The sequence below is a fragment of the Ptychodera flava genome, chromosome 1, assembly GCF_041260155.1.
Source record: "Ptychodera flava strain L36383 chromosome 1, AS_Pfla_20210202, whole genome shotgun sequence".
Taxonomy (NCBI): Eukaryota; Metazoa; Hemichordata; class Enteropneusta; family Ptychoderidae; genus Ptychodera; species Ptychodera flava.
Window position 1 is genome coordinate 4171812 of NC_091928.1, and position 127573 is coordinate 4299384.

Below are 127573 nucleotides of genomic sequence, written 5' to 3' on the forward strand. Positions count from 1 at the left end.
TATGTAATAGAGAACCACCGACACCGAGGTGGTTCTTGGTTTCGAATCGCCGAGGGCCGCAGGCCCGAGGCGAGGGAAACCAAGAACCGCCGAGGGGAGGTGTTTCTCTGACTTAAACCACGATCTCCCATGAAAATATTAAATAAATAATAAATTAATAAATAAATAAATATGAATGGAGGTCAATTGAATAATGAATATTTTAATTATTTTAAAATTGCCGAATACAAATTGAAGGTACTCATTTTTGAGACTTAACTTGTTTCCACATACAAAATATAAAATAATTCAATAAGTCAAGTAAACAAAAACAAACAAATAGATTAATTAATTGATGAATTACTGAAAAAACAAAAGATCAGACGGTTTTACAAAACTCTAAAATGTACAAATTATGCATAGATCACGTTTTTTCGTTGAAGAGTCTATTAGTCATTTGATTGGTATAGCTTCCTTTGCTACAAAACACTAAAAAGGAAAACTCCAAAAAAATCAAACTTCATATTTCCCGATTTTGGTCTACTTTTAAAAATGTTAGTACTTTTAGTTCGGGAAATGTTCAACCTCTTTTCCACTTCTTTCAACCTCCGGTATACCTGTCCCCGGCAGCTCATTAAATGCAGTTCCAATCGTCGCACTTTACACGGAAAATTAGTCGTCCTTTAATTTGCACACCTGTTGTCCAATCGCCACCATCCACCATTCATATACCGGTACTTGTGGTACTGAAGACAGTCAGTCTTTTACCGGACACTTCCGTTACCCTGGTCCCGCCGCCTGTCATCCTTATTCATGCTCTTTATGTCCGGGAAATTGTCAGCTCTTTATCGGATACAAATGTCGTCAATTTCCGCCGCCTAACTTTCTTGTCCTCGGCAATTTTGGTGGTCGGTATTGCCAAACCTTTACTGAGCACATTCATCACCTAATTCCCGATATTCGACAACATAGGCCTACATCCGTTCTATCTAGACTTGGTTTGACCACTCAGGAAGATAGAGGGAGTACGCGCGTTAGGGAGTCCTGTCATCTGGTTGCAAAATATGTCATGTGGTTGCTGGCTATGACACACCCTATTTGGTTATGTTTCGATGTCAAAGGTCAGAGTTGAAAGTCCTAGCATGGGTAATTCCTTGTATTCCTGATACCTCGTGTTAGCACTGGTTGTCAAAGCACGTTTTCATTTGTGCCATTTCGAAGCAAGTGAGTACAAGTATAGTAGTCTGTTTGATTCTTGATCTTAGGCTTGTAAAACACAAGGATACGATTTCTCATATATCTCTGGTGTTAGCATGCAGGCGGTTTTAAAATTCAGAGGTCTTTAGGGACGATTCAGAATTTACTTCCAGGGGGGGGGGGTGTGGAGGATTTTCAGGGGGGCCACCCATTTTTCCCAAGAAAATTTAGGGGGGGGCCAGACAAAAATACCACAATTTTTTAGGGGGGGCCAAGGAAAAAAAAACATCAATTCAATATTTGCCCAGAATTTCTGATCTCTACAAAAGAGAGCCATAGACGCTACCTGGGTGACAGATAAACTCAACATGTTTAGTTAAACTCCTTTAGCTGCCAAATTCGGTATATTCACAGTGGTTGTTTTTATGCATCTATAGCAGTACCTTAATTGTTCTCCTCCCTGAAGCGTTATGAAATGTCCAGTATTTAGCATGTCAAGACAACCATAACAGTGAACCAGTCAGGGTTGTTTTTGTTGAAAAGAGATCTCAGATTGTTATGTAGGTCATTTCCCCCACACTCATCATGACCTGAGTTCAATTAGTCTAGAACATTCTCAAGGTCACTGCCCTTGATGACCTCACAACCTTGAATTCAATTAGTCATGTTTGGAATGTTCTGGAAAGTTGATTAGTTGTGTAAGGGAGATAATTTTAGAACAGTAATTAGCATGTCAATAAAAGTTCTAGATTGTTCTTATATGCCTTTATAAAAGGGACGTGCACAGCTTCCAGTCAGACTTTTGGGATCGTGTCTCTTGTGTGTTACTAAACTCCAGCAGTAGTCATTCTCAAGACTTTTCAAGACCTTCACTGCCAACGCTGGATTTATACTGTGGACTTTGTGCAGCTTCAAGCCTGCAAGGACTGTTCATTCATCCAACTGACTGTTACAACTCTGAGACTGGAGCTTTGCCGTCCCAGCTGAGATAAGTAGTCTGTACACTTTTAAAGCTTGTACTCTATCCCTGACTTAGCAATTAGTTTTATTTTCGTAATAAATTTTGTTTAAACGTTAACTGCTGAGTTCACCCTTTTGTTCGTTTTCTCTGCACGTAACAAATTGGGGGCTCGTCCGGGATACGAATATTTTGAGCCGTTTGACAACATTTTGACAGCCTTTTCAAACTACTGTATACTGTGAACTCAGCGAAATTCAATCATGGCAGAATTCAAGCCAGACGAATTTATGGATGACCTTGATCAGGACACATTTAATTCCCTCAGAAAAGACAACCTCATAGCACTGGCAAATTTCCTTAAAGTAGATGTCAAAAGATCTATGCGCAAGCGAGAAATTCAGTTCAAGATTGCAAAACATTTAGTTAATTCTGGCCATTTTGAGGAGTCTGCCTTAAAAGATTATGAACCTGAGTCTTCCTTTGAACTCAGAAAATTAGAGTTAGAAATACAGGCAGATTTGGCACGTGAAAAGTTAGCAATGAAGAAAGACAGAAAGAAAAAGAATTACAAATGAAAGAAAAAGAATTACAAATGGAAAAAAGAGAGACAGGCATTAGAAAAAGAAAAAATACAAATGCAGTTAGAAATGGAAGAAAGACAGAGAGAAAAAGAATTGCGATTAGAAGAACAGCGATTACAGGTAGAAATAAAACGTTTAGAGCTTGGACAGTCAGAAAAATTCTTCCCTTCAGACAAGTTTGACATCACTAAGCATTTCAGGTTAGTTCCCCCTTTCAAGAAAAGGATGTTGATAAATATTTCCTTCATTTTGAGAAAATTGCTCAGAGTCTGAATTGGCCTAAGGAGTCCTGGTCTATGCTTTTGCAGAGTGCTTTGGTGGGTAAAGCCAGAGAAATTTACATTCAGTTGTCAGTAGAGCAGGCTTCAGATTATGATTCTGTGAAGGAATTAATTCTCAAGGGCTATGAGTTGGTGCCTGAAGCTTACCGTCAGAAATTTAGGGATTGTGAGAAGGTGAAGGATCAAACTTATGTTGAATTTGCTCGAACAAAAGAACAACTGTTTGATCGTTGGTGTTCTTCTGAAAAGGTCAGTCAGAATTATGACAAATTACGACAGCTTGTTTTGATTGAGGAATTTAAAAGGTGCATCCGGAGTGACATCAAGACGTTTATCAATGAACAAAAGGCAGATACATTGGAGGTTGCTGCACGTTTGGCCGATGATTATTCATTGACCCACAAATCTTCATTTCTCAGCAAACCATCCCAGTCTTTTCATACAGAAACAATGCAGGTAAATTTAACTCCTCCTTTTCATCCAAGAATTTCTCAAAGGAGAGTAGGAAATCAAATGACAACAGTTCACAGAGTTCAAGTAACACTCCCACATCATCAGATCCCAAGTCTCAATCTCCTTCTGACAAACAGTTCGGTACACTTTCTTGTAATTATTGTAAGAAAGACGGCCATTTAATGTCAGAGTGTTTCAAATTGAAAAGAAAACGTGAAGGTCAAAGTGGTCAAAGTGGATCTAAGCCCACCGGCTTTATTTCTTCATCAACTCAATTAGAGTCTAATAATGTGTGCAACACATTTTCTGAGGTTAAACCCCTCTCATCCCCAATAATGAGGTCAAGGTCAATTCTTCTCAAGATAGCATTATGGGTATTTTCGAGCCATTTATTCATAATGGTTTTATATCACTTTCTAGTGATTTCTCTTCCGCTACCCCTGTCAAAATTTTAAGAGATACCGGGGCGTCCCAGTCTCTTTGTTGGCAGATACCCTGCCGTTTCTGAAAAGTCATTTTCAGGTTCTAAAGTTCTTATTAAGGGGGGTAGATTGTAATGACTACATTCCTGTTCTCTCCATAATGTCTATTTGTCTTCGGACTTTGTTTCTGGACCTGTGACTTTAGGTATTAGGCCTTTTTTGCCTTTTGAAGGGATCACCTTCTTCTCGGAAACGACCTTGCTGGGGACAAGGTCATTACTAATCCACTTGTGACTGATAATCCTAGTTTAGATCAGGATCCAGAGCCAATTGAACAAGAGATACCGATTTATTTCCTTCATGTGCCATTACTCGAGCCATGTCAAAGAAAACTTCTGAGAATCAAAATACTCTCAAAAATAATGTCACAGACGTTGACTTAAATGACACTTTCTCAGTCAGGTGTTTGACACGGATCATTCCGTTATCCCTCGAGGATTTGAAACTTCCAGTAAAACTTCTGCTGACCAAAGTCAGACATTTTCTAGATCAAATCTCATTGCAGAACAACACAAAGACCCAGATATTTTGTTTGTTTGACAGGGTAGATGATGAAGGTAAAACTTCAGATAGCTCTGTTTCCTATTATACAAAATCTGGTATTCTCATGCGTAAATGGAGACCTCCAGACGTTTTGGTTGATGACGATTGGGCTATAAAACATCAAATTGTGGTTCCAAAGCCCTATCGTGCTGAAATATGCGCCTGGCCCATGAAACGCCCTGGGCTGGTCATTTGGAGTAAGGAAAACTTATCATAAAATTCTCAGTCACTTTTATTGGCTAATCTCAGGCAGGATGTAGCACATTTCTGTAAAACTTGTCACACATGTCAAATGGTAGGAAAGCCAAATCAGACCATTCCAAAGGCCCCTTACAGCCAATTCCTGCATTTCAAGAACCATTTAGTAGGATACTAATAGACTGTGTTGGGCCCCTACCAAAAACAAGATCAGGAAATGAGTATATGTTGACAATAATGTGTACATCAACTCGGTTCCCAGAAGCCATACCACTGAGAAACATAAAGACAAAGACTATAGTGAGAGCTTAGTCAAATTTTTCACTTTATTTGGCCTCCCTAAATGTGTCCAGTCCGATCAAGGCTCCAACTTTATGTCTGGTATTTTTCAACAAGTAATGGATCAGCTAGGCATTAAACAGTATAGGTCATCCGCCTATCACCAGAAAGTCAGGGTGCTCTTGAGCGATTTCATCAAACTTTGAAAAACATGATTAGGACCTACTGTTTTGACACAGAGAAGCAGTGGGATGAAGGAATTCATTTTCTGCTCTTTGCTGTTAGAGAGTCAATTCAAGAGTCTCTTGGTTTTAGCCCATTTGAGCTTGTATTTGGACATACAGTCCGTGGCCACTTAAGCTCGTTAAAGAGAAATTCCTATCAGACGATGATGATTGTCTGAATATTTTGCAATATGTGTCAGATTTTCGTACAAAACTCTCTAAAGCATGTGAATTAGCCAGAGAAAATCTTGAGTCATCTCAGCAGTCAATGAAAACCAAATATGATAAAAAGCACCTCAAAACGGAAGTTTGAACCAGGTCAAAAAGTTCTTGTTCTACTTCCAATTCCTGGCAAACCACTCCATGCTCGTTACTTTGGGCCATATCTAATCGATAAGAAATTAAGTGATTTAAATTACATCATAATAACACCTGACAGGCGAAAACAAAAACAGCTATGTCACATAAATATGCTTAAGCCATATTTGGATAGGGATAATCCTACTATAACTCAGCCTGTCAGTGCAGTCAGTTCAAACCATTATGAAGATAGTGATACTGAAACTGACTTGAGTGAAAATACTCTAAACTCAAAGCTGGGCTCGGTCAAGCTTCAGAACTCAGAAATCCTGGAGAAGCTGGAGTCTACAAAGTTGGCACACCTCCAGCCAGAACAACAACAACAGGTGAAAGAACTGCTTCATGAATATAAACACCTGTTTCAAGATGTTCCAACGAGGACAAACGTCATCTATCACGACGTTGATGTTGGGGACAGTAAGCCTGTAAAACAACATCCGTACAGGCTGAATCCAACAAAAGCAATATATCTCCAGGAAGAAGTTAAATACCTGCTGGATGATGACTTTATCGAACTCAGTAAAAATAACTGGACTCTGCCGTGCATACTTTATGCCAAATTCAGTGCCATTTCAAGTTTTCCAATACCAAATTGCAAGAGGATAGTCATGGGACAGATCATCCTGTTTGCTATTTTTCACGCAAATTTAACAAATCCCAGAGAAACTACTCTACAATTGAAAAAGAGTGTTTATCTTTGATATTAGCTTTACAGCATTTTGAAGTTACTTTTGAAGTTACTTCTTCAAATCAGCCAATAGTGGTTTATATGATCGCAACCCTCTTGTTTTTCTGCAGAAATTTAAAGGCAAAAATCAGAGATTGCTAAGATGGAGTTTAATGTTACAGGAGTTTAATCTTGATATTAGACATATCAAAGGCAGAGACAATTTAATTGCAGACTGTCTCTCTCGTATTTAGAACTTATTGTTGTTCACACTTTTAAGATTACATTTGTAAAAGAAAGATTTTTCATTGAAAAATTTTCTTTTTTGAAGAGGGGGTGTGTTATGTAGGTCATTTCCCCCACACTCATCATGACCTGAGTTCAATTAGTCTAGAACATTCTCAAGGTCACTGCCCTTGATGACCTCACAACCTTGAATTCAATTAGTCATGTTTGGAATGTTCTGGAAAGTTGATTAGTTGTGTAAGGGAGATAATTTTAGAACAGTAATTAGCATGTCAATAAAGTTCTAGATTGTTCTTATATGCCCTTTCAGGGATAAGAAATACTTTTTATTTCTTGTGGCAAAGTTTGCCACTGGATTTTAAATCAGGTGGCAATTATGAAAAATCTGGTGGCAGTTTGTGATCGGTATAATACAACATCTTGTCATTGCCACATACTCATTCTAATTATAAATTCTTGAAAATATGGTGAGTACACGTCACAAAAAATCAACCATACTGCAGGCCTCGAAAAAAATTTTCAAACTTACCAACCGTGGGACACGTGAATTTCATTTTTACTTGCCCGACAGGAAAAATTACTTGCCCTAAATTTCTAATAACTGTACTAGTAATTTGAACAGAAAGCAAGAGTTTGGCCATATGAAGTGAATTCAAAGAGGGAAAAAACAGATTCAAACATGAACTACATTCTTGTTAAAATGAAGGACTATTACCAAATCTGAAATGTCGCAGAAGAAATGTGAGAATACTTTAGTTTTTTTCTGTAGATTTGGCCATCTAGAAAACATCTTTGAATTTGGAATTTTTCCACAACCTAATCCAAATTAAAATCTTTGCATAAGAGTAATAAGATTGTGTGATTTACAATGTGCATAGCTGGCTGCTGCTCTTTATTATCAAGCTGAGATCACAAACAACTGCTCTGCTAGTGTTTATCTGCCAATGCATACGCACATGTACATCTGCAACCCTTTTTGTTTACATGTTTACTCACTGAGCACAGCCGTCTTTCAAAGTTTTATTTTGATAAATGTATTCGTCAAGAGAGCAGATTAAAGTTTCGTTTTCGTTACTCTTCAGTGCAGATTTGTTTTCTGTAAGTGAGAGCCGATCCCTAACAACCAAGGTCACGTAATTTGAAACTGTCTGCATCTCACGCACTACGTAGCTGCATGGAGGTAATCTCTACTACCTCCATGGTAGCTGCAATATGTGGCCTCCTTGGTTGACTGAGCCCGTTTCGACTACGATGTAAACTTGTACTTTTTCATCTGGGTGTTGATTTACGTTGAACAGTAAGCATTGCCGAGATCCATGGCTTCGAATAAGTTTACATCCATTTACCAAGCACAGGGTGCAATTACACTATCGCGTGAAGCCGATCGACTGTCATACGACTCATGCTGCACTTGCACAAAGAGAATGGCAACCACTGTCAAGAGCATACCACTTTACGGCACACATACAAAACAGTGAGTTCACTCCGTGTCGTCGGAGAGAACATGTCGCAAAACTGTATTTTTACGACTTTTTGTGTTTTACAACAGCAAGAACGATTATTTTGCGATGTCTGGCGGATTTTCAAGGGTTTTCAGAAAAAACTTTTGAGAGTTGAAGGACTTACAATGATTGTACTAGGCGTGTAAAGACCTAATGAAATACGTTTTCAAGCTTGAATTGTCCAGAGCTTAGTAATTAGTTAATTCAACCGCTAGTGCACTTGCCCATCGGACGGGAAGCATATTGATTTTACTTGCCCGAACGCAAAATTCACTAGCCACGGGCGTTGGGCGATAGGAATTTTTGAGCCCTGTACTGGCTAATGAATTGCAAGTATTTATTGTTATTTTAATTCTGCAGGCTGCAGTTTGGCTTTGTTTTCAAAATGTCACAACATGCTTTTATCTTGTATCGTATGACTGCATATGCGGCTATTATCATACGGCTATCACAGAGGGCAACAACATGTCCAGTGTACAAAAGCTGCTGTCATCGATATGGAGATTAGCCAATCACAAGTTTGGATTCACGCTGTGTTTTCATTCATGCCAAAATGTCGCAATTAGTTTGGGGGTTTTTTTTGGCTAATGAGTTTTTCCGCCGTCAGACAATGCTTGTTCCTTCAGACTAGTGTTCCTTCATTCAAGCTGTAGGATCGATGACAAGATGACCCAAAATTTAGTGGCAGAAAAATACCACCAGAAAAAAATTTTGGTGGCAGATTGACAGTTTTTGGTGGCAAATGCCACCATTGCCACCGATTATTTCGATCACTGCCTTTATAAAAGGGACGTGCACAGCTTCCAGTCAGACTTTTGGGATCGTGTCTCTTGTGTGTTACTAAACTCCAGCAGTAGTCATTCTCCAGACTTTTCAAGACCTTCACTGCCAACGCTGGATTTATACTGTGGACTTTGTGCAGCTTCAAGCCTGCAAGGACTGTTCATTCATCCAACTGACTGTTACAACTCTGAGACTGGAGCTTTGCCGTCCCAGCTGAGATAAGTAGTCTGTACACTTTTAAAGCTTGTACTCTATCCCTGACTTAGCAATTAGTTTTATTTTCGTAATAAATTTTGTTTAAACGTTACTGTGAGTTCACCCTTTTGTTCGTTTTCTCTGCACGTAACAAGATCAAGTCCAGACTAGAATTCTTTATCAACAATAACAATGGTCATTTATGTTCACACTGGTATGTTGCTAAATACAGCATTGGGTGTTCTATGTAGTGATAGAATAACAAACAAATGCTGATACACAGAGATGACCATTGAACAAATGCTAAAAATTACAGCAAATGTCTTTTTAAGGTTGGGTTTACCTTGTAGCTTGTAAAGCAGTTGAAAGTTGCATGATAAAGAAGTGTTGCTTTATGCAAATGTATGCAAATCACCTGATTTTTTGGCTTCTTTTGCCTCCCAATTTCAAAATTTCCAAAGAATTTAACTCCACTCCGGCTGGGTCAAATTTTCTGAAATTTCACATTTTTTTTAAATGCTATAACAAATCGACTATCAATTGGTTTTGTTTGGCAATAAAGCTCTTACATTTTTAATAAGAGGCATTTTGAATAAGAGGCATTTAATTTTGCTGATCATGATTTTAATCAATTATTAGAGTGTCAGTCTTTAAACCCCTACAATTTTAAAATGAGGATGGATAATGCCAAATAAAATAGTTGTTTTTTCTACATGAATACTCTCCTTTCAAGTGAAATATTACATTTCAGAAAATACTGTCTAGATTTTGACTTAAATAAATTTTTATCATTAATACAAAAATTGAGGTTTTTTACCCCAAATATACACCAACTTCATCCTTTGAGTAAACTACTGCTACTGCTACTCTTCTTTTCTGCTCCTTTTTTCTATGTTTCATTCTCATCAATTTACCCTTTCTAAATTTTTTAAATGTTCTACATAACTTTTTACAGTGCTTACATCTACTATAAACTTTTTGAAAATAAATTTATGGCCGTCTCATCTTCAAGGTGCTTTTCAGCGAATAGTTTTTTAATGTTGAAAATAAAAATATTATGTATTACTGTCAAAATATATGGTGAAAAATTTACAAAAGGGTTGATTTTCCAATAATCCTGTATGCGCATCCAGAAGATCATGTGGCACTGCGCCAATGCTATGGTGTCGGATTGTTGAAATATTGTGTACACAAGAAATTTGCTGTAGTCAAAGAAGTGATCTCAGTGTGTATGAGGCTAGGAGAAATGTGGATAGGCTTACACATTGTGTATTGATACTAACACTTTGTGTCCCATTCATTCTGATATGTATAATCAAAGATTTCACAGTGGCGGCTGGCAGAAAAGGCAAAAAAAACAAATTAACATTTATTGTTTCGTGTCATCTGAAAACATGCGCATCATGACTATTTTAAAATTAAAGTTTGTTAAAAAAATTTGAATATGCATGCTCTGTCAATTTTGAAAAATACTGCTGACAAAATGTGAATTTTGACTTGCACAGGGTTGTCTGCATTTTAATATGAACATTGGATTGTGAATGGATGAGCAGAATAAAATGTGAATTCATGTTTTGGATAAGGTGTTTTGTCCAAGAAATGTTCTAAAATATTCCTCAGCATTTATGCTTTCAGTGGCAGCTACTTAGTTTTATGATAACCAAATTAGAAAAAAAGAGAAAATTAAAAACAAGTTGGCTTTCACCAGTTTTAATTCCTAATGTTTAAAACTTTCACCGTGAGTCTGCAAATATTCAGCATCATCAAATGAAAATGTATGCTGAACGTGTGCATGTACATGTACATCTCACTTTCCAGAAATATCTGGATATCTGCAAATGATGTACCATTAAACTTCAAGATATATATCACTTTGCCAATTATCTGCTCCTCTGATTTTCTGTTCACCATTTCTAACTGACATCTTTGCTTGTCTTTGTGTGCATCATATGTATCAGTGAGACATAACGAAAAAAGTATTCATATTTAGTAATTAACTTTCTTTAGAAATTTACAACCAGATATGTTTATTGCTACCCTTTCCAAAAGGTGCCACTTGCAGTCCCTGCAAATCATTCTTTTCATAGTCACATAACCCTGAAATGATTTGTTATATCATCAATTAATGTCCACTAGGCCCTACAGTTCCTGCAACTTGTTAGACTAGATATGTCTATAATGTACCGTATAAGCATGCATGTATTTATTAGGGGGGCCATGGAAAAAAAACAGGAAAGATGAGGGGGGGCCATAGATTTTTCTATAATTTACTAGGGGGGGCCATGGAAAAAAATCACCGAGAAAATAGAAAATCCTCCACCCTCCCCTGGAAGTAAATTCTGAATTGTCCCTTAAAATTCAGAGGGTCAGACGAAACCAGGTCTACATGACAGTCCGCCTCTGACTGTGTCTACATACGTCAGTCATCATGATCGACCTCGACAAAAGAGTCAAAGAGATGTCTTGAAACACATCAAAGTCTGCTTATTTACAAACATTAAGGTGCATGGTTGGCCTTGTTTTATATTATCACTTTTCTCTTGATAGGATGCATGCTTGAGTAAACGGTCGAAAATGCTCAAAGGATTATAAACTGTGGGAAAGGCCGTGGGAAAGAAGAGATGTCATGCAAGCTGTGCCCAGTGAGGATGTTTAGTCCCACGAAATATAAGTCGAGACTGAAACGACACATTAAGGCCCACATAAAATCCTCAGTACCTTGTGGAGGTAGGCAGCTAAATATGTTTGTCTTTATTGCCAATGTGTTCTGCTGTATAAGCTTTTATAAATTAATTCATATGTATCCTGTATAATTCCTGTGTATCTATTGGTTTTCAACTTTCTATGCTATCACAAACTGATTTAATTTGTCTAATCAAATTTTTTGCAGAATCTACATTTGGAGCATGCCGAGTCACAATGTGTCACCTGGTTGCATGGACACTCCGGCGCATATGTCTTAGTGGGCTCTGGCTGTGACTTCTAAGTTTTCCCAGTGGTTTTCATCTTTCTATGCTATCGCCAACTGATTTAAATTGTCTAATCTAAATTTTTTGCAGGAACTGCATTTTTAGTATGCTGAGTCACAATGTGTCACCTGGTTGCACGGACACTCTGGTGCATCTCTCTTACTGTGCTAAGGCTGTGACTTCTAAGTTTTCTCATTGGTTTTCATCTTTTTATGCTATCATTAATTGATTTAAGTTGTCTAATCTAAATTTTTTGCAGGAACTGCATTTTTAGTATGCTGAGTCACAATGTGTCACCTGGTTGCATGGACACTCAGGCGCATCTCTCTTAGTGTGCTATGGCTGTGACTTCTAAGTGTTTCCCAGTGGTTTTCACCTTTCTATGCTATTACAAACTGATTTAAATTGTCTAATCAAATATTTTGCAGAATCTGCATTTGGAGTATGCTGAGTCACAATGTGTCACCTGGTTGCACGGACACTCTGGTGCATCTCTCTTACTGTGCTAAGGCTTTGACTTCTAAGTTTTCTCATTTGTTTTGCTCTTTTTATACTATTACAAAGTGATTCAAAATCAAAATTTTATACAATCGTCTGCTTTAGGAGTATGCTGATCGAGTCACAATATGTCATCTGGTTGCACGGAGTCATGTGGTACATCTCTCTTTCCCTTATAAGGCTTTGTCATCTACGTTTCTCCTTGGTTTTGCTCTTTTTATGCTATTAAAAAGTGATTCAAGTTTTCAAATCAAAATTTTATGCAGGAATCTGCTGTTAGATCATGCCGAGTCAGAATGTGTCACCTGGTTGCACAGAGACTTTGCAGTGGTATAAAAGTTGCTAATTAAGGGGTGCTGCACCCAACACAGGGATTTTTTGCATCAAAATCACTTTTTGTAGACATTCATGTAATTTAATGAAATTGTTAACCCAAGATTAAAATATTATTATTTGGGTTTATCTTTCAAGGTTGTCAAGCAGTCGTAGGTTGCTTGATGAAGAAGTGTTAATTTTTGCAAATGTTTGCAAATCACCCAATTTCCTGGCTTCACTATTCTTCCAATTTCAAGATTTCCAAACAATTTAACTCCATACTGACTTGGTCAAACTTTCTTAAATTTTCACATTATTTTTTTTTAAATGTTGTTAAACAAAACCTTTTTTGATTGGCAATAAAGTTCTTACATTTTGAATAAGATGCATTTAAATTTCTATGAGGATCATGTACTGTAAAATATGTTCAGGTGTAACCTGCCAAAAGAAGGAAATGACAACCATGTTAAAAGTGATATTTTATTCAATCATATGTGTCACTGCCCATTTAGGGCAACTGTTGTCAGCTCCACTGATATATAACCATTGCAAGACTGATAACATTTTTATATGCAAAGTAAAACAAAAACTGTGTTTTTTGAAGGTTTATGGCATGTCTGTTGAAAACTCAGAGTATTAAAAAAAGACTAAATTTTAATATGAAACGTCTGTGAACAGTGTCTATTCATTCTGATGTAATAATGGATTTTTGTTTGTTTTGACAGTATCTTGAATGCTATGACACTGCCTTAACAACAGATGGTAAGAAGTTTGTTTTGGAAGAGGAATGTGAAAGAAACTTCAATGTAAGTAGGGTATTATGTTCATATGTTGCTTCTCACATTGGTGTACCATTTTGTAGTTACAACTTGAGCTGTATCCTGTGAATGGTTTGTGGATAATTGTGTAAGTTATTATATTACAACTCTCAAAAATTTAGAGGGCCTGTAATGCTTACTCTTGACATTTTTTTCATTATTTATATTTGCCCACTGTAAGTTGTTATTTTACTACAAAAAGATTGCTAAAATCAATATTTAGCTAGTCAGCATAGCACTTGTATGTGTGATTGCACTGGTATTGGAAAGCAGCCATAAGGACTTGTTTTAAACATCAGCATCCTGGTGCACAGTATACTGGGTAGTCAGACTCAACGAGGAGCCACATGCATAAGCAGTGGAGGTCATCAACACCAGTGCTAAATAAGAGTATTTTAACAAATATTTTTATTGCACACAGAACTCATATAATTATTGAACTATTACATTCTATTGAATCACATTTCCAATGTTACTGTGCACAAGTTTATGGGCTAGCCCTATCATGATACCATACATTTTATGACATTATCTACCACAGATTTTGATTGGTGAAAGAAATATACAAAAATGTATTAATAGTATATCTATATTTCCATTTTTCTCACTCAGATTTGTTGTAGATCACATCACAATTGTGTTGTTGGAGGAGGCTGAAGTTTACCTTATGTCAAGGAAAAGAATGGTATGCTTGAAGAAGCAAATAAACTCTAGTATTTCCACAGAAATCTAAATATACTGTTCTGCAGGGATAACCTTATTGACATTTGTCCATATTGTTATGAATATTTTAAAACTTATATTTTAAGGCAATTATTGTCATATTTAACTAAAAATATCATTCAAAAGTTCTGGTCAGACACATTAATATTGATTAAACATGTCCCTTAGGATGACAGCAATAAGATTTTGTAAAATCGTGCCAAGATATGCAACTTTGTATTTTTGAGATTATTTTTGTCATTGTAGATCTATTTTTTCCTTCAAAACTCCTTGTCAGACTTTTTGATATTCAATATACAGGTCCTTAGGATGACTTAAGTCAGATATTTTTAAACAGTGAGAAAATGCAAAATTTTGTATTTTTGGAGCAATTTTTGTCAATTTTGGTCAAAAAGTGCTTTTGTCTATTGGTGTTTATCTGATAGCTTTGCATTTTCTTATAAATATCCCTGGAGACTACCTAAGCCAAATCATTTTCAAACTGAGGGAACCCATGATTTTTTTATTTTGGAGCAATATATAGTCTGCAAGCTTGAATGACCATTCCAACCCTGAATACCTTGTAATTCAATTTGAAGACACTGAAAATAGTGTAGTTTTATTTGGTGCCAATTTGTAGTGAAATATGATCTAGAAAAAAGTTGTGAGGCATGTTTACGTAGTGGATCAACTATAGCAAATATTTCATGGAGGAAACCCCATACACTGATGAGGGATTTCAATCCACAAGAAGGCATATGGCGAGATGCACCATACCATTAAAACAGACTCCAGTTCATTTATCAGTTCCAATCATTTGTTACATAAGCAAAAAAACCTGTCATAGTATCACTTAATTAAGTAAATTTTCACAAAGATGAAGACAGCCGAGTGAAATCATGTGTAGTTTGAATAAGATGAGTGATGAATGATAATATCAGGTCACTTAAAACAAACAGAATAAACAACTATATTAATGTTGACGACCTATCCCTCTGACACCATATTGTTTTTTAGTCCCCACGGACACCGTCCAGGGGGACTTATAGGTTGGTCATGTCCATCCGTGCGTGCGTGTGTGCGTGCGTCCGTCTGTGCGTCCGTCCATCCGTCCGTTCACGCAGATATCTCAGATACGCCTGGAGCGATTTCATTCAAACTTAGTACATAGATTACTTCATATGTCATACATATGCACGTCGATTTGTTTTTGATACGATCCAATATGGCCGCCAGGCGGCCATTTTATTACGATTTTTTCATGTACAGAGCCATAACTCAGGCATATCTAAACTGATTTTATTCAAATTTGGTACAAGGACATTGACCTATGTCATACATATGCACGTTGATTTGTTTTGTGATACGATTCAATATGGCCGCCAGGCGGCCATTTTATTACGATTTTTCCATGTACAGAGCCATAACTCAGGCGTATCTCAACTGATTTTATTCAAAGTTGGTACAAGGACATTGACCTATGTAATACATATGCTTGTAGATCTGTTTTGTGATACGATCCAATATGGCCGCTAGGCGGCCATTTTGTTATGATTTTTTCATGTACAGAGCCATAACTCGACATCTTTCTACCGATTTTATTCAAAGTTGGTACAAGGACATTGACCAATGTCATAGACATGCACGTCAGTTTGGTTTGTGATACAATGCAATATGGCCGCCAGGCAGCCATTTTGTTACAATTTTTTCATGTACAGAGCCATAACTCAGGCATATCTCAACCATTTTATTCAAATTGGTACAAGGACATCGACCTATGTAATATGTATGCACATTGATTTGTTTTGTGAAACGATCCAATATGGTCGCTTTGTGGCCATTTTGTTACGTTTTTTCATGTACAGAACCATAACTCAGACATGTATCAAGCAAATTTATTCAAAGTTGGTACAAGGAGATTGACTTATGTCATACATATGCACGTCAATTTGTTTTGTGATACGATCCAATATGGCTGCCGTGTGGCCATTTTTTTATGATATTTTCATGTACAGAGTCATAACTCAGGCATATCTCAACCGATTTTATTCAAAGTTGGTACAAGGACATTAACCTATGTCATACATATGTAAGTCAATTTGTTTCATGATATGATCCAATAAGGCTCATGGCAGCCATTTTGTTACAATTTTATATGTCCTTAGCCAAACTAGGGCACGTCTCAACCGATTTTATTCACCGATTTTATTCAAACTTAGTAAAAGGACATCACAGACCAAATTCATGAAGAGGACTCTATCCTCTCTGAGGACTTGTAATCAAAGTACCCATTAACAAGTGGGGACTGTGTCATCTACGATGACTTGTTGATCAGTACACTGCATATATTTACTCCTTCCAAGGTTCGAATTTATCAGTTTATCATCGACCAATTACCCGTGGTTGCCTGCTTTTGATTACAACTTTGAACTTGCAGTAGACAATGTTAACTTACAATATATCTTGCTTGCAGTAATTGTCAAAATATAATTGCTCATTTTTATCTGAAACCAAGAAGTTTTCACATTTAATGTTACACATACTAATACAACTAGGAAATTATTGAAATCTTTCAATTTTTCTCTGACGTCCAACATTTGAAAGTTAATTGAGCTGTTGTAAGTTTCCTTCTCACCAGTTTATGACCAGGTTATTTGGTGTGTATATTGCACATTGTATTCTTGGCTCATCTGTGTATAACTTAACTCTGAGTAAATCTTAACATTTCAAGCAAGGACCATCAAATTTTTACTGTTGATCTACAAAATTGAAAAGTGGGTGTTAAAACGGAATTCTGCCTATGAAAATTGAAAGTTCAAACTCTTTGCAAACACAATAGCATTTTGAGTGAATATAAGTGGAAATAGGAATACCTCTTTTTGTTTGTCAGATCGGAGCAATACTGTGCCCATGCTGGTATATTTTAAATGACTTGCAGAAATTGATATTTATTATTATTGCTGTTATTGCTAATTGTTGTTTTGCCTGATTGAGGCACACACCTAGCTATCCTATGGATTCTCTTGAATATTATCACAGTACAGCTACATGAGCCACCATAGTCGCTGCTAGTTGAAATGCCTATTTGTAGGGGTTTTAACTGACTGCTAAGCTAGGCGAATTAGTATTGTAGATATTGTGAGTTCAAGCCCCATAAAAATGCATCAGCAAGACTACATCAAAGTTGACCACTTTTACTGTACATGTTGTTCACAAATTTAGTTCTAAGGCCATCAAGAATATTTTTATGGGTCTTTTAGAGTAATTTAACATAAAGGCCTGGGGGGTCAGAGGAATGTGAGGGTAGTCACTCAAAAAATTGAAAGCTACAAGGGGGTTGTTCAAAATTGGAGAGAAAGAAGGGGGTTGCTCAATTTTTGGTACAAAATGAATTGAAATACCTCTCAGATTGCACCATTTCATCAATTTCTCAAAATTCTTAATGCGACCCCCTGTCACTTCCTCTCCCCCTGGGGTGTTCTAACAGTTTTACTTAGTAAAAACAAATAGAAAACACCTAATATTGCACCAGACTGCATCATTGAACTCATTAATTTCTCAAAATTTCTGACGTGGCAGAGGGGACACGCCTCTCACACTTTTCCCCTGTGGGGTGTTCTAACAGTTTTACACAAATTGATAACATCTCTCATATTGCACCAGACTGCATTATTGTACACATCATCTCTTAAATTTTCAATACGAGAGGGTACAACTCCTCTGACACTGCCCCCCCCCCCCCCCCCCCCCCCGCCTCCTGACTGTTCTCCTGTACTTTCCAATTCTGCCCTGTCAGATATCTTAGTGAAAACCTTGTCATGATACCCATCCAAAGTAAACAATATTATATGGTTGGATAGTGGTTACAGCATGAGCTTTTGTATCTACATTTTATTGTGACTTTGAATTTCTTTTGCTGGTTTCATCTTTTTCAACTGTCATGAAATGATATTCTAGCAGGATATGAAAGGTCTGTACTATTGCTGTAGTTTTGTAAATGTTACAAATACATGTCTTGGTCTAAGGGGGGGGGGGGAGAGAGGGATCAGTCAAAATTTCTGTGTTAGAGACTGGGTTACTCAATGCATTGGGGTTGGCAGGGGTTTTACTCGAAATTTCAGAATAAGCTTACCATGAAATTCCCCGGACTTCCCCGAAAAGGTCGTAAATAATGACGACTCCCTAAGTAGATTTTTACCACAGGAAAACGTTAATTTTATTCACTCTTCATCCTTTGTTAACCTTAGAAAGTTTGATTATGTAAAATTGTGTTGTTACTTGTTGTAATCTTGAATTGTTGAAATGAATAAAATCTTGGAAAGTAAAACATGATCCTGTGTCACTGTTGTTCCTGTTTTGTTCCACCATCAGAGAAAAAAAAGATTCTAATAAATTCACACCCCATTGCTCTACCAAAACAGAAAAATTATTGACATTTTTCAGGCAAAACACGCGACGTCTCACCAGTAATACTTGTAAGTTCAAAGCATAGACCCTCGAGAAGCAACTCTGCATAACATGTTCGGACGAGAGAGGTGACCATAGAGGGCGTACGTCCTACTGGTACTTGTGTGACAGGCTTGCAACCACATGACATACTCCGGTGCGCGCGTACTGGTGTACAGCTCAGGAACAGTACGTGCACGTGACAGCCGTTAACTGCCTCGGCCAATAGAGAGGTTAAGATTTCATACGCGAACGGAACGGGAACGGATACGTCATCACTTTCTGCGCGCTCTCATCATGTTCTGATGATGTCACACGTTCTCTTGTCGTTTGGCAGTCGTTTTCTACGTGAAACGGCCACTTTTCTCGTACACCTCTTCCGTGAGCGATTTTCACGCTCGCTTCGCCATAGACTTGATAATCAAAACTAACATTCCTTTCGTTTTGTATTGTTGTTCTTGGTTTTATCAATCGCCGTCTTATTTTGAGATATTTTAGGTAACAAAAAGGAAAAATTACCTCCTGCAGTGCACTCGCAGACGACGGCACACGCGCGGCGGTAGACGTCGTATACACTGCACCGCCGATAATATTCAGTCTAGACTGAAATTTACCGTGGCCGAAAACGACACAGACCCTCTTCAGTTTGTAATTGCGTCGTTCTGTTTGAGCTGCGTCATTCTGTTTTGATCTGCGCTCTTCAGTTTGTAATTGCGTCGTTCTGTTTGAGCTGCGTCGTTCTTTTTTGACCTGCGCTCTTCAGTTTGTAAATTGCGTCGCTCTGTTTGAGCTGCGTCGTTCTGTTTCGACCTGCGCTCTTCAGTTTGTAATTGCGTCGTTCTGTTTGACCTGCGCTCTTCAGTTTGTAATTGCGTCGTTCTGTTTGAGCTGCGTCATTCTGTTTTGAACTGCGCTCTTCAGTTTGTAATTGCGTCGTTCTGTTAGACCTGCGTCGTTCTGTTTGAACTGCATCGTTCTGTTTGATCTGTGCTCTTCAGTTTGTTTTCAGCATAACACGGAAGTACTGGAATAAACATTTTGTAACAAACATTGAACGGTCACATGGAGAATACCATTGCAACTTGGCATGGGTGCCCGTGGAGTCATAGGTAGTAGAGGGAGAGCAACTCCACACATCGTTCACATATTGGTTGATTGCGTTTAATGTATGATGGTGTGTATTTTTTGTTTCACTGTCTTGTGTACAGAACAGAATAGGTACGTCGAGACAGCTGAATATAAATGTCAGTGCAGTCTGTACTCCAGAGTTGAGTCACTGCGTACGACACTAAGGCTATGTTTCGAAAGTTTGCCGGACTTTCTTTATCAATCGCCTCAAGTCAGGTTCAGTGGATAAATTTCGTGGTATAATGGCAGATCATTGTACGTATTCCTGTGTTGTCCCACTGAAGGTTTGTTCTTTCATTCTGGAAGCTAGGATGTCTAACTTTGTTCTACTGTGTTAAAGGTTGTGTTCGTCACTACGTATTGTGTTTACTAGACTGATATATATATATATATATATATATATATATATATATATATATATATATATATATATATATATATATATATATATATATATATATATATATATATATATATATATATATATATATATATATATATGTATATATATAATTTACAACTTGAACAAGAGAAAAAGGTACGAAAAAGACAACGGAAACAGAACACAGACAAAAGACGAAGAACAAGGATAGCACTTACAAAAAAAAGACATTCTCAATCTATGATTTAAAGTACATTACTAGAATATGCCAGCGGGTTCTATACTTTCCAGTTGTGCTATTTTTGTAGGAAATGTTTCTCTCAACTTTGTGCTTTTGTTTGACCTCCGTTATAAATAAATAGAACGGAAGAATTTTTTTTGTCTACACTTTTAGACAAGAACTGTTTCCCTAAGATAATGTGCACAGTAACAACATGTTTTTACTGTAATTTAAATAGCAGGGAGAGAGGTTATGCCTCCACTGTTACCCTTGCACGAGGCTACCTCGCGGTCGTCATCATCACTTGCCGCACGTGGTAGAGCAGACAGTTTACATCCTGAGCATTTTTGAGCAATTTTACAAGAAGGAAAGTGAGGGCAACTTCACACATCGTTTCTACCTTTGTTCAATGATGCGGTACATTGAGTCGATTAATGTGTGTATATACAATCTCTCTTTCTACCTAACCATAGTGCGTCACTCTTTTCCTTATTGATCTTCTGGCCGGGGATGTTGCCGAATGAGTCAACTATTCTGAGAAATTCTTCGGCAGATTTCACATCTGATAACGTTCGAGTGGTGTCATCTGCATATTGTGCAATTTTAACTCATTTTGTTCGATTTGAATGCCCTTAATTGTTTTGTTGTGAACGAATGGCGATGGACAAAATTTCTAAACTAAAACAAGTAAGGTGAAAGAGTATCACCTTGTCTTGAACCGCTGCTAACTTAAAATTAACCAGAGGTGACACCATTATTAATGACTAGAAATATCGCAGTATAAAACTTTGATTCATAGAATAAAAGATTCACCAAAATTACATTTCTTTAAAGCAAAGTAAAGGAAAGACACTCGATAGAGTCAAATGCCTTGGCAAAACCAATACAAAATAGAATACTAGGAATAACATCGTTTTCTTTTGTAAAGTGCATGGAGTCTAAAATCTTGCAAACAGCGTCACCGATGTAGCGACCTTTCACATATTAACCAGCTTGATTGGGGTGATTTTTTTCCGGTAAAACTTTTAAGTTCGAATTGAAAGGGGCTTGTCATCAATTTTTATAATCAACATTTACAAGGAAATAGGTCTCCAATTTTTGGCTGTAAACGATCTTTTCCTTTTTCATTAATCAAAGTATTGATTGCTTGCCTTTTGGAGGCTGACAACTCACCATATGGACGTGTACATATAGTTGAAACTCAGTACAATTAAATTACCAAACCAGGGGCTGAAACGCCATTCCCCGGCTTTAATTACTGGACATGTTTTTCGAAGCTTGGTAGCATTCTTCGAGACTCAAATAACCCTCACAAATATTTGTTCTGTAATTCTGACAGTAAAGGAAAATGGAAATCGCCAGTGAACTCTTCTTGTTTTTCTTCAGGAAAACAATGTGTAATAAATTTCGATAGAATTCTTTCTGCGTGTTTAAAATTTCATTTAAATCTGTAGATGCTTGAAGTTTACGAATGTGATTTTGTAATGATTTCTCTTTTCAAGCTTCAAAAAATAAGCATTGCTTTTTTCAACAAGCTCATGTCATCTTATTCTAGCATGTTGAATAGGCCTAATACCTTGTGTTTTGACTTCGTAAATATCATCTAAAGCTCTCTGAATTTCATCAATGTCTTTTCATGTTTTTCTATTTCACTTTCTTAATTTCGAGGTCCTTTTTTGTTGCTCCAGCTTTTTTTCCTTGTGTCTTTGACACTTAGCCCGTTTTTGCTGTATTTCATACAAAAGTCCATGATTTTATACTATTTAAGCTTTGGATCAAGAACGTCAGTGAAATCTTGTCCCAAATATTTTTTTCATGCTGCAAACCTTCGAGCAACCAATAATCGCATACAGAAGGAACAGAAGTATGCGATACACTTACATATGCCAGACTTCACAAAAGCTACAATAGATGGCACTCCGATTCACATGAGCATACACAAACACAACAAGACCAAACCGTAGACATAGCTTCCGTAATTGAACAACAAACTTCAGTGGAACAACATATTAACACATAAAATCAATCAATCATTCAACATGTCTCACCAATCAAAAATGAATTTTAAGTGACTGATGAAGAAAACTCTGTTTCGAAACGTAGCTTCAAAGGATCGCAGTGTAACGCTAGTCTCTCCCCTCCAATGTTGGTTAACAGCAAGACACGTAAATTACGGGTACGTCTCGCCATGGCTAATCAACCCTTTACATAAAACAGCTAAACATGATATACATACACATAGAATCATACACAAACGCAAAGAATTCACATATGAACGATGTGAGGAGTTGCTTTCCCTTTATTACACTCGCCATGGCTAACCAATACTCACATAAAACAATCAAACATGATACACACTCACAATATACACAATATCATACACAAAATGCAAACAACTCAGATATGAACGATGTGTGGAGTTGCTTTCCCTTTATTACAACAAAACAAACTGAGGAGCGACGATCAAACAGAACGACGCAGCTCAAACAGTACGACGCAATTACAAACTGAAGAGTGCGGGTCAAAACAGAACGACGCAGCTCTAACAGAACGACGCAATTACAAACTGAAGAGCGCAGGTCAAAACAGAACGATGCAGCTCTAACAGAACGACGCAATTACAAACTGAAGAGCGCAGGTCAAAACAGAACGACGCAGCTCTAACAGAACGACGCAATTACAAACTGAAGAGCGCAGGTCAAAACAGAACGATGCAGCTCAAACAGAACGACGCAATTACAAACTGAAGAGCGCAGGTCAAAACAGAACGACGCAGCTCTAACAGAACGACGCAATGACAAACTGAATAGGGTCTGTGTCGTTTTCGGCCACGGTATAAATTAACATTGTCGTTTGTTTTACTTCCGTGGCTTTGACACGGTTTTTCTAACACAAAGTAAAATTTCAGTATTTTCAATTTTTTCTATGTTTTTATTAACCTGATATCAGAGCAAAATCCGATAGACAATGCGACGAATCGACTGTGTGAGTCGGCACGCACACGTCTTAATCTAGACTTGCTTCAAATCTATGGGCATATAAAAAGCAAAACAGCGAATTGAATGTATAAACTTCAGTAGACTGTCGCATTAGTGATAGGCTGTTACGTAGATCGTTAGGTGAACACAGACATGTGAACCTTGCTCGGCTACCCACTTACTGCCGCCGTGGAAAGCAAAGTGACGGGGCCGGTCAAGTCTTAATCCGAATCTGTGCAGAACGTTACGCGTACGGAACGCGTAGCCACTCTACGTTACGTTCTCGCTACGGGTGAAATCTTAACCTCTCTAATATATTAAAATCCCCCAGAACCGTGCCAGTCCCACACACCGATAAGCTTTTCCCCATTTAATTTTGGTGACTCATTGAAAGATACATTTCGTTTAAAAAAGAAAATCAATCTAAATTGATTTTTGGCAGGTAAAGATATTACCATCTGCGGCAAATGTAGACCCAGTATAAAATTTGTACATTTTTATCATTCTAACGGGAGGATGGTAGTACTTCAGCGGCATATTTGTCGGCCTCCGTCCGTTTACGACAATCGAAATTCCCGCACTTTAGGCCGGGTACGGAAGGTAGCCAGCTGTTTATCGGGCACTTATCGCAAGCTGCCCGCTCAGAGTCATTCAATTTCACGCACCTCAGGCACGGCAGATTGTCAATCCTTTTTCGGGTAAAGCTTTCGCTACTCCCCGCTGGAGGCTATCCAATCCACATTCTTTGGTGCGGAAAATGTCGACCCTTTTCCGGGCACACCTGTGGTATTCTGCCGGTTGAAAGCGATTCCAATCTACGCGTTTTGTACGGGGAATTTTCAACCTCTTTCCCGGCATACCTGTCCCTGGCAGCCCGTTGAATGCAGTTCCAACCGTCGCACTTTAGGTAAGGAAAGCTGTCCGCCCCTTAGCACACCTGTCGTCCAATCACTGCCATCCGACATTCAAATACCCGTTCTTTTGACACCGAAGATTGTCAGTCTTTTTCCAGACAATCAGTTACCCTGGTCGCGCCGCCTGGCATCCTTATTCACGCTCTTTATGTCCGGGAAATTGTCAGCTCTTTATCGGAAACACCTGTCGCCAATTCCCGCCGCCCGACTTTCTTGACCTCGGCAATTTTGGTGGTCGGTATTGCCAAACCTTTACCTAGCACATTCGTCGCCTAATTCCTGATACTCGACAACAGAGCCCTACATCCATTCTGTCTAGACTTGGTTTGACCACTCAGGAACAGTACGTGACAGCCGTCAATTGCCACGGGAAGATGTTAAAATCCCCCAGAACCGTGTCACTCACACACACCGATATCATTAAAAGATATATTTCCTTTAAAAAGAAAATCAATCTAAATTGCTGTTTGACAGGTTAAGATACCATATGCAGCAATGTAGACCCAGTATAAAATTTGTACATTTTATCGTTCTAACGGGAGGTTGGTAGTACTCCAGCGTCATATTTGTCGGCCTCCGTCCGTTTACGACAATCGAAATTCCCGCACTTTAGGTACGGAAGATAGCCAGCTGTATATCGGGCACCTATCGCAAGCAGCCCGCGCTCAGGGTCATTCAATTTTACGCACCTCAGGCACGGCAGATTGTCAATCCTTTTTCGGGTAAAGCTTCGCTACTCCCCGCTGGAGGCTATTCCAATCCACATTCTTTGGTGCGGAAAATGTCGACCCTTTTCCGGGCACACCTGTGGTTTGCTGCCGGTTGACAGCGATTACAATCTACGCTTTTGTACGGGGAATTTTCAACCTCTTTCCCGGCATACCTGTCCCCGGCAGACCATTGAATGCAGTTCCAACCGTCGCACTTTAGGTAAGGAAAATTGTCCGCCCCTTAGCACACCTGTCGTCCAATTACTGCCATCCGACATTCAAATACCCAGTACTTTTGACACCGAAGATTGTCAGTCTTTTAGGCCGCGTTCAAAAAAAGTGATGGGGGGGGGGCTGGAGGAATTCAGGGGGGGGATTCGAAAATTTTTGGGTAGTCGAGGGGGGGACTTGAAAGTTTTGCTCTGCCTATAGGGGGGGACCTGAAAATATTTTGACTCCCAACATTTTGATGTCGTCCAATGGTTCTAATGTTAGTAATAATTAAACAAAATCTAGAACCGTTTTGTCATATTTATGTCTTTAATCTCGAAAAAGTCTAAAAATGTATGAATGCCATTAAATTTTCGTAGAACAAGTTGGCCTTGTAATGGGGCAGGAGCTACAACTGTTGATAATTTTTCAATATTTCTATGCAATGTATCAAACACAGTTTCTTGGTGTCTCTCTACACCATGCTGAAAAACACAATATATTGAGTTTGTCAACAAAGCCCGTTTGTCTAAATATTGGTGATAATTAAATGATATAAATGCACGGTACACGTAGGCTGTGTTGGCAAGCTGAATACTGGTCAGCTCAACATGCTATAGGGAGTAGAACAAGAATGCAATTGTATAAACTGAACAAAAATATTGTCAAAATAAAAAGTTAATACAACTACAGCTGTGCTACTACATACTGGCAGTGACAGTGATACATGTAGCTCTGACTCTGATGTAGTTTAAGAAGAGTTTCGGTCATAGGACACTCAATTGACAGTGAAACATACATCTACTTGTACACAAGATCCAGCCAGAGAGCAACACATAGAAGACTAGGGGACTAACAGTTACCATGGATTTTTGAATTCTGGCATATGAGAACAATCAAATATTAGAGAAAAAAGATGGGGTCACCATAATTGATCTTATACAAATATACAATGAAAAGTCAGTTTTTCTAAAATCACTTAAAATCAATATATAAAACCATTCATTTCAAGTTCATGCAGTGAATGAAATTTTCACATCTCATTGTACCAATAACACAAAAATAAAACTTTGAACAGTAAAGACTCTAATTTAAATGGAAAAATGTGTGACTAAATGGAATCTTTTATTTTTTATCAAATTTGCCATTATTACACCAAAAATTTCTGAGATTAAAACATTAATTTCATGGAATATTTTAACCTTCCAGTATTGTCAATTTTGTAAAACATTTTATAAGTGGCATCTAAGTTGTATATGTCTTGTACTTTTGAAAAAAAAAATTTGGTAGGTCACTGTGCTCATTTTTTCACAATTTGGTAAAACGTAGCTAGGAATACACAATTTTCATACTCTCTCATGATTGTCATTTTGTGTGCTTTTCAGCTGGTGCCATTGAACTGGCCAGAGTTGGATAAACTCAAGTCGGCTTTGACTGAGAAATCCAAAAAGTCCACTGATGCATTTAAAAATGAATCAATTTAAGAACTTGCCCTAGGTATATGGCTCTACAACCTGCTGATAAGAGAGAGTGTTGAACATTTGCGTGCAGAACGACACATTACTTTTTTTTTTACTTTGCGTGCATTCCTAATAAATATGCGGCTATATGGTAATTTTGGGGGACTTGAAAATTTTTGAGGGTATTGAGGGGGGACTTGAAAATTTTTGAGGGTATTGAGGGGGATCTGAAAAAAAATAAGATTTCAATCGCGATTCCTCCAGCCCCCCCCCCCCCACCATTTTTTTTGAACGCGGCCTTACCGGACAATCAGCTTCCCTGGTCCCACCGCCTGACATTCTCATTTGTGCCTTTTGTACGGAAAATTGGCAGTTCTTAAACGAATACACCAGTCGACGTCGCCAATTCCCGCCGCCCGACTTTCCAGTCCTCGGCAAGTTTACTGGTCGGTATTGCCAAACCTTTAACCTAGCACATTTGTCGCCTAATTCCCGATATAAGACAACATATACATCCGTATTGTCAAGACTTTGTTTGACCACTCAGGAGCAGTACGAGACTTTCTATCAGCACGGCCGTCAACTGCCCCAGGTGAATAAAGAACAGTGCCACTCAAACACACCAATAGTCATACCCGCCATTTAATTTTTGCTGACTCTTGAATAAATTTCGTTTAAAAAAGAAAATCAATTTAAATTGATGTTTAGCAGGTATAGATATTTCCATCTGTGGCAAATGTAGACGCAGAATAAAATTTGTGTATTTTTGGCTTTATTTACATTTTTTACGGGGTGGGGGTTGTTCTTTGGTGCGGAAACTGTCGACCTTTTTCCGGGCACACCTGTGGTCTGCTGCCTGTTGACAGCGATTGCTATCTACGCGCTTTTTTGCACAGGGAATTTTCAACCTCTTTCCCCGCATAACCTGTCCCCGGCAGCCCATTGAATGCAATTCAAATCGTCGCACTTTATGAAGTACGGGGAATTTCTAGCCATTTAATTAGCACACCTGTCGTCCAATGACTGCCATCCGACATTCAAATACCCGTACTTGTGGTACCGAAGAGTGTTAGTCTTTTACCAGACAATCAGTTACCCTGGTCCCCTCGCTAACATTCTTATTCACATACTTATGTACGGATAATTGTCAGTTCTTTCTGGTTTAATAATATGAGGTTATAATAACCTTATTATTATACATCTACCATCGAGAACAATAGACGATTTTCAAGTTCCAGCATGCATTGCGGCGGATGTTACATCGAATGCGGAAGTAGGGACACAGAAAGAAACTAAAGTAAAGTCCTCGTATTTGATTGCGTTTTCATTCTGTTTGAAATTGTCGGAAGAAAACACGCAAGATATTGAGTAACACTCTGACTGACTGATTGATTGACTGATTGATGCACATAAATTCTGCATATTTTATTTGCTTTCCAAGGCTCCGGCCTATTTGCGAAGGAGTACACCGAATGCTAGATTACTAAACTGTAAATACAGAAGTAGATGTTTTTAATTTGTTAATCTTTTCTGCAAATAAAGAAAAATATTCAAATACAGACTGTTGTAATTAAGATGTACAGATAAATTCCTTTCCACGTCTGCCTTCTTCTATAGCCAGTGGCTCATACCATATGTTAATGTTTTTGAACATATTGAAATTTCAACACCCAAAAGTCTACCCTAAGTTATTCAAATGATACTCTTTTGCTTTCAATTTATAAATTGTCGATGTAATCAAAGACCCTATAGAGAAAACTATACTGCCACGTAAAACTAACGTGCATATACACACGTCTATGGAGAGCGTACAGGTGCAAAGCGGAATTGGAGCAAACGAGCTTGGCTATGACCTAAACGTAGACGATGGCATGTAAGCGGAAGTGCCGAGGGTCGCAGGAGTGAAACAGGTATGTAGGCCAGGTTACTAGGAAGACATCTATGACCTAAATAACCTTCACGGACAATAGACGCGCTATTATTGGCAAAGGCTATTTGTAAACCCGTGGTGTCATGAACCAGGAACAAACGCACAGAGAAATCAGATGGCTGGATTTAAGTATTGCAAGATTGCTATCATATTAAGTGCCTTCTACGTCTGCGTGTTTGGTAAGGAGTCTTATTTTATATCTGGTATACTACATAGTCTTTAATCTTCGATGCAATGTGTATATTTTTGCAGATATTACTATCAGAGTGAAAATTCTCTGACTGTTGCCGAAAGCAGACATGCAGGCTGCAGTATACACTTTGTGATTTCAAAAACTTCTGTCATGGATTAATATTTAGGACTTGGTTGAAAACTTTTGACCGAAAACCCATACCGTTTAAAGTTTGCGTTGGTTTGGAGAAAAGGTGTGTTATTTTGACCGTGATAGAAGAACGTCCAATCTGAATACATTCTGTCGGTTACCTGTGTCGTTTCAGATGCTGAGTGTTCTGTAAGAGTTAAACAATCTGCACTAAAATGCAGACTTTAAATCATTGATAGAAGGATTACATAATATATAGGTTATATTATGAAATAGAAGTGAACAGATTTTTTATTATTACTGTGTATATTAGTGTCTAATAAATACGACGTATTATGCACCTGTTTTAGGCGACAAATATTTTAGTGTTACTAGCTTTTATTTAGTTTAGTTTTGACATATTAACAAAGTAAGTTGCTCACGTATCCGTCACTCCTTGTTCAGCTGCCGATACATCAATAAAATCCATGATATTCATCGACTTAATGTGTGCATAGAACCCCCCCCCCCCCAGCACTGTCTATGATTTGTGGTTCTCTTAATACTTTTACATGGAGACATACGGTTGCTCTTTTATGGTGTGTTCTTCCGATTTTTATGTCCTTCCTTGTTTGATTTGCTGATTAAATTGTATTCTACGTTTGTTCCGCTTTTAAAGCAAATTTTTACATGCACACATAATATATCTAAATAACTACCTATCACTTGCATTCACAGGTAAAGCTCCTACAGTGAATGGCCCTTCAGATATAAGTATTGTGAGCGGTAATACAGCAATACTAGAATGTACAGCCACTCCATTTTCAGATCCCGATGCTCTAGCATGGAAGATTGGTGACAACAATGACGCCGTATTTTCAATGAGAGGTTCAGGTGATGTTTATGCAAGCAATGGCTATGATTCAAGTAAACACTCATCGTGCAGACTGGTTCGTTGACACAAGCCAACAAACCACTATGATTTACATATACCAAACGCTAACATTGATGATGAAGGAAGATACTTTTGTGGACCAATAAATGTAAGACCTGGCATAGATCCCAATCATAATGGTTACCTGAATATCATTGGTAAGCATCACAGCTGAGTTCCATAACGCTAAGCTATTAAAATTCTGCAAAGTTGACAGGTAGTGACTACCCATCATGTCATGAATGGCACATTCATGTCATGATTGTGCCAAATCACGTGACCAGGTGCATATATTGAAATATTGATATATTCCAACAAAAATTATTTAAAGTAAAATTGCTAGTTAATATAAAATGGCAAATAAGCTTCTTGCCAAGAAATCTGAAGTGATGTTTTTTAAGGGTCGGGTATTTAGTAAGATGAGTCACTTTGATAGGTATATTCTTATTCAATTTACAGAACACACGACAAAGATTGTGACTATTGCGGCTGGAATATTGGATATTTATAAATATATGAATTTTGTAGGGACAATGTTTTTGCCACCTGACTCAAGATGTGAACATGTTTTCCTCCTGAATTTGTTAGTAAAATCAACAAGTTGTCAAAATTTCAATCAAAAATCTGACAATGTACGTTGAAATATTTCTTAAACTCGGACATGCCTGGTACAGGGAACTGTGTAATAAATGTACTTGAGAGTTCATGATGTAGACTTTATGTGAGTAAAATCAGTTCCTGTTATACTCTTTCCAAATAAAATGCAATCTCCATCACTGAAATATGGGAGGCTTATACAGTCTGTATATGGAACTCAAATTGTTTTTAATTTGTTGATGGCATCTTATCTTCATATTTCCTTTATTTTCAAAGACTCTGGTTCATAATTTAAACATTCGGTAACTCGTTAAAAAATATAATGATGTCACCGTTACAGTATAACTTTTACTTTTTCCTGAAGGAATTTTTACAGTATTTACATTAAAATTCGAATATCACTGTTTTTAAAACTTTCCTATGTAGGCAAATGACAAGGGCTATTTTGTTCTCATTTGTCGAATACGTTAATTCTTAAGGATTGCTTAAACTGGTATACACTTATTTTTCAGTCGCTCCAACTACAAGACCTCAGCTGAACTATAATCACGGATCGGAAGTGAAGGTTGTGGATTTACACCAGCATACATTTACATGTACTGTCCGGGGTACAAAACCACCAGCTACAATCGAATGGTTCTTAGAGGATGTGAAGTTACCTACAGTTAATCAAACAGTGAAACCAAATGCTGACCCAAGATTGTCAGATGCAATCAGCAACTTACATATCACGACTACCCTAGGCGATCACGACGGCAAACAACTTACATGCATAGCAAGTAATGTGGGTTCCATTGATCCCGTCGAATCATACGTGACACTGACTGTGCAAGGTAAATCTCTCTCTCTCTCTCTCTCTCTATCTCTTCTCTCTCTCTCTCTCTCTCTCTCTCTCTCTCTCTCTCTCTCTCTCTCTCTCTCTCTCACACACACACACACACAAACACACGCAAACGCATATACATACATACATACATACATACATACATACATACACATACATAGTACATACATACGGTACATACATACATTCATACATACGTACATACATACATTTGTTTTTAAATATTGGCTGAAGGTACGGAAGGGAATGGTAGACGAATGTACATAAACACGATTGGAACTAATTTTGGATAATTTGATGGTGAAGTGATGTCTGTTACATCTGCAAACGTAAGCTAATCTGCATTTCTTTATACGTTACACACTTGTTTTTGTGAGTAATTTGTATTATTGCAACATTCAGCTATAGGGCACCGAACAATTTTGAGAAATATGAAAAATGTGCTGATCCAATTATCCCAAATTAGTTCCAATCGTGTTTTAACCTCTTTTACAAAAAATATTAAATGCACATCCTTGAAAAGAGATATCCGTATATCTTGAGTTTTGACGTTTCTAGTCGGAAAATGCTAAGAAATACCGAACATTTTGCTTATGATATTACACGTCGCATTTCCATTTTTGAATAAATGTCTTTCAAACCGGCCGTATTGATAGTTCTATTAACCATTAGAACATGTGGAGACTTTAAACAAGGTTCAATGTTTTATGCAAAATACCACAACAATATGATTTAGATTTGATGTTCACCCATTACATCTTTTTTATAAGCGATCCCTTCATCGGTATCAGTATTGCCATCTGGATCATCTGACATAATCACTGTCACCCATAGTGTGGAGGAATATTCACATGCATTGCAATCGGAGCTAAACCTAAATCATCAATACAGTGGTACATTGGCGATGAAGAACAGACGGCGGAGAGTGAGACTTCAAGACATAACCAGCAAGATCCAAGACTCCAAGACACAATAAGTACATTCAAACTGATACCAGATTATGAACAGCATCAAAACAGGTCACAGAAATGTCAAGCAATAAATGAGGCTACGGTTAGAGATCAAGCAAATGTGGCAGAATGGAAAACAATGAATGTACAGGGTAAGTATATTGAATAGTTTCGACAAAAACTAGTCTCTTCCACGAGTCAAAACACTATAATAACTCAAACCTTGTCAATTTTACCTCCAATCTAAATAACAATCCTTATTCAGCATTGAAAACAGTTGTTAGGACTACACCACAAAGAGATGAGTAATGAGATTAAGGTAGTACGCGCCTCAAACTGTCCTCAAAAAAACTTTCAACAATTCTCTTACCAAATCAAAAATAAAAATCTGGGGTCACAGTGAAAAAGTTTGATACTATAGAAACCAATAAACTCCCATTTACCAATATTTGAAATTCAAAATTGCCGCCATCTCTGTGTTGACTGCACTTAGAAAATAATATTTTTGATTTTCGAAATACTAAGACTGAAAATATTTATTCCTCCAAGAGCTTTAAAATGAGCCACCCACATGTGGTTGAACAGAAAAGAATTGTAAAAATGAGGTTCCGAATATTTGTCCCCGAGGCGCATTCTAAAACGGAATCGCTTATGATGATCATAGAATTTGTCCTTAAAGTGAAAATAATACAGCAACTTATGTGAATTATAAGCGAAATTTACTTAGTTACTGTTATTTTCAATGTTAGAATCAAATGGGTCTTAATTGCTCTCTGGCAGCTCTCATTTGCTCATTTTTGTAATTTTACATTTTCACGCTAATCCATGTATTAAAGCGCAAAGTGAATTCGTCACTACAATTATGCATACCACCATCTTTCAACTGATGAAATTTTCGTTTATATGACCTTCTTGGATAAAACCGGTACAATCCATGATGTTTACAGGCTGATTCTTTGTCATGCCAGATAGTTATCAGCTTATCACCCCTCCCCTTCATTTTTTCTCTCAATATTTTGACTACAGCATTGAATATGCAAATTATAATCACGTGAAACAAATGGCACTGCATGTCCAATGATTTCGTTATACAATATATACAGATATAAACATATAATCCATGGAAGTTTTCATTGTTTGACATCGTCGACTAAGTTATGTTTTTATCCGCGGAACCGTATCACGTCTCGCCTTCTCCTCGAAGTTATAGTGCTTCGTCAAATGCGTCACTCGTATGCGATGACGTCAAACAACAACAAAAAACAAATCATGGAATTGTATGTATTAATTGACGTATATCAAACGTCTGATTGCTTCTTTCTAAAGGTTCTGTATTGTTCTACCCTCATTTTTTGTCTGCTTATACTTATTTCAATCCAAACAGTTTCTTTCAGCAATTTAAGCTTCGATGCATATAACAACGGTGACAACATCGTAGTCACATCTGATAAAGCTATGACGCTTACTTGTATAGCCGGCAGTTCTTATCCATCAACAAATATCAGGTGGTATTTAGGAGATGAGGACATCACCAGTAATGCAACTGACATTATTACATGGAATATGGATGGAACAATGAACACAACAAGTAGCCTTGTGTTGATACCAAGGAAACACATGTTTGGAAAACCGCTGTACTGTGAAGGCAATAATGTCGTGCAAATAATACCACGTAAAATAGGCCTATTTGCCATAGTGCAGTGTACGTATTTGTTATAATTCTATCACATAAAGGCACCCTTTGGGAAGTAGAAATACGAGCTGCTTTCAGACCGCGGAGCCAGAGATGAATTAAGTACGCATAATGTTAAATTGTGGAATCGTCGAATGCTTCTCAAAGCCAACGACTTTTCAAACGAAACGAACGAGTAGTATAAATCTGACTGCAATTTTCGGACGTTCACTGTCTTACATTTTTATTTTATCAATACATTTCGATGATTGTAGAAACATAACTTTTAAATGTATAGTTTTAGATTATTTTCCCACAGATATGGAGTTTGACAGCAGCATTGTTACATACAAGTGCTTGACACAATGTCGATAATTTATCCACTTTAGATCCTACAAAGATCCTTAATAAAGATCAGGACAAGAGTTCAGCACACCAAGGCCATAACGCGACATTTAATTACTTTGTATTGCAAGTGGTTTCTCTATGCCAAAAGTTAGTTGGTATACAGATGTAAACGGCGTTTTAACGGAACTAGTGAACGGTATCGATAGAATCACAGTGGTTGAGGAAAGAAATTACACCGGTAGATACATTAGAAGTTTGCTCTATATAACATACGTGCAACCATCGCAAGATTACACAACCTACAAGTGTATAGCGGAAAATATAGTTGGAAATTCAACTCATGACATCATTTTAACTGACACAAGTAAGTATATACAGCGTGGTATCGCCGAGATTTTATCGTCAGCATAATAGTTACTTTCATATACAGCACACTCTCAAAGCAAAGTGAAGAAAGTGTGTAATATAAAACTGATAAAACGATTTCTGGAAGAAGTGTCTTGATTTATTGCTGACAGGAATCGTTTAATTCCTATTTGATGATTAAAGTTCGAAGAACTCAATCTGGAGAACAATTTATTATTCTGCAAATGAGAAACACACACGCTTTGCTTTCTATAAAAAAAAATCAACGATACATGAAGGACAGATCTCAGTGTGGTCTGTCTGTCAACCATGGCCTACATTCGTATTCATATATCGTAATTAATTAAGGCAGTATGTGCCTCGAAAGTTAATGATTTAAACTTTTACTCAAACTTTCCGCAATGAACATTTCATCCATTCTCTTTCAAAATCGAGAAGAAAAATCGGGGGGGGGGGAGGGGGAGGTGTCACCGTGCAAATTTTGGTACTAGAGAAACAAATTACTCAAGATTTACCTATATTTGAAATTCAAATTGGCGGCCATCCCTATGTTCACTATATGAAGAAAAATTAATTTTCGATTTTTGAAAATCTATTAGACTGTGAAAAGTTTTGTTGCATCAGCAGCTTTCAAATGAACGGCCCAAAGTGGTAGATCAGAAAAGAATAGTAAAGTTTGAGAGTCCGAATATTTGTCCAGAAGGTGCATTCTATCTAAATCGATTCAGATGTATACACTGCAGAAGTTTTACATTTTATAGGAGAACCTGACCCACCAACGGATATATCAGTTATTGAGGTTACTTGGGAAAATATTACTGTTACATGGACAGCTGGATATGACGGAGGCTTTCCACAATACTTTGTCGTAGGGCGTCGAATGTCTGGTACAGGAGATTTCGATGAGTCACAAGCGATACATGAATCTCAGTACACATTGACAGAACTGCAACCTGAGACTGCGTACGATATTTACATCAAAGCAAAAAATAATATCGACTGGAGTCAGCCATCAGAAACAATCGTCGTGGTCACTTCTGGTAATTTTGTGTTTTTTCCTTACTTTTTCTGTACGTTTTTATCCCTAGTTTTGTTTCTGTCTTATTTAAACTATTCGATTTCCCTTCAGCGAGGCCATTGTCTCCACTAAAACCGCCAAGTAGACAAAACAGCAACACTGGTATCATAGCTGGTTTAACAACGCCACTGGTACTGTTGATGGTCGCCTTTGTCACCGTGCTGCTGATACTATTGAGAAAGGGTGTAATCAGACGAAAAGTAGTCAGAGAAGATGGCGTTGAACTGGATTATGTTAATGAATCAACCCAGCAAGGTAATGCATACACTGTTTCATGATACTTGTTTATGCTGTCAAACAATTAACCGCACGAAAAGTAATCTTGTAGATGGAGAGCCTCCTCATTCATATCGCCTGTTTTGTGAAACACGGACAGTAAAACTCATGGGCAGACAAATAAACAGACAGATATTTATGGACAAACAGACAGCGATGGATAAAAGCGACGGTATTTCTTTATCTTGGACAAAATATAGCCTGTTTCATCGACGATTTTTTTTTCGCAGAAGTGGATAAGCGATTACAAGCAACGTATGAAGAAATTCCTCAGAGCTCGTCGAAGGGAAAATCATCTGCTGGTGGTTTACAGAAAAAGATGGTAATACATTCAATGTCGGCAATTGTAAATTATGTTTTCTTATGACAATGCGAAAAGCACCTTATGATTATCAACGGGGTCATTTCGTTAATAGATAGGTTTGGCTACACGTTTTACGTGAACGTGAACGCGTAACGTCACGAATTTCTGCGATGATATCATCGACTTGCGTACGTTCTCCACATACACGGAGCCGGCGTCGAGTATACGTGGAGACAGCTGTTTTCACGTAATTTGTAAACGTGTAAATTTATTCTCATCTTAAGGTATCAAAACATGATATAAACCACAGTCACTCGTGAGCTATTCAGCTCTGGGACTATTCGCCCCATTGACGTGTGTACATAAGCGAGAAAAAAAACCCGCTTATGTACACACATGTGGAGAATAGTCCCAGAGCTGAATAGCTCACGAGTGACTGTGGTGGATTCTACGCGTTCACGTTCACGTATAACGTGTAGCCAAACCTGTCTAATAACGCGTATGAACTTAAACACCAACAGACGCGTTTACTGTGTCACTTTAAACCGAAACGGCTACATCAAGTACATTAACTCGATCAACTCCTTTCAAGTGTATAATATTGTAATATTCCAGCAACTCGACAATATGTGCAAATACCTTTAATAATTTTATCACGAAAAAAGAATGAGACGAAACTCTTTGACGTATTCAGCTCATCAGATGCTTAGATATCCCAGAAAGTCACCTGCACGATCGAGAGTTACTGGAGGTGGATAACTTGATTTTCTCTTCAGTCACTCTATATCGTAAGCACCGAGGCATGTTATATTTTTATCTTAGGACAAGGAAAATGATACGTATATGGATCTTGTTCCGGGTAATTTCTCTGAAAAAGTTTACATGAAACCTGACAGCAATGTCGCTTATGTGAGTATAAGTTTTAGTGCAACACCTTACTCATGAATACAGTGCGCTTACCATGTTATCACATAACACAGGCACTCGTGGGCTGGGTAGTCTGCTTGATCAATTGATCACGTAGTCGTTGCTTTTCCCTCCACCACAACTATACAATACATGGACGGCAAGGCAAGAGTACGCGATCGATCGATCGTCGATCAGGCAGGCTACCTGCAGCCCACGAGCACCTGTGTCATATCTTCATGTGCACATGTAAAGCTATGTATCTAAAATCAACTGAGAAAATGTGCATAAAGTTCAAATTCTTTCATTTCTTTGTGTAAATTTGTTGATGTCGTTCTACAATTCTGTTGGTCCCGTCAAACTAGATTTAAACTACATGTAATTTGGGATATTGGATCTGCATACATTTCAGATTTTTCAACAGTATTAGGTGCTATATATTGGAATGTTGCAATATTACAAATTACTCATAAAAACAAGTGTATGACTTAAAAAGAAAAGCAGATGAGCTTACATTTGCAGATTAAAACAAGCTTACTTCACCATCCCATTATCCCGAATTAGTTCCAGTCATGTTGCAATAATTTTATTTATTAAAGCATTATTAGTAATGATTATAATAACAACCACGCTGTTGCCAAACTGCTAAGAGACTCAATCAGTTTTGTCGAATTCAAGAAAATGATGAGAAAAATAGAAAGATGGGAACGTCAATTCTGATGAACCAAAGTAGGCATACAAAATAGGCTTTCATAGTTTCGCATTTTTCCTTTTTTTGACCCGAGTTTGTTCATAAAATGATATCGTTCATGCATATATTGATTTCCAACACTTAAGTGAAATAACGAACGAATAACGAAAACATTAAACAGATAACCATTGAATGAATAAATAACAATGCGTCTTTCATTCATAAAAGAGCAAGGAGAGTACGTACACTGACTTGTCTCCTAACAAGGGAACCGATGGAATTTACATGAAAATTGGACAAAATGCGTTCGAATTCCCACGTGATATGGTTACAATACGTAATGTACTGTGGAGTGGGAAAACACATCAGATAGCTGTAGCAAAGGCTTGGAATATTGGTGGTAGGAAAGGTATAACTGAAGTAGCCGTTAAAAAGGCGAAAGGTTAGTTTTTCATAATTGAATAACTTTTACTTTTTTCAAAGTTGGTCTCCGGTACAAATTGGCGTCTACAATAATGTAAGAGTCTCATAAATGTTGCTATGCAATGTTACTTTTAACCTGGCTTGCCTTTTATTTCAACCTTACTGTCTAAATAATAGAAATCTTTATACTTGCAAACACCGTCTTCATGAGTTGCAATGTGTTTATATTCCTAATCATATACACCCGACTTCATGCATTTCATGATAATGAAACGACATACATCAAAGCAAAGATGGAGGATGAAATGTTATGACATTAACCACAAATGTCAATTATTCAGTCTGCCTATTAAACTCTTCTAGATGGAAGCAACTCCGATCAGGAAGCTGATATTCTCAGAGAAAGCGTCTTAATGAAAAACATACCCAGTCATCCTAATGTTGTACAATTGCTTGGAGTGTGCACTGAGTCAGGTATGTTTTTATAATATTTGCATAAATATGGCAAATGAAAATCTTTAAAGTATATCTGCTAGAGTAGACATATTTTTCTTATAACAAGTAAACAAGGAGCCTTGCAATTAAAACTAATTCTTTTAAACTGGATTTTGCGCTCGTAGTTAGGGGGATACGAGTCGAGGTACCAGTCTGAATAGTAATGCTTTCAGTAACTGAAGCTGACGTACCAAGATGTTGATTGTCGCACCATTTTAAATCTTTATTACGAGATGGCAACGTGATGTTTTATGTCTGAAATTCAAATCGTCGTCAGTGTACATTCTATAAAAAATTTATAATTTTCTAAACTTACATGACTAGAAAATTATCATCATTATTCAGTGGTCATCACATGGAAATTTCCGTCAGTCGTTGATTGTTTCTTAAGATACAACAAAATCACACCATGGAATATCCCGTCTCGATTGTTCTCATTTAAGTTTTTACCAATAATTAAAGGTGTGACCCTGTCTCCTTCTCATACGATCTTGAACCAACCTTCACAGGCCTTGGTCACGTGAGGGATGCTCCGAGATAAAATATTTACAAGACAGGGCGTTAATTACATCAATCAGCAAACATGTACTCAATTAGCCGTATGAATCATAGGGCAGAGGTAAATATTTCATTTATCCGTATTATTTTCTTTTCTCGAATGGTAGCACCAACATTTATATTGCTGGAGTATTTGATACAAGGAAATCTTTGGTCAACTATAGAGGAAGTTCGTTCCAAATTTACAACAAACAAGAAAGACGAGGTTTTGACCGAGAAACAGTTATTATCATTTACCCTCGATATTGCAGAAGGAATGAAACATTTGGAGGAGCTAGGGGTAAGCTTATGGTTTGTGAAATTTGTTGTTTTTTCTCTGGAATAATCACTCTACGTACGTACGTATGCATGTAAGTATGAACATAGTATGAACGTGTGTATCAATCTAGTAGCCATGTTGGCCTACACCTTATTATACTACACATGTGTCTGTAATGGAGTTTCGGTGAACAGCAAGTTTCGGTACGATGTGGTGTCTGACAACATTGACACGGAATAAAATAACTTTTACTGTTTTTGGACGCTATTAGGCCTTTGACCTAAAATAGCTTTACGTTAATACAGGGAAAACAAGACAGAATTTCAGAATGTTGTTCCCAACATTTTACATCTAACGATTTCACTTCACATAGTGAATAAATGTAAGTTCAAAACCTGTGAAGCTATGTGAAATTATACAGCTGAACTACAATTCTATCACGTGCACTGCGCTGCCCGGGTTGACCTTTTGTTCTGTGCGCTTAGCTGATACTCTGAATGGGTTCCCAGTCTGTTCATGATCGTGCGATGAAGTGTACGACAGGGCATTCTCAAAACGCTTTAATTTTGACTTTTCTGGTAAAATTGGAGTAAAAAAGGTAAGTTATAATACGGTTATTGTTTGGTTGGGTTGGGTTTGAGGAATCGCGAATGAAATCTCATGTTTTAAGACACCCCCTAAATCATTGACCGTGATGATGAACCAAAATGCCCCTCCTACTGTGAACGTGGAAAACTCTGGCAGCTAGGTCAAGAAGCATTCAACACATCAAAGATCCATGCACTATGAACAGCGGACTGTCATTTTTTAAAATTACATGGGATCTTATAGCCCTTCTTTGATATTATCCGTTGTTTCGTTTTATCATTTTCAGATAGTTCACAGATACCTTTCTCCAAAGCACATCCTAGTGGACTGGTCTTTACACTGCAAAATATCCAACTTCGGATATGCATCTAATGTCATAGATAGTGCATCCTTTATGGCAAAGGCTGAGGTATGTAATGTTTGCATAGAAGGAGCTGATATCATGATATTTCATTTTTTTCTCACATTTAAAAGGTTCCTCAATATGTGCCATCGTCATCAAAGGAACAGCTATCATAAACCACAATTCAATGTCAGGACATGTTATATCGTATTCTCCATATTTCAGGGAAGCTGTCCTGAGAGGTGGATGGCGATTGAATCCCTGGTTGACCTGAAGTTTACATCAAAGTCAGATGTCTGGGCGTTTGGCGTCGTCCTCTGGCATACAATGACCTTAGGTAAACTTTACATGGCTGACGTTGGACAAATCTTTTCCGACTTATACATTGTAGTTTAAGTCTCTTCAAATTTAGTTGGAGTGTTTGATCGGTACCAATGCCGAGAAACTAGAAACGTGTTTCTGAATATTTGTTGACCAATCATTGCTGAAAGTTTGTACAAGCTGTCATATCTAGACTCCATTATCTGATCTTGTGTTCTGCAGATTTATTAAGGCGTGTTTGAAATGCACAATGTATTATGTTTATTGAAGTCTTGCCGATCGAGTTAGCTGCAAATAAATGAGTTGTTCACTTCACAGTAGTAATGTCTGAACAATTATCTGTTTAATCACATTATATTGTTTGATTTTGTACAAGTAAACGCAAAGCGTCTAAAGCATACATCTCAGATGTGTTTTCAGGGATAACGGGGAACACAAATTTTGAAGATTTTCGGAACAAAGTGATATCTTTTAATCATACAATGAAAGTTTTCCTTATTGACACTTTTTCATGTAAAGTACCATTTCTTGATGAAGTCCATAGACCAACTATACATGTACTTATGTAGAATAAACACAATGCAGTAACTGCGAACATCACATTTGCCTGTGACTCAATGCTGCTACCCTAACCATGAAAAATGAGGAAATTGTGTCCCTTTTCTTATTCCCTTGAGCCCAATTTCGCACTAAATCCCCTTTAATAACATGTTATAAAACAAAGACAGTTCATTGATGTAGCAATATACAAAGCACAAAAACGGTACAATAAATGAAATCTTTTTATTAACTATTCTCCACTACAAAGGTGAAACTCCGTATGCATCGATCAACTTGATTCATCTCGCAGAGAAGTTAATGCGGGCTATGAACTACCAAGACCGCCGATATGTGGGCAGAAGCTGTGAGTATCTTGTGACTTAACATTAAGCGAATTTAAATATTTTCAGATATATGCTATTAATAGTAGAGTATTCATGCTATGAATACCGTTTCAGAGAAATGGAAAATGGATTTTACTTTAAACCCCCCCCCCCCCCGTCCAAAGAAAATTACTTTTAATCACTTGACGTTTATTGACATCACATATATCAAGCTTTCTAGCAAGTTCTATGCCCTTGTGTTTTCCATTTACGGTATGAATTATGGTTTCAACTTTCCCCTGTAGGTGTGATATGATAAAGCAATGTTGCCAAATATCGCCCCTTCAGAGACCAAAATTTGAAGCACTAGCCTCAGCGCTGAATACATACACCAATAACGCAAAGGTAAGCTGTAAAAAAGTGTACATGAGACAATTAAAAGGAACATTAACACTTCTACAAGACGATATGGTTAGTGTTAACTAATCTACTTTGTGTTTTTGTTTTTTTCTAGGCATACTTGGACTTGATGAGTTACCCAAAGCATGTTGGAATTGATTAGAAAAGCTGACAAAAGATCGTTAATCATGTGTGAAGATATTGCAGCGACTGCATCATTATCTGTATTTGGAAGAAAGAGACTTGTCATCTAGGACTAATCGATTTTATGGACAACACAGAGATGCAGCTTGTTGATATATGAATTTAAAAATATATTTCTGGTTTTTTAATTGCCATATGATCGGAAAAGTCTTCGTTTTCGCATGTCACATTTAGTATTAAATATCTGATGTCGATTGTTTGTTTGTACGCCTTTACTAAGAAGTCTGTGATGGCCATGTATTTATCTGCGAAAAATACTATTTGTCTTTATAGTGTTTGACATAAGGTCATTCACATTACTTAACCAGAGTGTAATAAGTTTTATGAAAACCTTACCAAACTGATATCAACTTCCATGGCTCATTTTACGATAGAAGAGTTGTTTGTTCTCCATTCAGTTGTCACAAGATGGTCAACCACTCTGTGACGTAATTTTGGACTGGTCGAAAAGGTGCGGGAAGGGTCTGAGTATGGAGCATAGAGAAAGACAGACGCGACCTACATTATGTTTGAATTGGTCAAAAGACCTATAATATTAAGTAAATAAAAATACAAAAATATTGATGTACAAAGGTTGAACTACAACAAAAATAACTTGAACAATTTTTACTCTTAGCGATGACATTGGTGTACTCACAGCGTGAATAGAGTCATTGGCCCTTGAGCATCAGTGATGTCGGCGAGCACATATCAGAGGAGAATTGTTTGTAGTCTGCTTCACAGAGGTACAAGTAGAGCCCGATAGCTGTAGAAAGCTTGATGCATGCACATACAACTATCTGGCGTGTTGCAGCATCTGTAGTGTCAGTGCCCAGTTTATGTGTGAAAGCTGGCTGGTTTAAATACAGCGTTCTTTGTTACTTTGCAAGGCTGAGCGGGCAAGGTGATCCTTCAGATGGAGTAGATAGGAGTGAGCACCTACATTCATGAATTCTGACTTTTATACGTCAAACACCATGTGCATATTCAACAGATGATAATAGTCGAGAAACAAGGTGCACTTACCCTAACATGCAAACGATCGACGAGTACAATCACCTGTCATCGGTATAATATAATTCTCTCTGAGTACAATATAATCATCACTCCTGATGCGAGTGCAACAACCTGTTATCCATAAACTAAAACTTGACCTCTGGTTTCCTAGCAACCCTAGCAAAATAAGTGTTGTTAACGAAGCAGAGCTGCCTGACAAAAACATTTCTTGACAGCATTTAAAAGAGCTATGTTCAATTTATGGATGAGAAAAATATAGTCTTGTCATTCCGTAAATGTTACAGGAAGATAAATACGCAGATTATCCCCCAATAAAATTTCCTTCATAATATCACTCTTAAAGGTTTTGAATTCATGTGTATACTTTAACAAACGTTTATTGTACACAAGCAAAAACTGTACATACTGTTTGATAATAGTAAAATTTGTTAATTTTTCAGTCATGATTGCTAAAATTACACAGGAAATGTATTAAATTTCACTGATATATCATCAGCATCATGACATCAGAAATTTCACATTTAGAAACTACTTTTAAAAACTTTTGACAAAAGATTTCTGGCAGAACTATATTGATGAAGTTTTCAACCATCAAACTGTGATCACTGACACGATCACAAACCATAGAGGTGACTAACTTTCACTTCAGAAAAATAAAGACTTAAAGGGATGTTCCGTATAATTTGTGATCCGATTCGTCATCATTGACTGTCACAGTAAAGTTAACCAATGAATACATTTGTTGATGGAGGTAATACTGACACAATGCCCACAGCTCTACAGTTTGATTAAATCACGATACTCGTGTTTCCCTGCAGCTGTTATAAAACGTTTAGATTACAAACTGACAATGCAGAGGTGATAAAACATACTCAGATTCCCGTCTTTGTTGATATTCTGTCATTGAATTAACTGTCCGCCAACTGTCCACCAAGTGCCTGCAAGGGAAGAGCCATATTAAAACTGGTGTGTGTGTGTGTGTGTTCAGAGATGCCAGTCTTATTGCATTGATTTACACATTTTCTGCATTTATAGACGGATGCATGAATTGTAAAAGACGCGCGAATGACAACACTAAGGTTTTCTAAACACAAAGCCACTTGCTGGTATTATAATGTTAAATATATACCAATTGAAGAATATATTTAATGTCCTTATCCTGAGAGTTGGTGTCTTGAAGAGGTCTTTAAACGATCGCTTCGAATTTTGGGTTTCCTGTCGTCGGAAAAATTTAATAAAATGCATGCAAGGTAAGCCTGATACATAAAACAAAAAAGCTATGCCCCTGTTTTCAATGTCTATGTTACATTACCCTGGTGACTATATTTCATTCAGTTCATCGTACGTAAAACTATACAATAGTGCGCTGTCAATGGGGAACACTGTTAATGCGGAATATATGGGATGTCTTGCAACCCATAAACTTGATGTGTAATAATGATTCAGATATACACGCATGCAAAATACGGCTTAAACTGGGATATATTGGTTGTGACATGCGGACGTCGTGAAATATCACTTGCATGCGCAAAGTGGTAATTTTAAAAATAATTAGCAGGTTTACTAAATTTTCTCAATGCCAAACGAGTAGCAGACAACACATAAGAGTGGTACCATGCACAGTGACTTTGCACTAAAATAATTGGCGCTGTTAACGCAATTGACAAAAGTGAGTAGCACTTGTGTCTGAATAATGTCATCTGGATCTATTGGTCTCATCAAGGACGAAACGTCAGGCTCCTCCGTTTGCTTCTGACACCTGACAAGTGAGTTGTACAGAACTTGTATATTCTTACTATTTTAAAATGCATAAATTTCAAGTTTAAGAGAAAATGAGAACATTGTCGTTTACCTTGTCGACGTCCTTGGCTTTAGCTTCTTCCTTATACATCGAATAAATGTTCTGGCAGGGTAGCTTTATTCATCTTAGCTGTTTTTTGTAACAATTTTCGTGCTTTACCGTACTTCCTTTGCTGAACAAGCCAGCGAATGGATTCCGGAAGTAACCTGTGAACAAAGACAAGTTTTTGCTTAAACGTGTTTTGCCATACACGTCATCCAAAGACAAGACGACCCGGTAGCACAGTGGGGTTGGTACCTTTCACTGTCACACTGGTCTATCAACTCAATGAACTGGCCCGCTGATGACGTAAGGGCAGACTTCGATCTGAAAGCAAACGTAGATCATGGGACAGAACCAAAGGCCTATGGTTCAGAAGACAACGCATTGTAATAACTTCCTAACAGTGGCAGGATTGTCATCTCCGTCAATTTTAATGAACCATTAGTAAACAAAGAAATCATAACGCAGTTATAAATGAGGACACACACTGATGTACACCAATGCAACGTTACGTTTTTTGACTCGCTTATTTGAAATGATAAAGATCCATTAGCTGTAACTTTGGTAATTTTTTAAATTTTGTTTGTTCTGTGTATCATCTGCAGTTTCTGGTTTGAATCCCTGAACCATGGAGAAATTCCTAATATTTAGCTCATAAATATACCCTATATGAGTATAATCTGCATTGTTATTGTTTAAATTGTGTATTCAGGTCCGGATAGAATACATTTATCAAAATAAAATGGTCATTTCACATACACAGGCTGTGTTGGCAAGCAGGACACCGGGCATTAGTCATGATAATCGGATTATAGTAAAATTCTGTAGTTGATACATTGAAACAGAGTAGTGAAAATTAAATCAAAAGTTACAGCTAATGGCCCTTTAAATTTGCTTCTTTTACCATCGTTTTGAAAATATACTCAGCGCAAACATACCAGATGTATGGGGAAAATGGCACCAATATCAAAGCGCTGATCATGTGGACGTATCTCCACTTTGTTTGAAAATGCCCATGCAAGAACAGCGAGAAGCATATAGCCAATAGCGAAAATATTTCAATGACGATTCCAGTGAATACTCGCCATGAGGGACCGACTAGCTCTACGCCTGAAAATACAGGATAACACTTACATTGGTATTGTATATGAATGTTGCTAAGGAAAAGATATTAGAACAGTTCAGAATGACTTAGCGATGAGGATTTAACTTTGTGATAACGACTTCAAGAGAAAATTTGCTCTGTATATTTTATCTTTCAAGAATATGCAAGAGCAGGCTTTCGTTTTAGTAGGTACCAATAGTGGTAGTCATTGACATAGTACATACATCTTACCTATGACAAAGCCAACCAAGAATAGTCGCATTTCCCCAAAACCAAGCAGAAACTGACCAATAGTGAAATCTATGTAGTTTGGAGAAAACGCCGTACCAACGCGCGGAACTTGTGTAGGTACCAATGCACAAATGAAAGTTGGTTTTCTTGCAAATCCGTGAAAGAATAATCTTCAGCGTTATGGTGGAATCAACATGAAAATTGTCGTAGCAAGGTCTGATAGGAAAGTATAACCAAATATCAAACAGTTGATGAGCAATTTGACGATTAGATTCTTGCCATAGTTCGTTCATTTGCAAATTTGTAATACAGTTTGGAATTGAGTGCTAAATATTTTCACTAATTTTGATCAAATCAAAGATATTCAGCAAAATATCCGAAATCATAACATATATACGTCATAAATTGCTATTCATGACGCCTCATCATCTCAACTCCTTTCATACTCAGCATATGTACCTGAACGCCACATTTCAATTGAATGTGATAGATAGTATTCAAAGCCAGACGGACCAACAGACGTATGAACTCAATCAGGTCAACATGGGAGCTAATTAGGCAAATGGCATTTACTAAACTATTTAACCCTTTGAGCGCCAAAGTCAATTTTTGTCACCCATATAAATATACCTAAGTGATTTTTTTTTCCAGATTTTTGCCAAAGTTTTGATAAAAAAACTGTAGCCAATGAAATGTAATGTCCCTTTGGTCAGAAAATTACAGCAATCATAAAAATTGATAAAATGTTGCACTAAAATTTTGGTGGGAAAATTACAGCATTCAAGGGGTTAATCTGACCCCAATGTAGAACTAGTTAATCGCTTGCTTCGATTTTTCGATTACATTTTAAAGTGCATGGATTGATATGTATTGATACATCCGATTCAAAAAAGTAACGTGTCTTTTATCTATAAAGGAGATCTGGCACATTTCATTCCTCCATTCACTGGCTCAGACAAGTACAGAAAGCGTCTATTTTATCTTCTCAGGAAATTTTTCGTACTAGAGAAACAAACTCCCTGACATTAACAGATATTCCTTGAATTTCAAAATAGCTGCCATGCCTACATCAACTCTATTGGAAAAAGAGTTTCGCTTGCCAAAAACCAAAGGTGAAAAGTTACTTACTCCAAGAGCTTCAAATGAGCCCCCTTAAGGAGCCGATCAGAAAATAGAATTGTTGTATATTACATCGGAAATCATATTGAAGTGATTGTTATTCAAGTTGTGTTACGTTAAATACTGAGGACAGAATTCTGGTCCACGGTGTCCGGTACAAAGTTTTGTCAAAAAGAAAAATGCATATACTACATCACATTTCGTATTTGTATGTACAATACTTTTTATTTTAACATGGCCTAGAAATAAGGCAAAGGGAAATCAAATATACGTGTCTGCAATAATAACAATTGAAATTTTATCAACTCTATAGACACCCCTCCAGTATATAGTATATAGCAGCTGCCGTATATAATATTGTACAGTCAAGCAGACGTTTGATCACTGTCAGATTTTGCCAAAATGGCCAATCACAACATGCGTTGCTAATACAATGACCGCTGGCGAATGAGCGAGTAGCTCCTTTCTGATGTCTTGGCGAGTAAAAGTGCAGTAACTAGCCAGCTGAGCATATGAACTGGGATGATCCTAGTCTTGCATGCTAGACCTCGAACTTGCGCGTTCGCACTTGATTTCAGCCACAAGCGGCGCAGTCGCTAGCTGCGAGCCACCGCCGGTTTCAAGCAACCTGCTTCGCCTCTCAAGGACGCAAATACAGCGCAAAGGCTGGTTCAAGGCCTGGTATGCGATATTACCTAACCCGGGCTGATATTAAATTCTCAACTCTTTCTAAAGAGAAGTTTTCAATGGATTGTTTTAATTTTTTGCGGACTGAAATTTAATTACTTGACCGTCGAGAGTTTTTCTCCGAAATTGTAGCCGTGGGCCTATTGAATATTAAAAGTTCAACGATTGGTTATTTGATAATGTGTCAGTGTTTTGGCAAAACACGGTGACACAGGTAGCTACCTTCGGCACTATAGTTCAAATCGTTCGGTCGGCACGTCTTGGTTAGATCAGCGTAGTATAGTCTATCCACTAGTGAGATTCACTGCTCTGACATCGATTATAATTCGGCAAGTGAAGTTGAAGAAGCCCAAATTAGAGATGCTTTTTTACAGTCGGCGGCTAGCGCTCGCTCGCATTAGTCCTCTGCGCCGCTATAGTCTGCGACAAAACTTATCACATGGTCTATGGGCTACAATGAGTGCATATTGTAGTTTTTTAATGTATTAAAGTTTGTTATTGATTTCAGATAGGATGTAGCGTAGCTGTGGGTCTATAGCTGTGGTGTTTTCAGACGGGATTCCTCCTTTTACGGGCTGATTTTTACCTGTACGACTTAACGCCTACACTATGGGCCGACAGCTAAGCTTACGTATCACGCTTTATTCAAATTGCTTTGTAATCAACTTTCACCTTATGCCAAGCCTAGGGCAGGATAATATCCCAAGTTTTGCAGTTTGGTCTATACAGGAAAACATTCTACATGAGACGAAACCTTTGAATAATTGTAATGAATTTTCTCATGGTTCGGTGATAAAGATTATTTGAATGGGTATGGTAATCAAACTTTAACTTGGATACTAGTCCTATACACAATGAGGAAGGTAGCTGTAGTAATTGTAGCCCTGGTGGGGCTGGGCAGTACGGCTTGGGTTTCTGCCAAGCCCAAGCCGCAAAGCCCAGCCCCACCAGGCCAGGGCTACAATTACTGCAGCTATGAGGAAGGAAGTGTTGTAGTTTTGTTGAAATCGAAAAGCCGCCGAAAGACGTGATCGAACTCAGTAAAAATATGACATTCAACTGGTCCAATAATCATTTCCATTCAAGGTAATACATTACCAGGTCCATGGGACATTTGTGATGCAAAGCAAGCTACCTGAAACTTACACGCACGCCTCGAAATCATGATTTTAAAGTCTTTACTGAATGAATCTTGCCTTTAAAAATAAAGAATAATCGGATTGAGGCTCAAAGTTTGGTTCTAGTTTATCGAAAAGTTATGACGCAGCACTTGAAATTCAGTGCATTTTGATTTTCACAAAAGTTGCGTTATGAAAACTACTTCATTGAACCTTTACATCTTGAAATGACCCCACTAGTAATGTATGAACTTGTCAGTGAGAGTCCAATCTATCATCGAGGCGCATTCTACCGTTGAATAGATTTACATGAATGTATAAAGCTGACTAGCATAACCTAAACTATCGACATAACGATGTATGTTCGGGGAATGAATACCGATTTAAAAATGTGATATTATTTTTCCTTGTCTGGAAAGCCATCGTGAGTCTTAATTATCTGATTGGCCAGACACAAATTGTTAAATAGATACTAGACTCTGTTTGTGTCACTCAGCGTGCACACCACTCTGGTCATGAGGTAACATGTAGATAAAATGTGACCAAAAAATGTGTGTTCGCTTCAATGGGACTGAAATTTGAAACCAGTCGTGTGTCAATCATTAATGTATAGTTTTCGTTTCCAGGGTACCACCGCTTGGACGCGTCGACTCCATTTTGGGTGAGCCGTGATAAGGACACGTCGTAACGACATGAAAATGCTCTCAATCCTAAAAACTGGTACGATTTTATTTGAATGTAGACGGCATTTTCTGGCCTAATGATGTCTCTTTGCGATTGACGAAGGAAAAGCACTTCAATTTGGAATGCGTTTATTGTGTATATTGAGGACCCCTTTGTTTCTATGGTAGCACTTTGGGATGACCCCAGACACCTTAAATGATTGAATCGGAAACTTTTATGCCAAAGTTACTTTCGGAACACAAGTGATAACAGTACTCAGGGCTAGTTTCATCAAAGGACAACTGCGACGATTTCTTCCGACTCTGTAAGATACAATGACTTCGCCATCTAAAGTTGGCTTTCAGTCGGCGAAATATGGTTCACAACGTTTGTACGAGAGCTACGCTGTGCCATCGATGCCTTTAGTGCCGTCATGGAGTTGCGCGCCAAAATACGGAACGTGTCCGTCAAACGTCTGGCCTAGCTGCTGCACTAGTTCGCCGAAAAAGAAGATGGGGTACCGAGTCGAGGATCTTATCGCACCAAACGATTCACACACGCACTGCAGCAATCATTATCGCAGAGACCATCATCAGATACCGTTCACTGTTTCGTACGACGCAGTCGTCTCTTCGCCGCCGGTACCAACATCATCGCCAGCTGTCGTCCCCCGAATCGTAGCGACACAGATAATTATACCACCCCAAACTACAACAGCTTTCCATCCGCCAAGCCAAGCCTTCCACTCCACGCCAGGTAACGTAGACGACTCGTACCTGCAAATTATTTTATTTGAGAGAGAGAGAGAGAGAGAGTGAGAGAGAGAGAGGAGAGAGAGAGAGAGAGAGAGAGAGAGAGAGAGAGAGAGAGGGTTTTTTTCTTGTTCAACAGAAATCGGCATGTCGTCTTATTAAAAAGATACCTTGTCGATAAATAACATTGACTCAAACCTCTGCCATTACAGTGGTTGCGGATTGTACTCGCGTGTCTCATCCTTCACCATATGTCTGCAGAACGATCAACTATCAGCAACTTCCTCTGACATCCCAGGCAATCAGTGACCGTCATCCTGAGGCTAATACGCTGCAAGACTTCCGAAGCTCTGTGCCGCCGATGTCCGCTGTCATTGTCCGACCTTCAAACCAAGAAAGGCGTACCAATTCCCCGACTCACTACAGGAGGCGAATGCGGGTCAAATTCACCCAGAAACAACTCAAAACCATGAACGAAGAGTTCGACAAGAAGAGCTACATCAACAAGAAGGAACGACGTGAACTGTCAAAGATCCTGGGCGTTTCAGAAACTCAAATAAAGAATTTCTGGCAAAACAAGCGAATGAAGGCCAAACAACAGGTAAGCGGACCTATAACTAACTATTATTTTTGATGTACGTTACCATGGGAGAAACTTGGTTCCAGTTTTATGTCACAGCACAGTCACAGGTCATCCAATGTAAGTTTGGTAAAATGCAATTTTTATCAACCTTTCTTTGACCTTAGAAAATTAATACGACTTTGTTTCAGACATTACAAATCACCTTCCAATGCATGCAACCAACTTTTTTCTTTCTGCTGTTTGGTCTCTGAAGTTTACTACATAAAAGACATTGCAGAACGCTTTCCAGAATCCAGAATGTGGGGGAGGGGTCATACTGGATTGGAACGGCTTTATATATATATAAGCCCCGATTTAATTTTCTAATAACGTTGTCTCAAAAATCTCGCAAAAATTGAGAACACCTGACTTGCACGCTGTAAAAGTATAGTGTTGCATAATGTTCAAAAATAGACCAAATCGAAAGATTTAATTGAGTACTTTGTAGCAATTTTTCTTTTCATTTTGATTAGCGTCATGTCACACCCTTTTTTTTCGTGTACCATAACGGTGATTCCCGACCGCAAACTACCGCCAAATTGTGCGTGTGAGAGTTTTGACGGCAATCCTTCGTTGACCGCAGAACGCTTGTCTTCGAGTGTGATGAATTCATTTGATCAAATTTTCCTCCCTTCATAAGTTCATCGGGATCGGGCTGTAAAAACGCGACCCAGAAGGCAAGATACGGTAAACTTGAAACAAGTTTCGGAAGAGAATACCGATTAAATTGTAACGCTATAAGAATACACTGACCTCCGGGTTGGAAGACAGTTCAGATTGTTTGGGGCGGAAAAAACATCCTGGAGAGAGAGACATAATCCAAGCTTCCAAAACTGCTTTCTGACTGTCAGTGACGGGCACATTTGATTTGATGCTGAAAGTTTTGAAAATGTGAGGTAAACTCAATCATATAACACTTTATTTCAAGCTTATAAAGCATGCACTGTATGTCAAATTTAGAAGCTCAAAATTGAACCAGTTTGTTGTGTTTGAGCTCCAACTTACCAACAACACAGCACCAAAAAATTCAAAAATTGCATAGATATTAAAGATTAATATTACCAAAATTGTCACATTTTACAGAAAGTTCTCAATACTATTTATAATATGACATTAAACTGGTCCAATAATAATTTCCATTCAAGTTAATATATTACCAGGTCCATGGGACAATTATGATTTACAAATTTAAGTAGGACCATCCTGAACCACTGATAGTTAGTGGTGGTACCAGGTGTCTGCTAGCATGCTACACCCGTCAGGATTGGTCCCAAAATTGTTTTAATATTGTATGAAATGATACAAGATATGAATCACTGTAATAAGTCAAAGCCGGGAATGCTGTCACTAATCATTTGAGTGACCGAGGTGTCATATTTGGCCACAATGTCGTCATATCTACCATAGAACTTTTTGAAAGTCCTAACGAGTCTTTTTGTTGCGTATCCTTGTCTCAGTAATTTTGATGCCAATGAGCTGTGTCTCACTTGAAAATCTGCGTAGGAATCACAAGCCCTACAAAATCTGAGAAGTTGAGACACATACACACCATAAGCAGGCGCAGATGGAATATTACTTGACAAGTGATAAGAGTGGTTGCAATGTTGAAGAGATGTTGATTATTACAAAATGCCTTTTGCTGTCCTTTGCTTTCCTTGTGTCAACGGTCTGATTAGTTTCGTCTCATTATAGTTTCATCTGTTTGTTTTCACAGAAGTTGCAGTTGAAGAAGAAAGTTACAGAAGAAAAAACTCAAGTATCTTAATCTCCTTCAAGTTTCAAGCTTCATTCCTCAAGGGACCATGTTCGGAGTGTTGTTTTTGTTTACTGTTGAGTTATATTCAGAGTGTTGTTGTTTTGTTGACTGTAGTTGTTATAGTGTTCCGTATGTTCTCAGCTTGAGTTGATGAAAAAAATGTTATTTATTTCAAACTGTTGAAAGTCTTTTAATATGAGAGCTTTAATATTAGTTGATGACCTGTTTTCCTGTACAAAACATGGGAAAAAAATTGATATTTGATTACTAAATGAACATTTAAAAACACTGATATGTGCCTTCTACTATTGTTATAAATGAGTACATTTAATACTGTATTCCATTTTGGCTTAGAAAGTTTGAAACCATTAGGTTACAGATATTACTTTTCATTGATGAGAAATGGATGGTTCTAAAAGAACTTTGGGTTTTGGATGTTGAAAAATAAAAATTGAAAAAAGGAATTATTGCAGTTGAATGTTGATAAACTTACGGTGTTTTCTTTGCACTGGCTAAAACTCAAAGCAAGTAATGAAACAGATATTCTGATTGGCCAAAAATGTTTTGATTGACTGTAACCAAACTTTCAAGATAAAAGAACTTTTGTGGAAAAATCATGTATGTTAAAAAGAGATGCAAATGTATATTGTTATTTTTACTTCCCAATGGTATATTTTTGAGAAAATATAATATCTGTGTAGGTTTATTGACTAGTCATCTTCACAAGTAGCATCCTGCAGATTTCTAAACACCTTAAATCATATGTTAATTTATTGAAATGTCTCCTACTTCAATACTATACCAGTAAATTGATGGCACAAATACAGTGATCTGATTGGTCAAGATGTGAAAAGAACCATGGTACATTTGCAATATACCACGGCTGGCACAGGCGTGAGCTCTCGGCAAGAGCAAAAATCTTTTTGACGTTCACGCCAGAATTTCAATATACTGTTATGATATAATAGCAATAAATCACACCCAGCGACGGTATACTCGATTTTGACCAGTTCACTTCATATATGCACTCACTATCACTCATGCATACCAGTATATGTTGTGAACTGGTCAAAATATTGTGGTATATAACGCTGGGTGAGCTTTATGGCTCAAATATAGCACCTAATACAGTATTTTTAAAATCTAAAAGTCCATCAGGTACACATACTGATAAACTAGTGAGTCACAGGCTGAACTCAGTCCATACACGTTGAACAATGCATCATCTTGCCACCATAGATTGACATCATCCTACTGTTTTCCATTTCAAAGTCGGTCTGCCATACAGTGATAATGGAGTCACAGTCTGGGTTAAGATAAATTCTATAGTGATATTACAGTTCTTTGCATATATCAGTTCAAGGATTGCTGACAAAGTCTACGGTATCCTATCAGAGCTATTTTAATTTATCCAATGTCAGTTTTAGAGATTGCTTAACATGGTGGTTTGGCGAGGTTCACTTTCAAACAATTAAGATGAACTCAGAGACCACTTGATTAAGAGGTGAAATGTTCCAAGTTCAAGATTGTGATTGGCCCAGTCGCTGAAGTAAAAATAATACAATTCCTGGTTTGAAAGACAGAGCAATATATATATTAGGTTGGTTGAATAGTATTTAGTGTACTGTCATGTTGGTGTGCAATTTTCACAGTGTAAATGTGTGTGCTTGAAGTAGTACACAACATTAAATGGAGGGGGTCGTTGGAACTCTGGTCAAAGGTTGCAAGGGACCCCTACGACCGACGTAGACACTGTATCTAGGCTATGTTGGCCGTTGATGAAAGTTAAAACATGTTTGTTAACAATGAATATAACATTTAAACGTTGCAACTATATTGACTTGGTGCATCTAGATATGAATAAAATAAATTGTTTGTAAACAAGAAAGTCGCACACATGCAGTTCCGACAACCCCATCCTTTCTAAACCATAAAAGCTAAATGCCATTTTGACTTCTTAAAGCAAATGTACATCTCATTTGGACCACAATGCATTGGTATTTTCTACACCCTTGATATGCCAACCTCTTCTGCAATGCATGATGGGAGTAAATAATATAAATCATATATATTAGCTATATCCATCTCATTCTGAACTTTTCATTGCTGTAAGGGTTAAGTGTGATGTAAAAAAACATTTGATGGTCAGACTGTGAGGTTCATACCGGTAATGCTCGATGGATTGTCAAAAGGTCAATGTGAAAATAATATTAGTATGTCAGAAACAACTGAGGTGAGAAATTACCAATGAACATAAAGACAAAATATGCAAGATCTATTTGCTTCTCTTTATAAAAATACATTTATTACAAATCATTGAATTAAATGACAAAAGATTGCCATAAATTATAGTGATTATTTCTGAGATTCTTTCTACATGAAATGAGACTGGTCCAAAAAGATGAGACAAATAAATAGCAACTGCAGCAAACATTAGTGTGGTTGGTCTTGCAGTGAAAACAAAGGTAGCTGAAGAAATTGATTGAAAATTGTATTGGTAGTATTTGGTAGTCTCTCATTGTTTGCAATGATATGGTGGAGTGGAAGGCAACATTTGGTATTGACTTTTCTACACTGTTCCATGACCTTTGAAATAACTGTGGTGAACACTGACTAGCAAATATATCTCATTTGTAGACATGAAGAATAAGATTTGATATGATTTCACCATAACAGATGATCTATTCAGTTGTTTGTAGTTTATTCTTGAATTGAACAGCACAACTTGCTGACAGAAACAGTGCAGTGAGTGAGCTGGTCTATATTATAAATTGTAATCATTGTATCAATCATCTAAAACTGAAAATGATCTCTGAGACTGTATGTCCCTAGTCATTAGTTTGTGTGTAATTTTTCAGCTAATAATTGATCAATATGCTTCAGCTGATCTTCATAGTGAGTTCTTTTCCTGTAGAGTAATTTTAAAAGGTCGTCATCCTCCCTGTCTTCATCACTCTCAGACGATGACATCACTACTGTGTCGTCTGAAATGAAAATATCAAAGTTGACACTGTAGTGAGCCAATATTTGACCTGTGTCTCAACATTATAGGCTGTACTTCAAGTGTTGGCACCAACAGATGTGGGTTGAAACTCCTACAGCATATATTCATATCTTGAAAGATTCTTGAAGAGATCTTTGTAGATTCACCGGGGCAAACCAAAGCCAAAGACACTAAAATGCTATTAAAATGATCAAATTAGATCTAGTGAAATGTTGGGGAGTAACTGTGAAAATGCTTACTGTACCAGCATCTTGTTTGGAAATTTCTTCACTATCAACTTAGCACAGGGAATCTTAATCACATCACTCCTGATAAGGTCATAGTTCATGATTACTAAGTTCAATTTCACTTGAATGTTTGATTAGTTTCCAGAAAGCTTGTCATTTCATTTGATTGAATAAGTCATCTATTCAATGCCAGGCCATCAATTATATGAATATGAATGTTTGTGTTTGCAATAAGAATTCTTCTGATTGTTCTGGGTATCTCAAATTTTCAGAGACATAATGGGCTCACTACAGACATAATGGGCTCACTAGAGACATTTTGATAATTTTGTCTGGGCAAAAGTTGATAACTATGCCTTCATTTTGTATAGATTGGTGATATAACTCATTAACTAACACCAATGCTACAATGTTTACTGTGATGGTTCTACTCTTCCATAAAAAGACGGCACAGTGTTCTCTGACTCAGTAAATCAAGAGATCACGTGAGACTGATGATACCACTACAAACAAACCCATGTGTACAAATGCATATGGAAATACATGTATTTCTCTGCACGTTTGCACATGTTTGTACCCTGATCCATTCAATATCTGGGTTGAACCCATTGATGTCACAACTACCATGACTTATCTGCATGAAAACATCCAGACACTGAATGACACTGGATTGCAAGCCATTTCCTTCATGTGAATCAATCTTGTATTAATTTGTTGCTTCTCAGAAAGTTTGTTGACTCAAGTGTAATGCATCTTACCTTCTACTTGTCTTTGTGTTGATTGCATTGTGGGTAAGCTGTCCATGCTGGAACGAGGTGAAGAATGCTCAGACTTGTGAGGGCTTGTAAACAGCCTACTTCCTACAACCTTCAAAACATAACAAATACATGGTTTCAATTTACTGTACTATCACATCAGTAGATTTCTTTTGTTGTGCTAAGAAACTTCATCTTTTGGTACCCCAAACCACTGGAAATCCAACTTACATTTATTTATGTGATCAGTGTCATCACTACTCTCTATTACATACAACATCATAAGATGTGACAGTTACAACTCTTCTCACATGAAAATCTCAGATCTACAAACAAATCCTGCTGGTTAATGACAACACTACAACTTTCACCCCTGCTTAGCAAATGTGTAGGTCCAATGTTCCAATTACAAACAATGAGACTGAACCAATGAAGGACCATCAAAGGGTTACAAGATTAATTGTCAAAATTTATTAATTATGAAGAACTTTTGCTGGCTGACATTGATTGAAAATGATCCTAATTTTACCTGACCAATAGCTGTACTAATTGGAGAACCTGGTACAGTTTTTGGAGTGCTTGTTGTTGCTTGCACATCTTTTCCAGTTGGTAGTTTAGTTTTCTTCATTTTCTCTTTACCCTGTGTCTGTGTGTCTCCACTGGTGTACTTCCCTTCATCCTCACCACTATCTTCAAAATCTAATTGTTTGGATGCCTTACTTGGACTGGCATGTTCAGTGAATTTCAATCCCTCTCTTGAAGTGCTTGTTGCAGGTTTCGCTACAGCGGCTTTGTGTGATCTCGCTGGGGATAGTGTGATTTGAGTTGACCCTTCACCTGTGACCTGATGGGGACATGGCAAGAGGTCACACATAAGATGAAGGTGTGGAGTCACTTCATTTTCATCTCCAGATTCATCATAGTGATGAATATGGGGACTGGCAATGGGAGGCTGAGAATGTTCAGATACTTTCTGTTTCACAGGTGTCCTGTAAAGTCTTGTTGGTGGTGAATCATGTCTTTGTTCAGAAGCAGTACTTTCCACTCTATGTTCATTTTGCTGATTAGAGATACATGTAGTAGTTTGGTCTTCTCCAGGAGATGTCTGGGTGGCAATACTTTGTGGAATGGGATCAATTCCTTTGTTCTCCGTCTCACAGTCTTTTCCATGTGTCTTGACTGGCTGCCTGTTAGCCAAGTGTATCCCAGCCAAGTCTCTCTGTTGAGCCATCCTTTGTCTGAATTCTGACAGCTTGGTGTCCACATCATCATCGGCAGTCCAGTCCTGTATCAAAAGATAAACCAGTAAAAATGTAAAGCTTTTAGACATCCAGATTAATGTCACGCATTTGCTTGTTGATTCTGTCTTGCTTGATGATTGTGAAAAACTGATTTTTATCACTCTTGGCAATATTTGGTTACCTGGCCAGCAATAAATGAAACCCTACAGTCAAGCTTTACAGCAGGACAAACAAAATCCTGACCATAAGTGGGTATGGGAAGATATGTTTCTACTGAAATCTGCCTTTAAAGAGTGTTTTTCATTTGATCTATCATCCTATTGTTAAATATTGCACTATGTCAATAGAACACAAAAATGACTAGACTGAGTGTACATTTCATTCCAGTATAAGCTTTTTTCTGAACGATAGGAAGGTATGGAAAGACAATGACAGTCTCACTTGATCACCCTTTGATTGTGTAATACATCAGAAAAGTTCATTTAAAACAAGGCAAGGCTGTATGAGTAGTGTCACATCTATACTGGCACACAGTGTTATGTTAAAGTGTACCTGCAAGTATTGACAGAGGAAAACTTAATTGCTGTGATGTGTTAGGTATGGTACAGATGTAAATATGCACTGCACTATCAGTGTCTAAAACACAATGTTGAAAACTATTATCTGTGTGATTCTGCCTTGATTAGAGTATGCTTTGAGAAATCCACATTACAAACATTGGTCCCTTCCATTGCCCAGAGTGCTGTATTCTACAGCATTGTGTTTATTGTTTCCTGTACCTACTTGAATAACTGCATCAGCAGTAGGATGAATTAATACACATCATATTATCCTGTGATATACTGGTAGAACAAAAAGTGATAAAATATGTCTTGGTGATATTGCCCGGTCCCATGCACTGATATAGCCTGCTTCCGCATTCTGGAATACCGCTTCTCGTTTCAGTGCGTACCATGTCATCATGTGCATTGTTTGGCTTTTGTCTGAAAAGTCATAGCTTCAAAAAGGTTGTTTCAATTTGATAACATTTTAGCACAATTGTACAGTAAGTACACCAGAAAAGCTACAAAGAACAGTGTTTTCCTTTTTAGACATTAAGTTGACAATCAACTCAATATATATGTTGACTGAGCAAGAAATGGAGCATTTCACTGTGGCGAGTTACAACATTTTACTGATACAATGTATTTATTTATATCAGCTAGTTTATTTGTACACGAATATTGTCCATTAACAGATTTTATGTATAATCAATTAACTTCTTTCTACCCAGATTTGTATTCTTTATAATATTTACACAGTCACGTCTTTGTATTAATTTAAACAGATATTATAGCTACACTGGTCACGGTTGAGACTAGTTCTGATTGAACTATTTCCGTGACCCCATCAGATTGAAGTTTATGTAAACATTCCTCTTTTCTTGTTATGTATAGTATTTTCATCTGATGAAATAAACTCAACAACAACAACTCAACAACATTTGACTACATTCTACGCAGTTTCAAACACAATGATTTTTTAGTGTAATAAACTTAACAACACATAATAGCAAGGGCAAGACCAAAATTTGTAGCCTGCCATAAGGCTTGTGCCCATGACTGTAATACTGATACCTTCGCCTTTGGCTCGGGTATCATCAATATTACTGTCATGAGCACCATCCCTTGACCAGGGTATCATCAATATTACTGTCATGAGCACCATCCCATGGGCTGCAAATATGTTACAATAACAGAAGGAAGTTCTGTGACCTTTGACTTTTGTGGACTGAGCTTCACAGGTGGTGACCTTCGACCTGACCCAAGGATTGGTCTTGTAGGGTCAACACTCTGTTGCCTGGCAACTTCTAACTTTCTTCTGAGTCTCCACTGGTAGAGGATGTCATCTTCAGGAGCTAGTTTAGCTCTGGGTCTGTAAGATTGACCCTGGGCTATGCTGTATCTTGGAACATTTTCTTTGTCTGTGAATATTATGTTGAGAATAAATGAATGTAAGATTTCACTATCATATACTGTAAAAATCAATTGGATCTGTTGAAATCTTCAATGAGAGTCAATCACTGGCATCTGATTCAATGCAGTGAAACCTGATTTCACTTTGTAGGTGACCTGGGTGTCATGGAGTAGAAATAATCCTCAAACTTACCAGAATGGGCAATATAGTATTAAATGATTCTGACTCAATGTGCAATGTTGGAAGTTTACCTTCATTTTAAAGTAAAATTTAAAGTTGCCTCTAATGAAGCAATCATATAAAGTCTGAAAATATCAGTATGAGCAATGAGAATTTTGTTGTTACTGTATATTCTGTTCTATTTACACTGACTGTCCCTTTCAGATTTTTCTTGCAATTGCTGACAACAATATGGTGAAAATAAAACCACACCTTCTCCAAACTAACTTGTAGAAGTCAACCATCAAATTTTGATACTAACACTAACATTAAGGATTATACGGTCAATATATCAATAGTAACCTTGAATGTTGTCAATAAACAGAGATATACACCTGAAAGGATCACTATCTTGAATGGGGTCAATAAACAGAGATATACACCTGAAAGGATCACTATCTTGAATGGGGTCAATAAACAGAGATATTCACCTGAAAGGATCACCACTCATTGATATCATAGTGGTTAATGTTGATTCATGTTAAGGTAGTATGAACTATAAAAATGAACATTTTCAACTTTTGTTCATAGTACTTTCGTTCAACTCAAGGAAACTTTTAAATTAAACCATTTTCATTTGTGATCAAAATTAAACTTAAGGGTCCATCTTACAAAGTTTGGGATAAGAAAGACAAAAATAATGCCTAGACTTTACTGATATTTGAAATATCCCATGGCTGCTGTACTTAAAATGAGTCCAAACAACAAGTAGAAAAGTATTGTAAACATTTGAGTTTCCAAAACAATGACTTGGAGATGCATTCTACTTGAAAAGTTAATGATTGCTAGTTACTATGACAATGCACTGACACAGCACTGAGGATATAAAGTTAATATATGATTGCTAGTTACCATGACAATGCACTGACACAGCACTGAGGATATAAAGTTAATATATGATTGCTAGTTACTATGACAATGCACTGACACAGCACTGAGGACATATTGATGACATCATTCTTGGCATTTCTATGCCAGAAAAAAGCATCATCTAAATGAGTAGTGTTTGTCAACAAATGAGAACTAGGACTCAGAGTTGTGATAGATGATGACAAAAGATTGTGTTATTCAGTACAATACTTTGATAGTATGAAGTGTATGTCTTCAATAAAACAAATATAACTGAAATGGTGTTACTAGATGACATCTCTCTGTCTTGCTGAAATAAAGTATAAATATTACTTACCCTGGATAGAGTGATATACTTGACTGGACCCAGGATCTTGATATGTGCTTGTGGTTGCTGAGGTACTTCCAAGTCCCTCTGAGCTAACTCTTGGTTCACTGAGACTGTCACTGTTAATGAAGCAATGAGTCAGTCAATGATCAGACAGATTGTCACTGTTAATGAAGCAGTGGGTCAGTCAATGATCAGACAGACTGTCACTGTTAATGAAGCAGTGGGTCAGTCAATGATCAGACAGACTGTCACTGTTAATGAAGCAATGAGTCTTTCAATGATCAGATTGTCACTGTTAATGAAGCAATGAGTCTATCAATGATCAGACTGTCACTGTTAATGAAGCAATGAGTCTATCAATGATCAGACTGTCACTGTTAATGAAGCAATGAGCTATCAATGATCAGACTGTCACTGTTAATGAAGCAATGGGTCAGTCAATGATCAGACTGTCACTGTTAATGAAGCAATGAGTCAATCAATGATCGGATTGTCACTGTTAATGAAGCAATGAGTCTATCAATGATTGGATTGTCACTGTTAATGAAGCAATGAGTCAGTCAATGATCACATCAGATTGTCACTTAATGAAGCAATGAATCTATCAATGATTGAACATTCTTTACTCTGAATATTAAAATGATGAATTTCAAAATAGGTAAACCATTAACACAGAACATTTCAGGCCTGTAATGTCATCTAACTTGTATCTCAGTCTGATTATATGGTTCTCAAATCACTGGCTATGTGAATCAGTTCTACCGGTATTTACTGTATCAGGACATTTCAGTGTACAATGTGATTTGCTAATTCCATTGACACACATGTACTGTACATCCTTGTAAATCAGTGTCCTGCCATGCTAGATGATCAATCTGAAAGTTGTCCATATTGTCAATTTTTGAATTCCTCTTTTACACAGAGGGTAGTCTATTTATGCTGTGTTGAAGCTAGAAAAACCAAACTACATGTACTGATTAATATACATAATCACGGTCCCTCCACAAGGTGGAGGGACCGTGGCATAATGTAACGTGGCTGTTCAATTTCAAGGGAATAATAATTCCTTAGGGTAGAGGTGGAATTTTGTCATCACACGTTTTTCTTTTTGTTCAAAAACAACTCAATAGTAAAGGTCAGTGATGCAGGAACTATAAACTAATCTTATTGAACTTAGGGCTCATTTACTTGTTTTACATGTGTTAACAGCGGTTTAGGAATATAGGAATGCAGACAAGGCTAAAAATACAATCCTATGGTAACCATCCTGTGGAATGTAGATATATATGCAATGGGAAATGGCAAAGGTATGTAACACCATGCCTCAAAATAATCAAGGATATGCCACAATTGAGATTTAATTTAGATTTTGATTTTCACAGGTTCACAAGCTTTATCAAATTAGAATTATTCCTGTGCTGTATTGTACACCATTTCAAGCCAGCCAACTGAAAGCATTTCTTTATTGGATACAAATCAAGCAGAAAAGGCAGAAAGTTTTCTGTATTGCAACTTTTCCAGGATTTGAAGCATTGAAAAAATTACCATCTACCTCGCACATACAAGCTATTGTTTTTCGTTTCTTTCTCCAAAAATCACAAAATCCCATGTGTATGGTACATGCACATGACTGCTATACTGCAATATTCTCATAACAGATATGCTTCAACCGTTTCTCACCATGTATCTGTGTATAGATTCAACTTTAGGATAGAGAATGATAGAGACATAACTTGGGGATGGAAGATATAAACAGAATCCCTTTGTACACTGGCATTACATTACAATAGTTGGCCATGACAATGAAATGTTATACATGGCAAAATGTCATACTTTACCTCTTTTCAAGAAGTCTCTGAGCTCGGTCCTGGAGGTCAAGGGTCAACCTGTCACCTTGTATGTACATAGGTATAGCTAGAGATGAACTGGTATCACCCTGTGAAGAAAAGCAAGAACTATGATAAATAAAATAGTCAAGTGTGAGTCTTCTAATTGAGTTATGCTCCAGCACAATGTTATTAAAGTTCAACCATATAGCAAAGGAAAACACTGGTACACTACATTGTCAACAATGTCTTTTCTATCAAAAGGGAATTCTCTTGAAGTTCAAAGGAAGACTTCACATTATATCTGAAGCCATTTTAAGTCACATCTTCACACATTCATTTGTTTTATGAGAAAACAATAAAAATTGACAGTAAAAAACATGGCTGACATTTCACAGTAAGGACTATGATGAATGTCTTCATGAAAGATTACGCAAAATGTCAAACAAATGCCAGCAAAAGTAATATTAAAGCCCCAGTATTTGTAACTTTTAACAATTTTTTTCATATTTTTGATTAAAATGACATCCTCAGTATGTGAAAGTAGACCATAATTAATACTGAATCGCATGGTTTGCATGCCCAGCCCGCCTCACGATTAACAGTAAAAGGAGTGAAAAATGACTTCTTGTCCGGACCAGAAGTCAGCTTTGTTGACACACGAAACGAAACGTAATCACACCACCGCGCATGCTCAACCACATCTACGCAAGTTTTACTGTGGCGTCCGTAGAAACCATACGCTCTTCGAAAAGGTCTGGTCCATCGAAACTGGAGACTCAGCTAAAAACGCGTGAAAGTTGGGTGAAATACCGGAAAGATATAAATATGTTAGTGTTTATAGATTGTTCCGACTATAATGAGCCGTGCAAACAAACGTCTTGAACAGCTAAACTAACGACGGAGGCAGTCGATTGTAAGCTGCATGCAAGGCACTGCACGTTGTGACCGACGGTACGGAGATCAAGTTTGCTGAATGAATTGAGAGAAAAAAACATATATGAATAAAAATTCAACACTTCACCATTGTAATCATTGTACTAGTCGTTTCTTCCATTATGGAGTATAATGAAAATTTCGTTGAAAATAAATGACGGGACTGATTCTGCTCCGTCTACTCAAACGAAGTTTTGTGTACGGCCAGGCTACGCTGCAGGCAACACAGCCTATCAACTTCGCATATCGTTGCCGTACGGCATAATTGAAAACGCTCAGAAAGGAAAAATTATATCTTGAATGCAGTACAAAAGTCTTACTTATTAAATTTAAAAGTATTTCCAAATAATATCGAACGTAACGGGTATCTAATCCTCACAAGGACTACAGTAGTACAATTATCGGCTAGCTGCGATGCGATGGAGCTCCAGGCATTGTAAGCTTAGAAGTTCGAACACAAGAGAGATCCCGGCCTCACTGCAAAGTCGTCCCCTGCGCACCCGGCCCGACAGCAAACTAACCTCTTGGTTTGATTCTGTTGTTTATATTTTTGTATAAAATTCATGATACATGTATCTGACTTTCACAACTGTACAATTTGCTTAGGACTGTGATTTTGGCTGTAGTCTACAGACGATCGGAGGGAGCTAAGGCAGGCCCCAAATTTGCATTGACAATGCCCGGGACAATTGAGAAAGTCATTCACATAAACCTAAATGAAGTGATCAATACAAAACTTTTAAACATCACTGGTTCTGAAAATTTATGATCAATGGTTCTGACCTACGGATTTTACACTGCGGCGTTGTTTTTTGTGTGTTTGGCCGGCTACTAGTCCTGTAAGGCTGTACTACATGGAGGTAGTACACAAGTGCAGCGGGGCCGGGCCGAGATTGGTGTGGGGCCTGCAGCAAGGTAAAATTGACAGCGTCCATTGCAGAATGCCCGCGTGTTATCCTTTCTCGTTTGGGAGGAAATTTACCGCTGTATTCAGAATGCCTTCTTACCAGTATAAAAGCTTAGTAACTGATGCATCAAGAGCCAAGAGTCTGTAAATTTCTTAGCAGTAGCTCCATTGATTTTTTTTCTAAATTTTCGCTGAGATACAGCAGTGCGTATACTGGTCCCGATCGTTCCAACTCAGGGGTTCACAGCTGTTTAGGGAGCCGTCATTATTTACGACCTGGGGGTCGGAGGAATTACATTAGAAACTCCGAAATTTTGAGTCACACCCAAGCCAACCATGATGACTTTGAGTAACCCCCTCTCTAACAGAAAGTTTGGCTTACCTTAGCCCATGTAACAATATGTAGATATAAAGCTCACCTAATACCAGTCTCCGACCATATAGTATTGTTAAATTTGGATGGGTAGCATGTCATTATGGTATGGTTAAATGTCCAAATTGTTGTTGAACTCTTGTCAAATAAAATATACATTTCTACGATAATATAAAGGATGAATTCACAACAGTTCAGTTTTGTCCTAGATCCTGTGCACTTATAGTGATATCTGTCAAGAACATTTCTCCATGACCCACCTCTCCTTCCACCCCTGGTAACGACTGCAGAAAACTACTGTGTGACATGATCATCACCACTGTTGATCCTCATCTTTACTGTCGCTGGTGCCATTGCGTACATGAACAACGATATCATTCTCATCGTCACTATCTTCTCTATCATAATAAGTACTGCTAGTAGTAGCAGCTACATGTACTTGTAGTTTTTTTTGCCTTGCATCATCTAGTTGATATTTCTTTGTACTGTTTGAGTATTTATTTTCTTTTTATTTAATATGTATCAGAGTCAAATATTTATTATCAACTAATCACTATGTCATTGAGGACAGAGTAAGACAAAGAAAAAACATTTTGTGAGCACCCCCTTATAACTTTCAATTTTTGAATGACCCCCACATCATAAATACTGACGGTTCCCTTACTTGCTGCCAAAGGCCATCGCGTTCACTGCATTCGACAGCCTACCATACATTGCCAAACTATGTTGCTTCGATTTCGCAATCACCTTGCCGCTAAAGCGACAATCAGCTGAAATTTATTACTTCAAGTTACTCAATTTTGATAGCTATTTGCCTACAGAAGTGAGCCAAGTGTATATAGTGTCGTCTTGATTTTACATCGGTACCCGGAGTATCCGACTCTGAGTGACCAACTGCAGGGTGCGCATCGGTGCACTGCCGACTGCTGTTTGAATAATCCGTATATAACGCACACTGTACCAGAATAGAATGTCAGCTTGTCAGCCTCCTCTGCCAAAGTTTAAGTACGTATTTGAACAGAGAAGAACAAAATAAAACCATTCGCAGGTCATTCTGCCGGCGACCATGGGCGATTACCCAGGCAGTGTGGCGTGGCATGGCATGGCCCCAGAGTTGCAGGCTAGATGATGTCATCAGTATCGGCGTTCTCGGTCACGTGCACAGCCTACAAAGTTGTCAACAAACCCGCGCGGCAATCCAACTCGATCGGCAATATTTAGCGTTTGTATGTCACTACAGGAGCACAAATTTGGCTTATTTCTTTACTGAACAACATTTCACGATGGATGTAAGAGAATAACATGTAATTTCGAACATAAAAGGTTAAAAGTTACAAATACTGGGGCTTTAACAGCTACTGTAATGGGATAAACAATTGTGCTGTCATGATGAAGCAAATGTAATTCAGTGATCACATTGATATTTTAGATCCATCTTTCTGAACTATGGTCAAATCTTCAGATAGATACAGGAAATGGATTAAAAGTTGGGTAAATAGAATGTTGAAGTCCAGTTTGATATAAATAATAACATCAATGTTAATAATCCATAGTAGCAGGGTATAGGCAGACTACTGTGATTTTCTCTGCAAATATTTTTCTTTTAACAAATTCTAATCTTCCATTAATCAGTGGATTATTACTGCAGCGGATAGTGTATCCTAACTATTGTATAAACATCATATTACATGACAGTGTCGTTTTTTCAGTATTGCTACATATCAAGTTTCATAATACTTAACGCTTTTCTGTCACTGCTTTCAGGAAATTTATCAGTTTTGATGAGGGCATAGTAATGGGACAATAGTGATAACTTTTGACAATATTTTCATTACACTAGTATTTGTTCAATGAAATAAGTACTTTTCTTCTTCAGTCTCTTTGTAGAATGTTGAATACAAAGTATTACTATTAACCTTGGCAATACAATGCATTGAGTACATCATGCAATGTTATCTTTGACAAAACTCTTGTCAAGACTACAATATAGTTGTCAACAATAAGATGGGCCATTACTGGTGTATACCGTACATATAGGCTGTGTTGAGAAGCCATTTCAACATACATTGAGCAAAAACATGTACATGTACATGTATTTTACAAGTATGAAAAGAATTCTTAAAGATATTTCAAAAGTTACAGCTAATATACCTTAAATACTGATTTTGATTAAGTGATTAAAGTTACTCACTGATGTTGTAGATGCTACGCTCTTTTTACCAGCAGACCTTGCTCTTCTGGGTGACTTTGTCCTCGGTGACTTTGTCACATTACGTTGTCCCTTGCGTGGACTGCGCCCTCTAAGACTCACATCATCTGTAGTTGATGTTTTGTCAGCAGGAGACATCCACCAGAAATCTCTTTTCTTCTCACTTTCTTTCTGTCTCTCTTCTCGACTTTTAGGTTCCCCATATCGAAATCTGTGTATGTATCTGTACGTTCAGAAGGAAATACCATTCTTTTTAATGAAAGCAATGCAGTAATGGTAATGTTTATTCAAAGTACATGTACTTCTCAGCAAAAAAACATTTTTCATTTGGTCCCTTTTGTTATTCATTAGGTGTATGCTAGTATGGTACATCTACTATAAAGCTTATAGTCTTCATATGAATTCAAAAAGACTCAAACACACTGAGATCCCTGCATTTGATATAGCATTGAAAATACATGTAAGTACCGGTACCATTTTGTATACATGTACATGAAGTTTTGTTGCTCTCTTGCACACTAAATGATCACCACACAATGCCTGGCTATGAAGGCTCTGTCATTGTTTACCCTGAGGGACTGATCAAAATCCCCAGGAAAATTGACTTGACTTGGTCATATTTAATAGAGAAAAAAATTGGCTCCATAGCCACAACCAAGTTTATTCATGAATTACCACATGCTTGTCCTCTCAGCGTTTCAACTTTTATTTGAATTTTCAACACAGCTATTCACTCAGTTTTGACTGAATGTCAGCATTGAAATTGTGGACATTTTTCTTGTTGTGTGGCATGATAAAGTATCATTTGCTAATCCAATAAGGCCTTTGGTGTTGCTTTCATCTTGGCACTGTTTGCATGCCATCAAGGTTTGAAACTCTTTTTATGCAAACAAGTTCTTCAACCTGGAGGTTGATTATGGATAGACTGCAGTCACTAGGAAGAAATAAAAACAGTAAGTCAAACAATGAACAAACTTTTGGTTCAAACTACCAGAATCTTCTACAATTTCATTTAGGTTAGCATGTCACCTGTCCTATTGATTTTTGCTCATAACTTCAAGCCTACAACACAACGAACTAGTTGCATTGAAAGCTGCCTTCTGAACTGCAGATCAGTTGTAAACAAAGCATTGCAGATCACTGACTTTGTTACAGAAAATGATTACGATCTGGTATTACTGACTGCAACATGGTTAACAGGAAATGAAAGTGACCACTTTGCAATGGGCAAGATCACCCCGAATGGCTATAAATTGTTACACACTCCAAGACTGAAGTCTAGAGGCGGTGGTGTGGCTGTGTTGCATAAAGCCAATCTCAGTGTGTCCAAGGTTCCACAAAAACAGTTTCAAGTCTTTCGAATACATTCGAAGCCACTCTTAAATCTCCATCTGATGTTTGCAAAATACTGTTCTACATCGTCCTCCACCTTCGAGCAAAAATAAATCAACTACCACTTCTTTCCTGGATGAATTCACTGATTTTCTTGCTACTCAATGTATATCTCCTGGTAAACTTCTGATCACTGGTGATTTTAATATTCACCTTGACAATGACCAAGACAGGGATACTTGCCGTTTCAAAGATTTACTGGATTCAGCAAATATGATTCAACATATAAAAGAACCAACCCATCAACGAAGACACATGTTAGACTTGGTTATTTCGTGAGTGTCTGAGACAACTGTTGATTAGATCATAGTATCAGACCCTCTGATTTCTGATCACTATGCGGCATCTTTCAAAATTACCATCACTAAACCACGTCCTATTAGAAGAATCATATCATCAAGAAAAATACTGGTATGTGACATCAACATTCCAGATTTCTGCAATGATATACAAAATTTGAGAGTGGTCACTAATCCTTCTTCATCTACACTACAGGACATAATCAATCAATATGCACCAGAACGACAGTGAAAGGTAACTGTAAGACAAAACACCAAATGGTACAACGATGACATCACAACAGAGAAACGTAAAAGGTGACTTGCTGAACGGCAATGGAGAAGAACCAAACTCACAATTCATTGACAAATATACAAATCTCAGTGTGACGTACTGATTCTCCTGTCTCGACTGACATATCATATGGGTATTTCAGGAACTGCACTGTCATGGATTACATCATATCTGAGAAATCGTCAGCAAACAGTACATCAAAACCCTACATTCTACAGTATGGCCTGTCACAGTGATCAGTACTTGGTCCCATTCTTATTTACTACACTACTACCGTATACATCTCCCCTAGACTAATACTGACGACTCCTCACTGACAAATGTACCTGTGCTTCAAGTTGAAAGACATTGCCAGTAACATCTCTCACATGGAAAACTGTGTATCACGTATTCAAAAATGGATGACTATCAATCTTTTGAAATTGAATCCTGATAAAACAGAACTTCTATTCTTTGGTTCAAGTAATAATATCAAGAAGTTTGACATGCCAACCTTGAACATCGCAGGAATTACAGTTCTACCATCCACAACAGTCAGAAATCTCGGAACCACATTTGACACACGAATGTCTATGGAAAACCAAGTAAATCAAGTCTGTAAAGCTTCCTATTACTATATGAGAACCATCAACAACATTGTAAAGTATATATCCAAGGACACAGTGAAAATACTAATTCATGCCTTGGTAATATCACGACTTGACTATTGCAACGCTCTTCTATATGGTATACCTGTCACATATATCAGGAAACTCCAATGTGTTCAAAATACAGCTGCTCGACTGATCACCAGATCCAGGAAGTCTACTCACATTACTCCAATTCTGTTCAACCTGCACTGGCTCCCAATACAACAACGCATCAAATTCAAACTGTTGCTGATCACCTTCAAGGCTCTGAATGGTTCAGCTCCACCATACCTTGCTAACTTACTCATCTGGTATGAGCCTCGCCGCAATCTGTGATCTAAGGACAAACTTCTTCTTAAAACCAATCCAGTTAAGCTCTGCTATGGAAAATGGGCATTTGTGACTGAAGCACCAGAACTATGGAATGATCTTCCATTGGAAATTAAGCAATGTCAAACTGTTTCATCTTTTAAACGTAGTGTTAAGACTTACCTTTCCAGGGAAGCTTATTTTTTAGACCAGTGTCACTTTTTTTAATTTCTGAATCTTTTAAACCTTTTTTATCGCACCTTGTTTCACTGTTGCCTTTTATGTAAAATTTCTTTGTAAAGCGCCTTAGAACAATTTGTTTTGGATTCAGGCGCTGTATAAATTTTACTTTTACTTACTTACTTTACTTTTGAAATATTAAAATTACACTTAACATACTTCACTTGTTTTTAAACTTGAAGTTGTGATTGTTTATGAGATACCTTGGCATGGATATGTGTTCAAGCAGATCCAGATGGGATAAATTACAACAAGTAGAATCTGCTTGTTGAACATGTACATTTGTATCTATGCCAAGGACAGCTCAGAAACAATCACAAGTTCAAATTGAAAACAAGAGAAGCATGTTGACCATGGTGTCTTTAATAAAAAATAAAATATATGGAATAAGTTATCATGCCTTATTGATTTACACCATTGAAAAGGCAAAAGTGAGTGCATACTTTGTTTTATATCTGGGTGCTATCAGGTTTTCAAAGTTTTGCAGGAAAAGAGAATTATGAAACTTTTTTGCAGAATTGTCCATGTTTGCTGATGCTCAATAGCAAAATCAAGATATTCTTTTAACATTGAGACAAAACAATTTCTTCCAGCAGTGATGTTACAACCATTAAACCATGCTATAATAACTTGCCGACATGCCTATACACTCATTTTAACGGTCCTCGACATTCCATACTAAACATGAAAGTCCGAATATTGGAAAAAATCTATCATCCTTCCAATAGTTCTAAACTAAGCAGGAGCTACCGCAAGCAACGTGAACACTATTGGATCACTGAAATTGGTACAGCTATACCCTATGGATTTCACGATAACATTCTAGGGGCGGGTAATTTATCCAGCCCTAGGGGGAATCGTGTAAATGCGATTGGTTTATTTAACTCTCACACTAAAAGACGACGTAGCCATGGGCATAGACATGGTAATACCAGCAGTCCTCCCAAGTTCAGTGATCTATTGTCTATTCTTAATCAGCCGTTAGGAGTTCACAAAATAAGAACTACTTTGTTTGCTTGCTCCTTGCAGAAATTGAGATTGTTACTGTCAAGAGTTCAAACGATGAATATCAACCAAAACAGCCCTGATTATCGTTTAGTCCAAATTATTATCGATATCAGCAATTACCGGCTGTTTAAGCCAGTAAGGACAGAAATCTTGAACAGTGAAAAAGCTTTATTATTTCATGTACAATTTGCAAACAAACGGATTGACCAAATAAACATCAGCAATATTTTTCATGATAAGAAAGTTGTGGAAAAAAATACCTCCATACTTTAAATTTCCAGAACCACATATAGTTTCCTACTTATACACAGAAACCATTGGTAGGAAACTTTTTAACTGTAACAATGTTTTGAAAAATTTCAACTTTCCTCCAAACAACAGCAGAACTTGCAATTGCTTGTCATCCCCCTTTTGCTATAAACCACTTGGTCACATAATAACTGCTGACCTGACCATCATTACCAACACTAAACTCCAGCAACTCTTTCAATATGGCCCAAAATATCGAGAGCCTCAAATTTAATTTCAAAATTATCACGGGAAAATATGCAAGACAGTGGGCTGCAGTTGAGGAAGTTGATGTGGAATGCCTCTCTGACTGGCAGAGCAAAGTCAGAGACAAATTAAAATCACGTATTTCACATCTCCGTTCTCACACTAAAGGTGTAAATACTTCCTCAGTATTGACCCGTCTGTCAAAGCATGCCTCAATGCTTACACAAAGAACATGTTGTATTTCTTGCAGACAAAGCTTCAAACAACATTATCTTTGTCTGTAGGAATTATTATATCCAGTGTATAATAGATGAATTAAATCTTCATTCAGATAAGAGTAATACAACCTACACTCTTTCCTCCCTCACTGATGAAGACATTTTTTCAAACCATTCATCTGTGCTCAATGAATTTGGCATTCCTTTGAAGAGAAGGACAAAACACTGCCTATGTTGTATTAGATACCTAAACTACACACGCACCCCCTACAAACACGTTTTATTGCAGGATCAAGCAATTGCATTAGTAAACATCTGTCACAATTATTGACTATAATTTTAACAACCATCAATAATGGTCTTTTTTGACATTGTGACAAAGTGTATGAAATACCTAGGTTGAATCAAATGTGGATACTAAAATATTCAAAGGAATTGTTGCATGATTTAAAAGTCAAGAAAAACAAGCACAGGTCAATCCGAACATTTGACTTTTCCACACGATACACCACAATTCCCCACGATAAACTTAAAACAAGGCTGTCATCTCTTGTTAAACAAGCTTTCCTGCATAAAAATGGCAGTAGAAGGTACCAATATGTCACCATCAAACACAGGTCAGGTTATTTTAGAAACAACATGGATGCCCAGCACAAATACACAGATGAAGAAATTATTAACATGCTCAATTTCTTTAATCGACAACATATTTGTTAAATTTGGTGGTATGACCTTTCAACAATCTATCGGCATACCAATGGGTACAATTGTGCACCATTTCTTGCTGACTTATTTCTCTATTCATATGAAGCAGAGTTCCTACAATCTCTCTACAAAGCAGGGTCTAAAGACTACAAGGCGTTTTAACAACACGCACAGATATATCGATGATCTGATTAGTCTAGACAATCCAGACATATCAAATTACTTACATCATATCTACCCTGATGAATTGGAAATTAAAGAAACAACTGAGAGTAAGAACTCAGCTTCGTATCTTGATCTGTTCCTACAAGTGGGTACAATGGCTTCACACTAAGCTGTATGACAAAAGGGATGATTTCGATTTTGAAATCATAAATTATCCCTACTTATCAAGTAATATCTGTCATGCACCTGCTTATGGTGTGTATGTGTCTCAACTTCTCAGATATGTAGGGCTTGTGATTCCTATGCTGATTTTCAAATGAGACACAGCTTATTGGTATCAAAACTAGTGAAACAGGGATATACATCCAAAAGACTCGTGAGGACTTTCAAAAAGTTCTACGGTCGATATGATGACATTGTGGCCAAATATGACACCTCGGTCACTCAAATGATTAACGACAGCATTCCCGGCTTTGACTTATTACAGTGATTCATAAACTGTATCACTTCATACAATATTTAGACAATTTTGGGACCAATCCTGACGGGTGTAGCATGCTAGCAGGGTACGTTTACCCATTCCGGACACCTGGTACCACCACTAACTATCAGTGGTTCAGGATGGTCCTACTTAAATTTGTAAATCTCAAATGTCCCATGGACCTGGTAATGTATTACCTTGAATGGAAATGATTATTGGACCAGTTTAATGTCATATTGAAGGAATGTGCATATTATATGAGAGAAGGCAAACTGATCTTACATTAAAGTTTTGTGTGAATGTCTTTCAATCACTTACCTCTCCCCCTTCATTCATAATTTGCAAAACAAAGAATTATGTAATTTTAGACTATTGAATGTTGTAAATGTACCGTACCCGGAAGCAAAACTATGCTCACCTTGCTAAGGTTGAGTTGTCTGGCTGTGGTGGTTGAGGCACTTGTTTCCTCTGATCAAACTCGTCTAAAATCTCCCTAGTACTTGCCAAAAGATCTGTCATACCCAGTGATGGCACTGTCATTGAGGGCGCTCTGTCATGTTCTGGTGTTATGATAGTGGATGGTCTCTCACTGGATGCCCATGACTCATTGAACTTGGAAGATGTATCCCTTGGACTTGGTGTGTCGTGTGTTGGAAGCTCTCTATCAAGGAGAAAGTTGTTTTTTTGGAGGAATTTTTCTGCTCCAGGACTTGGGCCAGTTTGTCTGTCTTTAGTTTCACCAACTTTCAGCTTGATTGGCCTCTCTGGACTCAAGCATATCTATGGAGCAGAAAAAATTGTAAAAATAAACTTTTTATCATTTACCATATATGCAAGAGCAAGTTGGAATTATATTAGAGTTGAACAGGCCACTCTTAAGAGAGTGCATTTGAGTTGAAAGTAGACACAATTGCGAGTTTCGATTTCAATGTTGCTGGCATTACTGAAGTTACTGCTATACATATATCTGAACAACACTCAATACATCAAAAACACAATGGACTACTCATAAAAACAAACTTTCAGGGCCAATCAAAGATATAAAGAAATAAAAAATAAAAAGTAGTTTTAACATTCATAGTTATAATGAATACATTTGCTCTTGTTTATCTTACTATAAGTACCTGTCATACCCATGCCATATTAACGGGGTGCTGCACCCAACACAGCATATTTTGCTCAAAAATCACGTTTTTGCAAATATTTATTCAACTTTAATTAATTTGTTAACCCAAAATTAAAATATTGGTTGGGTTCACCTATTAGGTTGTCAAGCAGTTGAAAGTTGCGTGATAAAGAATGTTTAATTTATGCAAATGTATGCAAATCACCCGATTTCTTGGCTTCTTTTACCTCCCAATTTCAAAATTTCCAAAGAATTTAACTTCACTCTGGCTGGGTCGAATTTTCTGAAATTTTTACATTATGTTCTTTAAATACTATATTACAAAACGACTATTTTGTTTGGCAATAAAGTTCTTACATTTTGAATAAGAGGCATTTTAATTTTGCTTATCATGATTTTAATCAATTTTTTTGAGTGTCAGTCTTTAAACCCCTACCATTTTAGAATGAGGATAGATAATGCCAAATAAAATAGTAGTTTTTTTCTACATATACTCTTCTTTCAAGTGAAATATTACATTTCAGAAAATAGCGTCAAGTTTTTGACTTAAATTAATTTTTATCATTAATACCAAAATTGAGGTTTTTTACCCCAAATATACACCCACTTCATCCTTCGAGTAAACTACTGCTACCATACTAAACTTTAGAGTCTCTGCTTTTTGAAAATATATAGTATGAGGGGGTTCCTTGTCATCTTTGATGAGAAATATTGCTTTGAAAAAAACTGTGTTGGCAACATGCAGCTCCACCTTAATGCAAATGTAAAGAAACTAAAAGTATACTTTGCACAATTAAACATTAACATGCCCTCATGAAATATGGTTGGTCAGTGGGTAACACCTTTTCACTTTTTACTTATATTTAAGTGTGACTCATCAAAATGCAGCAAAATTTGGCAAAGTCATACATGATTTTTGTAAAGGCAGAAATACTTCAGAGGTCAGAGGCAAGGTCAGGTTACCTGAAACGCAAATATTTTTTTTTTATTTGGCCTTAAGACATATAACTACCACAAATTAATTTTACACTGAACTTTGTGTTGACTTATAAACAACCAAACTAATCATCTGAAAAGTTCCTCACCTTCTTTTCTTCTTTTTTCAATTTTCTCTCAAGAGATGGATGGTAGTATGCTGTAGGTAAGGGGTCTTCGGCAAAGGGGTCTACCCTGAAAAGGCAGAAATTGTGGCTCATGATAAACTGCCATCAAGATATATTGGTAGAAGTTTTGTTATTTCATGAGTGTCATTGAAAACAGACAACAGTGTATAGGACAAATGATGGTATGTCATGATTCATATGAAAGCTTCAAATTTTGTTCCATTTTGAATCTTGAATGCATTACCGCAAAGTGCCATGACTGTGATGAGGGTTTACTCTTTGTATTTGTGATGGCACAGTGTGTTCATTATCATGATTTACACTGCTATACATGTACTTTTGGATTATAATACATCTACAACCTGAATAGAAAAACAAAACAAACCAGTACATTTGCACAAACTTTCACACTTCAAAGCTGACCAGGCTAGCACTGAGCATGCAACATTCACATACAAGTTAGTTTGCTCCTTTAACCCTTTCACCACCATGGTTTGTCCCAAATCCATTGTTTTCTATGGTAAAGTTGGACCTATATACGGGGAACTGGGGGTGAAAGGGTTAACATTATGAATTGCTAAAGCAAGACTGGATGAAGAGATTTTTACAAATGACAGGTGAATAGTGATTGTTTCCATTGACAACTTTGTTGTTAGAGCATACCAGCAGCTCAGGTTTAATCCTTTCAGGCCTGACTTTTTGGTCACTTACCAGAGCTACCCCTATAGGGGCTTAGGCCTGAAAGGACTAATCTTTGATGTTACAAAGGTGAAGTCAATGATGCTGTCGATGCAGATTGCCATAAATCTGGTTGATAATGTTAAGTAATAGAGGGCAGCAGGTAGCATGTCTATTTGCAAAGATAATGAGGTTATTACCAAAATACCACAACGGATGCAAGAGGACATTGGCAAAGCGTATCGCCTGATGTGAGCAATGCACTACACGTATGTCAAAGTGCATCCTTTGCATTACTTTTGTAATAACCTTAGGCCAAAAAAAAAAAAAAGAAATGTTTCTGGTCAGGTCTCCCTTTAAAAAATGGTGCGGCGACGCGCATTTTATTTTTTTTATTTTATTTTTTTTCCCTCAAGGGAGGGAGGAGGGTCAGTTTTATAGTTTTATCAATATAGTCACATATATACTGTTCATGCAGTCACTGATCATGCCCCCCACAGAATTTTCTCTTTCTCTTCAGCCATTGTGGTTTGGTGTCAGCCACGGCCGCCGGCCACAAACAGAAAAAAAAGGGTGACGCGCTGTTGTTCAAGTGACGCGCGCGCTGACCAGAAACATTTCTTTTTCTTTTTTTGGCCTTATTATGATACATCTAACGTTTGTCTGGCATCAAATATTAACAGTTTTCGTGCATTGTCAATAATTGTACTTTCCATTTATAATGCAAGTACATGTATGGAACGCTAGCTTAGATGCGCTTCTGGATAGCCTGTCCACTACATGTACAGAATGTGAGACGTATTCTGGCAATCATCCAATGTGTCCCTTGAAAATGTTCAGCGGTGAATGCATAGATGAAGTCGCAAGGGGAGGGGCACCTGGAAAGTTAGTGTGACAGAACGGGCATTCGTAAGGCTTATTTAGCACATGCATAATTCTATTGTTCTCGATGGTAGATGCATAATAAAAAGTTTTATGAATCTGATGTGTTTGGTGATATCGAATATCAGACACACAGTAAAACAATTGTCAGAATCTTTCATGTGATTTAAAATTGATGACAGTTATGCTGTTCAACACAATAGAATGAGGGCCTCTGGATTTCGCATTGGTTTCAGGAGTAGGAAGGTGCAAAGAGGGGAAGATTTCATGGGAAGAGGGAAGTCATTAGCAAGAGGGAATTTACGAGTTAGTGGGGGGGGGGGGGTTAATCAACATTCTCTAGTTTGAGGACAGTTATATGCAGCTTGAACTTTCACTCCACCTTCTGACAAATTTCAAAAATATGGCAGGGAATATGTAGAAAACAGCTGCAGTTTGCCTCTGAATAACAGTAATCTGAGTCAAATATGATTCTGATACCTGCTTCAACTACCATGGTGATTATGATGATGATAAAGATGTTTGCTTGAATGTCACCAATGACATTACTATGATTAATTTGTACATTTGTCCGTATCTTTACGCTCAGTTTTTATTAAAATTATTGCTAGTCCTGCATCCATCAGGAGACTTTGGTTCGGCCTTGGTCTCAGGGCAGAAGACCTCTGTAACCCAAAGGCCTTCTGACATGTATCTAACCATAGACGACTACACGGGCTTTCGACTCAATGAGATGACAAACCGCACAACACAACTGATTGTACAGGTTGCATCAGTGACGGTTTGCTTGGATTTAGTCGAATGTCTATGGGGGCGATCGATGCTTGCCTGGACAAGAACGACGGGACATACTGTCCTTGGAAGAATTCGGTTAAAAGCAACCCAACCTGCGTTTATACAATGATAAATGAGTACAGGACCGGCCAGCTACCTTTAACTCTACCACTCATTATCTGTAATTATGTGGGTGCCATGAACGGATTTCGGAAACTCAAGAACTCTCTCCTGGCTCCTCATAAACCTGTACCGCCGATCTTTAAGTAATAGTGGCATCTATCACCTATGCGATAAATTTAAACCGATTAACTTGAGAAGGAAGTTACTGTTATCCATGAAACTGATAGTTTAAATCTCTAAACATCCCACCATTGCGCTGAAACTCAGTCGTGTCAAAACAAGTTTTTGAGCATTTGTTCGATGTCAACGGATCGACGTTCAGAGTACCTAAAGGTCAAACAGAGAACTATTTTGTACTTACCCTGATTTTATGAATTTTTCTATGACACTCATGAGTCAAGACCTTTTTACAACTTCATGCAAGGTATCTTTCGAGACGATCTCCGCTGGTTTCGAAAATTACTTGGGAGTAACATACAACACATACAAGTTTGATTTCACCGCCATTTTGAAATTTAATGGATATGTGCGCATGCGTAAAATGCATTACTTTGACCTTTGACCGTGGCTGCTGATAATGCAGTCATGGTTACAGCGTGGCGGAAGTGAACGACTCTCTCGCTTCTCCGAGCTCCCCGCGCTTAACAATATTCATTTTTGTATTTGTAATGACATTTGCCACTCTTCATGAGGCATGATTTCCTCGACATCGTTGTCGCATATTACTCCTTTGCAGGAATAACAGATAAAACACCTTCGTAGAATTTCCACGTTGTGCAAATCTCCACATTTTGGCCCAGGTGTTTGCGGAGTTGGGAGGAGGCCGCTTAGCCAAAGCCGGACACCCTCGCCATACTCGTAGGGCAGCGAGCAAAAGAACATTGGATATTTTCCGGGAAGACCATATGCTTTCTGAATACAATCGCTTGTGGCTGGGTACACGGTGAACGCCCTCAGGCCCCACTGACTTAAAAAATACTCATAGTGGTTCTAGTGGGGGCGTTCGCCGCACGGTAACCGCAACAACGACTGTGTTGCTCTCGTTACTGACGTTAGAAATTGGAGAACATAAATGGATGTAAAATTATTTGTATTTCTGAAAGGTTTTGTTATTGTTTTTGATGTTGTTGTCGAAAGTGGAATCCATTAAACAAATGCACTGGTATATATAATATACAGTGTGGTGTTTGTGTTCTTCAGATGGTTAGATCAAACACTTGATAAACATTGCAAAATGTTTAGCTCATGTGAAAATATTTTCGTTTTTTCCAAGTCTTTTAAACTTCAGCAAAACAGAAAGATATCAACCATTCACAGGGAATATTAAAAGATTAAACTCTGTGTCTAAGCTCTGACATCATATTTTCAAGTTGAATGCAAGAAAACAATGCCATAAAGTTTGATCAGGCAGATGCTAATGGTGAATTTCTGATCAGCATTATCCATACAGAAATTAACACACATCATTGGTATGTATCTCTCACCATAGACCCTCGAGAAAAACTGTTTTTCTCGAGAGTCTATGCTCTCACTGAGGAATTCAAAACAAAGCAAGAACATAGAGTTGACCGGGTATACATTTATTGAACTATCTATGACATAATACTCTTGATGAAACGTATACAGCTATTTCTTTAACAATATAGAATAAGTTACTTACCCAAAATAAGAATAACACCATTTGTCTAAATATTCACAGGACAAAAATCATCTTGGAAAAAACAAATATCTGTGCTTATAGTAAAGAAAGAGATAAATATCTGAGGAACTGATGCTAATATGACTTCAGTACTTCAAAAAATTTTCAATACTTTGTCACATACATTTTGTTTGGTAGACTGTACGAATACTGAAATTAATTGTTAAGTACAAAATGGGTGACTGAGAATTTATGAATGAAAATTTTTTTCTGGGCAAAATGGGATATCTTTCATAGTATAATGTATACCAGGCAGTTCATGGCAAGATTTCTGCATAAAGCATGCATCTTGTGACAGATATCCAGTGTCTCAAAAGTTTTTTATGGTAACTTTCTGGTCTACTGTTTATGTGGACTAATTTTGAAGCTGGTGAAGTACATAAGGTTTTCACCATATTATTTTGTGAAGATAAAAAATGATTTTCCTCACACAGAAAGTGGCCATTGTGAATTTCAAATAGTAAATTATAGTTAACTTGTTTCTATAGTAACGGTACTGGCAATCCAAATTTTTCCTCTTGATTTTGAAAAAGATGGTTTAATGTTTTCTTGAGGAATCTTTGAGCAAAAGTTTAGTCTTTCAGTTGTTAGGTGCAAGCTACCATAATTCAACCATGGCAGACACACAATACAGAAATTAAGACTTCTAGACAATTCCGACTTTGAAAGAGATTGCAAAATATCTTTTCCATAGAACTCTATCTGTGACAGAGATCAAAATGTACTATGAAATAGATGACCATAGATTTATTTGTTCATCCAAAAATACTGAGCTCTGCAGTTGTTATGTTGAAGGAAATGTTTGTTTATCACGGTTCAGAACAAGACAACAGCTTTTCAGCTTACAAATGGTAATTGAAATGAGAATATGAGAAGAAATATATTAAGTGTGACCTGTTTACAATGATTTGATTAATTGACTCAAGCCTGGCATTTGTCATTCAATTCTTGTTTTTACAAGTTAACCATTCCAGCCACTTAAGGTAGAATGCACACCAGTGAGATAACAGATCCATCACAGTTTTACAATTTTCTGGTTTGGAATCGTTTTGAAGAGTATGAAGAAGTTTTCAACTGTTTTATTTTTGTGGACAATCAAAATTTCCTCTACAGCAGCCATTTTGAATGTAGAAAGTCAGTAAATCAGTGTTTTCTCTGCATGTTCACTGGAGGGGGCAATTTCTGCCCCATTCATCAAAATTAGGGGGCAGACTTGACATTTTAGGGGGCAGCATTTTTAATGCTTACTAATGATATTAAACAACATATCAATGGCACTGTAGTATCCATGGAGACTGAACTACAACTAGTCCTTGGCTGTTCTTTTTCGATGCGTACACTCCACGTTATGCACGTCACCAAAGTTGAGTGACAGGCGATATATTGTCTTTTCCGAGGCAGTATTCTGGCCAAAAATAACAGGAAATTTACAGCTCACTACACTATTATATGCGCTTGGGTCACCATCATATGGGCGTATTTGCTTTCTCTGTGTTTTGTGCGCGATTTTCGCGCAGTCAGTAACTTTTAAAGGGCAGAAAATGACTCGAAATGCGCAATTTGCGCAATCGCGCAGTCGAGAGAAAACCCTGCAAAATGTTAGGGAATTTGTTTCTTTTGTATCAAAATTAGCATTATGGGGACCAATTCTCATTCTTGATTTCAAAAAAAGTTTAAAGTTTGGAGAGGCACATACTATGATACCTTAAAATGCTCACGTCCAGAACAATATTGACATACTACTCTTGAATGGCAGCTACATTAATTTTCACATTCAGCCTGACCTATGATGATGAATGATAGCTTTGAAAACTGATGACAGCCGTGGTCAATGTGTTCTTTTATCCTAAGACATGAGACAGGAACAAGCCTGGTTTTACATTATGTATTTTCTAAAGGTGTTGCTGACGTAAACCTTCTTGGTCAAAAAAATGATCTGCTTTTGGATTGTACTGGTAGTATCTACATTCAGATAACTAAAATAACATAAACAAAATTTCTAAAATGACGCCAATTAAACATTTGGTCAAGATTCAAAGAATAAAGTATATCCAACATTGTCCAAATTATGTTATGTTTACTAACACAAAGTACTGATAGCCTATTGACAATCATCTTCCACAGAGGTTATAAGATAGAAAAGACATTTTATGAGGTAACAAGAGCAATAGTAAAAAGTACAAAAAAAATACACTGAGTTGAATAGAATGTACAAATGTCAACCTTTCCTGATAATTTTGTCATAAAACTTTTTAATAGAATAAAATTACAAAGACACTGTAGTTCTGTGTTCATAAAGTTTAGCTATCCAAAAATAGTACCTGCTACAAAGTTTTCAAAGTACTTTAACTGTCTGTGCTTTAACAAATATCTTCAAATTACACTACAAGAAAACAACTTCTAGCTTGAATGAGTTGTTCCTCAAAATATCATCTAGACCCTTGTATACAATCTTTATATACAAATAATTCAAGTTTAAGCAGCGTTTATTGTTTGCCAATGACAAACAACAACAAAATCTCAAAGTCTAGTTCATACCACTGTGTAAAGGTTTCATTCAAATCAAGCAATTCTTGCATTTCTAACTCTGTCACACCCTTGCCCTGTGTACTAGGGATCAAAACAATTATCCCAATTTACCAGCTGGGATCAAACCAATCCCTATGTACCAGGATCTAATCCATCACTGTGCAAGTGAAATATTGAAAGCAAACAGATTTTAAACCAAAGTTTCAAGAATGAGAGAGATGTACTATGTTAGTCAATTTTCAGCAACAAGTCATCTTTATCTGAATAAAATCCAATGTAGAGATGGGTCAGTCTTTCATGCAATTATGTTGGAGTCCCCCACCATAGCACGGAAATAAAAACCAAAGCATGACTGCATAAATGACAGACCCAGGGACAGGTAGTCGGACTCAAATTTCTACAATGCATTTCTGATCTACCACTTGTGGGGCTCATTTTAACCCTTTCACCCCCAGTTCCCTGTATACAGGTCCAACTTTACCATAGAAAACAATGTATTTGGGACAAACCATGGTGGTGAAAGGGTTAAAGCTCTTGGAGAAAGAAAAACTTTCACGGTCTTATTTTTTCAAAAATCCAAAATTCAATTTTTCCCCATAGGAATGGGGGCCATTTTGAATTTCAAATATCGCGGAATGTTCGGTAATTTGTTTCACAAGTTCAAAACTTTGCACGGTGACCCCTGATTTGGTGAGAGAATGGTTGAAAGCTTCATTCAGGAAAGTTTGAGCAAAAGTTTAAGTCCTTTCACTTTCAAGGTATAGACTGAGTTCACTACATTTTGATTGCATCTCTAATTGGGTCTTTGTTATTCTGCAATGAATGCACAGTTAATACACATAACATATTTGATGCTGTCATCCCTGAAAAAAACCTATGTATCTGACTAAGCTAACGAAAATACTAGTGTTGTACAACAGTCTTCAATATGAAATTCTGACGAGATTCTACTAATAAACAAAACTTAAGAGGAAATTCCATTCCTATGAAGTTGCAAAAATAATATTTTTTAAATTCACATTTCAAAACATCACTTTGGTCTTATGAAATCAGCTTGCTCTGTAACAATTACGTTCAGCCAAAACACAAATTTTCTCTCTTTGCGCCTTTTATATTGAGTTGAATTTTCCTGAATAAACATTTCCATTTATGTAATATTCCGTGACTTCTAAGAGTACCTGAAGCATGTTTGAGAATTAAATTAATTTTATAATTATCATGAATAATATTAATTACATCTTCATATAATGTTCATCTCTCTGTAAAGGGACAGTAGCTGTAAATTTTGATGACGTTTTCACTACTTTTGTCTTTTTCATCAATTACAAGTTCTTATTCTGTTCCCCAAAGCATGTTGAAACACCACATATTTGGTTGTCGATCAACACAGCGTCTATACATGTAAAATTCACTGTTATCGTTTACACTTCAATTTTAGTCTGGACCAGAACTCTCTTCAAACAATACCAATGCAGTCTGCACATGTACAGGCTGAGTTGACAAGCTTAATAATGTGTATGTCAACATGCTTTGGGGCGTAGAACGAGAAATTACAGTTGACATACAAAATAAAAAAATAGTGAAAAAATGTCATCAAAAATTACGGCCACTGGCTCTGTAAAGCTCCACAATTCACCTGTTTGGTCCTTTCTATCACATCAAAGCTCTTTTCCCATGAGTCACTCAGAAGGAACTAGACCTGACCATTGTAACCTACACATGTTCTGGCAAGTTTGGCCGTGCAAGAACACAATCTAGAATCTACTAGAACTCCTCACTGCATGGTAATTTCAGATGTATATCAGTTATCTGACAATGAAATTGTGATCAAACCTACCTTTAACATTTCTTCAGTTAAAATCATTTCATACCAGTGCAATCATGAAAATTAATACTGTGAAGTATTATTTACAAACCTGCAACTTAATAATTCTGCAAAAGTTTTACAAGCTTTCCTTGCATTCATAGTTAAAATGTCTCCGCACATACTGATATATATGTTCATATATATTCATACACAAGATGGTATTTGAGAGTATACTACAACTGAAATAGCAAAATCATAATAATATAAAAATGTTCAAAGTTACAAGTCTGAAACCATCATTCACCTCTAATGGACTCTCTCACAGCCAACACTATCTCACAGTGATTGCTCTATCAGAATCTTTTATATAGGCACCCTCAATAGTTGGCCAAAGCTTATTCCTAAGGTCTAAGGGCCAATGTCATAAGTTAAATGCTGGGTAAAAAACCTAATTTCTGAAGTTTTCAGCTATAGCCTAGAAATCCTAAAAATTAAATCAACATACATTTATCCAACTGCAGAGTTCTTTTTAAGCCAAATGAAGTAAACAATGCCCCACAATGGCTTCAATTGAATTTGAAAATAACTTTAATAGTCAAACATTTTAATTCTTTTTGAATTTAACAAATATGATGAGAAAAATACCACCAAAATCAGTTTCTAAGGTACTATTTACACCTAATTTTATGTCTCTACACTTGTTCCTATGTTTTTGAAATCGTTTTGTGCATGGAGTACGCAGAGAACCTTGCTGAATCCAGTCAAAAAAACTCACTAACTCGATCACCCTACACAAAAGTGGTACACTGTACTGTCTTCAATTGTTTTCATGCATTTACAGAGGGACAACAAAAGTCACACAGGGAGCAGATGGCAAAGTTGTTTACAAAGAAAAGCTGCTTGTGAGATGTTTCTTGGTGGCTACAAAATACTTTGGAATGATATTCATGTGTGAAAAACACCCGGGAAAAACATCCAGTTAAAGATGCTCAACATGCAAAGAGTATTGTGATGTTGAATTGCTCAAAATTGGCTACTATGCTGTCTCTAGACATTGGCTATTATGCTGTCTCTAGACATTGGCTATTATGCTGTTTTTACAAATTGGCTATTATGCTGTTTTTACACATACATGTGCAGTTCCCTTTTAGTCAGTAAGACTATGAAAGGCACAGAAAACTGTGTTGGATTAGCCCTATATACACTTTTCAATTATCTCTCATCCGCTCTATCAGTTGCGATCAAAATGTATCTTTCTACTTGATTTTTCAGATGTCATTTCCTGTCATAATCTAAATTATTTTGTCAGATAGAAAATGTTTTCAGGTCAAAATCTTCCTACCCCTATTAAAACTAAAGACATTATTTTCTTTATCCAACATTACACTTTGGACATTGCCCTAAATATGAATTGCTTGTTTTGTCATTATGGGGCTGTGACAGAGTCTATATTCTTCTTTTAATCTTCCAAAGCAGTTATATAAACCACAATTCCATGGAGGATCTACTAACTTAATCCCTATCACTTGTCAATATGTGCTTTGATCTTGTTCTTTTCCATAGCACATGGATCTTTTATCTGACAGAGTGTGGACGGACAAATGTCAAGCATTTGAACAATTACATGTACATCATAGACAATATTTCTGTTCCAGAATGGGCATTAATTCTAGGATAAATACTTGATACTGTCTACTGGTAGTACTACTGCTTTTGATGTACTTTGTACAAACATACTAAAAGTCTTCATATCACGTACAGCTAACTGTTGCTTTCATAAAAAATATACCATATCGAACACAAAAAGTGAGCAAATATAAAACATGCTTGCCAAAATAAGCACAAAAAACTCAATTTTACGAGACCTTATAGGCAAATACTTTCCCAAGAGAAAAAGGAGAAATAAATTATGATGGTTAGATTTGCATGACACATCTGTGTATTCTGGTTCTTGTATCAGGCTATCGACAGAATAGTAAATGAGACACTGAAAGTCAGTGTTATCTCCTTTCAGTGTCAGACTTAGCTACCATTTATCATTCCTCAAATAAAACAATGCTATCTTCTGTGACTTATTACCAAAATATCTGTGACCAATGAATCATAAAAAATATTTTGTATTCGGCCCCTGAATTATATTCAGTGTGTACTGTACAAAATTTCTTTTGAGTCTCTCACAATTTTAAAGCAACAACCATATATTTTGATACTACATAATTTAATAGTTTTCTCTGGTGACCTATACTAAAGTATTACTCATTGTTGACAAACAAAGAGGCTAACCCTTTCACCCCATTTCTGAGTGTAGAGGTCCAATTTTACCATAGAAAACAACTGGATTTGACCAAATCATAGAGATGGAAAGATTAAAACCAGACGCTCAGAACTTAGTACCTAAACAATCAGAAAATAACTCAATAAAACAGTTTTGTAGCTACTATATACATTGTTTACTGTACATATATACCGGTAACACAATTCTGAACAGAAATTGACAAAGGTTTGACCAAAGTGTTTTGATTTTTAAAAAAAATGTCAATTTGTGCAACCATTGAAGGCCAATTGGCAGGGAGTCTTAAACAGACTTTACAATGAGCTATGCGGCTCAGCAAACATGTTTAAGTGTCTGAGAGGGGCACAAGAACTGAAAATGTTGAAGTATAATATTTTACAATCAGTAAACAATAACTTTTCAGTGTTTGATTAGCTGGCCAATTATAGAAAATTTGATGGCAGGGCTATGTTTTAACAAATGAAACTAAATGTTGAATTAGTTGTGTTCAAAGGTCCTCATCAAATAGAAAATGACAAATATGGCATGATTAGATCAATACAATTTTTTTGAAAATGTACTCTATTCTGAAACCTCTACAGAAACAGGCAGATTGTATCTAATACTTCTTTCCTCCAAAAATACACATTAAGAACTCTTAGAAAAGATAAATTCACTCTCAAATATTGCATCATTTAGAGTATAATCTAACATGAAACAAACACTTTTTCATTTCCTTGGAAATTGTTCCCTTTTTCTACCGACTTCTACTTCGACTTGCACTACTACGACTGCTGCTTTTGCTGCGACTACTTCTCTTAGGGCTGGCACTATGGTCTCTGATATTCCGCTCACTGCTTTGACTCCGACTACGGCTATCACTATGGCTATAACTTTTCCTCCTGTGGTTGTTGCTGCTCCTTCTGTTATTACGACTGTTGCTGCTGTTGTGTTTGTCATTGCTGTGACGATCCCTGCGATCACGGCTTCGGCTACGACTTCTGCTGTGATGACGACGGGACTTTCTGCTGTAATCCCGATCTCGATCACGACTCCTACTTCGACTTCTGTATGAAGACCTTCAAAACAAAAGGCGTAGACAGTATTTATAATAGCTCTCTTTCAGAGATCATGTCCTAAGGGCTAACACAGGAGGGCAAAGTAACTCGATAGGGCAATAGTAACTCAGGAAGGCAATTAGTCAATAGGAATTGTGAAATCAGATGTGTTTAGCTTTCACCTTACAATTCAAAAATCCCTTTGAAAAAAGTGTCAAAGAGGTAAGCCATTCTTTGTGTTAATTATATATGTACTGGACTTTAGATTCAATATCTTTGATAATTGTGAATGCACACCTTCAAAACCATGACAAGCAATGCTACATTTAAGCTCTAACAATAATAACAGCATGATGAGCAATTCGGAATCAGTAGCATTATTACACAAGTACTGATACTGATGTGTGACTTGATCAAATTTATAGTCATCCAAAACAAACAAATCAACACTGTATCCCAGAATGTTATGTAGTTACATTCTGGATGATTTGAAATGCATTGATATTGGCAATATTGACTTCAGGTCAAGTTTACTGTCACTACTCATAGCATAAGCATATATAATCATAGTCAGTGATGGTGTACAAAGAAGAGCATGTTGGATTGACTGAAGCTGCTTATAATGATGCTTTGGAAGATTGGATTACAGGGCCAGTAGCCCTATCTCTTAATGACATGTTTCACTATGGGTGAACCATGGTAAACTGCAAGTTCCAATTCTACTCCCCAAAGCATTTTGAAACACCTGCTATTTAGCTTGTAAACACAGCATCTACTCAATTTAAAATGCACTGTCTTTGTTTTTGTTTGAATTCTAATCTGAACCAGAATTCACTGATCAACAATAACAATACTGTACAGTCTTCAGAATGAGTTGACAAGCTGTATCAAAACAGGCCTTGGGGATTACTGGTAGAACAGTAAACTGTATTGGTAGTGAAAAAAGTCATCGAAAGCTGCAACTATTGCCCTTTCAAGTTTCAACACAGGACATCAAACTGCACTTTAATCTGTACTTATTGCAGGACATAACTTAAACAATTATCATTAAAAATAATGCACCTGAAGATTGTGCTGTCAAAGTCTGTAAAGTCATGATAGATGAGGTGAGATGTCAGGGCAGAGAAGATGATGGAATGGGTAGGCACCATGATTAGATTTTCTGAAAGTTAATACCTGTTTCATAGAGAAATAATCTTTAAGATACAGTTATTAAATCCTTTGTATAGCATAGAAGAATCTGCTTTTTATAAGGATTGCTCCTTAATTTTCATACTGAATGCTTTGTTTTGCTCGGATGGGGCAAGTATGTATTTTTCATGTGCAGGCATACCGGTACACTTCAGTAAACATGATTTAGATTTTGACAGCAAAATGTTGGAAATGTCAAGTCACCTTGCCAAAAAAGAGATTGGTGTAAGATATGGACTTTGAGCTGATGGCATGGATGCTGTACTGTAATGTCAAACCAATCAGTGTAAGGGTACCATGTCTTGCATGATCGGAAAGATTTCAACTTTCTTTCCCAGCAATGTAGTGCTTATCAAGCTAAGCAGCATACTGCCATGAAATATCATGTACTATTGTGAAGGTGCATGTCATGGAGTGTAAAGAGACTAGAAGGCATTCAGGTTAAACATTTGACCAGCTGTTGATTGTGGAATGACTGCTTTTTTGCCCATTTATTGATGATTTGCTTTCATATTTTATTAAATGAATTTCACCAATAATTAGAGGGATTAGCCCACCTTCTTCCAAATGATCTGCTATCAGGCCTGGAAACAGACCTGTAAAACATCAATTTACAACATTTCAAACCAATCATGGCATACTGTTATCACTATCAAATATTTATGACACATTAACTATTTCATCCTTAAGTTGAGATTTCTGAAAAGTCTAATCAATGACTTGTGTTTGTGTTCAGTCTATCTATATAACCACAAAGTTGTGTATCACTGCACATGGAATGTACCCTGACAATTTTTGCAATAATTCTGAGCTTCCACACAAGGAACTTCCTTTAGCAACAGACAAGATTATTTCAGTATTAAACAAGGTTATTAAAGATTAAGACAACAAGACTCAGTAAAGTATTTTCTTTGAGATATCCCACTTTATATCTGTTACACTTCAAATACACTTTGGTTAAGGACATAATTTACACTGGTATTATCCAACTTTTAGATCCAAAATAGTTATGACGACACTAACTCAACAATTTGACTACTTTATTTTAGTTTGGTGCTCTAGTTTCCCTGCTGTTTCATATTTATATATTGCTCTTTGTGCTTACAGTGTTTTGTGAAGCAGTACAGAGTAAAGTCTACACAGTAAAATGTCAGTTCAGGAATCATGGACAGTGCCTACATCAGTGGCTGGAAATCGTTCATGTTACATCAGAATGTCAAGGAGTTGATTTATCCTAGGTGTAGGTTAAGGTAGACTGAAAGATCCATCGATTGAGGGCGCTCTTTTAGGGGAGTGTAGAGAGTGTCCTCAAGGAACAGATCTTTCAGTCTAAGGTTGAGAAGAATACATTTTTGGTGTTTTTGATTAAACTAGGTAATTTTTTTTCATTTTTATAGAATTCACAGATTTATTCCTATTGATACATTTCTGTTGCTCTATATTTTGTTCAAAGATTTTGCAAGGTTTCTGTAAACCAGGATGCAATCAGTTTTAATGTACCGGGTAATATTGGATTGACTGTTGTTGTAACCATGCATGTCTTATCTTGCTATGTACATTTGCCTTTCAGTAGTTTTCACTCACTCACTTTTTTCTACATTTATTTAGTACTATTTTTAGTACTTTTTTTTTAGTATTTAGTATTTAGTACTATCCACTGATATCATAGACTAGCAGTTCATTCTACAGGTATGTTTGTGTGCATGGTTCTGTGTGTACTGTGGTCCATTCAAATTCAGGGTTTCACATATCATACTACCGGTACAGTAACTTTCACAAACATAAAGTGACTTATGCCTGTTCCTGTTTACAATTTGGCAGAATCACAATTTTGTCATCCATGACACCACAGGGTACATTGCCCCCAACGCAAAACAATTTTCCTATTCAAAATTCATGTTACAACTTGCTGTGGATGTATATCATAAGCAACCAATTCATTTCTACAATCAAAATATATTTGTCTACCGTGTACAACAGAAATATGGTTAACAACTATGTGTATCAAGCTATATACCAGATATACACTCGTCTTTGAACAATTTGTTCTCTCCAGCTCAGTTTACCTGAGAGCTGGAGAGTAATGTTCCATTTTTGGAACTCAACATTTGCTTGGACATTGAATGGCAAACTTCTCCAAAGACCCCAGCATTTTGTTTTTTTCACAATTTCATATGATCCATGCATAAAAGCCAAGTCATACAGCACAATCAAATACTGACTTTTGTTTGAAATAACACATTGATATTAGGAGTGGCACCTCTCAGCTGGTTTTGGGGTTGCAAGAGTTGTAGCTGTGCTAATCTTTATCAAACATTTCATATGAGATATCAGCCTATTAAAGCATGTCATATCAATGGAATCAATTAATCCTGTTGAATGCATGCTGACTTTTTGATTTAGAGAAGATTTTTTAAGGGTATATTACATCCAGGAACAATCATTTTTGTTGCTTAATGGCTTGATAGTAATTTCCTGTACTACTGTATACTGGTATATGATACACCAACACCAGCAGGGCATAGAATGAATTGTCTCATGGCTTACAATTACTCTCATAGGCAGACTCACCGTGGTGCTGGTCCTCTTCCATAACCCACTGTAATCAAATGAAATGGAAAATGAAAATTACATCCACTTTGTATGACAAACAATATGTCAAAAACAGACAGGATTATTCATTGAATTATTCTGTCTGTTTTTCTTAGCAGAAAATTTCATCAAATTAGATAAATTATATTTTTCCGTAATCGACAGAGCTTATCTATCATACCAAATGTAGCAATCACTTTCACTGCTCCATTGCATTAATTAGCACACATTCTTATTCTTGTCTGTAATAATTTTCAGACCATGTTATTATCCAACAGAGATGGAGTGAATGTGTGTGTGTTAGGGTAAGCAAGGAGAGAATTTGACCTGAAAATCAACTTCCTCATGGAATTTCTTTTGAAAAGCAAAGTTTTGTTGAACACTCTTATGTTACTCTGTTATAGTACGTCTGATAGACACTAGTATATGGACTTGTAGTAGCATACCACAGAGACCATAGAGACTGAGTGTGCCTTTGTTGTATTGTACTACATTCAGCTACTACCTTGTACTGATAGAGGGTTTGGTGTACACATGTCAATTGTTTTTAAATACAAGAACAAATCACAGTAGCTAATACATGTACTCACAATAGCGTGAATCATGACAGTTTCTGGCCCAGTGTCCAGTACGATGGCATTTATAGCACTCATCATCAGCCTGATAAAAAAAGATCATAAACTGTCATCAGTAGCTGTAACCAATGTGAATGAAAGATTGGTAAGAGAGCAATGACACTGTACAGTCAATGATATTAAAGGATGCACTTGTCAGCTAGAGTTTACCATGGCTGAATTTCTCATGACTATGTACACACTACATTGCAGTAATTATCATATCTTCAGAGGGCCAATTGATGTCTTGTGCCTCGGTCTACATAACAATTATCAAAATCTATCAAAGTAGGTCAAAGGGAATATATGATTATGAATATGATCTGTGACCACTAAATCAGTGAATTTTTACACTAAAACAGTAACATGAGATTAATGTCAGAATAAAATGACCTACAAACCATCACATGACATCTGTGACATTCAAAGTAATAGGCCTAGGAGAATTGTAACCTCATTTAGAGAACATGTGACCTCTGTATTACAAGCATTAAACGCAACTTTGACATACAAGAGAAACTCCAAAATAGAAATAACACATATAGTAGTTGTCATATGTAATTCTATCATGACAGCAATTATCCTTGGGATTTGAACCGTCGGCATGCTGAATACATTGTAAATGATACACTTGTCCCATTTGGTACATCTATTCCTAATTAGAGTACACATTTCAATGGTGGTCCAAGTACAGTAAACACTACTCCAGGGAATATTTAAGCAATAAATAACCACACTAAGCAATGGTGTACCATGAGATTTTTGAACAGTTAAATTCACAACTTATGTACACAAGCAATAGCAAGTGTATGTATTGGAGTGAATGGATCAAAATTGAGTTAACTGTTGCTGATGTGGTATTTAGTACTTATACATTTAATTGAAATCTTGTCGTGAAATGTCAAAAGGGAATTTTTCTCTGGCTGAGTCATCGTGCCTGTTCCAACCGTGGTATATTGTGAATATAGCATGGTTATTTTAATGTCTCGGCCAATCAGATTACAGTTAGCATACTGGTATGATATAATAGGCAATGTTTCTTGAAAAGAAAACTTGCTGCTTTCTTAGGGACCATCTCAGATTGTCGCACAAGTTCAAAAATCAAAATTCATTAGTTTATGAAGGGGGGAGGGGGTGGGGGTGTTGGTTGACCTCCATTCAATTAGTGAACTTCACTTTCACAATGTGATTACAAGTTCTCTTTACATTGTGTGTAAAAAATAAACAAAACCTGCACACTTGTACCAACAAATTTTGCTATAACTATTTCCAACTCGTTGCATCATGCTGACAGAGTGACGGTGGTTAGTACTCAAATTTGATCAATTACTTGATGATGTAATGTGGTCAGGGGAACATACGGTATTCTTCAGTAGCTATAGCAAAATGCCACATTGTATTGTCAGGCAGACATCAACATTTTACACTTTTGAACTTTAGTTTAGGGGGAGGGGGTTTTGATATAAACAGAGAAATTTTGTTTCTTGAATTTATGCGACAATCCGAGAAGGTCCCTTAGTCCTTTTATCTTATTGAAGATTGCAAATTTGAAGACATTCAATGATTCATGGTTGATAAACAGAAACAGTCAAAATCTGAGACAGATGACAGTGGCGAAAGACCCCAAAGATTGATAATGATTTGGCTGTGAAAGACTCCATCAAGTACAAATAAATCATAGCAACAGATAATGCTACTAAAAATTGTTTACAATGCTGAGTTCAGCCATTGTTTACATTAACCTTTGACCTTACACACCACTCTCCTATTCAGAATTTTGAACTACGCCTCTTTTTAATTGTGCCTGGAATGACATTGAACTATTAAGTGTCTAGAATGGTCATGATCATGGTCATGTGTTCAGAAAGATTTGCTGAACTCTGGGTCAAATCTGCAGGGCATTTATATTCAGAGATATAGTCAAAGATTTCACATTTTGTTTGAGGTAACCCAAAGTTTGAACACAGTCTACTTGTCATTTGGATATCATTTTGTGATGTAGCTGTCAAGGGTTTTAAGGACTGAATTGTATACTGGAGGTGTTGGTCACACAGAACACGGGTATGGATCCTAAAGCATTGCTGTGACATTTTGAAATAAACTCTATTGTTTGCTTTCATTTTAGTAATTGTTTTGCTTTATGGCTACCTGTGTATCATATACCTTTTTCCATCATCTCGAGATGGAAGAATAATAACATATAAAAGAATAAAAAAATAAAGAAGAAATCAAAACTTGCACCTAAAAATAAAGCTACCAAAATTTGCAATTTATACAATTCAACTTCAAACCATCCATCCAACTTTAGACAAGTTTTTAAGTATTTTTGAATGGTTTTGACGTTGGCATTCCAAGCCAATAGACGGTTGTGAATAGAATTATTTCTTATCCATACAAACTAACAAAACAGCGGAAAAATGAATAAAGAATGATAATTGAAATTTGATGATAAACAAACAACAACTGCACTGAATGACACTATTTGGTAGCAAATTCTACCATACCCCACACTAGATAATTGGTCAAAAATATGCGTGGCATCAAAATATACTTTGAACACAAAAAATGAAACATACCTAAATTATCCTACTATCCAGGGCCACTAAAGATATTTTGTTTGTAAAGTGCACATTGTTATTATTTCTGTATTATCCCCCTTGTTGTATTCAATCTGCATATAAATCATGCTGTATGCTTTACAATGGAGCAATGACCTCAAGACATGGGAAAACTTCTCAAAAATAAATCTTCTGTATTGATGAGAAATCTGAACAGTATATTAGTCAGTCTCTTTTTCAAAGCTCAATTATCTGTAAAAATTAATATCTCTACCAATATTTTTGCTTTGGGTTTAAAAGTACGGTTTCTCATTCTACTTCAAAAATCATGCCAAAATGGCCAAAGCTTTCAACATGTCAATGCAGTCTGTATGTATTATTAGTCCAAGACAACAATTCCTTTGTAAACAATAACATCACATATTGCATGGTATTTACTTAATCTTCCATGTCAACCAACATACTGGTACTTCAGGGAGAAGAAAAAAAGTTTCTTTACTTAACAAACATACTAAAAATATCATTGAAAAGTTAAAGCTATCATTCCTTTAACTTTAGAATACTATAAGCCTTCTTTGAGTTTTCATTCTGGCAAAGTTTACATAAATATGTATGACTTTATAAGCCGTTATTCTCCTTACTGAGTCAGTTCTAGGGTTAGTTTGTTGACATTAAATAGAATTAGAAATATTCTATTCACATCCAACAAACAGGTCCCTTTATAGTCTAGCATAAATCACACGATAGAAAACATTTCAAATATGGACAAAATCAAAACATCTAGCTACATGTCCCATACATGTTCCTGAAATACTATCCCCACAGCTTTATACGCTCCAACTAGAATGAACACATCTGACTGTCAACTCTACAGACCAGCTGGTTTTGTTTAAACCAATGATATTGCAGTTCAAGGGGTTAATCATAGGAGATTAGGGAGTGACTGGGGCAATGTTTTAATTTGGTAATCAATTTGATTTATAGGTGGTATGTAGATGCCAGATGGTCTTAGACAACTTAATTACAAAGCAAGATTCCTGCATTGCCCTGGGAAAGTCATCTGCTGTGTGAATTCTGGATTATGACTGCAGCAATCTTGGCAACTGTACACTACTATGGATAATGATTATGTCCAATTTAATGTACACTATACCATTGAGGTTCCTCAGATTTGGACTTGAAACAGGGCCGAAAGAGTTATTCTAGTTTCAAAAACAACAATTTAATTCAAAGTATTTTTTAATAATCTGTTCTAAACTTTACAAACTTATTTTCTCTGAGATCTGTAAAAGTCCAAGATAATGTCACACTCAGCATCATCAACTCTCTTGTATGCTAGGTTTTTATATAACTTTGATCTTTAACTACTGGGAGTTGTCCTCATTCACTTTATCAGCTCTTGCTACTGGTATGTCATGGTGACCTTTGCTTTTGAGTCCAAAATATGTCTGTGCCCGCTGCATTTCTTACAGTGGCTGTACGCTGCAGGTAGTTAGCAATATGCTGAGTCGATATTAGTTGCATGGGATATTCATAACTACAGTACATGCCATATTGCACAGATTAAAACAGATTAAACAGATACAGTTTGCTAAATCACCTCAAGGTATTTTTAGAATCTACAAGATTATGTTTTGGATTTCGTCTTGTTAAAGAATCCATGTACACACATGTACCTGATCATGTACACTGTATGTAGTGTCTATGCTATACTGTCCTGGGGCAAACAACTTATAGTGGACCCTCTAGTCATAATACATTGAAGATTCATAGGACCCTCTAACTTGTTCAATATGAAAACCATGAGACTAAACTTATACGGTACAATGCACCAATAATGTTTAGAAACCCCCTACCTTGATGACATCAAACACACACCCTGACACAACAGATGACAGCAACAGACGCAAATTCCTTGTCAATTTATCTCGACATAATGTGAAATACTGGCAGCAGGATTTCACTGCATGTCCAACACCATCATGCCATCTTTACAAATCTATTCATGCAATGCAGTGTGGAAGCTAATATGGATGCTATTCATTCTAGCAAGTAAAAGGAATAATTACTTCACACAGGTAATCTAACACCTTTCATGAATGTTGCTCTAAAACCTAATTTGCAGTCTAACATATTCTCACATGATTTCACAATATATTGTCAGAATTTTTCATCACTAAGTTTTGAAAGGGCAAGGGTATAACTTAGAATTGAAAAATGAAATAGAATATTCATTAATATTTTTGCATCAAATATTTGCAATGGCAACATTATCCATAAAAGGAACTACTACTATTAATTTTTTCTCTATTAGAGTGATAGAATACCACTGCAGACCTGAACTTGATATTTTCATACTATATGCGTGATGATAAAACTTATATGTATTGACATGTTTTGCATAACATATGGTGTGGATGAATTTGAATGGAAGGGGAAATATCATTTTTTGTCACAGAATGACGCATTCTATATCAAATTGCAAAATCTGCAAGAGTTGAAGGCAAATAAGAAAACTAATCCACCACACCAATTTGCTATGTAGTATGTTTTAAATTCACTGTGAAAATTTTGTCTCCAACTCAGCTCTAGCTTATGACACAGAAGTTCTTTAATTCAAGTGAGACATATTCCATCTCATCCAATTGGTGTGTGAAATTGTATTAATATGCAATTCGGAATTTGGGATTTTGCATAAAATTTCTCTTCAACTCTGACATCTGACTGATCTTTGACAAAAGTTATCATGTGTCTGACAAATTAATGAGCTGGTTTACTTGATGACAGCTTGGTGGAAAAAGTAGAGTCAGACCTAACCTGACTGTCACATCTCTTTGGTAACAAAATATACCTCTCTATTATAAGGAGAGATTTTTTGAGCTGAAAAATACATGTTATATCAAATTTTAGCTGTCTATTACATGCATCCTTAGTGGAAAGATTTCAGTTTATAGTTTTGACCTTTATTTATCCTTTCAGAGATAATGTGATGCTCAAAGCATGACCATTACAGTGTCTGACATAGGGGCAATGTTTGTACTCAACATTCCAATGATCCCTCTACCTAACATGATAAATTGGACAATTGGACAATTGGAAACCCATGGCTGGTTGCCATAGGAAGCATTCCCAAACATGTAATGGGATACCATCAGCACATGTAACTTATGATTGGCTACTAGGAGCTTGAGCAGTGATTTGTAACTTGTGATTGGCTACTAGGAGCTTGAGCAGTGATTCGTAACTTGTGATTGGCTACTAGGAGCTTGAGCAGTGATTTGTAACTTGTGATTGGCTATTAGGAGCTTAGCAGTGATTTGTAACTTGTGATTGGCTACTAGGAGCTTGAGCAGTGATTTGTAACTTGTGATTGGCTACTAGGAGCTTGAGCAGTGATTTGTAACTTGTGATTGGCTACTAGGAGCTTGAGCAGTGATTCGTAACTTGTGATTGGCTACTAGGAGCTTGAGCAGTGATTCGTAACTTGTGATTGGCTACTAGGAGCTTAAGCAGTGATTTGTAACTTGTGATTGGCTACTAGGAGCTTGAGCAGTGATTCATAACTTGTATTTGGCCACAAAGAGCTTGAGCAGTGATTCAAAACCCTTAATGGCAACAACTACACAAAAAGCAATTTCAAACCTTTGACCGGCTACTAGTAGCATGAGCAGTCATTTTTAACTTGTGATTGGCTTCTAGAAGCATGAGCAGTGATACAAATTCTTTGATTGACAACCAGAATGTGAGCAGAGAGAGAAGGCCTTTTACTTGACAAGCACTGACACGGTCAGCAATTCGAAAGCAGTGATTGGCTACCGAAGAGCATGGACAGCAATTCCAAACCTGTGATTGGCTACTGTAGAGCATGAGCAGCAATTCCAACTCTGTGATTGGCTGGGAGCAGTATGAAACAAAGCATGGATGCAAAGCATGCAGAAAGAAAGCAGCAGGAAGCTCGCTCACCACGTAACCATGTCTTGGTCCACGAGCCCATTCTACAACGATACTCTGGCCACATACTTCCCGGCCATTTTCAAACTTGATGGCATCCTACAATAAAACAGATAAACAATTCCAGTTTGCAAACAACAGTTTAATGAAATGTTCAAAAAATATATCTTTGATCTTAAGTTTATTTCCTTGGCAAAAACTATGATAATGTTAGAAAGTTGTACTAGTTTCACTGATGAAGACATCAAACTGTCCTGATAAAATATGTTGTCCTCATTGTGTATCGGTATTGGCTGTCATGGAAACATGAATGAGAGTATCTATTTAACCAGACTGAGCATGTGCAAAGGACATCATTACATTTGAATAGCTGACAGGAGGGAGTGTCTCATTTCACTGGTCAAAGCTAGATTTGCATCATGTAATGTCACAATTTCAGTAAAGAGAGGGTAAAAAGCATTGACATATTTATGTTACAAAAATTTAATTTTTTTGTTACATATAAATAATCTGCAACCACAAAAATGATCCCTGGAACAATAAAGGTTACACACCTCAGATTCCACTGGAATCATTTTTACATATATTTGTTTATTGTACGCATTTTTTTTTCCATGGGTATTAAAAAACTCAATTTTTTGAATTTTCAGTGTTGTAAGTGCTTGCTGAAATTTGTTTCAAGCCTTTTTTGTTATCAGATTGTCCATTATTGTAAGATTGCAACACTCTGTACTTAATTCAGCAAATTTCTAACTTATGGATTATTTTTTTCTAAACATATTTTGTTTTATGTTCTTCCATGTTCACAGTGTACAAACTTTGTCATTTAATGTTATTAGGCAATCTATTAACTGATTACAAAGTTTGTATTAAAAATACAACAGTACCAAATGTTGCAAGGTGACCATCACTCATGATTCTGATTCTTGATTTTGAAAGAGACAGCTGTAGAGTTTTTCTTGAGGAAACTTTATAGAAATGTTTGAATTCTTCAGTTTCTAGTCACAAACTTCTTTTACAGAGTTTGGTATTAATGGCCATGTCTGATTTCTAGGACAACTTGATTGAATACTTTTAGGACAAACATTACCCTGCTCCAAGAACACTCTGCACAGCACATGGTGTTTATCTCAGTTACATTTTAATTACCCAGTAAGCTTTGCTATACCATAACACAATGTACCGTGGTAATTCTCTGACAAAGTAGTCTAATGTCATCTTGTAAGGCAGTCATTGTGGCTTTGTTGTTTTCATCTAACCAAAGGCTATAGCTGTCCATGTTGTCACATCATGCATATAAAGATACAGGAATTCATGGGGTCACCATTTATTTCACATGGACTTTTGTTCTCAAATATCGACATGAATCTATACCTGGAGAAAGCTTCATCTTTGAAAAGCAATATTCCATGCAAACTTTAAAAGCTTTCTGAAATAAAATCCTTTTTCACGTTTTCAGCTGCTTAAAAAGTAAATGCAAAACTCAAGTACTCTTAAGTTTTCCACTGGGAAACTCTATTACATTGGCTGTACTGTTGACATACTAGATATGCTGACATTAATAGATACATCAACTGCTTGTCTCCTTAATCATGATAAATGACAGATTAATGACCGACAAAGGACAACATAAAACCTAGCCATAAATTTAACTCAAGCATTCCTGGAATCTTAAACAGTGTTTTTGGACTTCACATTCAGATACAGGGGGTGACAAGTTCTGCAGTGTTCCAAGCACTTTTCACATTTAGTTGATTCACACAGGGGGTGACAAGGTCAATATTGTTCCAAGAATTACCCTGTATTCAATACACCTCCAACAAGGGATGACACATAAAGTCAATTGGTTATGTTTCAAAATTGTTTCTACATTTGACCCATGTAAATGAGTTGATGCAGTCAATATTGTTTCATGCACTTTTTCCTGCATGCAACAAAGATGAAGGTATTGGTATAGCTGTAACGGTAGTACTGGTGTAAAGAGTTGTGATATATCCTCCTGGTATTGTGCTGAAGTTGCAGCAAAATTACTTCATCAGGAAAATTGTAAAGTAATATACGATGTGTGTCTTTGCGACTTTGCTAACAAGCATGTGTTTGAAAATAGTAGTTGCTAATCATATTCTATGCTGTGAATAATACTGATGATAAGGCTGGTCAAATTACTATCCTAAGGATATTACATGATAAAATGTTTCTGAAAGGTCATGTACGGGTCAATTAATTTCTCACTAGGAATGTAGGTCAGTGTAACTGTGTCTACGTAACCTGTTTCATTGGGAAATACACTGGTAGTCTGTGTTTACGATTTGAGAGAAAGAAAAATTGAACAGTCTGTGTATTCTGCTATTTGCCTGACTCCTAATCTTAGCATTGTTCACCATAACAATATTGAACATTACCAATGAATTAAGTTCATTGAAAGCTGCAAGACAATAAGTAGCAATTGTCTGGTTTATTGAGTCCACTGTGAACCAGATGTCAGGGATAACAAGGACTTTATTAAGCGTGAAATGAAAATGTATAACCTTCACATCATGAAAAACTTCACTGCTACTGGTAGGCAATTTTTCAGTTGATGTCACTCAGACTCCAACTGACAATCCTGTTGTCGACTGTGCTAATTAATTCCATCACATTGGCCATTTTTGAACTTTTCAACTTTTGTTTCTCACTCGTTGCTCATTTATCTCTGTGAAACTTTCGAAATGTATAGCTGTCGATAACATTACATGTATGGCCAAACAAAGGGTATTAAAATGTACATGTGTGCATTTGCACAGCTTGTGTGATACTGGTCATGTGTTCAATACCATACCGGTACATCATACTGATACAAAACATGCTTGTATTACTATAGTATGTTTCTATTCTGTGGACTTAAAAAGAAACTTAATGTTTCACTTCTATACCCTGAGTTTATTAGTTGAATGATAGAGCAGGTGTGGTTAGTATTTTAATGACTTCACTAGTGCACTGGATTCTCATTTCAACATCTGCAGTATTCTTTCAAAACCAATGTCCCAATGTGATACTACAAGCTACTTGTTCAAAACACATACATACCGGTACTGAGATTAATGGATGCAAATCAGTGTCATGTGTACTGCATCATTTGGCCCTAATAGGATATTTAGGGTAGCATTTAACATATTTGTAAGGGTTACACTTTCTGAGCTAGGGCAGTGAATGGATACTATAATTTTACTTCTGGCTATACCGTACACACCTCCAAATGGAAAGTTCTGTACTTTTGCAGAAACTTTGCCTCTGGAAACAAATATACTATTCTTGTTCATTAATCAGGAATAAAATCAAGGATCACCATGCAAAGTTTCAGATTCAAAATATCAAATTTGCTAAAAAGTGACAATATTGAAATTCATGGGTGCTTTATTCATTGTTTAGTAGTTCTTTAGGAAAAATTTAATATTCAACTTTTACAACATCAAAACGGTCAAAAACATTTAATCGGCAGCATGCTTCACAATAGAACCACAGCAGTAGACAAGCAGAGCAATGTGAAAATTTGAGAGTCTGACTATCTGTCCCTGAGGCAGACTTTCTGTATGTTTGGCAGTTTTTGTCAAGCATTGATTTGACTTTCAGTGAATTGGAGTAAATCAGTAAAATGACCAGTAAAATAACACAATGTGAACTCGGTATATTGGCAGCATGGCCTTGGCTTGCAGTATATTCAACCAGCAATGCCAACTATAGTCAGTGCTTTTTGCATGGTTTCAATATAAATTTTCACCATCCATAGTGTTATTTCTGTGATGTTCTGACTCTTCTGATAATGCCTAAAGCTGTAGCTGCAAAGACATAGCACATATCATACATTTAGAACTATTCCTATGACAATTTGAATTACAACAAGTTATGACAACATTAATTCCTATAATTTATCATGACACATAACATTGTACTGTAACACGTGGACTTGTGTGCATGACAAACATTGGTGATCTGACTATCAGGGAGATGCAAAGTTAACTGACTCAAGGCCAGAGAAAACTGTCATAATGATCATTTTTAATCACATTTGAAAATCTATTTGTGTCTGATAGCAAAATTTTAATAAAATATTCTGGTTTTTGAGGATGATGAGCAATTGGTGTCAGGCTATACTGGTAAATGCCTATACTCAGGGTGATTACGATTACAGGCTGAATTTGAACTTTCTGACACAAACAAATGAAATGGGTTTCTCAGGCTTTATCAATGGAATGTAAAAGTCAAGTGGAAAATTTCTGTACTTGACCTGGCATAGTACTTGACCCAGTAATGGTTGTATTGTTTATCAAATGGAGGTATCAATGATAGAAATAAAACTGATATGTCTTGAGAGCTGAGCACTTTATCAACAACCATTGACATCTAAATCAACTGACCTCTGCAGAAATTACAGAACATCATGGTTAAGCCATATCATGTACTAAGTTTCCAGGGCATCTAAAGATATTAACACCCAATGCATTATTAATCTATATGACAGATCCCAAACTCAGTCTCATTTGCCAGTAGCTATAGGTCTATTAATTATTCATAAGTACTGATATTTGTACAGAAGTTGACAATTTCATTCTATATGTACCATGAAATTGAAAAGATATGTCAAGCTATTACACTGCCAATAGCTGACATCCCCCCCCTAATAAACAAGAATACTTTATTGCTATTGTTTATTGTTTCCAGAAACTAATGTTCATGAAATTAAGGTGTCTTAGACAATTTGCAATACCTTTAGCCATGAAAATATTTGTCGACTGAAATTGAAATTAAAAGCAATAAAACCAAAACTATCTTGTAGGTCCTTTTGCTCATCACGTCTTCCATGCCATTCCACACACTGAAGTCTTTCAAAACAACATACTGTACCAGTTTTAATTATCAATTCAGTTTTTTCAATCTGGCATGAAACCTACACTCTGATGTCAAAGTAAGTTTAAGAGTATATGCATATATTGAATATCAGGAATCATTTGCACTGTAATCAGACTAATGGCATGACATCAGATATTTTGTAAAACATATATAAATTGTCAAGCCAGAAAACTCTCTCCAAAAAGAGTAGTCAATAATTATGGTTCAGCATCATGCCACATTATAACCTTTGATATTAGTAAATTACTAATTCCCCGTCATTTCCACAGGGACAGACAAAAGACATCAAACCTTTCAATCTCTAGCCTGCATGTCACCTAATATCCATAAATCTTTTCACTTGATTTGAATCCTATTTGTGATATTCTCGAAATATAAAGTTTGACCTGCAGTACAATAAAACGTAACTTCACAATTGGTACAAATACATGCATATGGAAAATGTTGCCAGTCATGATTCATTTGAAAGTCAATGAACTATTACACCAGTGATGATGTACACTTGTTGATAGCACACTTCTCCATTGCTACTGTTTTTCAATGCAAATTCTAATTGTCATAATCATCATATTTACAGTACCGGTATATTGTAATATCTTTTTTATCAGAACTTGTAAGCTTCCTATTTCACATTGCAATGAAATAAATTTGTGAAGCTACTTTCTACAGAACAGTCAGAAATCATTGATACATTAGATATTCTCATCAAAAGTTGTACTTGATAATGCACACCTGTCCACATGAATGGATCTACATTCACAAATAATGTGCTTTCACAGTTTAGTTTTGAATATTTCAACTTAAGATTTGACAGATGACACTGTAAACCACAACAAGCGATGATTTTAACCAGTTCATGATGTATCGATATATCTCAAGTGCAAATACAACATGTACTGAATGGACAATCTCGACCAATCAGATTGCAGTATTTGCAGCATCAATATACTCAAATGATATGATAAACAATACGGGTTGCCATAGAAATATCTGTTAGTCACAATAAAGGCATACGCTGGTAGGTACACTCATGACATGCAGAACATAAAAGTCATGTCATCAATCATGGACTTGGTGTTTCTTGAATAGTTCAGAGGCAGTACATACTTTATCCAAAGTGCACCATGGCATACAGAAGATTTATACTGGCATATTCATATCATCTTAAGATAACACTATATCTGAGACAATTAAATGTGACAGGAAAGGTCTGCAGTTTTCAAATACTGTCATCAACTCCACTGTAATTACTGGTAAAATGACTGACAGTGGACAAATGTGCACATTGGTAACAATCTTTGCCTTGATTCCATATCAGTCAACGATAATTTGCAGAGAATATATTTTACATTTTACTAATACGATATCACCATAACTATTTCAAACAGAATTTAACACATTAAAGTTTGCTCATGAATATAACCACTTAATGTATACACGTAAAAAAATTCATGATACAGAAAATAGCAATTACACTAATGGACATGTATATGATCACCATTGGGTAAATTTCAACCTTCTTAACTTCTTTCATTGCAATTTCAACTATGGCATTCTTTTAGTTCTCCACATCCTGTATGTGATACTTTCATAAGAGTCAACTCTCAGCATCAAAGGTGACTTGAAACATGTAATTACCACATGTATGGTATGTGAAATTGATTGTAGCCTACGGATCACGGCGTGCAGATACAGAAATTTAAATAAAACTGTTAAATTACCAATGAAGCAGAAAAAAGACATCACAGTTTTGTTTTACCAACAGTTTAATTGCAGGTCACTGAAATCAAGCCTTGCTGTCTTGCTAAATTACTGTCATAGTTACTGACCATGCATAGAAATGATTGGATGGATATGAAATAACTTCATGTGTTGATGAATGGTTCACATAGCAAATGGTATTCCAGCGGTGACTCAGCTAATACAGAACTGGTCAATTTGCTGATCATGATGCCCAGGCCACAATTATGGTACTTTGCATTGCCCACACAACTAACTATACACCCATGTAATCAGATAAATGACCCTAATTCTGATAATACCATACTGTACCGTACATTATCATATGCCACCACCTACGATGGAAATTATTGCACTCATTAAGACATGCATGATATTGATAAAGTGCAATTGAAATCTGCTGGTATGAAAACTTATGTATTGGAATGTACAGTACTTGTTTGATATCAGCAGTGATATTTAAATGATATTAAGTGTGCCGTGCATGTTAGAGTGACAGACACAGAGATAACCATATCTCTATGTCAGTCATTCTAACAGCAACATTGACAAGCATTACATTTCTATGTCACAACAAAAGGAATATCATGGGCAACATGATTTCACAAGAAACTAAATGAACTTAAATTGTCAGATTTTATATGCAGCCAGTTCCTGATGCATAATTGAAACAATATTCTTTATATGTTGGTTTTACCAGCCAAATAGAGTGTTGCTGTATTCTAATACACTGAGGATGGATTAAGTGATCAAGGAATTAATTGCCACCATCGTGTGGTCCTCATAGCTTGGTATAGGTTAGGAGGGTCCCTGCCTGAACACCCTTTGTTAGCAAAGTTGGGCTAACACAGCCCTAATTCCTTAGACTCTCTCACAGCCCCTAACTGCATGCTATGTACCGGTACTAGTGTGTGCTGGCGAAGTACGGTACAAACCGACATAGCTGTCCTACAGAACTGGCTGCACCAGCTCACTGGGCTAGGCTATATCACTGCCAGCCACAGTGTGTAGCAATTAAGGGGCTGTGAGAAAGTCTTGGCTCTTCCATATCTCTTGCATATTGCGGCAAAAATCACAGGCAAAGGGGTTTATCCTGAATTCTGTTCCACATTCTCAACAATTCTTTCTAGACAGTTCTCCCACAGAATTCACACAATATAGTGATGATCTATTACAGCATACCAAATGAACTGTGTGTGATACAGCAGAATAATTGAACTATGTGAAATCAATTTAACTCTGTACCTTTACTTAGTGTTTTTATCATAAGTCCCATGCAACTACACCTTTTTTTCTTTTTTCTACACCTTTCAAATTACTGAGTAGCACCTTAAAAAGCAATATTAACATTGCAAAGTCAGTTAAATGCCAGCTACAATAAATACACAAAGAAAAGTTTGTTCAATGCTGTGGTTGAATGACTGATAAATCATAGGAACAGCTCTGCAAACTCAGCAAGCAAGGTAGTCTGCGATTGTCAAATCCTGTTTCCAAAAATAGATTTCAAATTGAAAGACTAGAATTTCATGTCCTTGTAATTATTAAATGATATCATCTGTTGACCTTTGCTGGATTAGATGAACCCTGGAATTGCACAATCTGTCACAAGCTTTCTTTTCAAAGAATATAAAATGTCTTGTCTACCAGTTATTCAATGCTTTTAATCATCCCGAGGGATTTTCCTGAAAATAAATTGCTGCAAACACGCCATTTCCATTATTCTCTATGAATAGATTTTGTGCTCTCAATATCCCTCGGAGCTTGAAATTCATTTATCCAGCCACTTAGTTTTCTTTTTCTTTTTTTTTCCCTGTAAAAAGCCTGTTAATTAAAATTAACATTTTTCATTTTCATTTTAATCCGTTGCAATTACAGTATCTACTGAGAATTCATAAAGCGTGGCCATTTAATTATCATATTATTGTTTTGCATATGAATAGAATTCAGGCAAATGACTGTTGGTTGGTTTAGTTCTTGCCTGCTAACAATGGGCTTCAAAGGGACATCTTTGTCATCACATTCATCAACATATAACTGTGTTCAACAGAGAAAGTGTTTTGTAGCATTGTTGAGAAACATACACATGATACTGAACATCACACATTTTCCAATAATACCCAGATATTGAGAGTAATGGTACATACCTTGTTACTCAATGATACATCAAGGATGATACACATTGTGTCAGCAATAATGGTGCTCTAGCATTCTACTTTACCGCATAAATAATGGTGCTCTAGCATTCTACTGTACCACATAGCAATAATGGTGTTCTAGCATTCTACTGTACCACATAGCAATAATGGTGTTCTAGCATTCTACTGTACCACATAGCAATAATGGTGTTCTAGCATTCTACTGTACCACATAGCAATAATGGTGTTCTAGCATTCTACTGTACCACATAGCAATAATGGTGTTCTAGCATTCTACTGTACCACATAGCAATAATGGTGTCTTCTAGCATTCTACTGTACCACATACAATAATGGTGTTCTAGCATTCTACTGTACCACATAGCAATAATGGTGTTCTAGCATTCTACTGTACCACATAGCAATAATGGTGTTCTAGCATTCTACTGTACCACATAGCAATAATGGTGTTCTAGCATTCTACTGTACCACATAGCAATAATGGTGTTCTAGCAGTCTACTGTACCACATAGCAATAATGGTGTTCTAGCATTCTACTGTACCACATAGCAATAATGGTGTTCTAGCATTCTACTGTACCACATAGCAATAATGGTGTTCTTAGCATTCTACTGTACCACATAGCAATAATGGTGTCTTCTAGCATTCTACTGTACCACATAGCAATAATGGTGTTCTAGCATTCTCCTGTACCACATACCAATAATGGTGTTCTAGCATTCTACTGTACCACATAGCAATAATGGTGTTCTGGCATTCTACTGTACCACATAGCAATAATGGTGTTCATAGCAGATTCTACTGTACACATAGCAATAATGGTGTTCTAGCCTGATTCTACTGTACCACATAGCAATAATGGTGTTCTGCATTCTACTGTACCACATAGCAATAATGGTGTTCTAGCATTCCACTGTACCACATAAACAGTGTTTTCACTAAAATTTCAGGAGACAAGGTAAAGCTAGGTGTGGAAACCTAAATACAATATCTGCTGTCCTCCAAATTTGATTACACTGATGTTACTGAGGGGAACCCCAGTAAAATGACTGAGGAAGCCAGGTTAAACTTACAAAGGTACCAGCCTTAACAAACAAACTATTGAAATTTCAGAATTCCAGCATTGGACTAAGTATTAGACAGTTTTAAATAATACAAACTACCAAGTATAAGGCACTTATTGTGACATTCAGTTACCAGTACACTAGTAGGCTTCTCTCGGCTACTTTTTTCATGTGACGATTTTCAATGCAAATTGCACGTTCAATCTTTTGTTTTGTTTTTTTTAAAAAGAAATAGTTTTTGGGTTTTTTCTGCAAATTTATATCAACTTTCATAATGATAAAATATTTTGAAATTTATTATTTTTCTCATCAACCTTGATAGCATTTAGGATAACTCTGCTTGTCCCATAAAACTTGAGTCTCCATATTGGTATGTAAAATTTTATTGACAACTGGAGGTAAATGTTAGCATTTTCACCTAATCTCTGCAGTGTAAGATGCAGGATGGTATCAAATATGCTTCTAAAATTGACATGGTTTAAATTTTGAACACTGAAAGAGACAGTTCCATTAGCAGTGAGAGTAGGCCATACCGGATACCAATTTGGCTTTATGGATCTGCTATTACTGAGACAAAAAATCTAATTCCAGCAACAGTAAAATAAGAATGCAATCATTCTAAAGAGTGACATCATTTTAAAAAGTTGGAGCACTTTATCATACGTGTTCAAAGACACTTTACATTTCTAGAGCCATATTATATAATATGCCATTGTCAGTAAATTGAGGATCAGTGTGTTAAGACTTTAGAATCTATCTATTATATAGTATGTAAATAGATACATTACTATACACTTTATTGAACACAAAACTTCTGTATGGTTGATAAATGACCATCTGTCTTGGTATATACATGTGCCAAACTGGCCTTTAAACTGTTAACGGCTGGGAAAAAGAATCATTCCATGGTATGTACAGTTGTCAGTTTTATCAAGTCAAGTATCAATTCCACTGAGATATAAGATGCCATAGCTACAACAAACGCTATGTGGATTCACTATGAATATTTAACATACAGTTGATATATAATATTACTTTGTACTTACACATCTAGGTCAGTATGTGCATGGAGGTAGGAGAGATGATTAGCAATGATTTGTACATCGTTCAGTAGAATTTATTGTTTATTGTTTCAAAGACATTTCAGATCTGTGGTCCAGAATTTTTTTATTCACTTCAAATTGCACAGTCAGGTAAAACACAGATCATAAAATATACTTATAATTTGGTGAGAGTTCATTGATTTCATCAAAAACTGTCTACAGACATATAGTACTATACCAAATAATATTCACATTTTGTTAGAACTAACATTTCATATCATGGTTGATGCATCTACGTAGGAGAAACAGGTGACAAGGGACTGATACAAAACCTGCTGAGAAACAACAACCAAACTGAACCTGTACCTATACACTTTAATGAGAAACCCCATACAATAAATAATTTCCGAGTGACAGGTACAGAAAATTAGCATTGAAACAACAAATTTACAGGCACTTAAGAGAATCATTTTGGATTAGGAAACTGGACACAATAAACAACTGAATAAACAGAAAAAAGTGGGCTGCCACCCCCACCAGAGGGAACCCTAGCACTTGGACATGCACCAGAAACTGTTAATAATTGTTACAATTAATTACTCTTCGCAAGGAGTTCTGAACTTGACAGTGGCAGTTCTAGATCAGTGACTGTAGTGGACCCAATGAAGAAGAAGGGGTTAGTCCCTTCGAAATATCTGGGATATACAAGCTCAGAGTTGAACATTGATATACCGTACTCTAATACATTATTAACGACCGAGACTGTTAGAACTAACTTTGTAATTGGAACGTTCTTAAAAATATCAGCATGTCTACCAAGCACAGAGAGATTATAAAATGTAATTTATACTCAATGTATAATAGCTGTATTAATGTACAGGTATGCACTTAAAAGATTGCTTATCATGAATCTCCCATGTTGCACTTCTAAATATTTGCATATGCCTATTCTTGGCAAGTGATCTATTATAAAATATAACCTTTTATAACATTTCATACATGGTTGATACAATTCTACCGGTATTTTGGAATTTTACACTTTGCTACAACCAGTCCACCTCAGAATTTTATGAGTAATGCATTTTTTATGGGTTACAAATAAATGAAAATTGACAGACTGGATTGTATCTTAAAAAAGAAATCAAGAAAATTTTACTGTGACCTCTAATGTTATATTATGTGGCAATTTGTATTCTAAGACCACTCCTTGGTTTACGGGATGTATGCTACACTACCCCTGAAAAAAGTGAAACCTAAGGCAAGGAACATACACCGTAACTGAGGACGGCCATATACTAGGCAATTCACTACGTCTTTGCATCTACAGAACCTGAAATAAACAGGAATCTGTTGTATTCGTTTTTAACAGGAGAAGTGCATGTTTCACTCTACAGTTATCCTCAATGGTAATTACAAATATTATCAACCTCTTAATACTCTTACTATATGAAAGTGCAGGTGAAACAATCTTTTGATATACTGTATTGCCAACATTAATTATGGAACAGAGTTACAATATATCACAGTAAAGTTTTATCTGGCTCTATCCATCGACTTCAAAGTGGAATTAAAGGTTTGTATAAGACTTGATATCCGAGTGGTATCCTGGATCACAGCTGACACAATGTAACATTTCGTTTCTAAACTCTGTTCACTTGTTGTTGAATGTAACATGCTGGCATTACTTGGTTCAATAGATGTAAGATGATATCCAGGCAACATTGCATGACACAGAGTAATTTATGGTCACTACTTGTACTTCCCTCATGCCAAAAATAAACCATACATCTACGACAAGCTGGACAAGAAAGATAATGCTGGGTCTCTAAAAAATATTGCAAATAGGATGTGACTGAAAAATTTTCAAATCTAAATATCCTTTATGCCTGTATTATGATCATTGAAACTCATGTAAACTCTAGCTTCAGGTGTGAAATTTGCTGTACTTGTTCAGACATGGCTTTTAAGTTCAAATGACAGCAGATGAAGAGCAAAAAGTACCAAGCTGGCAACAGCTGATTGGAGGATGATATAATTTCTACCAATGATTATGCTGCATGTACAGCTATACCGGTGGTACAAAGCCTTATCTAATCTATTAAATGATTATACCAGTACATAACAAATGTAACAGTGTCAGTGAGTTCTGATTGGTTAATTTTCCACTTACCTTTGTCTTTTCATTTATTTCAACTTCAAGCAAAATTACAGGAATTGCGTAGTAACTCTTTTGCAAAATACTTGCAACACCGGTATTAATCCACATTTACAGATTTAAGTTGGTTGTTATGATCATAAATGGAAAAATAAACCAATCAGAACTCACTGAGTGGAAGTAAAAATCGGATTGAAAATAAAATAAGCACTGACAAAATTGTTGCTCATTATATTGGAATATGATATATACTGATCAACTTTATTGTACAAAAATGCTGTGTACTGTAAAAATAATGATCAGAACAGATGGCTTCAGTTTAATGCTTACATGGCATCGTTTGACTGGCTGTTCAGATCATGTGACATTTTGCCATGATGATGTATGTGCTTTACTACGAGATGATCACCAAAACAGCAAGAAAAAAAAAGAAAATTGGCAGGTACTGTATTCTGTACCGGTATAAATGTTATGTTATATGATAAACTATTGTTTGTTTATTTAAAAAATAATTGGGTTGAATAGCTGACTTTCATTTGTTTTAGGGACGACTTCCGAGAAATGAAGTCTTCCGGTAAATGTAAAATATTAAATACCATATTGGAAATTGTGGAAGAAAATTTGAACTGTTAATTCTATCTGTCAGTTCTGTAAATAACCCCCGGGTGAAACAGGAATCATGATTATAGTGAAATTATACCTTACAGTATCCAGTAATTTCCTGGTGCTCTGAAACACAGTAATTTGCAATATTATACCGGTGAGCAAGACAAAGATACTGAAAGCAGAAATTGTGTAGATACCGGTATATTCACAGTGAGAATAAAATTAAATTTATAATGTCAAACAACATGAAGTAATTTTCAGTAACTGTCAATTCACCTTGCTGAGGCCATTGGCAGATACAGTATATTTGGCTAGAACCTACCGGTATACCCATACAAATAATGCCAGTCAAGAGTTTTGTACTTAATGTAGAATGAGCCTCGGGGACAGACTCTCAAATTTTTACAATTCTTTTCTTATCTACCACTTGTCATGGCTCATTTTAAAGCTCTTGGAGAAAGAACAATTTTCACTGTCTGAATCTTGATTTTTTGAAAATCAAAAATTTTATTTGTTTCCATAGAGTTAACACAGGGATGCAGCCATTTTGAATTTCAAATACTGGTAAATGTTGGGTAACTTTGTTTCTGCAGTAGCAAACTCTGCACTGTGACACCTAGTACTGGTATTTTTCTCCGAAGGAACCAATTCTGATCAAACTACGTATAAACTGACAGAAATCAGCAAAGTATCACACTGGTTGTTCCTGGTGTGAGAGAATTGTCAGGCCAATTAATGCATTCTAAAAGAACTCTAAGACTTTCAATGTCAGAAGGATCTTTTTTTCTTCAGGTACAGCTAGTCTACTGGTACTAGTTTCTCTCTGCAAAGCTGATACATCAGCTATCTATCCACATGTTCATTCACAAAGCAGTCAAAGCTTCCATGAAATACAATGATTGGCAGCAAGAATAAAATGCAAAGTTTACGAAACCAAAATGCAACTCACGCATATGATGCTATTTTCAAAACAGCGTTTAACCCCTTTCCACCCTAATTTCCTGGTAACACCACCACTAAAAACAACTGTGGAAAGCTACAGCTGAAGGGGGTGAACGTTTGTTAACCTTTGACCCATTAATACTCAGGAAGGTTTTTCATTATTTCAATGTGAAAATCTACACCATGGTAGCATATACTCCTTCACCAAACTGATGTACATGAATCAACTGATAGCAGTGCCATAATTGCTTCTTGATATTCCTTCCTAGTTGTGATATTTTATTCCATTTGGGCACACAGATATAATCTGTGGTATTATGTTTTGTCAAGTTATATTGGCTATAAAAAGATTCAGTGAATTAGTTACTGTTTTTGGAAACTTGGAGGAAGCAAAACTTTATCTATCAAACACATCTTCACTTTCAAATCTATAGTGGTTGTGGTGTGGGTTTCTTGAAGACTATACTTAGCCAGGGTTTAATTCTGCTGGAGTGACAAACAAGAACCCTAGAATTTCATGGCCAGGCAATCCTTTATAAATCCCTAGAAATTCATGGCCAGGCAATCCTTTATAAATCCCTAAAATCCCTAGACTTTCATGGCCAGGCAATCCTTATAAATCCCTAAAATCCCCAGAATTTCATGGCCAGGCAATCCTTTATAAATCCCTAGAATTTCATGGCCAGGCAATCCTTTATAAATCCCTAGAATTTCATGGCCAGGCAATCCTTATAAATCCCTAAAATCCTAGAATTTCATGGCCAGGCAATCCTTTATAAATCCCTAAAATTTCATGGCCAGGCAATCCTTTATAAATCCCTAAAATCCCTAGAATTTCATGGCCAGGCAATCCTTTATAAATCCTACATCCCAGAATTTCATGGCCAGGCAATCCTTTATAAATCCCTAAACTCAGAATTTCATGGCCAGGCAATCCTTTATAAATCCCTAGAATTTCATGGCCAGGCAATCCTTTATAAATCCCTAGAATTTCATGGCCAAGCAATCCTTTATAAATCCCTAGAATTTCATGGCCAGGCAATCCTTTATAAATCCCTAGAATTTCATGGCCAAGCAATCCTTTATAAATCCCTAGAATTTCATGGCCAGGCAATCCTTTATAAATCCCTAAAATCTCCAGAATTTCATGGCCAGGCAATCCTTTATAAATCCCTAGAATTTCATGGCCAGGCAATCCTTTATAAATCCCTAGAATTTCATGGCCAAGCAATCCTTTATAAATCCCTAGAATTTCATGGCCAGGCAATCCTTTATAAATCCCTAGAATTTCATGGCCAGGCAATCCTTTATAAATCCCCAGAATTTCATGGCCAGGCAATCCTTTATAAATCCCTAGAATTTCATGGCCAGGCAATCCTTTATAAATCCCTAAAATCCCTAGAATTTCATGCCAGGCAATCCTTTATAAATCCCTAGAATTTCATGGTCAGGCAATCCTTATAAATCCCTAGAATTTCATGGCCAGGCAATCGCTTTACAGTGTTCTCCCCAGGATTTTTTGAGAAGAGGGCGAAGACGTGGTGCGAAGCACCACAAGCGACCGCGTCAGCGGTCGCGGGGGGAGGTCAGGAGGGGGGTGTCCCCCCTCCTGCCGTTGGAGCTTTTGAAAAACAGCGATTAAAATGGTGTTATTTGGTGGCACTTGGGGAGTATTTTTTTCAGATTTTTTCGTATAAAAACTCCAAGGAAAGGAGATCTGAGACAGTGTACCATAACTTTTATTACAGTTCACTGATTTCAATTATGAAGATTTCATTTTTTGAAAACGAAAACGTAGCGAGAGACATACATTTATTCATCGATGTCAAAATTATCACCATAACACTCAGGTTTGGGGAGCATTTTTTCAGATTTTTTTCGTACAAAAAACTCAAAGGAAAAGAGATCTGAAACAGTGTTCCATAACTTTTATTACAAACGAAAACATAGCGAGTCTAGAGACATACATTTATTCATCGATGGCAAAATTATCACCATAACACTCATGTGTTCTCATCCTGATACAAGTCCGACCGAGCCTAAAAATACTAAAATTAGGTTGTTTTGCTTTTGGAAGGAATACACAAACGAAATTCTAACCTCCTATAAACAACTTCAGTGTACTCTGCTGTCCTTTGTTACCCTCAAGCTCCTTGCCATGTTTACTCAGCTAAGTCGGTTACCTTATGCACGGTCCCTATGGAGGGACCGTGGCTAACGTAACGTTACGGACTGAGCCATGCAAATATGGCTGCCTTCGATGAGTTGCACATGGGCTTATGATCTCGGATGACATCACAAACTCGCGAGATTTGCAAGATCGATGAGAATTACGTTTGCAGTCTGCAGGATCGACGCTCACGCTCGCATTTTGCTTGTAAATCACTGTCAACTTTTTTTCCCCGTACATTTTATTGTTTTATTTTTCAAAAAATAAATCTTTTTCATTTCTGGCAAGGGGGCGCTCGGAATTTACAAGAGGGCGCCACGCCCCTGTTACCTTATTCAGGGAGAACACTGCTTTATAAATCCCTAAAATCCCCAGAATTTCATGGCCAGGCAATCCTTTATAAATCCCTAGAATTTCATGGCCAGGCAATCCTTTATAAATCCTAGAATTTCATGGCCAGGCAATCCTTTATAAATCCCTAGAATTTCATGGCCAGGCAATCCTTTGTAAATCCCTAGAATTTCATGGCCAGGCAATCCTTTATAAATCCCTAGAAAATGACCTGAATGACAATTTGTTGATAAGAAATGAAGTATAAACCATAGCATGCTTCTGTTTGTTTGAAAATGATGCATACATTTTGTCCTGATGGTAATTATCAAAATATGCACAGTTCTTCCAATACTAGTCCATTGCAGACATAAAAGGTACTGGTATCTCCAAAGGTCTGCCAATGAAATTTTCACAGAACACAGGCAAGCAGTTTCAGGAAAGATTTTGAAAATGGTGAGAATACACGATTGAAAATATTGCACATTAAATCCTCCATAATCTGAAGAAATCTGCATGAGAAAATCAATGGAAACCTATAATATGTCAAGTAATTTCCAATGAAATACTCTGCCACTTCCACAAATTGTACCATGTGGTACTGTCAATCAGAGAGTTACAGTGATTTTTATACGCAACACAACCAGTTGAGTCTCATATTCCTCAGGATCATAAATCTAGTTTTACACATTTCTATGTCAATAAAAATTTCATATTGATCACGGACAGGTCAAAGGAACATGGAAATTGTGAGTTGATCATCATATTTTATACTGGTGTTGGAAATCGCTTTACATACCAGTATTCTGTTAAATTTTATGTCATTAAAGCTTAAGCGTGTGCCTCTGTAATTTAGAATTTGAAATGAACATTACCTGCATTTGAAAATTAAAATGGAGTCACAACTGTCCATGAGATGTGATTCCTACAACTTGTAGCTTGCTGTCTTACACTAGCAAACAAGACTCTGGCCACAGAGATATCCTACATACAGCCTGTAAATTCTAACTTCAAAAAGAACCCTCATTTATGAAAGCTGTTAGTTTAATTGATGAAATAAAACAAAAGTGGAAGCTGGTGTAAAATAATAAAACAGACAGACTATGAAAGTAAAGCTGTCACAGAGGTGACAGTACTTGTAGTGTGTGGTATGGTGATTATCATGATTACAGCTACTTAAAGTGTCTGGCACAGAGCCAAGAGTTGGGTTTGACTATGGATTGAAGTAAGAAGACAGGTAATTGTGGATGGTTAGCAACAGACTAGGCTTACAAGAACTGCTGATATTGGCAACCTGGCCAATCTATTTCAAAGAAACTCACTTCTATAGATTGACCAATTCATGTTGTAAAGCTTGATGAATCAACAGTGTATCGCTGACTACCCAACCATTTGACACTACCTATAAATCTTCCTGAAGGCCAGTCTTATTTTACAGGCTCTTATATCTGTCCCCTATCATTGCACAGTACATTCCAGTAGTTCCCTACCCTCCATGACTCTTTAAATGTAAGTATACTCACTAGACAAGGGCTACCAGTTATGTTTTAGGGTGAAACCATTCATCATAAGGTCTGAGAGAGTAATTGATCATGTAAACATCCTATAATTTGATCTCTACCTCTTGATCTTCAATTTATTTTGCTTATATGTCTTATCTTTTCAAGATAAAAGTCTGACAAATTATTTGTTAGGATATCTTGTGACTACCCTCGCCAAGTAATCCTAAACTTTAAAATTTCATACTTTACAGTTTCCTGCCCCGAGTTCTATGATTCAACCTTTGAACTAACTGAAAACATTAAAAAGTCAAAAGTCTTACAGAAAAAACCCACGGTGATCCAAGACACTGCAAAAATTAAATTGTAACAGTGTATACAAACACACAACATAAAACAATTAGCGTTACCATACACATTCTGATACCTCTATCTTTGACTCTTTACTTGTTTGATGAGTACTTTGCAATGTTCTGTCTCCTAAATCCCTGTGATTTAAAACTATAACTGGCTTCTATGATGTAAAATTACACACCAAATGGGACCTGATTGCATGCATCATTTTTGTATTTACTGAAACATTTTAGTCATAATGAATCTCCAGTGTCATAAAATGATAATGGATTAGTCCATGTGGTCTCTGAGACCAGATATTCACCACTAGAACAACTCAATGTGGTCTCTGAGACCAGATATTCACCACCAGAACAACTCAATGTGGTCTCTGAGACCAGATATTCACCACCAGAACAACTCAATGTAGCATGTTGTTACAACAAAACTGTGACAGTCTACATCAATCATTAGGATCTTTGCTAGGACTTTCTTGTCTCCATGGTAATTCACATCAGCAGTTAAGTCAGCTTTCAAGTCAAAACAGATATTTCATGCAGATGTCCCTTCTAACAGTCAATAGCACAGTATTACATTTGATTTGTTCTGCATCAAATATCTGTTACAAACCTTCAGAGTGCCTCTACGTGCTCTCTAAATAGGGCTAGCTGCTTTCAAACTGAATCTAACATTCAATGCAGGTGTACTCCCATTATTGTGTACCAATAATCTCAATAAACCATAATCTTAAAAAAAAATAATCTCACTGTGAGTTTGCAGGGATGTGGAAAATTTTGGTTACAGCTGGCAAACTAAAGTACAGGCAGCTACACATAATATATATGCACATTAAGTTTGTGCAAAATGTCCTGATTTTTTACTTAAACTAAATTTTCACAGCTGGCAAATTTGAGCTGGTAGGTTGTTTCTGCCAGCCACTGGCTATTTTTACATCCTGGTTTCAATGGCATACAAGACATTTGCATTTCTCTTCTAGCAAGCACAGTTTGATTACATTAGTTTTGATAATCAGCTAGCATTTTATTCAACACCAGTAGATTGCTGTGAATCAAGAAATCATTTATGTTAGGTGTGATATCTCGGAACAGCAGATAACAGACACACATTTGCAGTCAATTTCAACAGAAAGTTAGTTGTCAGTAGACTGCAATGATGGTGCCAAATATCATAGTATAACACTAAACTGCTGTGATACTGCTAACAGAGATTTGAATTCATTTAAAACCAAGTCTAGAACTCCATGTAAATGATCCTAACATTGGATGAATCCATTGGTTTGGTTTCTCTTAAACTTCATATACCAGTATTGAATAATTGCTTCACTGCAAACGTCATCAATTATTTACTAACTTCTATAAGACCAACAAAAAATATATTGGTGACATCAAACAGTAAGTTGATCAGTTATTACTTCTAAAATAACCTTACAAACTCACACTGTAATATGTAAAGATGTTATAGTGTGATCATAAATTCACCCTGATATTTTTATGCATGAACTATGAGTGACATTTTTGTTTAACCATGTTAATTTTTTGCCATGATATTTCCATTGCTTTTGCAGAACAGAATGAAAGATCATGTGAAAAATTGCTACTCTCTGATTGGTGCACACAGCCAGGGATAATTTTGCTAGCTCTGATTGGTGCAAACTGTCAGGCCAATTCTGACTTTGGAGTAAAATGTCTAGGCAAATTACAATGGACGGATATTGTAGTGAAAACTGCCATCACATTTCAAAATCATAATTGGTAATTACTGAAAGAGAAACATCAGGGAAAAAGGCTTAGCATATTTTTTAAATATCAGTACCACAATTACAGCTTAATTGTTTTAACCTCCTGAAGAGTGATGAAATGCAATACCAGCTGTATTTCTCTTTACAAGAATGATCACCAAAGTGCAGAAGTTGTGCAACTTAACGTATAGAGAATTAGTATCCTCTCAGATACTTATAGAACCTTATTACACAACACTGACATATCAACACACATACATTAAATTAAATATACACACCCCCCCCACACACACACACACATACCAGAATGCAAACAAATAGAAAAGCATTCAACATAACAGACATGAAAACAAAACACATAGGACATAATTGTTACCTGTAAACTACAACAAGACTGACAAGAGCAAGTCAAGACAACATATGCACATTGAGCCACATACTCAGGTAGTCTGGGTAGCTTGACTCAGAATAACAGATCAACCAACTTCACAGATGGCTCGTATTTTCATATGGTGAAGAGTGGAGGTGAGTGGTAGAGACTGTCGTGGCCATACCGGGAGTTGGCTCATTCAACGTCAATTTTCTTTTCTTTTCTTTTCTGTCCCAAAGGCCCGGAATGGATCAGATCAGATTAGCTCGGTATCAGAATCGGAATTCTGGATTCATAGATGGCTTTATTCTGGCAGTGGTTGGTGGGCAGTCATGGTCAAAGGTCAAGTGTCAGGGGTCACTTGACTCTATTCAGGTCATGGTGGTGGCCTAGGACTCTTGAATATCAGAGCTGCCTGGATGGCCTCCTGCGCTTTTTGCTAAAACTTTCGTCATTAATCAAGAAATCTTGCACACGTTTGCAAGGAAAGAGAAAATTTTGAAACTTTAGTAATTACAAAAATTGATGATTGACATCAAACATTGGGATTTTACAGACATCATTCCAGCATTCAATTTATTGTAGTTACTCAATTAACAAGATTTACAGCGGGAGTTAACCACATAATAACACATAAAAAGACTATCATATGATAGGTCATAGTACGCTGATCAAAGATAGTTAAAGTCTGTCAGTTTGCATATTTGTTCAAAAATAACACACATGATACCTGGGAATGGGAAATTATTCATTCAGAAACTCATATGGATGTTGGAACCATGCAGTAACAAATAGCCTGGCCCATTTAGTTTGAACTTCACTTTGCCCTTTTGTAGGGCTTCATCAACTCAACCAGAGCTCAGGTCAATGACCTCATGCTAGGGTAATTTAATTAATTAAAGTAATAGAGTGGTACTACATCCCAGTTTCGGATTCCAGCGACTTTAATGTCTGGTATTGTGCTTTGATTTTTGGTGAAAACCATAAAACTGATTGTTGAAAGACTCCAATTAGAAAATTTTATGTTACTTGCGTACCATTGAATTGATTTACATCTTGTAGCTGTGCCAAAATGAGTCACGTAAGGACGCCAGTGACGTAATCTTTCATGCTGGAGACACTTTGTAGCAAAATGAACAGCTTTAGGGTTTCACAAAAAATCAAAGTACAATGCTAGGGGTAAGATTCTGGAGGCTGAAACTGTCGGTAAGTGCTAGGTTATTAAAAATAAGTGAGTGAGTATTGATGCAATTGAGGGAAACAATTGATATCATAGGAGATGATATGAGTTGTACTTACCTCAGCATCCCTACGATCTTCATAATCAACAAAGGCATAGGCTGTATGCAAAAAACAAGTAGAAGCCATCATTGGAGTATGAATTTTTAGATTCCCTTGTCAGTTATTTTGATCTGCAAAATTTTTATACATTCGTGACTCATTGAAGTTTAAACCACATTACTATTTACAGCTGTACACTAGTGACAATGTAATCTCAAATATGTTAAGACACAGAAAAATCTGTATTTTGGAAGTAAAATTTCTTCAGTGTGAATTTTAGTTCATTTATCAAAGGAGCCACTATACCGGTACATGTCCCCAATCCTACTTTCTAATTCTATGATCAATATTTATATGCAAAGCAATTTCCCTGTATTACAGGTCCAATCACACAGATGAGAACAATAAATTGTGACACTGTATGGATTAAGTGTGAAACCAGAAGACATGAAAGAATTTCATAATCAACTATATCTGGTACACGGATGAATGATTCTTTGCCCAGGATGTCACAGTGACGGTTTGATTACAGTGGGTCATCTGTGCATATAGGCTTGAATGGCACTGCCAAGTAACCATACATTGAATTCAAATTTGTGGTACAGAATAACTTTCAGAGTTATCTGAATCACTCCGTTGAGGATTATATCCATTGTATTTTTGTGATGTCATTGAAGTCACTCAGTCACATTTGCTTTACATATAGTACAACTGTCCCACACATCTATATGATTCCATTTTAATCTAGCCATATGAACACAATAATGAGGATAAACCTTGTAAATTAGTACACTGATCCTTGATCAAAGCCCTGATGCCGCTATTCCCACAGCGTAAGTTACTGTACATGAAGCTGATCAACTTGACAAAACTACAATGCTGGTACAGTCAAACTTTTATCCTTTGCCAAAGAGAACAACTATATTGTACATCAGTGGTACGTTAGTCAAAGGCTTGGAAGATATTTTTCTGCTCCTTAACTTACTAGATATACATATGTTATATGTATGTTGTAGAGTGTTGAAAGTATAACTGCCAGATTAGATCTGCTTCTCTGTAGTTTGATATTCCCTCAAGGATATCAGAAATGGCAAGTGTTTAGTTTATCAAATAGCATACATAAGTCATTTGCCATCAGGATGTTTAATAAGCCAAGAATTAACTTTGACAACATCATTGTTGCTCAGTAAAACGCCCATCATTGCAAAAAATAATTGGTTAAGTCATCATGTGTTAACAATTAGAGGAAAAGTCAAAAATGATATTTGTTAAAATAAAATACCATGCCATACCACAGTCCTGTAAGGAGTCTCTTAGAATAGCAATGATGATAATCATTTCTATCACATCTGATGAATATATTACATTTTGTAATTAATCTTTCTGATCTGCTGACCTTGTCCTGTCTTCATACTCAATCTCTCTTCTAAACTGTTGATTGATTAGACTTTACAAAACACAGCAGGCTTTCCAAAATGTCACTTGTCTTTCTAGTTTCAATGAAATCTCTTGGTAAACTTTTATAACCCTCTAATACATGCACTTTGGACCTCCAATTGGCCTGTATGTTTACCCTTCAACTGAGCATACAGTTTTGAAAATGTAAAAACCAATACCCAGGACAAACATGCCAAATTTGCTTTCCTTACAATACAAATCAACTGGTAAATATAATGTATATAAACAAACTGATCATATTACAGTGAACAAACTTCTTTACCACAACTTTGTAAAGGATATTCTTTATCTTTCCAGTGGTTGAAAGAGCTCATCATACTTGCAAAATTTATTTTGTCAGGTGTAGATGAAGTAAGGGCAACACATGGGGATACCACACTAGCCCCAAACTAATCTTCACATGAAACCTTGTTAAAATCATCATCTGATACTTGAAAAATGCCAGACAGCAATCCAAACTAACATCCATGCTGAGATGAGGACTGACTGTACCAAGTCAGGCCTAAAATTTGTATGCTATGCAAAGTAATACTGGTACAGTGGATGTAACCAGACACTTATGGTTATGATTTGTAATCTATGTATTTTCATCATTGCAAGGTGGTCAGCAAATGTTACATACTGACAATAAGAATAATTCTTGAGGATGTAGTCGTTGTAACATCAATTAATACTGGCTGCCATATTCAATACCATGTCAGCACATACCGGTACACTGTAGTTTACTCTGCTATGCAATGAAGGGTGGCCATATCTTGTTAGACTTATCAGTTACACTGACATGTAAACTGTTCAACAGATCTTATGCCATGATTATCTTAATTCTTATCTTGTAAGCCATTAATTGTTTATTTTTGTTCATGATTATCCTATTTCAGGCAGAGTCATGATTATCCTATTTCAGGCAAAGTGACATTACTTATGCATATGGATAGGCAGGTCGTATTACCACAGGGAAAAACAGATGAAAGGACCCTGGGTGGGGAGGAGGGTTTTTTTGTGCAACGGTTTACCTTATTTGATTTTATTAATTTTGACTGTGATATTTCAAATAAAGAGTTCAACTCCACACCGTCTGACTGCTTTATATATTACCGACAAGTCTTATCTCCTCTCCAACTTGTGTATACACCACTGTAATTGCTCCGAAAACATTGCCAACTTGCTAATCCGCTGTCCGTATCAGCGGATTAAGTGATTGAGTCAACACCACAGCGTCACACACGTAGTAAAATAAGGAAAGGGTTGAAGATCACCAGACACAGTATCACAAAAAACGCAAATCTGAGCAGATATAGAAGTCAATCGAAATTTAACGACTATCAAAAGCATCGCTATACCGATGAACTGTTACATGCCAAAGTACGCCGTCTAAAATGGTCATCTTGAGCCAGAAAACCAACCTACATTTTTGAGTCGGTCATGGTCCGATGTCGTCCGTAAGAGCGGAAGTCGGAAGTAGAACCTTTTGACCTCAAACCTGTTTATTTCCAATCCAGAAGTAAACATATTTCCCATGATGCGTTTGATGTTACATAATGTCAAAGTTAGTACATCATGCTCAAAATGAGCAAAAGTTTTATAAGATCACGCTACACGACTGGTTTTAATCAATCCTACAAAATCAAAACAAGGATTCAATTTGTTTCCTTTTTGTCACAAAATGTTGCTAACGATGAGTTCGAGAATATAACCAAAACTTCTGTAAATCCTGCACGGAAAGAGCTGAAGGGCGAGGTATCACGTTTCCTGCCTCTGCATCTACACAAACCTCCTTGGTCAATCGAGGTGGTAGCTTCAACAGCCACAGACAAGGAGAATTTTTCTCCTTGTAGCGAGGCTCAGACAGCATCAACCGAACCGAACACCGCTGCAGGCAGCTCAATATAGATTGATGTCATCGTGTATGCCAGTATTAGTACACTATCCATATTCAGATATTATTCGATGCCACCATCGTCACCGTACATCTATAGCGTCTATCGTAAACGTAGCACACCGTCATCGACTGTGACTGACTCGTTTGCCCGGCCTCCCCGCTAATACATCAGCGACAATCCGTACCAATGAAGTTCAAAAGAACCTCCACAACAATGTGCACATCGTATCAACAAAACATCTTGAATGGCAAGGAACACGATTAGACTTCCTAATATTAACACCAGTTATTTACTTTTACTTTACTTTACTTTATTGCTCAACAACACCACTCAAGGAGTGCGGTAAGGCAAAAATTACAAAACGTCAGCAAACACTGGATGAAGCTGCTGCTGGGGGAGGAACTAATGTACAAGAAATAAATTTGGCAAGAGGTAGTCTGTTTTCGTGAGTAAAGATATACATGAACTTTTCTCTATCATTCAAATCAAGAAAGCCAGGATTATACAAACTAATGGATGAAAATAGACTATCTCGATAAGCTCTGTATTTTGGACATTCTATTACAAAGTGAAATTCATCCTTAACTAAAGACTTACAATGCTTGCAGAATCTTTCATTTGCAGGAACTTTTGGAATTGACCTTCTACCCAGTTCTATTTGTAGGTTGTGATCCGAAATTCTTAGTTTTGTCAGCCACCTCCTATAGGTAAAAGATCTTATATCTAGCAAGTAACTTTCAATTCAATTTTGTCTTAAATAGTCTGTAAGTTCGGAGCTTATTTCCTCTGCATTCCACACTTCCTTGTATTAACAGATTACGAATTTACTGACATTTTCTTGCCCGTTCGTGTTAGTGTGTTTTTCACTCCCGTGTCCATGTGTAGCGTAAGTTATAGTATTTTCCCCAAAGACTGGACAGCCCTCGCTTCAGTTTCCGAGAACAAGATGGATAAATCATCAACTTTTTATTCAGTTTTTGTTGTTGTGTGCTTGTACTGCAAGCACGCCTTTTCAATAAAAACGATTTCATGGTATTTGATACATTGTCTGTGTATTCTGTCTGTAAAAACGTCAGCGGCTGCGTTTAGGTTGTTGCGCGGCACAACAGAGGGTCCATGCTGACTTTGTATATTTTCCTGTATGCACTTTCCACCAGTTATCATTCCTCAAACACGCAACTCACGATGACAGCACATAATCTGAATGACTGAAAGGATGGACTTAGCTTTTTAAAGTTCTTGGGTAGGAAATGTAGTCAGGAACTAACCTATGTCATCAAAAATTTTGTAACGTTGCTGTTCTCCTTCAGGCCGCCCAGATCATTATTTTAATTTTTTCTGAGCTGTCTCTCCACATGGCTGTTGTTAGTGAACTTTTAACTTTTCTACATTTTCTCTCCTGATCGGTCGGACGGTAGCCTAGTTGATTTCATCACAGACAAGGAGCTTCAGTTTCCCTCCACGAGAATATATATTTAGCGTCCACGGTCGTAGATTTCAGGTTTCCGATTTTTCCCAATATTTTCTCTCCACAACTGATCGCAGGTCGTGGCTGTAAAGTGTTGAATTTTCACGACATTTTTCTCAACGACCGTGGCTTTCAGGTATTCGACTTCATTTTCTGTCCACGACCGTTTGAGGTAGTGGCCGTAAAGTGTTAAATTTTTCCCGACATTTTCTCAACAATCGTCATGAGGTTATGGCTTTCAAGCTTTGACTTTTTCCCCGGTAATTTTTTTCAACGACCAGTCGTGGCTATAAAAGTGTTGAATTTAGCCCGAAATTTTCTCAATGATCGGTCATGTGGTTATGGCTTTCAGGTTTTTATTTTTTTCCCGGTAATTTTTCTCCATGACCGATCGTGAGGTCGTGGCTGTAAGTGTAAAGTGTGGAATTTTTGCCAACATTTGTCTACACGACCGGTCGCGAGGTTGTTGCTTTCAGTAATTTCTCTCAATGGCCGGTCACTAGGGAGCTCCTTTACCGTTTATTTATGAATAATAAGTTGTGTACCTTCCTGTTTATTTACGAATTCATGAATATTTTAAGCGTCCACTAGTTTTACGGACGACATCGTGACACTGTGTCTGTGATCTTCAACCCTTTCCTTATTTTAATGCGTGTGGGACGGCTGTGGTGTTGACTCAATCACTTAATCCGCTGATACGGACAGCGGATTAGCAAGTTGGCAATGTTTTCGGAGCAATTACAGTGGCGTATACACAAGTTGGAGAGGAGATAAGGACTTGTCGGTAATATATAAAGCAGTCAGACGGTGTGGAGTCGAAATCTTTATTTGAAATACCACAGTCAAAATTAATAAAATTACTTGTAGTAATAAAGAAAGCAGTCAGACGGTGTGGAGTTGAACTCTTTATTTGAAATATCACAGTCAAAATTAATAAAATCAAATAAGGTAAACCGTTGCACAAAAAAACCTCCCTCCCCACCCCAGGGGACTGATTTCTTTCCCCTATGGTATACCTTTTACACTTTGATTGTGTAGTCTGATATTGTGTCAACAGTTGTGCACAGTATGGTAGGCATAGTACCTTGACTGTATTGTTATGTATAAACATTGACTATATCAATTTAAATGTGCAAACAAGATCTGCCACTACATGTGTACAACCCTTCCCATATGCAGGGATGATTTGAAGAAAAACCAGTGA

The 127573-nt window shown here is 36.8% G+C and overlaps 4 protein-coding genes across 9 annotated transcripts; 2 read left to right on the forward strand and 2 right to left on the reverse strand.

Annotated features, from left to right (window-relative positions):
• The first annotated feature begins 33621 nt into the window (after positions 1–33621).
• Positions 33622–44004, forward strand: LOC139121225 (ephrin receptor 1-like). The gene is made up of 14 exons (XM_070685972.1): positions 33622–33939; positions 34299–34621; positions 35385–35663; positions 35753–35956; positions 36208–36299; positions 37104–37190; positions 38107–38320; positions 38665–38775; positions 39462–39634; positions 40488–40610; positions 40770–40881; positions 41674–41769; positions 42034–42133; positions 42243–44004. Exons 2-13 carry the CDS (start codon positions 34396–34398, stop codon positions 42042–42044), a joined length of 1728 nt encoding a protein of 575 aa, XP_070542073.1. The 5' UTR covers positions 33622–33939; positions 34299–34395; the 3' UTR covers positions 42045–42133; positions 42243–44004.
• Positions 44005–50357: 6353 nt separating this feature from the next.
• Positions 50358–53420, forward strand: LOC139129234 (homeobox protein vent1-like). The gene is made up of 3 exons (XM_070694911.1): positions 50358–50849; positions 51058–51446; positions 53182–53420. The coding sequence occupies exons 1-3, from the start codon at positions 50429–50431 to the stop codon at positions 53230–53232; spliced, it is 861 nt and encodes a 286-aa protein (XP_070551012.1). The 5' UTR covers positions 50358–50428; the 3' UTR covers positions 53233–53420.
• Positions 53421–55501: 2081 nt separating this feature from the next.
• Positions 55502–79485, reverse strand: LOC139121287 (muscle M-line assembly protein unc-89-like). The gene is made up of 10 exons (XM_070686101.1): positions 79319–79485; positions 76483–76567; positions 74690–75051; positions 68039–68279; positions 63644–63741; positions 61812–61921; positions 60205–60413; positions 57739–58494; positions 57213–57321; positions 55502–56207 (listed from the first exon to the last, which is right to left on the reverse strand). Exons 1-10 carry the CDS (start codon positions 79348–79350, stop codon positions 56059–56061), a joined length of 2151 nt encoding a protein of 716 aa, XP_070542202.1. The 5' UTR covers positions 79351–79485; the 3' UTR covers positions 55502–56058.
• Positions 79486–80517: 1032 nt separating this feature from the next.
• On the reverse strand, positions 80518–121625 carry LOC139121440 (uncharacterized). Of its 6 annotated transcripts, none has more exons than XM_070686510.1 (7): positions 121582–121624; positions 120353–120749; positions 99241–99327; positions 92696–92765; positions 92085–92112; positions 90071–90109; positions 80518–88343 (listed from the first exon to the last, which is right to left on the reverse strand). In XM_070686510.1, exons 3-7 carry the CDS (start codon positions 99249–99251, stop codon positions 87994–87996), a joined length of 498 nt encoding a protein of 165 aa, XP_070542611.1. In that variant the 5' UTR covers positions 99252–99327; positions 120353–120749; positions 121582–121624; the 3' UTR covers positions 80518–87993. The 6 variants fall into 6 exon arrangements, with proteins under 6 accessions (XP_070542611.1, XP_070542521.1, XP_070542698.1 ...); XM_070686420.1 differs by having other exon boundaries at positions 120289–120749; XM_070686597.1 differs by lacking the exon at positions 120353–120749 and having other exon boundaries at positions 99244–99327; positions 121582–121625.
• Positions 121626–127573: the final 5948 nt, after the last annotated feature.

Coding starts and splice junctions, on each gene's coding strand:
- LOC139121440 (XM_070686348.1), bottom strand. Junction 92,113..92,695: donor CTGTCATGATTCACGCTATT/GTGAGTACATGT, acceptor ATTTGATTACAG/TGGGTTATGGAAGAGGACCA. Junction 90,110..92,084: donor GGAAGAGGACCAGCACCACG/GTGAGTCTGCCT, acceptor GATGTTTTACAG/GTCTGTTTCCAGGCCTGATA.
- LOC139121287 (XM_070686101.1), bottom strand. CDS start 79,350: ATGAGTGTCATAGAAAAATTCATAAAATCAGG. Junction 75,052..76,482: donor TGAAAAAAGAAGAAAAGAAG/GTGAGGAACTTT, acceptor TCTGCTCCATAG/ATATGCTTGAGTCCAGAGAG. Junction 57,322..57,738: donor TTAGTACAGCTATTGGTCAG/GTAAAATTAGGA, acceptor TATGTTTTGAAG/GTTGTAGGAAGTAGGCTGTT.
- LOC139121225 (XM_070685972.1), top strand. CDS start 34,396: ATGCCAAAAGTTAGTTGGTATACAGATGTAAACGGCGTTTTAACGGAA. Junction 37,191..38,106: donor CTGACAGCAATGTCGCTTAT/GTGAGTATAAGT, acceptor CATTCATAAAAG/AGCAAGGAGAGTACGTACAC. Junction 40,882..41,673: donor CTGGCATACAATGACCTTAG/GTAAACTTTACA, acceptor TCCACTACAAAG/GTGAAACTCCGTATGCATCG.
- LOC139129234 (XM_070694911.1), top strand. CDS start 50,429: ATGACTTCGCCATCTAAAGTTGGCTTTCAGTCGGCGAAATATGGTTCA. Junction 50,850..51,057: donor AGCCTTCCACTCCACGCCAG/GTAACGTAGACG, acceptor CTGCCATTACAG/TGGTTGCGGATTGTACTCGC. Junction 51,447..53,181: donor GAATGAAGGCCAAACAACAG/GTAAGCGGACCT, acceptor TTGTTTTCACAG/AAGTTGCAGTTGAAGAAGAA.